The 141,385-nt window shown below is 34.2% G+C and overlaps 4 protein-coding genes across 8 annotated transcripts; 2 read left to right on the forward strand and 2 right to left on the reverse strand.

The window, feature by feature from the left end:
• The first annotated feature begins 4,669 nt into the window (after nucleotides 1–4,669).
• On the forward strand, nucleotides 4,670–60,006 carry LOC138320173 (uncharacterized). 4 transcript variants are annotated; one of them, XM_069263235.1, is made up of 14 exons: nucleotides 4,670–4,802; nucleotides 5,051–5,162; nucleotides 9,077–9,188; nucleotides 28,605–28,716; nucleotides 50,110–50,259; nucleotides 51,183–51,314; nucleotides 52,167–52,242; nucleotides 52,787–52,965; nucleotides 53,906–53,984; nucleotides 54,112–54,209; nucleotides 55,232–55,279; nucleotides 56,079–56,132; nucleotides 56,574–56,618; nucleotides 57,060–60,006. In XM_069263235.1, exons 3-14 carry the CDS (start codon nucleotides 9,162–9,164, stop codon nucleotides 57,152–57,154), a joined length of 1,095 nt encoding a protein of 364 aa, XP_069119336.1. In that variant the 5' UTR covers nucleotides 4,670–4,802; nucleotides 5,051–5,162; nucleotides 9,077–9,161; the 3' UTR covers nucleotides 57,155–60,006. The 4 variants fall into 4 exon arrangements, with proteins under 4 accessions (XP_069119336.1, XP_069119333.1, XP_069119320.1 ...); XM_069263232.1 differs by lacking the exons at nucleotides 4,670–4,802; nucleotides 5,051–5,162 and adding an exon at nucleotides 8,644–8,784; XM_069263219.1 differs by lacking the exons at nucleotides 4,670–4,802; nucleotides 5,051–5,162; nucleotides 9,077–9,188 and adding an exon at nucleotides 28,174–28,312.
• LOC138310012 (uncharacterized) lies at nucleotides 21,289–25,244 on the reverse strand. 2 transcript variants are annotated; one of them, XM_069251170.1, is made up of 7 exons: nucleotides 25,224–25,244; nucleotides 23,445–23,495; nucleotides 22,972–23,069; nucleotides 22,657–22,796; nucleotides 22,431–22,543; nucleotides 21,884–22,035; nucleotides 21,289–21,763 (listed from the first exon to the last, which is right to left on the reverse strand). In XM_069251170.1, the coding sequence occupies exons 1-7, from the start codon at nucleotides 25,229–25,231 to the stop codon at nucleotides 21,555–21,557; spliced, it is 771 nt and encodes a 256-aa protein (XP_069107271.1). In that variant the 5' UTR covers nucleotides 25,232–25,244; the 3' UTR covers nucleotides 21,289–21,554. The 2 variants fall into 2 exon arrangements, with proteins under 2 accessions (XP_069107271.1, XP_069107264.1); XM_069251163.1 differs by lacking the exon at nucleotides 25,224–25,244 and having other exon boundaries at nucleotides 23,445–23,666.
• Nucleotides 60,007–61,932: 1,926 nt separating the features above from the next.
• Nucleotides 61,933–69,515, reverse strand: LOC138320199 (uncharacterized). Its single transcript, XM_069263238.1, has 3 exons — nucleotides 69,373–69,515; nucleotides 66,358–66,954; nucleotides 61,933–65,412 (listed from the first exon to the last, which is right to left on the reverse strand). The coding sequence occupies exons 1-3, from the start codon at nucleotides 69,389–69,391 to the stop codon at nucleotides 65,150–65,152; spliced, it is 879 nt and encodes a 292-aa protein (XP_069119339.1). The 5' UTR covers nucleotides 69,392–69,515; the 3' UTR covers nucleotides 61,933–65,149.
• Nucleotides 69,516–73,393: 3,878 nt separating this feature from the next.
• LOC138320415 (prostamide/prostaglandin F synthase-like) lies at nucleotides 73,394–105,857 on the forward strand. The gene is made up of 7 exons (XM_069263377.1): nucleotides 73,394–73,638; nucleotides 74,857–75,061; nucleotides 84,289–84,340; nucleotides 84,551–84,614; nucleotides 96,170–96,245; nucleotides 101,376–101,566; nucleotides 104,108–105,857. The coding sequence occupies exons 2-6, from the start codon at nucleotides 74,953–74,955 to the stop codon at nucleotides 101,564–101,566; spliced, it is 492 nt and encodes a 163-aa protein (XP_069119478.1). The 5' UTR covers nucleotides 73,394–73,638; nucleotides 74,857–74,952; the 3' UTR covers nucleotides 104,108–105,857.
• Nucleotides 105,858–141,385: the final 35,528 nt, after the last annotated feature.

Here is a 141,385-nt window from a genome sequence, read left to right on the forward strand (position 1 = left end):
CACATAGCTTTTATGCATAGAAATATAAGCAAAAACTTTTCATTCTGTCTGCATTTAAAACGGTAGTAACCCGGCTTGAATGAGTCTTTTCCGTCTACCGAGATACTCGTACGACGTCATAGATTGGTTATGACGACATAACTACCTGTGACATCACGATAGTGCGATTACACTCGTACGTGTGTCTAACGATATTTATGACATGGCTGAACGAGTCAGTTATGTAATAATCATGCTTTTAATTTAAAATATGCTTTGATATGGACAATTAACAGCAATGAATACGATACATGTAGTACTTTTAGTCAAACATTGGTCTTATAAGCTACAATAAGGTAAACAGCTTTATTGTCGCGAATTAAAATGTTTGGCGAATAATTGTATAAAATGTATATATGAGCGGGCATTTATTTGCATTCAGGTATCTTTGTTTCAGTTTACATTGTTGCTAATATACATTAGGATGTGGACATTCCGAACATCAATGTGTTTAACATTTCAATGATTCACATCACATTGGATAGCTGGTGTGGTCGTTCTTCTAATCTATTTTAAATTATCATTTTTCGGCATCGACTTAACTTCGCGTCTACGACTTTTTCACGGGTATTTGATTTTGCGATATAGACAAATATTTCTCTTATACGAGTGTACTACTGGTTTATCCCATACAATACTCCCATGTCACCCGAGGCTGTATTACATGGCTACGCTTTACAGTATTTTATGATTTAGAATATTAGTTTTATTGACCTACATGTGTTAGTATGGACATGTCGTCTGCTTCACAGCAGGGCACATTCAAAATGAGGAAGTATCAAAAGTAACATAGGAAAAATAATTAGTTATTGTTCCGAGACAAAGTATTCTATATCTTGAATGTGAAAAACTTTCCCTGCAGGTAGCTAGATAGGGCGTTACAGTTGTACCTGCGGCCCCTTTTGTGACTAAATTTAGGATATTATCTTTTCTCTTTTTTACTTATTAGCTTTCCTCTTCCTGATGTCTCCCTTGGCACTGCTTCACTTTTGGCGCTTTATAGAAAGCTGTCAGGGTTAGGATATAGCATTGTATTATCATCTGATGTTTGTATGGTGCATATATGTATATAAATTTATGCATGCTCTACATAAAACTCGACACAAATGTGTGAATTGAAAATGGCCATCTTATAAAGATGATAACATCTTATATAAGATGACGGTTTATTAAGACTATACCATGTTATATGTGTAAAAATCACATGAAAGTTATCAAGTAATACATACACAATAATGGAATGGTCATGACAACATAATAATTAGTACTCCCTATTTAATTAACACATACATTGTAACTGGGGACTGTAAAAATGACCATTCCAATAAACATAGCTGTTCTCTTTCAAATAGATAACAATAAAGATAAAAAAAATAATAATAAATCTATTACAAAATATTTGCCCTGTTGTGGGGATTCGTCAGAATTACGCCACAAAGTGAAAATGCTGACAATTAATCATGCACTAGCGAAAGAGTCAGTAAATCATGTAGATAGTGGAAAAGTAATGGGAATGACTAATGTATATAATTAATCCATGTTATGAATATCATTTTTGTTTTCGCGGTACGTATGGTCAGTTTGACCCTAGATGACCTGTATCCATTCCCTCGAGACAATGTGACGACGGCAGATGACCAGCTGCTCAATAATGACATTTGGTGGACATTCGACAACAATTTATTTTTCCTTTCCATATCTCAATTCAACACGAACCTACGCATATGTAAGTACGGGAATTTCCAGTTTAATGACTCACCATTTTAAACCATTGTTAGGTTATCCGATAATTCTTATCAAGAGCTATGCAGCAAACAAAAGACTCACGAACTAATCTATTCTAAAGCAATATTTTATCTAAACTGCCATTGTCAAGTTGCTTTATGGTGTGCTTATCAACACATTGAGCTACATGTATAATAAAGAATTGGGTCTCCAGTTACTCTCGATGTGCACAGTTTACTATTTATACATTATTGGATGATAAGTCACAAAAAGGATTATTACACATTATTATTATTATTACAGGTCTTCAGAGTTTCCAGCTTTAATTATTAATACAATGATTATTCCTTGATATTTTAAATCAAATTTGTTTAGTTATACTAAACATATTAAGCACAATTATTTTCAAGCCATCAAATTTAAGTGCAGAATTGGATTTTGAAACGTTAAGCGGAATCATTGAAAATACGTGAAATCACAATAGTTATTTATTTGTTAATGTCAAGTAGAAAACATAATTTGTCCTATAATCTTTTAGAGCATACTTTAAAGCGCGAAAAGCAAAAACGATGAAAGTTTACGTTTGACTTGTATAGTATTTAGAGTTACTGCTTGTTTCTAAACTTTATAAATTAAATGTCCTTTCTTAGCAGAATCTTTATTGCTACTTTCATTCAATAGTGTTGTTTATTGATTGGTAAAGAAACTTGCAATTGTAATGTGTTATCATATATTATAAGGATTTGTAAACACCATTTATTTTTGTGTTTCCAACAGTGATAGTATCGTTATCAGCAGATACGGTGAGATTTGGTTTATCTTTAATCATTTTTAATCCGTTAATAAACGGTAAGTAAATCTCCACTTTCAAGGTAAATATAAACCATATGGAAAGTCCGACGGCAGTGAGGAGGTTACATCGGAAAATACTAAATAATAACAAATTGAAATGCCCTTCATTCTTAAATTTTGTGTACGTTTCAAAAGATTTGGAAATTTTCTGATGAAAACTATCAATTTTCAATCTGTTTAATGTAGTGTTAATCTACATGTATTTTCATTTCAACAAATTTTATTGCAAATAATATGCAAATGGATTTGGCAACAGGTAAAGCCTATATTAGCCATCTCCACACAAATCCGGTATAGTACAATTATCAACAAAAATATTAAAACATTTAACATTAACATTTCTACATGTATGTACTTATATCTTAGCGTGTATTGTAAACTTAATCATGTCAATAAAGTAATTATTGTCGTTAACCTCGGTCTATACCTGAATCTTATCGAGAAAATTAGATATTGACCGAAGATGTAGTCCAAGAAAATAATATTTACCGCAAACGAAGTCCGAAAATAAATTTTGGTTTTTCGTATGTCGACAAATTCATGTATTAACCTCAATTGCATTTTTGTCAAATCTCATATAGATAACTTACGACCCAGTTTAGGGTTTGTGAAGCCTTTTCAAATGATAGTTGGTTGTTATTGATTATAATTTAATATTTCATATATTACATGTTTTAGGACAACAGAAAATATAAGGAATTTTTTGTAATGTCTAACGTTACATAATTTTGGCTATAACTGCTCCTTTCTTACAACGTTAGTACACTTAATGATGTAAGCTATCATCCAATGGAATATTTGTGTTTAATCCAAATATATTGATATTATATTTTATTTTACATGTATTTATTGTTTCTCATATTTACATTGGGTGTTTTATTTCAACACAGAAATACAAATTTATAATATCTTCTTATTCCCAATAAATCAATTACACTTAATCCGTTGCATTGAATGTGCTAAGAACCCATATGCATGTCTGATGGTTAATCATGTTCCCACAAATAATAAATAAATTGAGGCTATTTAAATAGGGAAGGGATGTTAAAATGATGTAGGTGTCTAACAAGTACACAGAAGGAAGTATACCTGTGGTGCTTGAATGAGACATGTGTACAGTCCAGTGTGATGATAAGGATTGAAGTCAAAAGTATTCTCTCCTGTAATACCGCTGTATCCCATGCAATATACTCGTGTCCTCTGAGGTTGTGTTATATGGCTATCCGTGCAATGCACCATTCAAGCGTCAACAAAATTACTAGATTACCTGTAATTTTATGTTCCTTTCAAACAAAAGACTACAGGTAGTTTTATTATAAATAACCCAAATAATGGGATTTGAGTGTAAAATATATTCAATGAATATTAAATTGACTTACAGTTTAGGTTTTCTTTGAACTTATTCAAAATGATATCTTAGATGAAAAATTCTAATGAACGTCTAGGTATGAGAAGAAAATATTCTTTCTATACGTGGTATACAAGCCTCGGGTTTTACTATTTTTTATCATCGGGAAGAAAATCCCAATCTTTCATATCCACATATGAAATAGTCTCATGATATCTTATCTGTAACTGTGCAGAATGTTAACGTTCAAAATGCAGTCGGGCCAATATTAAACCAAAGAGGGACTATGGATTAAGACGATGTAAGTCCGATACGTTGATAAAAAGAACCCTTTTTCCTGTTTCCGTTTTACCCATAATTAAATCAAAACATTATAAAAGTAAATTGCAAATACTTGTTAAATTATTGTATTTGAATATGTACACTCTATAACGATTATTGGGTATGTTTACACTCTATACTAATATAAATATTATCTACCACCCAGATTGTATTTATATCTCCAATAAATGCAATCTAACAATCCTTTAATTGTTACAATTACATTACTCTATCAGGAATAAGCAACCACTATATTAATATATTTATATGATTTGATTTACTGTTATACAATCAGCAATATTTCAGCATAAATAGAAACTTACCTAATATATCCACAACAAACAGAGATGGCGTGACATCGATTGAAAATCCTCAAAGGTCTATAAATAGATGGTATGGTAAACCAGGAAAATGTGCTTAGACTAAACTAGCCATGAATTTATCTTATGGGATTTAAAACATAACAGACTAGATGGATTGTTCGAGGACTATATTTGCTATTTTACAATTGTCATATGTAAGATTGTCTAGTTCCAATTCTGCTTGATTTGGATCTACATGTAGTTAATTCACTGTTTGACATCATCAGTTCAGTTATAAATAGTTATATAACCCATGTGACTTTATTATGAACCTATTTGTGAACTAAATCCTTTTTTCTACGGATCAAAAACAGTTTTTTTTGTTGATACCACAAAATATTACAACAAGATATTTCGGTTTACATTTACACTTGTTTATCTATTTCTTGTTTATTATTTGCAGATCTGCCTGGCTGAAATAAATCGGCAAGAGATAGATGTTACCGGATATGTTAGACATGTGACTGACGGTGCAAATATTTACTGTAATGCAGTTGATTGTCCCAATGGGTTCCGTGAGTATTTCTACAACATTATCATGTATGCACTGGTACTAAGGCTATATAGAAGAGGGTATTATCAAATCAGTTATTGGTCGTTACGCTCTAGAAAACACAGGGATTTCCACGTTTGAGCTATATCTTTACTTTTATCTTAGAGTAGGTTCCCTTTAAGCGTGATTTAAAAAAAAAAATAATCATTTTCTCGGAACTGTGACGCATTTCTATTAATAGTGATTTTTTCGTTGTTATTACTATTTTCATCCAATTATAACTCTTAGAGATTGATTTGTGAATTTTTATTTGAAAAATTAAGAAAATGGGGCGCTATTTTTACACGGAAGACAAATTGTTTTATTTGTTGTCACGCGTGAATTTTCATTTCCATTTGTTTCCACAATGTGTCAAGACTGAAAATAAATAGGAAATTTTGCCAATCTAATTAAAGTTAGAACTTCTATGTCGCTCTCCGTACCGTACGGAGAGCGACATACAATGCAGAAGTTCTAATTTTAATTAGATTGGAAATTTTGCTTGCTAATATTTGAATGACATGCACTAAGAAGTAAAACAAATATTCTAAATCTTAAATATATGTTTTTATTTTTTTGCAATACAGCCATTACTTATTGAGACAACAAATAAAGATTGTTTGCTTTTGACAAGGAAATTTATTTTACAGATAAGTTACATTATACATTTTAAAACCAACCTGAGTATAGCATTAGTCAAAAATACGACGAAATAATAAATATATAAGTGAATATTCTTATATTAATTATTTGAAGAACCATTTTATGTTTCCAAAACATTATGGCGGTTTTAATCGAATAAATGAATACTTATATTAAATCGGAAGGCACATTGTTGAATTCTGTATCACCGGCTATTTTCGCGATTTCGCAGGACATTTGCGATCGCGAACATTTGATCTAAAGAATTTTGAAAAATAATTGAATCATATACATGTATATACCCTTTAAGCCATATCGCGCGAAAATGTAAAACCGCTTTTTTCAGGTATATTTAATTTCCATTTGCTTTTTACATCTTCATTTCAAAAATGGAGGTGACAATAAAAAACCTAGAGCATAGATGTATACGGGGTTTCCATAATTCAAATCACAATCAAATTAACGGATGGTCCTAACCTGATTGACAGTAATACAATAGTAAATACCCGATATAGTCCACCGAATAGCAAATTGTCCGCGGCCAGGTAATTTCAGGTGAGTTCAATGAATGGCGGCGTGTACAGGAAAACAACATCCTGGTCAAGGTATTACATAACCATCAAAAACCAAAGGCATTGCTAATTATATATCACTATAATATACGCAGTGCGTATACACTCCGTAAAATCATCGATTAAAAAATGAAAGTCTGACACTGCTCGGTCTTGAAAACAAAAACTAATTATTGATGCAGTTTTTGCTAACTTCTTAAATTACTCCTCAATTTATATGATGCCCTCTTTACTATATATTCCTAAAAAGTAAATTATAATATTTTATTGTACTACACATGTTGAAACGATTATTAAACCGGTATTGCCAAGTAAATTAATGTACTCTCGTTTACATTCGGTTAGGCAACACACAACACAAGTGTATTCGCAATGGATCAAAACAACGTATTGGTCAAGTACTTATGGTCAACCATCATATCCATTTATCGCTTCTAATTCAAGATTGTCTCTAATTGAAACGGATTAAAAATATCCATTTTATTTACAGTCACAAAACTTCTTTTGCAATTTACAATGTATCAAAGATACAGACTTCTTGCAATTTTCACGGGTCGCTGCGCATGTTATATGTCCCTGCGCGGTAGCAAGTCGGATACAATGGAGTTTGTTTTGACAGTGATTTTAGCATGAACTTGAATATATATTTCACTTTTCATAACGTATACAAAACGTACAATACAGTGTATTTAATTAAATAAATGCATGTCAGTTTGCATCATGCGTATTGTTACTGTATTCAAGGGACGTGCATTTGATATTTATTTGTGTCTTCCCTGTACGATACGACATATCATATAGAATTACCGTCGGTATAGTAGATTTTGTAATGTTCATTTTGAATATATAGCACTTGTTCCAAAATCCAAAATATGCCTCATATAATGTTGTGATATATATAAATCAGCCATTCAAGAAATGTACACAATTTCGTTAATCAAAACAGATTCCACAATATGCATAACTTCGACAAATAATTTTGTTAATCAGCCATTCAAGAAATGTACACAATTTCGTTAATCAAAACAGATTACGTACGTTATCAGAAACATATCTATATATCACATTTATAACGTAATAAACAATAAACTTGAAATACACAATATGTTAAAAAACATCAAATCTTTGCACAGTGTAGTCAAACTATGACCGATTCCAAGGATTTAAACGTCCTTGCCGATTCCATCACAACCCTTATATGTAAGGAATTTTCAATTAATTTATTCAGTGAATGCAAACTTTGGAGAAAAAGAACTGTAAATATAGTAACTGAAAACTATATATATTCCATGCTCAGTTGCACAGCACATTCGATACGGTAGCGATACAGTGACAGCGATACCGCCAGTCGACTATATCGTGCCGTGCTCTCGTTATGGGTGAGTGGTCAACACACTGGCGAAGCTCGCCCGCCGGCTCACTGCGCTGTCGCCGTAGGGGGTCAATGAGAACAATACGCAGTGATATTTCCACGAAAAAATAACGCTTTTAAAAAAAATAATATTTCCAACGATACTCGTAACGTGGTCACGTAAATAATCACATGTTCTGTTGATGCTAACAAAGTTTCACATAAAAATCACGTAACATTCTAGCAATAACATGGGAAACAAAATCATTAACAATCATTGCTGACACTAACACGTGAAATGAAATGAATAACAATGCAAAATAAATAATAACATCAGCCACTAAATCTAACATCATTTAAAAAAGACAAACGCATGCAAAAATATAACGTGTGCTAGAAAACAATAAAATAATGCTTTTAGTTTAAGATAACTAAAATTTTGATAATAACAGTAAAACAGATATAACCAACATAAATATTTAAAAAATCACGAATATGGTTAAAATAACAGTTTAAGAACGAAAATTAACAGAACAGGGCTACCAGTGGTTAAGATTGAACTGCACTGATAGCCGGTCGGGAGGACACATTGGGATTCCTTTAATATATATTAATTTCTTCGCATACAGAGCGATTTTGATGGGAGATTATATTTTTCTATTTCATAACAAATTATACTGGATAAATTTAACCATTTTTACCGATTTAGCCTTTGTTTGCCCGACTATTCGCTTCAATCCTTTTTCGTTATTCGAAATAAAATTTGCTGAAATGAAAATTTGATTTACTGTTATACAATCATCAATATTTCAACATAAATAGAAACTTGCCTAATATATCGACAACAAGTAGAGTTGACGTGGTACGCTCTATACATCCGGTGAAAATCCTCAAAGGTTTATAAATACATGGTTTGGTAAACCGGAAAAAATGTGCCTGCATTAACTAGACTAGCCTTGCATTTATCTTCTGGGATTTAAAACATAACAGACTAGATGGATTGTTGGTGGACAATATTTGCTATTTTACAATTGTCATATGTAAGATTGTCTAGTTCCAATTCTGCTTGATTTGGATCTACGTGTAGTTAGGATCACTGTTTGACGTCATCAGTTCACGGTTATAAATAGTTATATAACCCATGTGACTTTATTATGAACCTATTTGTGACCTAAATCCTTTTTTCTACGGATCAAAAACAGTTTTTTGTTGATACCACAAAATATTACAATATATTTCGGTTTACATGACCATAGCTGTTAATAGGACGTTAATAAATCAAACAAACAAACATTTACACTTGTTTATCTATTTCTTGTTTATTATTTGCAGATCTGCCTGGCTGAAATAAATCGCCAAGAGATAGATGTTACCGGATATGTTAGACATGTGACTGACGGTGCAAATATTTACTGTAATGCAGTTGATTGTCCCAATGGGTTCCGTGAGTATTTCTACAACATTATCATGTATGCACTGGTACTAAGGCTATATAGAAGAGGGTATTATCAAATCAGTTATTGGTCGTTACGCTCTAGAAAACACAGGGATTTCCACGTTTGAGCTATATCTTTACTTTTATCTTAGAGTAGGTTCCCTTTAAGCGTGATTTAAAAAAAAATTTAATCATTTTCTCGGAACTGTGACGCATTTCTATTAATAGTGATTTTTTCGTTGTTATTACTATTTTCATCCAAATTATGCACTAACTCTTAGAGATTGATTTGTGAATTTTTATTTGAAAAATTAAGAAAATGGGGCGCTATTTTTACACGGAAGACAAATTGTTTTATTTGTTGTCACGCGTGAATTTTCATTTCCATTTGTTTCCACAATGTGTCAAGACTGAAAATAAATAGGAAATTTTGCCAATCTAATTAAAATTAGAACTTCTATGTCGCTCTCCGTACCGTACGGAGAGCGACATAGAAGTTCTAATTTTAATTAGATTGGAAATTTTGCTTGCTAATATTTGAATGACATGCACTAAGAAGTAAAACAAATATTCTAAATCTTAAATATATGTTTTTATTTTTTTGCAATACAGCCATTACTTGTTGAGACAACAAATAAAGATTGTTTGCTTTTGACAAGGAAGTTTATTTTACAGATAAGTTACATTATACATTTTAAAACCAACCTGAGTATAGCATTAGTCAAAAATACGACGAAATAATAAATATATAAGTGAATATTCTTATATTAATTATTTGAAGAACCATTTTATGTTTCCAAAACATTATGGCGGTTTTAATCGAATAAATGAATACTTATATTAAATCGGAAGGCACATTGTTGAATTCTGTATCACCGGCTATTTTCGCGATTTCGCAGGACATTTGCGATCGCGAACATTTGATCTAAAGAATTTTGAAAAATAATTGAATCATATACATGTATATACCCTTTAAGCCATATCGCGCGAAAATGTAAAACCGCTTTTTTTGATCTCAAATCGCAAAAGATTTGACCTGCGAAATTTATCATCAATACAGTATATGCATTTTATTTTGATACACTTCAAGGACTATTGGAATTATATTCAATATCTATCTACAACTGAGAAGCTTATAGTTTATATATCTTAAATAGATAATTACTTTACTGTATAATGGAAACAGTATATCGAAATGTTTTTGTTTGGTTTTAATGAGTTTGAATGTGTACTAGTAAGTTCCCTTTAACTGTTGTATTATTAAAATTCTCATTATAGCATAGCTATACATGTACATGGAAATATAATTACGTAACTAAAGCTATATATAGGCCCTGCCTGGCTGTATTCTATCGAATTGACTAATAAGAATTTTAATTTAGCAAGCGTCAATAATATGTTGAAAGAACCTTGGTCATTGCTTCTGGACCACGTATATAAAACGTATCAAACTTATCGAAACTTACGTATAATGACATTTTAGAATGGAAAACGGATGATAATTATATTATAATTGAAGCCGACTTAGACAACAAAGCAGTGTACATGATTCCCATAATATTCTCGTGTAATGGGGTTTAAAATCTCTAAGGTAGGTAAAGAAATACGTTTTTCATTTCATTTCAAAATATTTTATGAAATCATTCGATTTAAGGGATTGAGCAGCAGGCTTTGCCTATATAAGCCCTCTCCCTGATTTAAAGAAATACGTTTTGAGATAAATATATTATTACTATTTTTTAAGTACATTATCAAGGATGAGTATCATATATTGGATTAATTGTACACTTTAATATTGATTTGTACCTTTTATATTATGAGACTTTGACTTGATGATCTCTTCATACAGTACGTGACCTTCAAAGTTGATATAAAAATATTTTAATTGCCAAATACTTGTATTAGACTCGACTGAGCCTCGTGTTATATCAAATATGTGTCCGTGTATAGTCACTAACAGTGTAGTTATCGTACAACACAACATTTTTGTATGATACAAGTTTTAGCGTATTTTTGCGAGAAAACGCAAACGCGAATTTTAATATTTCGCGAAAAATTCTATCGTGGATTTTTGTGTTCGCAAATATGTTGGATTGCGGAATATAACATACAGATAAAGTGATTTGCTATAATAATTACGCTCGTCGTCTTGAGGACCTTTAAACATTAACAAAAAATAACGTTTGCACCCCGAATGAACAGATACATAAATACGTTTCCAAATTTCAATTTACTAAGTGTGTCTCTATACTTTCAAATTTTCTATTTTTTATTGAGAAAATATACTTTTGATTGGAACATTTACATAGGTTGTTATTTTTCTTTAGAACTGTCGTTCTGTAAGGCAAACTTCACCGATGACTCCTGTCTCCAGTGTCCTACAGGATGCATACAGCCAAAGAGTGTCCACTCCAGGGATGTAGTGTACACCACGGATATCCCACGATGTCGAAAAGTGGAAATAGAGTGCATGCCGGGTACGTCAAAGCTTAACACAAATCTAGGGCGGAAACACCAATATGTTGTCCAATAATCAACATGCAAATTATTTTGAATTACAGAGTCTTGGTAAAGGCTAAAAATGTTATAAAATGTGTGTGGTAAGTATCCTCTAACATGTATCTTACATTTACAAAATATATGTCATGTCTTTGCTTGGACTTTAAAGGGCTACTTGTTTGAGGTATGCTATGTCATTTATCTCAGAACATTTACAATTTTCTCTTCTTCTGCTCTATGAAGCTCTATGCGTCTACATTAGCGTCAACGCATTCTATTTAGCCTAACAACCTAGGCGACCATAAATGTAATTACCAGCTTTATTCTGTTTAAAACCAAACCAGACATATAAATAGAAGGATTGATCTTCATTTTGATTGCGTTAATGGTAGTATGAACTCCGTTGACAACAAATATTTCCATTTATGGGGCGAGTTCATACTACTCATACTACAGTCCTTAATTAAATACAAACGTCAAATGTATGTATTTCAAAGAATTTTACATACATGTCAGAAGTAAATGTATATGATTTAAAGATATATGTACAAGGGGTTTGCTATGCTATAGCAATGCAATGTGTTTGTTGAAAAATAGATTTGTTGTATAATATTCTGTTTAAAATGTCACCATTTATTTAAATATGGTTGTCATGTGCATTCAAATCCTTTTAAATTTTTTTTGTGTGTGACAGGACTGGAGATGCATAAATCATATGTAAATATTGGCCTTTTGTGGTCGCATTTGTTCGCAGATTTAATATATCTAAATTAAAAAATACCAGGTAACACATCGCAGTATAGAATAGACATGTTCTTCTTATGTCTATTTATTAAATATTTGTTGTGATATATATAAATCAGCCATTCAAGAAATGTACACAATTTCGTTAATCAAAACAGATTCCACAATATGCATAACTTCGACAAATAATTTTGTTAATCAGCCATTCAAGAAATGTACACAATTTCGTTAATCAAAACAGATTACGTACGTTATCAGAAACATATCTATATATCACATTTATAACGTAATAAACAATAAACTTGAAATACACAATATGTTAAAAAACATCAAATCTTTGCACAGTGTAGTCAAACTATGACCGATTCCAAGGATTTAAACGTCCTTGCTGATTCCATCACAACCCTTATATGTAAGGAATTTTCAATTAATTTATACAGTGAATGCAAACTTTGGAGAAAAAGAACTGTAAATATAGTAACTGAAAACTATATATATTCCATACTCAGTTGCACAGCACATTCGATACGGTAGCGATACAGTGACAGCGATACCGCCAGTCGACTATATCGTGCCGTGCTCTCGTTATGGGTGATCATGATCAGTGGTCAACACACTGGCGAAGCTCGCCCGCCGGCTCACTGCGCTGTCGCCGTAGGGGGTCAATGAGAACAATAGGCAGTGGTATTCCACGAAAAAATAACGATTTTTAAAAAAAATAACATTTCCAACGATACTCGTAACGTGGTCACGTAAATAATCACATGTTCTGTTGATGCTAACAAAGTTTCACATAAAAATCACGTAACATTCTAGCAATAACATAGGAAACAAAATCATTAACAATCATTGCTGACACTAACACGTGAAATGAAATGAATAACAATGCAAAATAAATAATAACATCAGCCACTAAATCTAACATCATTTAAAAAAGACAAACGCATGCAAAAATATAACGTGTGCTAGAAAACAATAAAATAATGCTTTTAGTTTAAGATAACTAAATTTTGATAATAACAGTAAAACAGATATAACCAACATAAATATTTAAAAAATCACGAATATGGTTAAAATAACAGTTTAAGAACGAAAATTAACAGAACAGGGCTACCAGTGGTTAAGATTGAACTGCACTGATAGCCGGTCGGGAGGACACATTGGGATTCCTTTAATATATATTAATTTCATCGCATACAGAGCGATTTTGATGGGAGATTATATTTTTCTATTTCATAACAAATTATACTGGATAAATTTACACCATTTTTACCGATTTAGCCTTTGTTTGCCCGACTATTCGCTTTAATCCTTTTTCGTTATTCGAAATAAAATTTGTTGAAATGAAAATTTGATTTACTGTTATACAATCATCAATATTTCAACATAAATAGAAACTTGCCTAATATATCGATAACAAATAGAGTTGACGTGGTACGCTCTATGCTACGATGGCCGAGGTGAGCCACGTACTCACAACCATAAGTTGGATATAGTTGTACATACAAACTTGACATAGTTAAGAATTTACTTGTCGACACACACATATAAGTAGTGTAGTTGTAGACAGCTGATTTTTTACAAAGTTACTTGTCGACACACACATATAAGTAGTGTAGTTGTAGACAGCTGATTTTTTACAAAGTTACTTGTCGACACACACATATAAGTAGTGTAGTTGTAGACAACTGAATTTTTATAAAGTTTCTTGTCGTCACACGTATATAAATAATGCTGTTGTTTCCCAAAATAATTGATTAATATGTGGTAACCTATAGACCTTTTTGTAATGGGTTACATTTATCACCTAGTTTCTCGTAGCATCAACTCGTTTCGTCTCCGTACCTGTAAACGCGTATCCACGTTATCTTTAAGATTTATGTTGGGTGTATGGTATATGTTGGCTGTAGGAATCTCACACCGTGTTATTTTCTCTGAAGTTTTGTAAAGGAAAGGATTTGGCTGAAAATGTGAGTATTTTTGAAATTTTCGATATCAGATTTGTCTTTGTTAAATCTCTCGGATTGTATTTGCTGAAAGGTTAGTGATTATACTATTTATAGGTCTGCCATCCGAATAAAGTGCTCTGATGAAAAGGACGACACTGTCATTCTATTTCCGATCGGAGAAGATGGGCTATTGACAATTGAAGACTTACGTGAGTACATTTTTTGTCTTTTCTATAGATTCTTATCTTTGCTTTATGACCTTGCGTTCATAATTAGAAGCACCTGTTTATAGTTTGTATCTGGTCACCTGGTCCGACTAACTAATTGGGGTGAGCTTATTGCAAAACCGTAGCGGTCGTCGTCCGTTCGTCCGTCTGTCTATCAACAATCGACTTCTCGTTCATAACCCCTCGTTGATATTAAACCAAATATGACAGGTAGAATCCTAGACTGGCTATCAGTCTCTAGAATATTGAAAATAAAATCACTAAAGTGGCTTGGTTACTTGTATCTTTACTAAAACTTATCTGATTCCAGTTTTCAAGCTAGGGGGTAATCTAGACGAACTCTGCTGAGAAAGTGTTTTCAACAACTTAGGGTCTGGTGTCCAGTCTAGTCAGACTCCAACTGTACACTGTTGAGCGGGGCCAAAAGAGGTCAATGCATAGCGAGTAGAATACTTAAAAGGCAGAGATTCTAATTTTACTAATTGTTGCTTTTTGCTCTCTTTGGGCATAAGGGGCGGTGCCAAAATTAGCCAGTTTGACCGAGCTTGTATTTGAAACTGAGTAACCGATATTACTAATATTTGAATAGCTAGTATCATTCATAATTACATGTGCAGTAACCCAGTGAGCGACAAGGGCCTCTAGGCCTCTTGTTCCTTTTAAATAAGATAATAAAATAAATTGTATACGGACTATGTATTCGTTAACGGATTGTATTGTTCGGGAAGTAACCATTCTTAATGACATATTGTAGATGAACGATATTAACATGTAAAACAGTGAATAAATAAGTTTTTAAATGTTTGCGTTCTTTATTATGATCTGTAAAAATGATTTTGACCGAGGTAAATCTACCTTTTCCAGTTCATATCGCATCATATTCACCAGCACAAAAGTTCATAATTTTTAATATTTTAATATACGATCAGAGGAATTAATAAACAAGGCCAAACATTCTTAATTCTTTAAACTCTTAAGAACTGCACAAAATACATAAGAAAACAAACTTTACGCAATCTTACTGTGTTTACATCTGCATTGTAATAATAAAAGAGATAAGACGACAATGCATATATTTCCTGTGCCTGAATGAGCCCACGTCCATAGACAATGTATTTCAAAATCAATTACATTTATGCTAAAACCTTCCAAAATTGAATCCTTGTTTTGATAATGATCTTCTGTTCTTCATTTGATTAATTCAAAGCTTCATAAACTTTTTAGTTTAGATCTGTGTATGAATATGTAACCCTGGTCAATACTAGCCGCAATATATCGCTCGGCTAGAGAGAACTTCTCTTTAGCTCGATCGGTTGAGCGTCAGACTAGTAATCCAGAGGTCCCGAGTTCGATCCCTGGCAGAGGCAGGTAATAAATTTATTGTAAATCCTGTACCCTGTTACATTGGCGCCCATGTAGGGACTCGGGAATGGTGCTTCACGATACCTGCAAAGAAATTGTTGTGACCCCTGGAAACTCGCGGACGAGTTGTTTCCTGGAGGGGGAGTATGTAACCCTGGTCAATACTAGCCGTAATATATCGCTCGGCTAGAGAGAGCTTCTCTTTAGCTCGATCGGTTGAGCGTCAGACTAGTAATCCAGAGGTCCCGAGTTCGATCTCTGGCAGAGGCAGGTAATAAATTTATTGTAAATCCTGTACCCTGTTACAAATAGATGATCCTTAGGCCTTTCATGCTCGTCTAAATCGTCTAAATGTTCCTCCCCGCTTACTTTAATTCACAGTTTAACTAGGCCAATGACCTCCTACCTCTCTGCTCGTGAAAACAATGTGTTTTGATAATGTCCCGGCAGGGCGACTGGCAGTGCTTCGTAGTAATATGATAGAATTTGCAGCGCATTGGCAATTTCTATAGCACAACCTCAAATTAGTGTGTCAGTGTGCTATAAGAAGAATGTATGTAGTCAATGTCAATTAAAACTGCTTTTTAGGCCAAATACTCCATCCGCGTGAACACGCGTTTTCAATAAATTTTCATAATGTAATAGGATTGAACACTTCCTGTTTATCAATCTCGAGTTAGTTAATTTTCAAATTTTGAAAAGACACGAACTTTAGCGAGTGTCTTTTAAAAAATTGAAAATTCACTAACGAGAGTTTAGATAAACATGATAAACAACAGTCACGCGTTGGGGAACTTATTTATCCCATAACTTTAGCTCTATATTTATCCTGTGGTGACCATTTTCTCGTCTTCGTTCAGGGAAACTTACCACCATACATTGTGAAGTGATATCTTTCCGCCATAAAATATAGTGCCTAAACAGACAGCCAATATTCTATTGTTTGATACTTTGAATAAGCAACTACCTGTTAAACAGTAAATACAATGCTATTTAAAAGAAAATGCGCTATGAAAAGTAGCCCGAAGTTGAGAGCCAATCGGAATCAAGAGATCTTGGAATTGACCAATCAGAGGCGCTGTAGGTGTTAACACACTGGAGTGTGTAAAACATAAATGATAACCAACTGCTATGGAATTTATCAAATGGTTTTTTCCATTTTGAAACATGCATAGTTATGGCATAAACATTTTTTATGAATTGAAAATTGAATATCGAAAACACTGTAAAATTGTTAATATTGTCGGTACATGCTTAGTGCTCAGCTTCAAAAGGGAGGGGGTTGGGCGTTCTGTGTCTCTAGCGGCATGTTTCAGTAAAATAGTACTATAAAGAGGAGCACAACACGAACGTACTGTATATGTTTTGTCTAAAAAGAGGCAAAAGGTCACGCGGCTCTCGGCTGAAACAAGATGCTTAAACTAGGCCTATATATGGTGAAAATACTAGAGTACATACAATGATTACCCATGTTACATATAGTTTATATGAGTTTTGTTTAAACAATAAAATGAGATAGATAGATGTTTTTAACACGACCAACACATTTGATTACCTAATTTGAAATACACTTGTGCACTTCATTTTTCCTGCCACTTTTAATTAGTGATATATGACCCTGCTTTATTATTATCATTAAAGTTGACATACAAATGGGTCGCGTTATATGCCGAAAACTTAAATGATACGACCTGTAACAAGATAGCCGGCCGGGCCAGCTGTCTATTAGCTCCCTTCGCCTCCCATCCCCGTATCATGTTTTAAACTCAAATGCAGATTTACTTAGTGTTTAGAGTTTATACACATCTTCAATCACATAAATATAACTAATATAACATACCAAACTTTTGCAGAAAACGTCTACACAAAACTAGAAAATGTTTTTAGTACGGCTATCACGGTGAGCCAAAAACCGCGGGGAACGGATTAATGGAGACCGGATTAATGAGGTTCCACTGTACAATGTTAAACCTACATTAGGATCTTACCATATCTGTATCATACATGTAGGATTATGAATTGTGTGATTTGCTGAAATGTTCATTGTGTTTTTAAAAATGGCGAATTTATTATATCAATGAACAAAATCAATTTGTTTATAGGATCTGGTAGATTTTTAAAATTGGTTCTGAATAGGGAACAATTCCCTTCCATATCATTGCTAAGGGTTATGCTATCAATTACATGTGGTCTGATAAAATGTAAATAAAGTAAATGGTACCTGTAACTGTTAGTACACACATACAACGTAGGTCCTATATAAAACAAATTCTGTGACAGTTGCCCGTATTTTGTTAGGTAAAGGTATGCGACACACATCAGCAGTAACAAGATAGCCGCCGGGCCAGCGGTCGGCTAGCTCCCCCTCCTCCCACCCCTGTATCATGTTTACACTCGGCTGCAGATTTCTGTAGTAATATTAAATTATAGTGGTTTTCCAAAGTGTTCCTTTATAGTTTAATACTTCAAAAGCATTGTTCAAAAGTTGATGTGTACTAAGACGCACGCATTACTATCACTTGTCAAATGCACAAAATTCTACACGTTATACTTTTATTGGAAAATCTGCCACAAAACACGACTTTCGATGCCCAGTACGGCTATAGGCTTCGGCTATCGCCAAAAGCCAAAAACATGCACCCCGCATTTCCTTTTATTGCATTGCTACCATCCATCCCATGATAGCTATTATAATCGGTCGCTATGTCTGCCATGTTGTTAGGATTTCACATGGTTAACCATAATCTGTTCACTTTGATTGGTTGGCCACATCTACGTGTGTTGATTGGTTACTTGTTGTTGAAGATGTCATGTGTGTAAGGAGTACCGTTGGGGGAATTATTGCAAACAAATTTCATTAGAAGTCAGAATGTCATTTTCTGGTTGTCGGGCATTATGATGACTACAAAACCATTCTAATGTTGTTTTTTTTTTTTCATTTCAGCTGGAAGACGTGGAAACGTCACCATGGAGAAAATTCTTCGTTTCTGTACCGGAAGCGAGGAAGAACCAACGCTGGGATTTTCCATGCAGCCAACAATCGAATTCTCGGCGATTGCACTGCCTATGGCCAATACATGTACAAATAAACTTTCATTGCCATTGACAAACCTAAACACTGAACTTTTTGATATGGCATTTCTTAGTGAGCTAATTTTGGCTATCAATGAAGGTGTTTCATACCCGTCAAACCCCTGGCCTGAAGTGACCAATAAGTGACTTGGATCATACGTGATTTAGTGCCAATTAGCAGATCGGTGCGTCACTTGGTTTTATGTATAGCATTTTCCAGTTTACGGATTATTCAGAGAGAGGTGCATTACAATAAAACGGGAAAATTGGGGTTTTCCCCAAGTGTGATAAATCTGGTTTGTGTAGAGGAGCACACTATCTCTACAGGGAATGCTGTGATCCCTGTTTATTGGAGCTAAAACGTTAGATGTATAATTTTATAGAAAGACAACATATTGAGATTCTACAGATTGCCTGTTACAAAATAATTAGTCAATCATTCAAAATTAATATATTTCAAAATCATGGTATTTAAAGGTATTCCAATTGATAAAAGTACGCATATTACGATGATTTCTCAATTGAATATGTATCGATCAAAATCAGAATAAATATCGTGCACCACATAATTAACTTATATTTCTTCTTTTTTGTGTTTTGAGTAACAAGTTATTTATTTTTTACAGTCCTTGAACAGATTAAAATGGGTTATCCCCCAAATTTTGTGCCGAACATTAACTTCCCCCTTTTATTCAATAATTATTGTAGTTAGGAGTTAAACATTTGTTTTAAACATTTTTGCAGAAAGACATTTTTTACATACTCAATGTAATTTTTCAATAAAGATTTGCCTATTGATTTTGTCAATGTGTCATTGTTTAGCTTAGCGAACGCACCGTTGCTATAGTCCGTGACACGAATTGTTAATTAGTAAAAAGTGCCAGAGGGTAGAGATTATCTGTCCTACTGTCTTGGTAGGGAATTATTTTTTTTCGTGTCCCTGTAATTTCCCAAAATATTGTAGAATTCATAGTTAATAATCATGAGTGTGTGGTAATTAGCGATATAAATTGTAGAACTATAATCTTATATCATTAGTGTCCAATAAGAGAGGGAATGGGTGTTAGGGGACAGATTACAATTAGGTACGCGGCAGATAAAGGATTGCTGTGCTAGCAGTGATCTCTGGGGCTGGGAGTGATTAATGAGTTTTAGTACCCCGAGCCTCTCTGTATCTAAATGTCCTCCTCACCTTGGCCAAGTAGAGATTTATGGGAATTTAGGTCCACTCTCTCTGAGAACCGGTACATTCGGGCATTCGGTATCTAAAATGCCCCCCTCCCTACTTAAAAAGTTTAAGTCTATTGTTAGGTCTAGTTTAGAATAAGTTCTAGGTATAGGGGTATATAAGGAGCAAGTAAGATAGTTCGGGGTTCAGAAGTTTTTAGCGGGATTGTTAGTTTTGAGTTGGGAGTTTTTGGTAGGTAGTTTATAGTTTGAAGTTTTTAGCGAGCCGGATAGTTTAGAGTTGGAGAGTATAGAGTTTGAAGAGGAGTTACTGTTTTAGGACTTAAGGATACAGCTATATTTAATGTGAATTGTGACTAATGTTTATATTGTTAATAAACATAAAACTCCTGCGAATTGTTGTATTGCCTGCTCCCTGCGGAACGCTACAATATGTTTAAAACTGCAAATACAAAAAAATCAATAAATCAACTTGGATATCTTCATTTTACTTTGTGAAAACCGTTGTTAAATTTAATGCCCTGTGACAAGCAAGAATCCAAATTATTTTGAAATATTCACCGTCATAGAAATACTTAATAAAATTTATGAAACTCAGATAAATCAGTCTATTTACCTGGTACACATCAACGAAATATGTGAAGGTAGGTGGAATTCCGATTGCAATGATCATTATGTGCAAAGTTTAGAACGCGCGTGAGCTCGAGTTTCGAATGTGATTATCTATTGTCCAATTGGACTGCACCGGTTCAATATATACTTTCATATGATCGTTTTTTACAACTTTCGGTTTATCACGTGAACAATGTTCTACTCTGTGCAGGCTGTTTTGGGCCCTGGGTAAAGAACAGAGAAATCTTTACCCTCACCGGAAGTGCATATTATCTCTATCCGATGGGGTAGAAATAGACCGTCTGGTAGTAGCCCTGTATCTTACAGTCTTTGAAATAAAAAGAAAAATATGTCTAACATCACGAAATACCTATATTAAAATATACATCAAGAGAATTTACAAGAAGCGATAATTAATTTGGTAATATCGTTTTATTTCCATCATCAATTAAGAGATTTGCGATTTTCATAGAAATCTGCTTTCAAATTATTTTTATATACAAATAAATGACAATTAAATGACATCAAAAGATAAGTAGAATACATATCTAGATGTAACTTAGACATTCCAATTGCAATGATTCATCCGGTAACCTGTTAGTTAGAAAAACACATAAATGTGTAGAGGCACAGTGTCAGCATTTTTTCTTAGATATGAATGATACACTTAAAACAGAATGATGAAGGTAAGGTTATGGTCATCGTTATACAACATTACAGCTTCAATGCATATTTTCAAATTGCTTCAATGTTGTATATTGGAGCAAGGCGTCATCCGGGTTAGAAGCGTCGCCCCACTGATGCCTCTCAAATATGCTTGAGGCGAACGAGTCAAACATATCCGAACCCGACCTGCACGTTACTGGGAACGCCATAGCATCAACAAAGTCAGCATCTTCTTGTGTGAGGTATTGAAGACAATTTGTAGCACCTGCAAATAGAAAGTATGATGTAAAGATGGATAATGAATACCACACATCTAATAAAAAATCAGAACAACTGAAAACTGTCCTGAATTATAAACAAAATCCTTTATTTACACACCAATTACCTTGCAAATTTGGAAGTTGAAATAGAATATCTGGTCGACCTCCTGGACATGTTGCTTGTCGACTTTGCGCAATGTAATGACTGTTCCATTGTACCACAAGGTCATCAAGTTCTCTCTGCAGAAGTGGCATGAAGCAAAAACGGATGGAATACCTAACACGAATAAATAATAGCATGATAAAATAACTTTCAAAACTTGTTTCATCATCACATAAAAAACTTAATTTGCACAACGTATGACGTTTCAGACATATCCAATACTGTATAATTCTTATAAAAAGGAGATACATTTCATGGTTCATTCGCAGAAGCAGAGTGAATATCATGTTTTCTGTTTAAATTCTACTCTCCTTCTTAATGTCAATAGTATAAAGGCACTGGTTGATGGATAGTACTGGAGCCTTTTCTGTGAACAACATCTTCACCATAGTAGTATGTAAGCATAAATACACAAAAACATTCCTCCATAAAGTGTTAATATTTTTAAAAATATTAACACTTTATTCTTTTTTACTTGTTTAATATATAATCTTAGTTGTCATACTTACAGGTCAAAATCGTTGTTTTTACGAAACAAGTCCATTGCAGCAAGATCTTTGCAGAACTGAATCCACCAGTCACTTCTTTGTCGCCGGAACGTACTCCACCAAGCTTCAATTCGCTGAAATATAGGGAAGTGATCTTTTAACGCTAAAATATTATATATAAATTTTCTTTTGAATTTTAAATATTATCCACTCTGCTTCTTCTTTCATATGTTTCAAATTATATTACCTGATTAAGAGTCGATTTCACTACACGAAAGCTAGATATCCCTTGGAAACAGTCTAAAGCTTCATGGCGTAATGTACACTGAATTGCACCAATGTGCGTGTTCTCTGTGCCTGGATCGGCTTGTACAACCAATGGACACCCTATTTGATGGAAAATTTAGTGTTTTTATCTTTACAACAAAACAAATCCCCATAAGTGTAAAGGGAGAAATGTCAAATCATATAGGATACGGGTACTTAATGTTAGTTTAAAATGAATTTCCTTATAATACCAATGCTTGATGTTCTGGAATAAACGCTAACTTTATTGACGAACCTTTCAATTTCTTAACACACGTCAGGAAGTTCTGGGCGACCACTCGCGGATCATTATTGGTATAAGCAACAGCAAGCCATAAAATTCTTCTAGAAAACCTAAAATAAGAAGAATGAAATCATTATATAGAATGAAACAATTTCTACTAATCTTGACAAAACACACACGACTATAACATTTTGTTTGTTATCGACGTTACATAGTCATAATATATATTTTTGCATTTATATGAATAGTCATCATAGTTTTTCACTCTCGGCTTCCGTGTTTATACTGTTGTAAAAATGAATTTTACAAAAACCCTCTTAGAATGCAAATGTGGTGGAACGACTATAAATTTAAAACGGTAATGAAGCAAGAACCAACAAATCAATTACCGATAATTACCCGTAATGAATTTCCATTCCGACTTGGCGTAATATAGTGTTATATAGTAAATTAGATATTGCATATTTTCTCTTGCATTCACTTACCCATCTATGCATCCGTGAATTGGAAATCCATATGGTTTTAGTTTGTCATACCTAAAGAAATGGGGGAAATATTGCATGAAAACACGACTTATGAACACAAATAATATTATAAACAATAAAAAGTAAATAAAACGGTTCTCGTTTTCATGCGAAAGTGATAAATAAAAAGTAAAAAAGATTGAGGATTGAAGAAAGTACCATGTTTGAGGATTCCATGGCGACTAACTTTTGACAAGTACCATATAATTACATGTATGGATGTTTTCGATCAAAAAGTATGATCGGATCAAATGAAGCCGGCCGCCATCAATGACCATTATCTATTTTATCTTTCCATATTTCGCCTCTTTGTGATACGTATGTGTTTTCTAAATATAGCAAGCAAGTTTTATGCTTGACTTGCATTGGAACTTCTATAAGACAACATATATTTAGAGATTATTACATAGCATACCTGAACCCCTTTTTTCAGCCTGGGTGTCGCAGATGATTGGCATGAGCGCTAAATGACCAAGTGGGCTGATCAGCAGGTGTGATATCTAAATGTTCATGTATAAAAATTTTAAATCTTAAGTTTGTTTTTTTCTTATTATCTGAAATAATTCAGAAATACTACTAGTTAAGAATCATAACAAGTTCTTACAATTGTGAAACTGAATATTGTTAGAATTCGTAGTTAAAATAGTCCATTAGTATGTAGTAAATTAGCATATAATCTGTATAACTATATTCCTATATCATTAGTGTCCAATAAGGGAGGGGATGGGTGTTAGGGGACAGTTACAAATAAATTAGGTACGCAGCAGATAAAAGTTGCTGGGCTATCAGTGCTCTCTGGGGCTTGGAGTTGATTAATGAAATTTAGCTCTGAAACCTAGACTGTATCCCAGAACACCACGAGCACTCTGTATCTAAATGTCCCCCTCCCCCTTCCCCGGTCAAGTAGAGATTTATGAGATTTAGGTCCACTCTCTCAGATACGGGGCCATTCCGTTTATAAAATGCCCCCTCCTTATTTTAGTTTTAGGTCTAGCTTAGATAGAGTTCTGGGTATAAGGGACTATAAGGTTAGTATAAGGAACATAGTAGGATAGTTTGGCGATTTATTAGCATTAAGAACATTGAGAGTTTGAAAGGAGTTTGGGGCTGTCTCACCGTACTGTTTAGGGCTAGCTTGATTATGTGGATTGAGACTTATGTAATATAATGTAAATAAATTTGTAAATAGAACTTATGTGAATTGTTGTATTCCCTCCTCGTCACGTTACTATTTAAATAAAATGTTGAGTTTGGTTCTAAGAAAAAACAACAAATAAACCAGTAAATTTCTCTCTAGACTTACAGTGCGAATGCAGAAATTCCAAAACTCCTACCACGTTTAATATGGCAACAATAGTCTGATAACACGAAAGAAATTTGAATGTTGGAATTATCTCTGAGATTCTCGATTGTGTCGTAATTGACGTCACCATAAGGCTTTTGCATTTTTACCGTCCAACAGTCAATACCCAAACTTTTTAGGGGAGGTGATATCATCTTAGCTGATATCAACATGTGGAATTATGGTATATAATCGCATTAACGAGCGAGGATTTTAACCAATAGAATAAAGGTGATATTATTTGGTAACATACTATAGTACTATTTCCTATTTTTGTAAGTTATATTTTGATATTAATCTAGGAACAACGTTTTCAGAAAAAGAGTGAAAACTTAAATAATTTGGCTAAAATATTTCAAACCAATCAATATTCACGATGAAAGCTGTAACCAACTTACCCATCCATATGCCAAACATGATTTGGACCTATGCTCAATGTACACTTTACGTTTAAATTCTTCGACGGCGGCGAGCATCGACGCCTTCTATATCCGTGTTTCTCTCATAATCTTCATTAACGGTATCCCTAATATGAAATTAGCATAAACAGAAATCTATATATTTATACATCTTTATCGAATAGACAAGAAGTCCTCAGCTCACAGGATTTATTTAGTTATTTTTCATAACAATCTCTTAATTTCAATTGATCAAACCACATATCATTGGGATGACAGCAGTGAAACAAGCAGTCCGAGAATCGCTGAAGCAATACTGATCTTAATTTATTTTAGTGACAGCGTTATCTGAACATGATCTTATAACCCTAAACTTAATCCGTACATTGGTACAATATGTTAAGTTGTTTGCATTTTCTTTGCCATAAATCTTGTTTAAAGATATTGACATTTTTCTGTAACAAAAAGGGAAAGTAAGGGAGTTAACTCAAATGAATATATAAATAAAAACCTCTTAAATAAAACCATAGTGTACCATAACTGATTACCACTAAACCACTCTCGAAAGTTAGCCATTTTCAAGTACCGTCTTATTCGAAAATAAAACGGTACTTGAAAATAAGCTTGTAATCTCTTACTATTAAAGAAAATAGCCGCGTCTTATTTTTCTAGTTTTAACGGTATTCAAGGATTTATAAGTGAATACGTCCTTGGGGTATTTGATCAATTTCGAATTCCCACCCGATAAGGATGCAACCAATGGAATATGAGTGCCATTCAAAGTTTCAGAGAAGTGGTTGTTTACACGGAAAACGGCCAGCCACCCCTCATTACAAGGAAAAACATGAAACTTTTTTTACCTTCGAACAGCATCCCTTCCCTCGAAGATAGTCAGTCATGAATCTGTAACCAATGGTCGTCGGACATACTTGTGGTAATGCAATCCTGCAGATAAAACTCAATATTCCTTATCTTATATTTACTGTGTCTTGATCTGTATTCCTGCAAATCAATTTCTGAGTATATACCCAATTACAAAAATGAAACCTATATCAACACATCCGCATAAATATTACCTGTATTTTAGACTTTTTTCAATTTCAGAATGCATTTTTGGTCCTCTCCTGCTTGCATTTCCACATCTTTTAGACGTTTGCAAATGGCATTTCTGCTGTAAAATAAAGAGAAAACTTGTATGATAGAGTTTCTTTAAAACAAACATCAGTTAATGTTTTCTTCATCTTTAAGTATCACATTCTTTTTAGTATATTATCATCTAAATTAAATTCAATCAATTTCGATATTTTTTGTTTAAATGCGAAAAACACTAGATTACAATGAACATTCAGTATTTTAAATGTAATTCTAATGTATTTTTTCATAAAAAGAAATGTAGATGGTCAGTTTTTACCTCAGTGTGATGTTGAAATCTTTTTTGAAGCATAGATGACATTTCAAAGTAAGAGTAATTGTTCCTTGCATACTCACAGAGTGTCCTATTAACTGAAAAAATGGAAACTATTCACAATTTACTGTATTATACGTCTGATTTTAACTGAAGGTTTTATTGCGACAACACGTCAAGTACTTATCATTCAATTAAACGTATGCACATGCATACCACTGCTGCCAACGATAATCTAAAATATACAATTCATCGATATGAAACTGACGAGTGAAAAACTGTTCATGAAGACTTCAACTAAACAAGAAAGATGTATGGCATGTAAAATTTAAACTATTTCGCACTGGTAGACTTACCCATATCATTAAAACCAACTCTCTTTGAAAAGGAGGATTACAAAACCGATCACATGTCTGCAATAAAAATGATGATACAAATAGCAGTAAAGAAATTTGGCCCTTTCGTTTAGACATTTACTAAGTATTCATACGTTTTATTGAGATTAATTAATCGATACTGAGCTAAACAGTTACACATACAGGGAATAATATTGTTTTAATAAATCAAGTAATTATTAATCACTATTTGAACATACATTCAATATAGTATCTAATAGAACATCTGGTTATATACCACAGCACCTTTGTAGTTATTTTGTAAATGTGAGATTAATGTTGCTTAGATTAACTATAACTAACACTTTCTAGATGGCAGATTATATCGTTATCCATTTTCAAAGCATGCATGAAACCGTGTCAAGAAGAACACAAAATATAGTAATTAACAAGGGAGGTGTTGTGTGACTGCGAGATAGATATGACTGAATACCAAGGACAAAAATAAGATGAATGCTTACCTCAAATATAGTTTCAAACGCTAGCTGCAACCTTAGATAACCAATGACTAATCTAACAAGGATACGACGGACTCCTAACCCGTTCCTTTTTAAAAATGAATAGGCTACATTCTTGAATTTAGTCCACTAGGAAAAGGTCAGTAGGTTATCAAGTAAAACAAATGAATTACAAGTATCGTGGGAAACACAATATCACTTATATGTGTGTGTCGACAAGTAACTATGACAAGTTTTAAATGTCTACAACTACACTACTTTATATGTGTGTGCCAACAAGTAACGTTTTCAAGTTTTAAATGTCCACAACTACACTACTTATATGTGTGTGTGTCGACAAGTAACTTTGTAAAAAATCAGCTGTCTACAACTACACTACTTATATGTGTGTGTCGACAAGTAACTTTGTAAAAAATCAGCTGTCTACAACTACACTACTTATATGTGTGTGTCGACAAGTAACTTTGTAAACAATCAGCTGTCTACAACTACACTACTTATATGTGTGTGTCGACAAGTAACGTTGTAAAAAATCAGCTGTCTACAACTACACTACTTAAATGTGTGTGTCGACAAGTAAATTCTTAACTATGTCAAGTTTGTATGTACAACTATATCCAACTTATGGTTGTGAGTACGTGGCTCACCTCGGCCATCGTACTATACATCCGGTGAAAATCCTCAAAGGTGTATAAATAAATGGTTTGGTAAACCGGAAAAAATGTGCCTGCATTAACTAGACTGGCCTTGCATTTATCTTCTGGGATTTAAAACATAACAGACTAGATGGATTGTTGGTGGACAATATTTGCTATTTTACAATTGTCATATGTAAGATTGTCTAGTTCCAATTCTGCTTGATTTGGATCTACGTGTAGTTAGGATCACTGTTTGACGTCATCAGTTCACGGTTATAAATAGTTATATAACCCATGTGACTTTATTATGAACCTATTTGTGACCTAAATCCTTTTTTCTACGGATCAAAAACAGTTTTTTGTTGATACCACAAAATATTACAATATATTTCGGTTTACATGACCATAGCTGTTAATAGGACGTTAATAAATCAAACAAACAAACATTTACACTTGCTTATCTATTTCTTGTTTATTATTTGCAGATCTGCCTGGCTGAAATAAATCGCCAAGAGATAGATGTTACCGGATATGTTAGACATGTGACTGACGGTGCAAATATTTACTGTAATGCAGTTGATTGTCCCAATGGGTTCCGTGAGTATTTCTACAACATTATCATGTATGCACTGGTACTAAGGCTATATAGAAGAGGGTTTTATCAAATCAGTTATTGGTCGTTACGCTCTAGAAAACACAGGGATTTCCACGTTTGAGCTATATCTTTACTTTTATCTTAGAGTAGGTTCCCTTTAAGCGTGATTTAAAAAAAAATTTAATCATTTTCTCGGAACTGTGACGCATTTCTATTAATAGTGATTTTTTCGTTGTTATTACTATTTTCATCCAAATTATGCACTAACTCTTAGAGATTGATTTGTGAATTTTTATTTGAAAAATTAAGAAAATGGGGCGCTATTTTTACACGGAAGACAAATTGTTTTATTTGTTGTCACGCGTGAATTTTCATTTCCATTTGTTTCCACAATGTGTCAAGACTGAAAATAAATAGGAAATTTTGCCAATCTAATTAAAATTAGAACTTGTTGGGTGGGGTGGCGTGGGACGGATATGGAGGGTGTGTATGGGAGAGCGTCGCGGGGCGGCGTGGAGCTGGGGCTGACATGGGGTGTATTTAGCTGATTTTCAGGGCGCACCCACCGGGGTATAATAGTTTCTCTTAAACATTAATAGTTTTTTGCATGTGTGATTAATTTCTATTGAAAGATGTATTTTTGTATACCGTTCACAAGATGGTATTCATCACTATTTGGTTATTTTTAATTGAGATTTCACATTAACAATCCTAATTATTTTCATATTCAATAGGACTGTAAATTCATACAACTTTGATCTTAAAATTGAATACTCTAATATGGTCCTCGCCATTTTCCTCTGAACAAAAGGGGTGTAGGGAAGACAGTAGCACTCAATTATATAGCCAATAAGGCCACTGCTTCCCAAGGAGAGGGTTTTAATCATTACAAAATGGAAGGCCTTATATAGCTATAATATACTGACCATTTTTTATTAACTAAAAAAATCTTCATAACGAGCTAAGTATATACCCATTATAAATTAAGGAGTTTGATTAGACAACACATTTGTACCCGCAGTCTCCATTATTCTAGGCTGGCGATACAGATTTCATTTCTTGTATATTTCTTCAAAAAACAATAAAACATACATTTAGAAAGCTCTTCATTTCCTTTGGGAATAAAACCCTTTAGGAATATTATGATCATTGACTAGAAGATTACCTGGTACCAAAATAAATATTTAGATTCTAAATACAAGGCAAATTGAATTTTGAAATGTAAATCTCTGAAGTTAAAATTGAACAGAATAATTTTCAGACAAAAATATATTAAATGTCACTTCATAAAAAGTTAGTTTTTATTAAACAAAATTTAAATAACATTTTTTTTGTCATCATATACATATATCATGACTTTTTGTAATTTTCACATGGATCAATTGAGAATCACTACAATCATACCTGTTTGAATGACTTCATAATAGAGGACATGTAGCTCTGTAATAATTCATGATTGATCAGCCAAATTTAGAATAAATGTATTCTGCATGATGACATAATTATGTAGTTTAATAATTAGGATATATACTACATAATCAAATTGGATATATCTCACTCAGATTGCATGGTAAATTAATCTAAGTAATACATGTTATACAAATATTTCAAAATAAAAAATTAACAAGAGATCCCACAGGGATCTTGGCGCGCCACCAAAAGAATGATCTATAAACTGACAATGGAAAGAGGGATCTTTTCCCTGCTTTTCAAACTTTTTCCAAACGACACTACATATAAAATTTGAAACAGATCTGCTATAAGTAACTTTCTAAGACATAGTGGTAGGCAAACTTCAACAATGAAAATCTAAGATGGCGGCCGGTTTGCCATCTTGTTTTACCGCGCTCAGTTCCGAAAGGCATTAAGGGATCAGTCCCTTTAATGTACTATGCACAACTAGGGTACAATGGGGAAACTATGACATGGAATTTGAGGAAAGATCCCCCTCAGTACTTTTTTGACAAATATTGGATAACAAACTTTAACTATCAAAAATCCAAGATGGCCGTCAGATCGGTCATCTTGTTTCCGAATTGTCACAAAATGCAATATTGCACAATTAGTTCCTAGGGGAACCTATATAAAAAAAATAATTGAAAAAAATTTGAGAAAGATCCCTTTAGCACTTTTTTGAGAAATAGTGGTAACAAACTTTAACCATTAAAATCCAAGATGGCCGCCTGTCGACCATCTTGTCGACCAGTCGGTCCCCAAAATTGCAATATGCACAACTAAGGTCCTAGGGAACCGACATATGAAATTTGAGAAAGATCCCTTCAGTACTTTTTGAAAAAAATAGCAGTAACAAACTTTAACTATCAAAATCCAAGATGACCGCCTGTCGGCCATCTTTGTTCACGCGATCGATCGGTACCAAAATGCAATATGCATCAATTAGGGTCCTAGGGGAACCTGTATATGAAACTTGAGAAAGATCCCTTTAGCACTTTTTGAGAAATAGTGGTAACAAACTTTAACTATCAAAATCCAAGATGACCGCCTATCGGCCATCGCTTGTTCAACGAACGGTCGTACCAAAATGCAACATGCACAACTAGGGCCCTAGGGGAACCTATATATGAAATTTGAAGAAAGATCCCTTTCAGTACTTATATTTTGAGAAATAGCGGTAACAAACTTTATTAACTATCAAAATCCAAGATGGCGTGCCTGGCGGCCATCTTGTTTACCGAATCGGTCCCAAAATGCAACATTCACAACTAGAGCCCTAGGGGAACCTTTAATATGAAATTTGAGAAAGATCCCTTCAGTACTTTTTGAGAAATAGCTGGTAACAAACTTTTAACTATCAAAATCCAAGATGGCCGCCTCTCCGCCATCTTGTTCATCGATCGGTCCAAAAATGTATATATGCACAACTAGGGTCCTAGGGGAACCTGTATATGAAATTTGAGAAAGATCCCTTCAGCACTTTTTGAGAAATAGTGGTAACAAACTTTAACTATCAAAATCCAAGATGACCGCCTATCGGCCATCTTGTTCAACGATCGGTACCAAAATGCAACATGCACAACTAGGGCCCTAGGGGAACCTATATATGAAATTTGAGAAAGATCCCTTCAGTACTTTTTGAGAAATAGCGGTAACAAACTTTAAACTATCAAAATCCAAGATGGCTGCCTGGCGGCCATCTTGTTTACCGATCGGTCCCAAAATGCAACATGCACAACTAGAGCCCTAGGGAACCTTTATATGAAATTTGAGAAAGATCCCTTCAGTACTTTTTGAGAAATAGCGGTAACAAACTTTAACTATCAAAATCCAAGATGGCCGCCTCTCCGCCATCTTGTTCATCGAATCGGTCCAAAAATGTTATATGCACACAACTAGGGTCCTAGGGGAACCTGTATATGAAATTTGAGAAAGATCCCTTCAGCACTTTTTGAGAAATAGCGGTAACAAACTTTAACTATCAAAATCAAAGATGGTCGCCTGTCGGCCATCTTGTTGACCGATCGGTCCCAAAATGCAATATGCACAACGAGGGTCCTAAGGGAACAGACATGTGAAATTTGAGAAAGATCCCTTCAGTACTATTTCTGAGAAATAGCGGTAACAAGAATTGTTAACGGACGGACGGACGGAAGGACAGACGGAAGGACAGACGGGACGACGGGACCACGGACGAAAGGCGATTTGAATAGCCCACACCATCTGATGATGGTGGGCTAAAAATTAATTTGATATAGTCTACTTCAGTAGACGGCCTTATTGTTTTTTTATCTCTACATTTTCCCAGTTTTAATTTTACTTTTGCTTGTTAGAAATTAAAAAATATGCTATAATATCTTAAATACATTTAAATACCAGATACTAAACTGTAAAATTATAGCTTTTTCTTAAAAGTCACAATATATTCTTTTTTGAAACAATCAATAAACACAAATATCTAAGCCAAAAAAAAAAATATTTCAATAAATACAAATTAATCAGCCAGGGCATAATAACTCCATCTCTCAAAATATTACTGTGAAGTATGCCGAATATGTATGTTCAAACCTACAGGTCGTAATCATCGATGTAATTGAAGAACTCAATCTGGCTGTCCGCTCACGAAGTCTATGTTCACCAGTGGTATAAAAAATATTTAGCATGGTCCACATCGTTGTAAGCCAAGCCAGTCTGTGTCCGTATTTGTTTACGATTTCCAGCAATCAGACATTACAGTAAACAAACCACACATGCCTGCCAGTGTTCCCCGCGACTGAATAATGAATAATCACGTGACTAACACATGTGTCACAAAAGAATGCCGTAGACACACTCTCTAAACAAAGAACTGTCGCTTCCGACAAGTTTTGTTGTTAATACTCTATTAAAGCCGCATAATCCGTATCTTTCAGTGTCCGTAAATCAACAAAAGAAAATAAGGGTACATATCTTATAAAAAGTTATCAACTTTCCCCTAATTACACACCCAAAAAGTCCCGAGTTCAAAAGAAATTAATGATTAAAAGTTCGATATCCAGAGTGTTTGAATATTCATTTTCAATCGTAGACGATCACGTGACTTTCCAGACCAAACGAAATGGCTTGCCCAGTCAAAAGTGTGTCGCTCATGTTAGCAGGAACTTCTACGGAAGAACTTGTTACTTATCATGAACAAGTGAATGTTTTGTTATGTGATGAAGTTAAAGAGTCCCCCAGAACAATATATATATATTATCGTCGTGTAAACAATACTTCCATTCGGTCATTTTGAGTGTTTACAATACGGCGATCGGTTGACTATGCTTTGCCTAATTTCCGGGGGCCACCGGAGGGATTTTTGTGGGAATGGTATTTAAACTTCGTATAAAATACGTGTTGCGATACCATACATCGTACTAGACAAGATAATAAATTGTACAAAAATGTACCAGATATATAAATAATGGTATTGATAAATAATGAAATAGACAAGACACATCGTACTAGATAGAGACAAAAATGGTTTATCTACATGGAAATCTCTGGTGATATTTTTTAAAATAAATATCTCAGACGATATTTGACTTGCCTTGGATAACCATATAACTTGTTTTATAAAGGTCCAAATGAAATATAATAATAAATCAAGTAAAATATGCACGGAGAGCAAACTTGACATAATATGCATTTTTGTTCAATATCATATGTGTATACATGTATACATATCTATTAGTTAAAAAATCACCATGTACCGCCATAAACGAGTATAAAACTTAATACATGTTATTGTATGTATATTTCTGATATTTATGTTGGAAAAGCTCCATGTTCGTTAAAAACATGATGATAAATTTCTGGTGAAACTATAAACATTTGGTTATATGATTTCAAGGATTACAGAAATTTAAAAAAAATAAAAGAAAGAATGGGGGTTGAGGTTGCAATAAGGCGGTTTAATGTGTGTTAAAAGTTCTGAATGTCTAACATGCAATTATGTATATATTTTCTGTGTAGATAATGAAGACAGCTCCTTAGTTAAATTTTTGATGAAACATGTACATGTACATGAGAAGCTTGGTTAAATGAACCAATAATAATGATGTCCAAGGGGTCCAGGGCCCGTTGAGATTGCCTCCTGAATCAAATAGAATCAGAAACATGGTATAATGAAAGACCTATGTGTTTTTCTTATACAATCATTTTCATGCACAAATAGCCACATTCATATACATTGTATAGTGGTAACAAGTACACATATTGTACATTGATTGAATTGGTAAGTCAATAAAAAAATGACTGGATGTTCAAAATAGCATCCAGTAAGTAAATAAGCTGACCACTAGCATGTGATTCCTCATGTCATCAATAGAGTAATTGCAGTAAAAATTCATATTTTTAGTATGTATATAGTCTAACCTATTGGAAAATCTAACTTTATTAGTTGTATTTTGTTTAGTTTATTGTTAATTTTAATATTCAAGCAACCTCTTCTTTCCTTTAGTAGTGATCTGTGCTCCAAACACTAAGTGAAGTTGCTAACAGCTTGTACATGTAGACCTTGATTGACCTGGACTAATTAGAAGTTATTGTCAGTCTATTCCTTTCTAATTCAATCAAAACTTTGCAACTTAAAATAGTCAATAATGAATAATGCAATTTAACAACATGCATCACAGGCTATTGTCTCTACAGATATATGGATATCCTTATATATATGTGCAATCTGTGTATTACACAACAAGATTTTTTTTTATTACACATAGGGATATATGTATATCTATAGAGCCAAAATCTTGAGATTTGACACTGACTTTTGACCCAAATAACCTTTGATCTAGCTCCAGTCTTGTTTGCTATTTATTTTCTGTATTTGAACATTTCTAAAATGAACACAACATAATTAAACAACTCAGATAAATGACATATATTATTTTAATTGGTTTAATTTTTCATAAATTGGAATTACATCTTTGTTCCATATAAATTATTCAAAAGCTATACATACTAGGTATGTAAACATGCAATAATCATTATTATTCCTTTTTTCATTTGTGTGAAGAAATAAATAATTTGAAAATATCCTTGGTGATAATAGTAAAGAATTATGCTAGGTTTGTTCTGTCCTTCCTTCTTGACAATAATTTCTTTCTGGTTCATAATGGGTACATTACAAACAGGCTTTATTTTTTTACTGTCAGTTTTGATCTCAGAGAAACATGTAGTTGTTTTTCCCTTTTATTTTTGGGCGAGCTGCCATCACATCTTGCACTTCTGTCATCTGGTTGAAGGTCCCATACATTCTATAAAGAAAATATGGAGTAAATGTCAGTTATGTACATAGATAAATAATGTATACATGCATGTACATAATCTTTCAGTGTAAGCCTACATGTAAAACAAACTAGTTCCAATTGCTTTCTGTCAAACACAAATTTATAACAATTACACATTTTTTGAACACGTTTATCAAAATCAAACCTCACTAGATACTAGGTTAGTCATTTCTTGAATTACAGGGTCTAGGCATTTTTCATGTGAAGAATAATGGTACTAATTAGTGCCAGTAATTTATGTAGCCTAAATGTATTGGACATAATATATAATACATATTTAAAAAAGTCAATTACTATTCTTTACTTAACCCACTTATGATGTATTGGTGTGAATTTTATATAATTTAAGACCAGCAGAAAGGATAACGAGTACGTGACTAAGTGACTGTAAGTCTAAAAAAATACAATTTTACACACACGAGCACTAATGAAGTAAGTTTGAAAGTGGCTTCTTTAATAAAGTAATATCCAATAGCATACAGTAAAAGGATATATATCACTGATATACATAAATACACAAATAGATATCGGAAAAGATATCACACTCCTGGCGCTGTAAGCCTGTAACAGTAGCTACATGTATATGTGATCATCTTTTAAGGAAACGCGTATAATACGACTCTATTAATGCTTCTGTTGTAATCCAAGATTAAATCTGTTATATGTTTCCCAATTTATCAACACTTTTTCTGATTTCTAATCTCTATTTTACTACGGTACCAATTCCAAAAAGCGACCAAACACTTATAGAATATAACTGTTACCCCTTTGGGGCCCCACTCACCTTATAGAGACGAAGAGAAGTCAGTTTATGTGGTTTTGGTAGATCATTCACAAATCATAGTTGTTGTCATAGCTCGAATTCGTTTCCATATAATATTCTCAGCAATTCACAACATTTCTTAGTTTAAATAACTTCCTTATTCACTTCGAATCAACAGTTGATGCTAAGCCAGCGAGCTTTCACTGCAAAGCTCGCTCCATTGCGGTAAACAACTTTTATTTCCGGACATGCGCAAAGTAGCATTTCTAAGCTTTGGAGGCGTTAACTTTTGACTTTCTGTCGGACCGCGCATAAGTCTAAAATGAAATTTTGTATATTTATATCTTTGGACCTCTTAACTTTCTAGACTTGTAATTTTGGGAAAGTTCATAACTTTTTTAGTGCTATTATACCATATCTTGTCATTGTTTGTTTTACGGACCCTGAAAGATACGGATCATGCGGCTTTAAGTAAACAGTTAACAGGCATTACGTTGTTTTATTTGGATAATGCTTCACGTAATATAAATAATATTAGAACGACATCACATGTACGACAACTTTGTCTATTTGTATCAAGAACATTTTCCGTGAAAACCGTAAAGGTCGAGATTCTAAAAGAATACAGAGAACTTCCTCTTCATTTGGCATATGTCTGATGAGGATTGTCATTATATCATTGCTTAAATAATATCGGTACAACATAGGCCTACTGTACGTATTTACTATGTGTGATAGGCCCTACGAGTATGTAACTGAGTATGGAATAGTGCGTCAGATCCAAGCTATCAACCGATTTCACTTCATAACTTTCCTAGTTTTAAACACACGTGTTACAAAAGACCTCGCTCATGGCCGTTCATGATTGTTTTTATTAATATCAATTGCTTTAATATATAATTGCTGAACAATTCTTTCATATTTACAACGTAATAATATCGGCAAAATCCTGTCTTTAGTCCAACCGGAGCTAACCGAGGGGAGATTAAATCAATTATGTGTAATGCCCTATGTCGTTTAGGTTGGTCTTTAGTGTGACCTTCTTACAACCGAAGTTGCGCAGAAACTGTATACATATGCAAAATGACGTGCGGAAAGAAGACCATATCGTCCACATTTTTTATGCAAATAGACTTGACCATTTTACGTAATTAGCGACATTATCCTACTTTTTAAATGAGGTCCCTTCTATGGTATCGTAATTTCCCAAAATTAAATCATCATTATAGGATTATTTGTTTATTCAGAGATGATGTTTAAATGGAATGTAGCAAATGAATAAGAGGAAAAAAAATGAAAAACTCGCCGTTTAAATGAGGAGTCAACCGGCAATTAAATGAGTACATAATGTAGGTCAGGCTTCCAGACCATAACGTGCTATGTAAAAATCAACAAGAGGCATATCAATACAAGCTTTGTGATAAAAAATTATTTAAATCAACACCAGTTTTCTGAAGAAAAATAGTAATTTTGTTTACGCAGTGACGTTCCGAATTGGTATTGCATGGATAGCCATGCATGTTATACAGCCTCGGGTGACACGAGTATCGCTAAAGTACACAGAAGGACATATGAGCCGTATGTGTATGAGATTAGTTGTGAAAATTTCTAGTCTAAAAATAGAAATGGATAAACCATAAGTTTGTGTAGTCAACAACATAACAGACAAGATGGTTTGCTGGATTTTATTTGTGATTGTACAGCTTTCATATGTAAGATTGTCCAGTTCAGATTCTGCTTAATAATGGATTTTAGGAGAATTTGGATCGCGTTATAATCATTGTTTGACGTTATCAGCTCAGTTTTAGATAGCTTATAAATATACATTTGTATATCCATGTGACTATATAATGATCTAGCTTTGTTTTATCCCCGGATCAAAAGTAAGCAGGTTTTGTTGATACCATAAAATATTACTGAAAGATATCTTCGTTCCGACAACATTTGCACTTGTTTATCTGGCTGTTTCTTGTTTATTATTTACAGACCTGTCTGGCTGAACGAAATCGGCTGGGGGGAGATGTTGCAGGATATGTTAGACATGTGACTGACGGTGAAAGTATTTACTGTAATCCAGTTGATTGTCCCAGTGGGTCACGTGAGTATTTCTTCACCAACATTATCATGTAAATATACTAAGGCTAAATAGGAAGTACACAATATCAGATCAGCAATCGGTGAACACTTTGAATTCCACTGCACTAACATATCTTTAGTTTTGTGTTAGAGTAGTTTCATTTTAAACGTACTTGAATTGTGTCCTTTTTTTAGATTTCTCGGAATTGTGACGCATTTTCTAAAAACAACCCCATTCAAACAAACAATATATATATTGATTAAAATCACGCCATGACAACTATGAATTGTGACATGCCATTATTTACATATTATTTACATATTACTTACACCTCCTTACCGTAGTTTTAAAATCTAAATAATGCATGTTTCTGCATATATTTAATGTACATATTTCTACCATTTATTACAATTATAGTGATTTTTTGCTGTTATAACTATCTAATCCAAAATGACGCAATCTCAAAGACTAATTTGTGAATTCAATTAACTATTGTTGAGCTTTGGCAATGCCCAACCAAAATAAGTTACAAAAAGGTATACCTTTTTTGTGCCTGTATTGTGCTTTATTTATGCCTTACAGAAAAGGCACAGAAAAGTTATACATTTTTAGTGCTTAATGAAAAACTTATAAATTATCAGTGTTACTTTTTTGTGCTTTTCTGGACTTTGAAAATTTAACGTATAACTTGTTTGTGCCTTTCTGGACTTTGATTATTTGAAGTATAATTTTTTTGTGCTTTTTCTGGACTTGGATATTTCTGACAGCTTAGGGTATACCTTTTTTGTGCCTTTTCTGGACTTAGATATTTCTGACAACTCCTTTAAGAAACGGCAGAGTATTAGTATAACTTTTTTGTGCCTTTTCTGGACTTAGATATTTCCTACAACTCATTTAAGAAACTACAAAATATTAGTATAACTTTTTTGTGCCTTACTGGACTTAGGATTTTTTAGGTACAATGTATAACATTCTGTGTCTTTTCTATGAAATTTCTATCTTTCAAAGAAAAGGGGGCACAAGTTTTGGAAGCGATATCTCAAAATTACTATTTCTACACTTTATAAATATTTAATAGCTACAAAGAAAGAGAAAACAACAATCAAGGTTAAATTCCTTACTATCATTTATTGAAATTCAATTCAATTTCTTTATTGACTTTGGATCAATGACCCATCAGTACTAAAGAAGATATAGATATTGTACAACATGGATGCATTATAACAAAATTACAAAAAAGTAGCTAATTTATTAGAGTCATCATCCGATGTACTAAACTGGCACAAATGTTGATCTACTTTCACGACTACTTACAAAAACAAAATGCATTAATACGAGATGATCCACCGCCGACAAAGCATAAATGATACTCATCATTCGAACAATAATCGGTGTTTAATCGTGTATATATATATTTATATATATATATATGTCTAATAAACACAAATTTAATATTTTTTTAACATTTTTATCATGATGTAAAATGAGAAGTTAAAAAATTTTCAGTGTTGGTAATGGTGTAAAAAAAGTAACTTTTGTAACTGAAGAAAAATACTAACTTGTCTGTTCTTGTGTTTGATAGTGACAAAATACCATTTGCCAGTGTGGTGGAGCATCTTTTTATAATGTCAGCTTAAACTTACAGATGATGCGAATGATACAAATACACTACATGTCGACATACTGATATTAGGGGAAATCTGATAATAATCAGTTAGAGATCAAGACACAGATAAAATATAATATCATTTTGACTGACACTGGTTATTATCGATGTAAACCATAGCATTATTTACAAACTACACATAGATTTTTTAGCACTCAGTTTAAATTACAAAATTCTAACTGTACCCTATTTCACTCGCACAGCAAAGAATACTTCCAGTGTACATAAAATGTCAATCAGATGTAACATAAATTTTACATTCAAATTCAATTTGTTACATTTGAAACGAAGGGCAAAAATAGCTTAACGACTCTTGTTCTGCTAAGTGCTTAGACTATAGACTTTAAATTGTTATCAGAATGAAGACAAATTTCTAAATACTACTTGGATGTTTATATTCCATCATATACCCATGTTTCGAATTATCTTTGACTATATATGACGGCACCCTTCCGAAATTTTTGTTTTATCTTTATTCACGGTCATTTTCCGTTACCTTTGTAAGAGACCTTAATTATCTAAAAGGCACTGTGCAACAAATGAGAACAATATAAATCATCTGCATACAATAGGAGCAAAAAAACACTCAGAAGTCGTAACTTTGGGCTCCATTTTCAATAAAATATACATATAGTTTTCAAAATTAAAACTATACATGTACGTATACATTGTTATATATATCATTTTACTGAAATACACAGTTTGAATACATATGCATAAAAGCAGTATACAATATAAAGAAAATGCCTTAAGTTCATAAATAAGACAGCCTTTAACTGTGTCAAATTTGTACACCAAAACAAGGTTTGTTGACTGAACATACAATACGTATATACAAAATATAATAAAACAAAATTCCCCTGATCATCATAACTGAGTCTGGATTGTGACTTGCTTTAAATATTTTGATACTGTCAATTGCATAACTACTATATAGGTATAGTACAAGTATATACATGGTCAGCAAAGAAGACTATGGAAGAGGCAGAATCACAACTTCAACATGGGGACATCGTTGGAACAGTAGCTTTGGGTAGGCAAGGGCTTTGAGTAACAACAGGGAAAAAGTGGAGGACATCAAACCAGGAGGAGAGGAGACATCTTGTTCAGAAAGAAGTTCGTGCAAAGGAAGAACAGTCACGAATGGTTAGAGCCACGGGTATGAAGAAGCAAGGAAATTGGCTTAACTGGGAAGGCGCCCGCCAAAAGAAATTGTCATGGAATGACATTTGGTGCATGGAGCCTCAGAGGCTGCAATTTCAACTAAAGTCTGTATACGACGTATTGCCGACTCCATCTAACTTGGCAACGTGGGGAATGACGGACGACCCAGCTTGCAAACTCTGTGGAAGACCAGCCAATTTAGAACATATCCTTTCTTCTTGCTCAGTGGCCCTAGCGGATGGACGGTACACTTGGCGTCACGACAAGGTTCTGTCTGTACTTGCAGACACTCTGGAGAACAGTAGGAAGAGATCTAAGAGGGACAAAGGCAGCTTGAAATTTATCAATTTCGTCAAGGCCGGAGAACAGAGTGTTAAAGGCAGTGTGGAAGGCAGTGGAGTGCTAGGTACAGCAGAAGATTGGCAGTTGAGGGCAGATTTGAATGGCCGGATGACATTTCCACCAGAAATAGCAGTAACCAACCAAAGGCCAGACATAGTAATTTGGTCATCATCGTCCAAACAGGCTGTGCTGGTGGAGCTGACAGTGCCGTGGGAGGATCGTATCAACGACGCCTATGAGCGAAAACAGGCCAAGTACCAAGATTTGGGTATCAGACTGCCAGCAACGAGGATGGAGAATGTGGTGTCTTCCTGTGGAGGTTGGTTGTCGTGGTTTCGTTGGGCAGTCTATGTGGAGGGCCCTGCGGATCATCGGCATTACTGGCATAGAGAGAAGAAGATTGATAGGGCGGCTCTGCAGAGAGGCTGAGGTGGCATCAATGTGACTGTGAAAGAAGAGAGAGGAGCAGTGGAGAGGGCAACACCAGTAACATCAAGTTGTGTATAAACATTAAATATCAGAACAACAGTGTTGCAATATACTAGCGGACAGCTGAGTGGTTCCGGGCTGGGACCTGATCACCCCAGTCGGCGCACCTCCGGAGGTTGTAGTGAACAGCGCCGAAACAACCAAGGAAGGAGGATTCACCTGACGACGGGACCATGACGCATCATACCATCCAAGATGTATATAAGTAATGATCAAACACTAATCTTTGTTCAACTGATGAATATCATTTATGCTTTGTCGGCGGTGGAGCATCTTTAAACATGTATTTCAATCATAATACCTTTATATTTTTATATATCTTTTATTGAAATATATATATAAAAAAAATTCTGGGCTTAATTGAATAGAAATATTTACTTAATTTTCATCACAACAGAAGTACTAAATTAAAAAAAATGTGTCAAACCTGTTACAGTAGTTGAAATAATAAAATATAGATGAAAGAGAGAAAAAGTGAAAATATCTTTGAAATTTAATTGATAAAAATGTATTTATATTTACTATTAATATTTTTTTCATAATGTATTTTTTTTCAAAAATATACACAAAAATTCTGGAAAAAAAAATCCCTTCCTATTTTTTTTAACATGATTTTTAATGAAATCCTGAAGTTATACCGATCCGGGCCGACTGTTACAATTATCCAAAATGCCGGCCATTACGATTGCAAACTCTAATTTTGTGACTTGGGGGACAGTTAGGCCTATTAAACATTAAAAATGTGAGTTAATCATTTACAGTTTTAAGCTGTGTTTGTTTTTGATGTAATGCTCACTAGCTGTTATCACAAAATATATTGAAAGGCCAGGTAATTGTTTTCTTATGGTGGCCAATCGGCCGATCAACTTCAGCTGTTCAGCTGTAATACACACGTGTGACACTACCAAGCCCAGCTGGAAACAGCCCCAGGCAGCTAATTAGGATCTGGGATCTGGGTGGTGGTCAGGGAGTGTTCACACCTCTTTTGTTTACCTAATTATCAAGCCAGTGCCCGATTGTCTGGTGTATAGCTAGAATTGGCGAATTTCACCGTATGGAAACGTCTGTTAGGAGTGGGAGAGAAAATTTTGGGGTCATGGAAATTTCTTCTTTCGCCAATGCTGTTTTCAAATCGCCAAATGCATTTCAATTTCGCCATTGGCGCCTATGGCGACTGACAGCGCGAGCCCTGATATTAACAGGGCTAGCTCTGGGTCAAAAATTGGATTCGCCAATTGAAATTTGCGGGTCGCGTGTCGATCTACCTGGGTATTCTTCACGTGGACAATTTTTTATATCTTTTATATTGATTAAAAGAAGGGGAAACAATGCCAATTAAACAGGTATTTAAATCCTAATACCTTTATATTTTATATATCTTTTATTGAAATATATATATATATATATAAAATACTGGACTTAATTGAATGGAAATATTTACTTAATTTTCACAACAGAAGTAATAAATTAAAAAAAACTGTGTCAAACCTGTTACAGTATCAGTTGAAATAATAGAAAAAATAGATCTAATTTGAGAGAGAGAAAAGGTGAAAATTTCTTTGAAATTTAATTGATTAAAATGTATTTATATTTACCATTAATGTTTTTTCATAATGTATTTTTATTTTAAAAAATGTACACAAAAATTACGGAAAAAAAATCCCTTCCTATTTTTTTAAAACATGATTTAAATGAATTCCTGAAGTTGTACCGATCCGGGCCGACTATTACAATTATCCAAAAATGGCGGCCATTACGATTGCAAACTTTGTGACTTGGGGGACAGTTAGGCCTATTAAACATTAAAAACGTGAGTAAATCATTTACAGTTGTAAGCAGTGTTTGTTTTTGATGTAATGCTCACTAGCTGTAATCAGCAAAAATGTATTGAAAGGCCAAGGTAATTGTTTTCTTATGGTGGCCAATCGGCCGATCAACTTCAGCTGTTCAGCTGTAATACACACGTGTGTGACACTACAAAGCCCATGTGGAAACAAAGCCCCCAGGCAGCTCAAATTAGGAACTAGGTGGTGGTCAGGGAGTGTTCACACCTGTTTTGTTTACCTAATTATCAAGCCAGTGCCCTATTGTCTGGTCGTACAGCTAGAATTGGGCGAATTTCAACCGTATGTGGAAACGTCTGAAGTGGGGAGGAAAAACTTTGGGTTCATGAAAAATTCTTCTTTCGCCAATGCTGTTTTTTAAATAGCCAAATGCATTTCAAATTCGCCATTGGCCGACTGACAAGCGCGAGCCCTGGTAACGCTACGTATACCTTGTCGTTGCTTTTATCATTAACACCATTCCTGTTACCAGCTGGATTCAATTTTGAACATTTTTTAAACTCATAAAGTTGTATCTATATAGGTATTTTTGTTACTCATCATTTGGCTCAGAGTCTGACTATTACTTATATTATAAGTTATTATCATATCGAAACAAGTCGATGATGTCAAACTAGACAATGAGGATTAATTTCATAGAATAATCTATTTCCAAATTTTTGTCATTCTTGTTACCATATATATGGATTGATGAAAACTTGACATAAACAACTTCTTACAAATATTTCAAATTTTCAATAAAAACTTGTAACAGTATATATAATATTATATATAATGATCAATCATTATTCCTGTCATTATTGTTACCTTTTTCCATGGAAAACAGGAATGATTAAATCTGATGTTTTCCCTCATTGACACATAATGATAAATTATTAATAATATTCACGTGTGATACCAAATGAAATTATATTTCTTCAAAATAATAATCAACTCTCAAAATAATAATGGTAAATCACATAGTTCAGGTACATATTTAAATGTACGTATGAGATGATCATGAAAATAGTACTCGGACATGCATGTCATTTTTTATCTCACCATCATCAGTTGGTGGGCTATTCAAATCACTTTTTGTCTGTGGTCCGTCCTTCCCTCCGTCCGTCCATTAACAATTCTTGTTATTGCTATTTCGTAGAAATTAACGAATGGATCTTTCTCAAATTTCATATGTAGGTTCCCCTAGGGCCCTAGTTGTGCATATTGCATTTTGGACTATTTGGTCAATAAGATGGCCGCCAGACAGCCATCTTTAATTTTGATAGTTAAGGTTTGATATCCCTATTTCTCAAAAAGTGCTGAAAGGATCTTTCCCTTGTCAGGGGTCCATGGTAAGGAAGGGATGGACCCTACCATTGCTGGAGCAATTGTTGGTAAGTGAAAAAAAAACCTTTTAAAATATGGAAATGCTGTCATATTATATATGCAACAAAACAAGATATGATAACATCACATTTTTCTAATCATTATTATAGTCTACAATCTGATATGACTGAGTATATCTTTACATGTACTTCATATAGATACTGCACTGATAAAAGGGGAAAAATTGATAATGCATTAATCATTATTGATGGTTATATACAGCTTGTATTTCATTTCAATTTTTAATTCATTTCACAGATTATGCAGTAGCCATTCATGGCAAAGCCTCAGTGCCAGAAGTGAAATATTCGATGAGAACTAAGATCAGTGCTCTGGTGAGCTTAGAGAAAAAGAAGACAGCAGAGATATTTTTGTAGTCAATATGTATATGGATATGAAGCATATGTGATTTGTCAAGACTACATTTACCGTGTTTTTATTTTTGGTTATATACAAAGTTTTCAACTTTAGCTTTAAGTTAAATATTCTTATGATTTACATGTAAAGCTATATAAAATTAGGGATGCGTATCTGTCATATTTGTCATATAAATTATAGATAAAAATTTTGTATATTTATTATAGTTAATTTCTCTCAGATGTATTTGTTTCAATATAATTTACTATCAAAAATGATTTTGACAAAAATGATGTTGCACATACATCCAGGCAGATGGAAAAAAAAAACAAAAAAAAAGAGATCAAAAAGTAAACATATATGTTTTCTTTCATACAAGAAAAGCATTTACTGGTAAAATGTGCATAAATACTATTTTTTGTTGAGAGCTGAATATGTAGTAAGTGTTGCTTACCACAAGGACCATATATTAATCTTATTTTAAAAGCATATATATATATATATATATTTACAGTCAGTGGTGTATTGATAGTATATAAACCCTGTTGATTTCAACCAAAGGCTATTTAACTTTATTTCTCGATAGATTGAGTATGTCACGCGCAATTTGGAGCCGCGCGGATGAATTTATGATGGTCCAAATCAGAAACTTTTGGTGTTTTCAGTAACCGAACGTACGTTCGATGAACATGTACATGTATCAAAATAGGTTTTAACACATATACATGTACGTGTGTAAATACAAATGTAGAAAAGTTACATTGTTTATGTTACTACGTACCTCTTTGACCAATGCTTCCGTGCGTATGATAAATAAACAATGTTGTACAATGTACAGTTTTGCACATTCCGATGACGTCGCAATGTTTACATGTTGTGTGTCGGTGAGTCTGTGTTGTTCTCTACCACATGTAGCCTAGATCTTCATTCTATTCGTATTTTTAACATCTTTGGTTTGTACGCGAATGGATAAGATATGTCAGTGTACGTTATCTAGAATCTACTGTGAATCGGCGAGAGTAGGTACGTTTGGGTGTTTCGAAATATCAATGAAACGGAATCCTACAATTGTAGCTTCGCGGTCCATTCCAAATATCGATACCCTACTCAACTTTATCCTTCGATAGAACCACCAGAAAGAGACTTTAATCCTTAAGTAATAGTAACTATCCAAGGTTATAAAGTCATAAATTAATATGTGTATACAGTGTACAAATGTTTCTGTGAGAATTTATTTATGTAAGAATGAAATAGAAGAGTGTATTTATACAAGAATGGAATAGAAGAGTGTATTTATGTAAGAATGAACTTTAAAGATGATTTTACTGCTTCTGTAAGATGATCTGGTAATAATAGTAACTATTTTAAAGTAAGTCAATTTTAAGACGGTATTATTTTCAACTGTTTTACATAAATTTTTGAAATTATTTAATCTTACTTTTATTTTTATAAATATTTAATAGTAACTGTTCACAATTATTTATAAAATCATATATAAATGATGTGGAATGATTTAGTAAGAATGACAATAAAAGATTATTTTATGGTATTGAATAAGATCTCTTAATAGTAACTATTTCATTTGAACACATTTGTCAAACAAATTTTATGAGGGTATGAATGGGTTATGTATTTTAAAACATTTTTTGTCCCATTTAAGTTTATTTAATTAATGTTAATGGAATTCAGAAATGTGCATTCTAGTTATTCATACATTCTCTATTTTTCTAACTCTTTTGATTTTTTCTTAAATAGATGTGTATGTCTTTTATGACTTGCATATTGTATATCAGAATTAAAGTAAATTGTTTTTTTCTGAAATAGATGTTTATGTCTCTTATGACTTGCATATATATCAGAACTAAAGTAAATTGTTAAGTGGACAAAAAGTTGTACATTTACTGTTCATTTTAGAAATATTGTTTACTGTCATAATAAAAAGAAGGTACTATGGTATACATTTTTTTGCCTTTTCCAATGATTTTTAACTAAATTAGTATTCTAATAATAGGCATAACTTTTTTATACCTTTTTGGTGCCTAAAGAAAGGTATAACTTTTTGGTGCCTTTTCCAATGATTTTTAACTTAATTAGTATTCTAATAATAGGCATAACTTTTTTATACCTTTTTGGTGCCTTTTTCAATGATTTTTAACTAAATTAGTATTCTAATAATAGGCATAACTTTTTATACCTTTTTGGTGCTTAAAGAAAGGTATAATTTTTTGGTGACTTTTCCAATGACTTTTAACTAAATTAGTATTCTAATAATAGGCATAACTTTTTTGTGACTATTTTGTGCCTAAAGAATGTTATAACTTTTTTGTACCTTTTCCAATGATTTTTAACTAAATTAGTAGAATTATAACTTTTTTTTATACCTTTTTGGTGCTTAAAGAAAGGTATAACTTTTTGGTGCCTTTTCCAATGATTTTTAACTAAATTAGTATTCTAATAATAGGTATAACTTTTTTGTGACTTTTTGGTGCCTAAAGAAAGGTATAACTTTTTTGTGCCTTTCCCAATGATTTTTAACTAAATTAGTAGAATTATAACTGTTTTGTGACTTTTAGGTGCCTAAAGAAAGGTATAACTTTTTGGTGCCTTTTCCAATGATTTTTAACTAAATTAGTATTCTAATAATAGGCATAACTTTTTTGTGACTTTTTCGTGCCTAAAGAATGGTATAACTTTTTTTTGTACCTTTTCCAATGATTTTTTAACTAAATAAGTAGAATTATAACTGTTTTGTGACTTTTAGGTGCCTAAAGAAAGGTATAACATTTTTGTGTTTTTTTCAATGATTCAGAACTTGGATTAAGACTGGGCGAGTTTGTGCCTATTTTCTGCCTTTGTAAAATTGTACCTAAATTGTGCTTTTTTGACTGTAATAAAATATCTTATTGGACCCTGACATGTGTTGAGTGTAACTTCTTTGTAGAAGTAAAACAAATATTCTAAATCTTAAATATATGTTTTTATTTTTTTGCAATACAGCCATTACTTGTTGAGACAACAAATAAAGATTGTTTTGCTTTTGACAAGGAAGTTTATTTTACAGATAAGTTACATTATACATTTTAAAACCAACCTGAGTATAGCATTAGTCAAAAATACGACGAAATAATAAATATATAAGTGAATATTCTTATATTAATTATTTGAAGAACCATTTTATGTTTCCAAAACATTATGGCGGTATTTTTAATCGAATAAATGAATACTTATATTAAATCGGAAGGCACATTGTTGAATTCTGTATCACCGGCTATTTTCGCGATTTCGCAGGACATTTGCGATCGCGAACATTTGATCTAAAGAATTTTGAAAAATAATTGAATCATATACATGTATATACCCTTTAAGCCATATCGCGCGAATATTTAATGACATGCACTGGGAATTTATACGAATATTCTGAATTTGAAATAGTTTTTTTTTCTCGATTCAATCATAACTCGTTAAGACAACAAATAAAAATATGATTGTTTGTGCGTGACAAGGAAGTTAATGCAACTTAAAAAGGGTGTAACACAGGCCGAAAAATACCATTAAGTAGATTATACGGAAACTAGTTAAAAATTTCATGTTAAATGTACTGAAGAATAATTTCTTGTATCCCAAATATGAAAAAAACTAAATCGAATAAATGAAACCTTATATCAGAAGGCAAATTATAAAATACCGTATTACAGGTTATGTTTGCGATTTCGCGACGTATATAAAACGTATCAAACTTATCGAAACTTACGTATAATGACATTTTAGAATGGAAAACGGATGATAATTATATTATAATTGAAGCCGACTTAGACAACAAAGCAGTGTACATGATTCCCATAATATTCTCGTGAAATGGGGTTTAAAATCTCTAAGGTAGGTAAAGAAATACGTTTTTCATTTCATTTCAAAATATTTTATGAAATCATTCGATTTAAGGGATTGAGCAGCAGGCTTTACCTATATAAGCCCTCTCCCTGATTTAAAGAAATACGTTTTGAGATAAATATATTATTACTATTTTTTAAGTACATTATCAAGGATGAGTATCATATATTGGATTAATTGTACACTTTAATATTGATTTGTACCTTTTATATTATGAGACTTTGACTTGATGATCTCTTCATACAGTACGTGACCTTCAAAGTTGATATAAAAATATTTTTATTGCCAAATACAATTATATTAGGCTCGACTTAGCTTTGTAAATTATAAAATACATGTCCGTATATAGTCATTAACACTTTAGTTATCGTACACTGCATCATTTTTTTCTGTAATACTAGTTTTAGCGTATTTTTGCGAGAAAACTCAAACGCGAATACTTTTTTTCTAAAAAAATAGTATACTTAAAATGGAGCTTATAATAATAACACATGGCGTCTTAAGGACCTTAAAACATTAAATAACGTTTGCACCCCGAATGAATACAGATACATAATACGTTTCCAGATTTCCATTTACTAAGTGTGTCTCTACACTTTCAAATTTTCTATTTTTTTATTGAAAGAATGTATGTTAGATTGGAACATTAACATTAGTTGTACTTTTTCTTTAGAACTGTCGTTCTGTAAGGCAAACTTCACCGATGACTCCTGTCTCCAGTGTCCTACAGGATGCATACAGCCAAAGAGTGTCCACTCCAGGGATGTAGTGTACACCACGGATATCCCACGATGTCGAAAAGTGGAAATAGAGTGCATGCCGGGTACGTCAAAGCTTAACACAAATCTAGGGCGGAAACACCAATATGTTGTCCAATAATCAACATGCAAATTATTTTGAATTACAGAGTCTTGGTAAAGGCTAAAAATGTTATAAAATGTGTGTGGTAAGTATCCTCTAACATGTATCTTACATTTACAAAAATATATCATATCTTTGCTTGGACTTTAAAGGGCTAATTCCAATTTTCCAATTTTATTGACAAAAAGATGTTTATGTCAATTGGATTAGACATCAGGCGTAGCCTATCTTAGTCATCTCCAGATATTGGTGGTGCAAACAAATAATTATATAAAACATATATACATGGTGAGGTTTATGAAAATAAGGGGAGGGTAACTCCTAGATGAGGAATGACATATTTTTTGATCATATTTAATTTTCATTTTGTTATATAATTCCATTTATGGGGCGAGTTCATACTACTCATACTACAGTCCTTAATTAAATACAAACGTCAAATGTATGTATTTCAAAGAATTTACATACATGTCAGAAGTAAATGTATATGATTTAAAGATATATGTACAAGGGGTTTGTTATGCTATAGCAATGCAATGTGTTTGTTGAAAAATAGATTTGTTGTATAATATTCTGTTTAAAATGTCACCATTTATTTAAATATGGTTGTCATGTGCATTCAAATCCTTTTAAATTTTTTTTGTGTGTGACAGGACTGGAGATGCATAAATCATATGTAAATATTGGCCTTTTGTGGTCGCATTTGTTCGCAGATTTAATATATCTAAATTAAAAAATATCAGGTAACACATCGCAGTATAGAATAGACATGTTCTTCTTATGTCTATTTATTAAAGATTTGTTGCATTGTTTAAAACGAAAGTCCGTTATATGATTATCCATACGTTTGAAACTTTTAATGATTTTACACTGTCTTTTTAACAGAAGCGGTGCTTAGTGGCAACGAAGGCGGGACACCGGTATGTAAATGTGATGTTACGCGTGGATATTGGGGGTCTGACAGTGAAATGTGCTTGAAAGCAAGACCATGTATGCGTGGAGAGGAACTGGACATGGGTAATACGGCTTTCTAATTTTTGTGAAGATATTAATGGCGTAACATTACGCATGCTAAATTACGCCCTATTTCAGATATTTAAATGTGAGTATGTTATATCATTCAGAATTACTAATACAGAACATTTGATTCAATTCAATTCAACTTTATTGCTTCCTTACACCCATACATGAGGATCGATAGCAAAGCATACATGCACATTACATACAGTAGATCTAAACAACAACTTAAACATTTATTAAGCCAGCTTTCCTCAGTATAAACGACTTTTGAACAAAGAGGCCTCAATCCTGCAGAAGTTTTACATCATTAGAAGACAAGATTCGTATCAAATTTTCAAAATCTGTTAGATGGTGGTTAATTACATCTTTATGACTATTAAAGAAAATTGTTCTCACTGTAGAGTTAACGAAACACTTAAAAATGAAGTGGGTTTCATCCTCAATTTCTTTACAAAATTTGCATAACCGCAGAGGACGAGGAATCTTTTTTACCCTACCCGCCTCGATATATTCAATGTTACATCAAATCATATCATGTTAAAATGAAAGAAATTAGAATCCATGATTTAAGATGAATAGGAAAACTAGATTTACGTAAGATTAGTAAGAACCGCGGACTAGTTATTCTCGTATCGGTTATGTTAGCCTTAACTACGCTTAATTAGAAGTCTTTAAAACGTTATGAGTCAATCTAATAATCTTGATAATGATATTATCATAGTGCTACCTTTAGTTTATATTTTACAGAGTTTATTTGAGCTAAAGCATTGTACACTATGACTTTAAATAGGTAATTGACATAGTTATTTACATGAATCTACCTAATAAGTCTCTGTTTATTCTGTACAGAAGGGCAATGTACCCCGTGCCCGCCTGGCACATTCAAACCACAGCCTGGATATGGGCCATGCCGACCTCGTACAGTGTAAATACCATCATTATACACTGTCCTCCAAAAGTTCTGTTACACATGTTAAAATTAGCTGCTAATTTATTGCTAAGAAAAATTGCAATTAATGAATTAGAGAAGATAAATAAGATGTTAAATAATATGCAATGATGCCTGTTATGACAAGGGTTACAAATTTCCATTATTCATGTATATTTATAAAAATGCACGTGTAACAGAACTTTTGGAGGACAGTACTAGTGTTTATATTATTAAAAAGCTTTATCCAATAGAACGTTTTTCTCTTTTATTGATTAGACTATTTTTCTGCATGGATTAATACTTATAGGATTAGACAACATTTAAATGTAATGTTTTGGCAAAGATTATTATCAAGGGTGAATTTAAGATATTATTATTTGTGATTTGCCAAGTTCAAATTCACTGTTCGCTAATTTAACAAAACTTAACAAGGCTGTAATGAAACACCTTTTACTGATAGTAATTTTCATGTAGATATCCAAAAGAAGTTACTTATATCAACTTATCGGAAAATGAAAGTGGTGATACTTTTTTATAGTTGTGAAGACGAGAAACGTGCGACACTATTTCCTGGAAATAGGACATCTGATGCTCTATGTGGCCAATATCTGAGCACCACTACTCTCTCTCATGTGTATTTACGTACATCAGTGTCAGAAATCACTGGTCAGAGAAAAGCTGTTCTGAAATCAATGTATCATGAAGCATCTGAAAAACGTAAGACAACACTTTTTTATCACAATAACATTTTCGAGCCATGAAGTGAAATTATGTATGGAAAAATATAATGAAACTAAAACTAGTTTATCGACACAGAGCACATAGCAACTTAATTCTTCAAAATGTGGATATTCGCGAACAACAAAAACAAAGCCAAAGGACTATGTATGGTTTAGGCCCCTTTAGGCCCCCAAATCCATCGATGTCTTAAACTAAGAATGAAGAAATAAAATTGTTGCATTTGACATAGTTAGTACATCCCCGATATAATTGTAATAATAAAGTTTTCATTTTTTTCATCTTTAAGTTGCCCTGGTAATCATTCGCAATATGCATAAATTAACTGGATTTGAAAATTCTTGAACAAAATTAGCATTTATTCTGAATATGGAGATCTTCAGGAGAAATATAGTTTGTTCAAGGCTGCGCATTATGGTTTCTAGATGAAAAACTTACCAAAACGTGAAAAAATTTACTAAATTTTAACAATTTCATAATTTTTGCATATTTAGGATGGTTACCATAGCAACTACAACTACAATGATACATACTTATCTTACCTATTATGTAAAAAAATGAACTCGATATTTGATATTCAACAATTTTAATCAATTAATAGCAGTATTGAAAATTTGATGGATTCGGGGGCCAAAAAGCGGCAAAACCATGCACAGTCCTTTAGATCGATTTGCTCGTTGTGTAGCTCGAAGACGTCGTACCTTTCTTCTTTTTTATTATTGTTTGAAAACAGGATATTAAGTTCGTGTTATGTTTAGTATGGCAAGAGATAAATGTAAGGAAGTACAGACGTCATTGACAACTTAAGAAATGTCTCAAAAGCAAAATATAGATTACAAATATGTTTAATATAATTAAAAATCATAAATATAAATACCGTTAAAATTAATGAAATGGTAATATACCTGTATTACTGCAGTTGAGCTACAAGAGCAGGGCTCATCCACATCTGAAGAGAAGGATGTAGTAAAATCGAACATAAACGGCGAGCTTCCCGGGTATGTATTCTTCTACACGATAAACAATCGTAAGCATACATGATGTCCATCTTGCATTTGCCATTCAACATTATGTGTTGTGTCATATAGACGTCTTAGACTTATGTTTTGTATATATGTTCGACAGATACGTCTTAGTGATAATGGTATCACAAACATTAGTGCTACTAAGCATCTTTACCTTGGTGATCATCGCCACAATGAGAATAAGGAAACTAACACGAGGTACGTACAAATATATAACATAACAGATGCCACAGATACGGTGAACGTTTATCGGGGTTGGGGGACTCCAAATTGTGTATCGGCATAGATAGTATCAAAGATGCTCCACCACCGACAGAGCATAAATGGTACCCATCATTTGAACAATAATTGATGTTTAATCGTGTATATATATGTATAATTCACTAAAAAAATAATATAAAATAATTGATTTTGCTTTCGGTGCATGCGCAATCAGTACTGCATTACATATAGGACATAGTGCCACGGAATTTTTCCGGGATGCAATTAATTACTTTTAATATTTTTATCTTGAAGTAAAATAAAAAGCTCAGACCTTTCAATGGTGGTAATGGTGTAAAGTAAGTTACTTTTGTAACTGAAGAAAAATACTAAATCGTCTGGTCCTGTTTTTGATAGAGAAAAATTATCATTGTCAGCGGTTGAGCATCTTTAAACTCAGTTTAATCAACAGTTATACATGGCGGTATAATGAGAGGGGACTGTAATGTAAACCCCGTAGCTTTAAGACAATTACCACAGGGTATATATTGTTGAATCCTTAAATTTATAGAAAGAAACTGTATACATCCGCCATAGTTGCAATCTATGTATTTGACATCACTCTCATTAAGTATTAAAGTTTAGGTTAAAATATGTCTAAAATAAGGAAGATTTAGCGTCGCATGTATTGTTACAAATAACACATCTTTGGTACTCTTATTGAAATACAATAGACCAGGACACATTACATGTAATGAGCATATATTTTCTCAGTTGTTTTTACAAATTTAATATTGATTCTTAATGTTTCATATACCTTCATAGCATAAAAAAACATCAGAAGATAATCCTTATATTTCAATTTACTTTCGCGATTTCCCAATTTTTTTTCGAGGAAATCATGCCGCCATTATATAATTCTATCAGAGGGGACGTTACAAATGGCGTTATATTTTGTTCCGTCATGATCTAACGTTTTGGAGTAATCCACTGCACTATTGACTTCTTTTACTTTACAGAGCTGAAAGAAAGAATAGTTGTTCAACAGGGTGAAGAATATATACAAGGTATGGTATCATATTGGGATTTAGGACTTGGAAGTATAATACTGAATCAAAATTATTTTAAGAGATAATCTTAATCATTTTAAATAAAAGAGTACAGTGCTTCCAGATACATGCATGTACATGTAATCTTTAAAAGTTGGCAGTACTAAATGAGTCAAAAATTAATAAAAAGCATAATGTGACATAGTTTTTGAATGTATAAATCATAAGTAATTGTCAGAAATTGCATAGGGTGTTATAACTTTTTGTGATCCAAGTGGTAGACTATCCTATCCTTCATAACAACATACAAAATGTATGAAAGAATAGTTTCTCTTGTACCTCGACGTTTGATACAAACTATGATATCCAGCCATTTTAAAATAAGCTCGAAGTAAACCATGACTGCAAGTCAATTAACCATACATGAAAATTGCGTGATGTTTTCAACACAAATCCAATTGTTTGCTTTTTTATAGTAAAACCATCATAGTTTCTGAAAAAAAGTGAAAATTTTACCGAGGAAATAGAGAATTTTTTGCCGCAATGACTTCATGAGACTGTATCGCACGGGTAGCCAGAGTATTGCATGAAACCAGCCAGTATCACACCCGTATTACGAGAACAATGAAAGTATGATAGAAAGTTATATATTTATATTAACAAAGATTAGTATTATCATTCTGAATAGAAACTGTAATGCTTGGTTTATATATAACTTAATAGTCAGTGTTGTTTACCATCTGACATCTGATAGTGTTTAAGAAAGGTTTCGTTGATAATTTGATGCCATTCCGGTATGACTTCCTTTTCTTTTTAGTTTCAAGCCTATGTTCACATAGCAGCAAAAAGGAGAAAGCATGGACTTTAAACAGTAAGTTTTTCTTGCTTGATTGTGATTTACGAATAGATACTTGTGATTTGCTTAAACCAGATATCACCGGGACTAGCATTTTTTTGTGTCGATATACAGATATAAGTTACTATAAACTAATAAGGAAAATGCACAACAATAACATCTGAATATACCGAGATCAAGATAAAACAAGGACAGAGTTTGACAAGTTATATTAGTACTGTAACAGCTAGCATAGTGCTATATCGTTGTATATATGGAAGGAACTCTTCATTTTGATTACAATACAGTACCTTTTTATCGCTCTGGTTAATAAAAGATCTGACAGCTTCCCATAAAGTGTCACGTTCTGGTGACCTTTAGAAAATTCCAATCAAATTGCTGCTATCAGAATCTTGAAAGTGCATTTCAGGGGATGAAAAGGTTGGTTTGACGCATTATCTATATCTGTGATTTCAGTGGTTGAGCCGCCGGAGTTGAACACGCCTTTCATCGCACAACCAGGTAAATATGATAATATAAATATTTTTCAGTTAAACAACCTCATATTCAACGTATATATATAAATATATACATTAGATATGCTAGGATTTTCCATCATTTTCATTGGCTAATACATGGTCACATGGAGTTTGCTATTAAGCATGTCGACTTGGTGTTTCTTCCTTTGTGAACGTCATTGCCCAAACGTTGAGTTCTTCTGGGTGGCGTCCTATCGCCAACGTTTTTGCTAATAATTAACATGCAGAGATTTGTTTTACTTTGTCAAGAAACTGCATATCAAAAACAAAAATTAATGGACTTTTGTTTCGGTCCATATTTGATATACATATATATACATATTCCATATGCAAAGCATGTAACGAAAAGCAAAAAGATCTGAGTTATTTTTACTTAAATACATCGTTCCATTTTTCATTTAGATATCATTTATCTTTTTTTCAGAAACAATAGGGACAATATATCCGGAGATAAACAGTCGGCCATGTACACCAACAGCGCCAGATCCCTCGTTACCGTTTTATCACAATAAGTGCTAGTGACCAACTGAGAAGTGTCAACCACTAGCGACCCCGCTTTCTAATTGCGGGTTTTAAGCTTGCGTTCGCCAAGCCATGACATTTGACCAGAATATCACAACTCTACGGTAACCGTAGTTGGTCATATACATTTGTATGTGTGACACAATAGCAACATCAGAATACTGCCATCGTTACGAGTGCGTATAACCCGATAGTTTCTTATAAGCGAGGCTGTTTAAGGATGAATGGGCACATTATAAAAATAAAGAAAAATTGCTACACATTTACGTCTTAGCAAGAAGGGCGAGTGGTAAACACGCATCGGTTAGGAGTCAGCCATATGCTAAAGGTAGAAAACTGTACATATGCATGCTTTGCCATTAAAACATAGCATTAATATATCTCAACTATATTAAAAGCAAAATTTTAAGTTATTATGCATATCTACCATGGGGCTCAACAAGGAAACATTCAGTTATACAAGAGTTATTGGAGAACAGCAAAGCAAGTACATGTTTATCCATTTGGCCTCTTGAAATTCTCAAAATCCTGTGTTTTACCCCTAAAGTGCATGTCCATAACCACAACATACGTGATCAGCACAATGTGATATAAGTCCGTATATCAAGGCAGAAATCAATATCAATAAAGTAAGGTATAAATTGGTATCTCTTTCATCCTTGAAATATTTATCCATAAGCCATAAGCAAGAATTAAAATCCTTTATAAATGTAGAAATTAATATCAGTTGTTATGAATTACAGATTTTCATCATTTGCACTCAAACCTTAACCTTGTGATTTCGGCCCATTGGGTCTCTTGAAATCCTCAAACTCCTGCATTTTCCTCCTTCAAATGATGGTTCATAGCTATCACAACACGTTTAATCCTACGATAATATAGAAATCAATGTTAATTGTTATGGATAACAGTTTTCCACACTTGCACCAAAACCTTAACCTGGCATTTTCAACGCCGACGCCAGGGTTATTCCATAAGCCCCCCTCTCTTCGAGAGGCGAGCTAATAAAACGTATCAATGCAATAGTTTTTGTTATCAAATGTGTATAATAAATAATGGCAATGGGAATAGGGCAACAATCTATGTATATTTCTACACAGACGATGATAAAACATTTTTTCTTTGGCAGCTACATGTATCTGGTTTCAAGTGGCAGCTATCGGGGTTTAGGTACATTGACATTTTAATTCTGTATGTATGGTTATTCTTTTAGTATCTGTTCATGTATTTCATTTGTAATTGACACTTTAAATGCTGTACAAGACTTGTAGTTACGGACTGTATTTTTCCAACACTTCAAGTTTACTGTGATAAAAGCTTGACTCGTGTAATAATTCTTTATGATTTTCAGGAGGGGTCCTTACACGAGTGGATATCAATATAAAATGTATTGATTGAGATCAAAAATTTCATGAAAGCTCATGGCATATGCTACGAGTTTTACGAGTGTCATAAACTTCGGGTAGCGAATAGCTACGATAATCGCATAACCAGGATTTGTGTTTAGTATAGAAAAACATTTCAATTTTAATTTCGAAGGTAGGGCGAAATCAAGCCCGCGTATTTCATATCTTGACAATCGTACGAGGTCATATATTGATTATGACGTCAATATTGCCATTGACGTCACAATAGTGTTATAACATATATGTCTTTCAATATTTGTGTCACGACTGTTTTGTTTATTATATTTACGTCCTAATAATAGCCCGGGTCAAGTTACCATGGCTTCCCGTGTGTGTGTCATTAATACCCCAGGGTTTACTATTACTGTCGTTATATCCATCCCTGGACTATCTCATAATAAACTGATGGCAGTTCAAGAGAAAACATCTGGTCAAACGGGCCTGCAAAAACTTCCTTTGAAGACTGCAGAAAGCTTGAGTGACCCAAAACTTTAAAGCCACACAGTCGATCACAGCGTACTGTTATACGATTATTTTGGTGTTTATCTATGGACAGACCAAATTATCTAAATAGTAGATATAACGTCAGTAATACTAAACCCTGAAGTGTGAAGTGCGTGTTTTGGGAGACTGTGGTACGACTGAACTTAGCAATATTTTTACATTCATTACTTTTTGCTAAAAAGCACATATTAACTACTTTATAGCTAATTGATTCATGTTCCTTTAATATGCGTATGTGTATGGCACATTTTTTTTATAAATAAAAAAGAAATTTGTGAAACTACATTATTCATGTATTCGTTTTTAAGAAAGATGTGATGATGGTAAATCAAAACATAATGGTAAGTTATAAGCAATGGACCCTGCAGATAATACTGTAAATGACAATTTTTGATCGAGAAAACCTTTTCATATATTCTATCGTTTAGACCATTTATACACGGAATTTATCAAGTATAAATATACATGTACGTATCAATTGGAAACAGAACATATGTTTCTATTCTTCTCGTGGCGTTCAATTCATTACTTACAACGATAGGATACCTAACAAAACAATGATGATGACGAGAACAAAATACAATGCAAAAGCATTTAGTTTCAGACCTAAATAGTTTATTTGCATTTTTCAACAATTGCGTAACATCATTTTTTACATATTTCTCAACAACAAAAAGATAACATGTGTCTTGTCACTAATAATAGCCGCATGCCTTGAACAAGTATGTCTCTATCACAATACACATACATTGTATGCGTATCATTCCTAGCTTTCGTTGTCATAATTTGCATTTTCTTCTTTACTCCCTTACCAGCACAGTTTACTGTAAACGTACTTATTTCAGTGCTAACAAACACAATTGTGTCGTCGTATTTGCGCTAAAGAAACGCATTAAGGAGTTTCATGGAATAAACTTTTCCCGGGGAAAACATTTTTTTTTAAAACAAAGCAGATATGGCTCAGATATGGATATAACTGACCAGGACCATTGGTCAATGATTGCAGTTCACGACGCATTTCAGCCAATGGGTTTAATAAATTGCAAGCACTAATGCTTTGAAAACATGTGAGATTAGTTCAATTCTACAATTTTATTAACTATTTGAAAAATGTACCAATGGCCAGTAGCACAAAGCTATTTAGCGTTGAACAAATATCCATTGCGCACATAAATTAGCGCACACAAGCCAAAAGCGCTAACATAGGTACGTTTATAGTATAAGATACCATGTACATTATAGATCAGAACATATAATTTGTGTGTAGTAATATTGATATACCAATAACAATACATAACCTACTTTTTCTATAAGAAGAATTTTTTTTAGAAATGTTTCAACATTTTGTCTATGTTTAATTGTTCTCTACCAAAATCAATTCTATCAAAAATTGTCTTATTCTATTTCCTATGTCTTTACTGTGGCCATATAATGAAACAGGCCACTCTAGCAAAATAAAACCTGAATTTGTCCCACCATATCACCTATCACAGATAGAAAGTATTTATAATATGGCACTTCCAGCTGGTATATGTATATCACTAGTCTTCAGAGTGATATGACATAGTGTAATACCACTTTTCAACAGGCACTTGAATAGGGCCAGTACAATATTATAACTCAGAAATCAGTAACTTCAAAAGCGTTCAAACAAGGAAATAACAGTGGTAGTACATTTTCATGTAACTTTTTCATACGTAATAAGGGTTGACAAATAGAATTTAAAAAATCGATTACACGTACCATAGTCGAGGAATATTTCCTACGTTTAATTTTTGCACACATCTTAATTGTAGCTTCTGTTTTATCCGCGAAAAATTGAATTAATATATATATACATGTATACTATAATACACAGTCAAATATCGAAGTTTAAAAACTGCTAACATTTTATTTTCTCGTTTTAGCCCTAATCACGTAGATATTGACCCGGGAAAATAACCGGATACACGAAACGATATTTCATATTTGCATATAAGCAAAAAATAGTAAAATTACATCGTAAGTCTCCATCGTTTGATAAGAGTCAATCGAAAACTGGTAGAAAGTGTATATAAAATTTGTCATCCCAAGATATCTTAATCTTGCGAAGACGATCTAGACCGACTAAAAATAATTGGGAGAAATACTAATCATTCTTTACAAGAGGATCAACACAGTAGGATTAACCTGATTTGTAATAGCTGAAGAAGAGTATTATAATGGATCACAAGATAAGTGGAATTTCTAGAGTTAAAACTTTATGTTAAATCACACAGCAATAGAATTACTTTGAAAGGTCCGTTAAAACTCAACACAACAATAAAACATTGACTAAAATATACCAGTTATTCCTGATCATGACCGGTTATTCCTGATCATGAAAGCTATTACATCTATGCTGCATTTATCACTCAATCAATATGATACAATATGTTGCAATAGCTTTTGGTTCACTACTAAAATTGCAATATAGACTGAACAGCTGGATGTGTTGTACGTGTAAGACAGTATACCCCTGCTGACGTTGAAACCAACGTTAAGTGACATTCCAATCATGTAAAACCAGACATTAAAACAATATTTAATCAAAAATTCTCAAGTAAGTTTAGAAGAATTCAAAAGACACAATAAAAATAAATGACCAATTGAAATAGTTGCCTATCAAAGGATTATAATTGAAACATATATCATCTTTTACTTCACAATTTTAACTTTACATGTAAATGTACAGTTAATATGATTGATTCATGACTCACACTGGGTGTATATATAACAAACCTTTACCAGGAGTAAAATATCTGACATAAACTTAATGAACAATACATACAAAATGTACATGTATAATATGTACATGAAGACAACAAACAATACAATACTAGAAGGTTATTTTCGTTTGAAATGGTATATTTCATCTCAGTATTAACAAATTGAAATACAAAACAAATAAAATTGTGTAGTTTGTTGTCCTAAATATATTTAGTAAAATGTGAAATACAATCCTGAATTTGTATAACCTATCCTATTTGATAAACGTTATTGGATAATTGAATAGAGAAGACCAACATCATGTAGTTCCAATTTCAATTACACGTGAGTTGAATGCAATCTGGTATGATGTGATAGTTCTTGTGCATTGGCTTTGAAATACAGAAATCGACACCATGATCGCGTATACCAGTCAATAACATACCTGTATATATTCTAGACACATGGTCGTATGATTACTGATACTTATAATGTAGTCGCTGCTAAGTAATATATGTAGTTCATGGTATATGTAATATAATTCATACATATAGCATCTTTCTTAAATCAAATAACTGAACGAAATACAAATTTAAAGTGAAATTTATATGGAGTACGATATGGATTCGTATTTAAGAATTGTACCGGATATCTTTACTCATTTATACTGCTAAAAGAACTTAATATTGCTATAAAATCAAATCAAATGTTACAAATTGAAAACCCTTGTGATATTTCAATTATTACTGTATATAAATGGCAACAATTCTATATTTGCACAATTGTTCACACAAAATGTATCTAAACAGGAAAATAGCACATTTACGATAATAAAGTGTATTGAACAACAAATTACATCTATAATAACTGATATGGAAGTCTGTAAAACAATAGACATGTATTAAATCTATTTAACAAAAATGTAAAATCCACAATAACAGAATACAACAAAACACTGCTAAACGATGCCGTCATTGTATAGAACTGAATGGTAGAGGATACATACATATGCTAAAGTTAAAGATAACTAGGCTAAGAGGAGAGGTAAACAGGAGTGTAGAGAGGTGATAAATGAGTGGAAATGAGATAAATCGTGAGTTCAAGGGAAAAAATTGCTAGGGATTAAAGGCAATAGCAGGGTTTCGAGGAGAGAAAATCTTAGGTAAACTATACAGGTGATATGAATTGAGTTGAATAGAAAACAATCCACATATAATATGAGAGAAGATGGATAGTGTGAGGAGGATTAGAGTAACAAAAAACATGGCATACTTTAACTGGAGCTATTACTTGTAAGGTGGAGCACTGAAGACACAAGGGAAATAACGTTAAACTCGGATGTGTCATGAAGCAGTGGATAAATCGAAGAAATAATTATCATGACCAAAAATGTAACAATTGTTCTTGGTAACTTTGTACTATCAACTTTTAGTATCAACGTTTAAAATCAACTCTGTCTCAAGGGTAATAGCCAGTCCATTTGTTTAGAACAAAAATTTGGAGAAACATTACCAATTTTACTAGTCTATGACAAAATATTCTCAATAAGAAATTGTTCCAAATACAGGTATATCCCTGGTTTGTGCAGGAGAAAACAGTATGCAATATTATGCATACAGTATGCTACATGTATATGAATATTTACATAATGCATGGATAAAGTTTGATACCGTCTTGATACTTTCATTAATTATGTAATTATTATTCGTACATTTTCAACTGAAATATGTCCTAAAGTACTTGTTCAACTTTATTTAGATTGTTCAATATTTGATTCCTGAAGAACCAAACAATTTACAACTTATTAGACGTCAATTAATTTACCGGTAATGATAAGGAAATATAGTTTTAAAATATTATAACAAACCATTTATCTTGTTAAATAAAACTTCTGGGATACAGCTTATAAATCCTGATTATTTTACATCTGGAATATATCCGATACGTAGTAAAAAAAACGTTATGAGAAAGATGCCATTTCAAAATACCCAAAGTGATTTTTAAAACAGACATACATTATACAACATGTTATGTAAATTATAATAGAATTGTGCTTTATTCATACAGTAAAACTACCAAAGCACCATAACTGATACAAAGAAAGAGTAAACTCACAACTAGAATAAACACAAAAATATCTTGAGTATCATAGAAAAATGTAAAATAAAAATACTTAACGTTCTGTAATACAGACAGGACTGTTCTTTACAATGCTGTATTGTACATATACTAGTGCTATACATTAAAACAATATACCCATACATTGTATATAAAATACTTTATCCAAAATTGCCATCCAACTTCGCTTTATGTTCTAAGAACTGAAGTAAAAGAGGAGTTTGTAGCACAAATAAATTCATGTCTAATGAGTATGCAGATCTGCATTATGATATGTAGGAAATAATTATCTCACAGAACTGTGTTCAAATAGTTTACCAAACGAAATCTTCAAAACAACTTTGGATATGAACCTTTCAATTGTCGTTTTGAACGCCTCGTATGTAAAATTTATCATACAAGAAATCAGAAATTACTCTTAAACAGTCAGCTGATCTGACTGGACGGAAATTCTATATTAAAATTTAGATTGTAACAGTACACAGAATTTCAGTATAAACGATCCACCAAGAACACACCAACAGGTCATTGCATTAGACTAGTACATGTAGTACATTATGTTGTTCATTGGACTCATACAAGCTTCTGCTTTTGTGTTGCAATTTTAAAAGGCAACAGAAGTCAAAAGGGTACGTTTTCTGATATCAATCTCTGATACATACCGGTTAGGCACTATCCACACATCTTTTGGTCACAGTATTGATATTGCAGTGCAGTAAAATACCTGCTTTATACTCTTCATCCATCCTAAAATCATCAATTCAGCTTTCCTCATCAGGGGTCATTGTCGGAAATCAATCGGAACAAGTTGATTGCACAGCGTTACGTATACACTACACTGAGTGTAGCGTAGTGCAATCGATCAACCACATACATGTATGCATGTCCCGTAGTGTAGAGCAATCAACCCTGAGTTTTCGACCATAATGATCATTGTGCTCAAATGTCTTAACTGGTTATTGGTAAAATACAAAGACAAATAACTCATACCTGAATGATAAGCCTTGGATGCATGTACATGTATGTATGTCGTTATGCTACCCTATGTTCTTAGCACAGTAGAAATAAATAATCAGTATTAAATTAAACCACAGGTAAAAGTAGACATAGAATTAGGAGTCATAAACATAAAGAAAACATGACAACCACTAACTCGGTTGGATATATAAAAGTGTGTCCGTTTATCCTGCAATACATGTAATGTGGACGTTTCATATTTGTTTCAAGATACAATTCTTCACAGACGTGCACCATTCCTTGGGGACGGAACATGTACAAACTTTGCATATGACCAGTCCTGATTTTTTCTCCAGCCTGCTGACATTTTCTTGATTTTCTTTCTTAGTTTTTGGTGACGGACTAATTGTGTCTGAACGTCGGTCACCCTTATCTTCGGTACCTGAAACAAAGCAGCTGTGACCCCCATACATGTGGACCACAGACCAGCGTGGATTACTTCCTCCATACCTTCTCCCTGCCATAGACTCCAGGCAAACCGACCTGTAAAACAGTCATTGGGTTATAAAACAACTGGATATCTTCAAGTTTACCAAGTACCATACTGTAGTGAATTAATTTACGTATCCATGATAACGTAATGTAGCCAACACATTTAACTGAAAATCAATCTTTCTACTTGCCAAATTGAAAATACATTGTAAAAATTAAGGGAGCAATTGAAATTAAAGTTGGTTGTGGAATATAAGGTAAAATAACTCTTTACCCACAGGCTTCAAGAAAGAAGGAAAATGCCCTGTCGTGCACCTAATTTATTTCAGGAAAAAGTTCTGAAGAAGTTGGCTTTATAAAACGGTGGCCATTGGGATAATGATGTCATTTGCTGTATTGGGAGTCAACATACTTGAATGATGTAAGTTTGTAATTATACCTTAAGCCATTATCAAACATGCAACACATGTTCTGTGCACGTATTGATTTTACATTGGATGACAAACCATATCTATATATAGAGCATTATACTTGATATTACGGTCGATATAATCAATTTGCAGTAAAACAGCATAGATAACATGAAAGGATGTACATGTGTATATATACAGCTGATCTCAATGAGTCTAGCTAAGCCTATTCAATCAATTCAATCAAGAAATGTTATTTTGTCTCTCTGATTTAACCAATATAAACTTCTAAAGTCAACTTTTCAGCCTAACTTGGATATCTTTTTTTACATAGGTAGAAAATATATAAAAATAAATAACAAAAAACATCTATAGGTTCAAATTATAAGTCTGCCATTACTCATTACTATTAATATTGATACAACATATGTAACTGTAATGGACCTCCTTGCATAACACGTTGCATGTTTCATAATTGAAAGAAGCACTAAAATGACATTGTATAAGGGAACAACTCTACAAAGTAAATTGTTAATGAAGAGAAGTTTATCCATACACCACTTTTTATTATTTATATCTGACTTACCAACAGATAGTGTTCCTACAGTTATAGACGCAGTGTTAAAGAACCGCACTTCAAATCTACATTTCCTCTCCACGGCTTCTAGAACCATTGCCAACAGGATATGGCATCCCTCTAACATGTCAAGTGCATGCTGGGATTGGTTGGCCAGTCTTTCTGCATCACAAACAGGAACGACATTCGTCTGTGATTTTGCTTCTATCAATTCAACCATTCCATGTTGCATGGAGAGAACAACCTTTTGAATGTCAGCCAGTCGAGTCAGTAGTTCCTTCAAATGAACTTTAAATCTTGTTGATATGACAATGACATTGTCAGCTGCCTGCTTACAAACATAAGACGACAGCACTATGTACAGTGTCTCCGAAACTGTCACGATGAGACTTTGTAGGCAAGGCAACCATCCTGGGACTTGAATCGTGTCTGCACTCTGTGGAGCAAACACAACACGGAGACTGTCTAAAAATACCTGAGTCTCAGTAAGGAAAGTTTGATCTCCATAGAAATGGCTGCTATAACACTTGAGATCCTGGAGTTCTTTACAGAGACATTCTACCGCTAACTGTTCCTCTGAAGAGGGTTTGACCAGGCTGTGCAAACCTTAAAAAGATAAACAAACACCATTTCTAGCTTGACGAAGTTTTATATTGATAGTTTGCATTAAAGAGACATGTTACTTTACTTTTTACATTATAAACACTGTGCATTAATATTGATGATTGTAAAAGGCGACTAAATTTAGGATAATAAATATCGTTTCTTTCGTCTTAACTAAATGTAACTTTGTTCTTCCTCACGTCTCTCTTGACAACACCTCACTTTTGGCCTTCGGTTGAGCGCTTGCCCCTGTGAGGTAGGCTTAGGATTATGTCCACTGGCCGAGACACACAATAGTCTATAAAAGCGATTTTCGGCTTTTGGTTAGCGTTCAGCATTAAGGGGGTAAGATGTCTGGTTCGCCAATTGTCAGTATAATGTGACCAGGTGGGGTGTGTTGCTTGATGTCTTGGGCGCCATGCTTCAGTGATATAACACTATAAAAAGCAAGAGTTCCACTATACAAGAAGACATAACACGAATATACTGCAGTCTCCCAAAACGCGCACCTCGCACTTCACACACGCATGGCACCATATACAGGAAAGTTCGCCCTTACATGACCTTGGTTCTTTATAAGACGTCAATATAATAAACCAAATCCAACCGATGGACAAAAACATAGTACCTTGCCACACTAAGGAATCAACATCACAACAGTTTTGTCACAAATCCAGTACATCTCAAATCACAAAACGTCATCACAACCATACTTTGAGAGCATTAATTACTACAACACCCTAAACTAAAGACATCCTCATCACATCTCAAGGACATCAATACATGTACATCATCATCGACACTGAAAATTATCATCACATCTCGAAGACATCTGCACATCATCATCGACACTGAAAGTTATCATCACAACTCAAAGACATCGGCACATCATCATCGACACTGAAAATTATCATCACATCTCAAGGACTTCAATACATCATCATCGTAACTGAAAATTATCATCACAACTCAAAGACATCGGCATATCATCATCGACACTGAAAATTATCATCACATCTCAAGGACTTCAATACATCATCATCGTAACTGAAAATTATCATCACAACTCAAAGACATCGGCACATCATCATCGACACTGAAAATTATCATCACATCTCAAGGACTTCAATACATCATCATCGACACTGAAAGTAATCATCACAACTCAAAGACATCGGCACATCATCATCGACACTGAAAATTATCATCACATCTCAAGGACTTCAATACATCATCATCGACACTGAAAGTAATCATCACAACTCAAAGACATCGGCACATCATCATCGACACTGAAAATTATCATCTCACCTTAATGTCAGCATCATTTTATTCTTCAAAACTCTAATATTAAAGCACATGTACATCCTGATCACAATTCAAGAGCGTTATCATCACAAACTAAGGACATTTCACAACCCCGACCCCAGGGTGTCATCAAAAGCCCAATGGCATCACCATCACATCGCCCAAAGGCATCAGTAATTCACCGATATCATACAAACCAAATAACGTGAATGTAAACATCATAACCCATGGTCATCATTATATATATATATATATATTATTACACCTTAAGGACGTCACCACCACATTTTAATATCATCATAAAGAACAAAGGATATTACGCCGGATATTACTACTACAAAAAAATATGTATATATGAATATTGTCTAACTTGAGGTTCTGTGTTGAAACAAATAAATTTAATAGATTCTGTTTGTATATGATCTGATTCGGAAGTGCGAGCGTCCCTTTGTGTCAATCTGATTGAAATACAGATCCTTATAACCACTCCGTTCAATAGAGGATCTGAGAAAATCCTATTAAGGGTCATGTTCAGATGACCTTTATACCACGTGTAATTCAGATCAAACGCATTTTCTGCACGTTGCTCTGTCAATTGACAACGCCATTTCGCCCCAACATATAAATACGATTAGCTTTATTGTGCTCTTTGGGCGAGATGACTACGTACACGAAAATAATTCGGACAGATTTTCAAACTATTTCGTCCCCTGAAATTCACTGTCAAAATTTTGCCAGTAGCAATTTGATTGGCCATTTACAAAGGTCACCTGGACATGACCCCTAATGGGATTTTCTCAGATCGCTCTTATCTAACGTAGTGATAATAAGGATTTGTATTTTAATCAGATTGCCCTTTATGTAATTTTAATGGATCTTTAAACTTACGTATGTACACTACTAGTACCATGATAGTAATATGCTCCACATCGCATACGTAAAATATATTAATGGCCCTATAAGTCTCGAGATACACTGCTACATGTACATGTAGATCTACCTGTTGCAGGCTAAATAATGTATACGTAGCAGCCATGTGCAGGCCAAATCCGCCAAAATAACATTACAGTTGTAATCGTAAATGGTTTCTAAATGACATTAATCAATACCTACCAGTATCTGACATGGCCATCTCACACCATGCAGTTACCTGTGTACAGACATATGGCTTGCACCTTGTCAGAATGTGTCAAGTGTGTATTCCATCTGACCTTCTGCTGTCAACACAGTGTCCGGGGAGACTTCCGTGAATAAATAATAAGGATTATCCTAAACTGTCTAAGCACTTATAATAAGTTTATTTTTTTCGTAGCAAAAAAATGATATTCTACGAGTATTGAAAAGAATCGAATGTGTTATCTTAATGTGGATATTTAAGTGATCATTGGATTAATATACAATAGTATACACTGACGATCCCTATTAAGCAACCGGTGCAATGGCAAATTTCTACTCTTAAGATTTTGCCCCGTATGTCATCACGATCGAAGAGAAACAATACTCATAGGTCTATTGTATGGAAAAGCATGTACTGTGTAGAGGTTTGAGATCATTGTATTTCCGGTTATTAATTGATATATATATATTTTTAATTTTATTGTTTGCGAACGTTGTTACAATTTCACTTCGATAACGCAATGAAGAAAGTTCCAACAATATTGTATATGAAAGGGTCAAAGAATTTCGAAAGAGTGGAAAATAGTAACACATGCATGAACGGAGTTTGAAAATTGGCCAACATCTTTTCTAGTAGCATGACATTTGTATTATCAATATTCTATCGGGAGCGTCATTTAAAAATGGCAGCTATTTTGAGTCTCGCGTCATTTTTCGAACGTTTCTCAATCCGTTTCAGTAGGATGTTCTCGTTTCCTTTTCCATCACCATTCCAGCAGCATCAAAATCAAACTTTTCTAAAAAATAATATCAAATGGGCGAACGCAACTGATTGCCTCATACTATATAACATATTTTATCACTACTACATGTTTGATTTTCTTAAACCAATATAATGACTTTATTGAACGTGTGTGCGCTAGAATGCTGAGAACACTGAGAAAGTGGTCATTGTTCGTGAATATGTTTAGTCGAACTTAAATGATTTTTTTATTTCTCTGCATTTTGTATGTTTAATTCAATTTGTCTTTTAAGAAATATGGGGGTTAAATGACTGCTTACCCCAAACTATGGTTTGCTATTCTAGTTATCTAAGACTTGTTGATAACTCATAGATAATTCACTACAGAGATGCGAAAATCGACGGAAGTGATATGATATATGCATTATAATCATTGATAACATCTGACATTTTGATTTACATTGTACCTTAGAGTCAGTATAATTGTTACTTTTTCAGTTAAGTAGTCTTTATGCATTTATTTCAGGTACATGTAGACTGTGGACTCATTATCTTGGAATAATACACTTTTAACTGTCCATAAAATCAGAAACTATAAATAGCAATCTTAATTAATCCAAGTTTTACTATCTACAAAATGTACATGATTTAGGATATGATGATTTATCCGTGCTTGTATTTCTTTTGTCTTGATCTGTGACTTGTGATTTCAGGGGATCGGTCAATCGCTCGCGATCTGGCAAAAATACCATACTGTGTCCCACACAAAGAATCATACACATACCTGTATAGTCAACACTCCCGGGGAGGAGGTTTAGTTCCGGTCACAGATGGTCACAGGAACTAGCCTACCACCTGTGGTTAAGGACATGTGTATTGGCCGAACTTTCAAATCTTTTATTTCTGAGTCACAAGAACTAGCCACCTGTGGTTCCGGTAGTAGCTTTTAAACTTGTATGCAAGTTCATTATATCTTTTTAATATGTATAATAGTATAGTATGATGACGTCAAGGAATTATCTTGTCAAATAAGGATATCCGCAATATATACCTTCATATACAAATATTTAATCACACTTTATAACTGCATGGAGGCGTATACAGGACAGGTGATACTTCCTTAAAAATATATTGTAAAACGTTCCTGAATCGTGTAAATGATATATATATATATATCTTTTAATAACCATTGGTGAATGGTAATAAGGCTATAGCTATTTTTGCTGTAAAGGGTTACTCGGTACATTACATTTTATAATGATACAATCACAATCGGGCCGATAGCATTAGGTTTGTTTCGGGAATCTTCATAATTTGTTCCCGTTAAATCGCGTGCTGTTTATGCAAATAATGGCTTAAAATAAATTTTGGCAAAATCATATGATGTTTAAAATGATAAGAGGTTTAGAACTTAACTGACTCATTCCACATGCTGTGTTTTAGTTGTAAAGTTATTGCTTAGATATAAGGATGTGTTCATCTAAATATGTTGAATATAAAAAATGCGGTTTTCAAACGGATCATGAAAAACATGTTTTTGTAGATATTATTGATACTAATTTGATAAACGTACTATGGGAACCTATCCGAAAGATAATGTTTTATAATCAGATTCCCTTTCTTGCAGATACTCTTCTGTTCAAAATGACACGGAATTTACTGATGATGAAAGTTGTGTTGCTTGCATTGAAATTCGTTTTAAGATTAAACCTATTTATAAAAGAGTATAGCTTCGAAAAGGAAAAACTTTCAACTATTTAATACTAATTAGGGAATATGGTAGGAATACCATTTTTACAAATTGGAATACAGTTGAGTCTACTTGGGTCATAATTTACTTAAGTTTCCCTTGATTTCGCAAATGGACGCATACCAAATAAAGATGTTACTATTGCGCCAAAATATAAAAAAAGATGAGTTCGAATTTGAAGAAAATATGAGAATTCGTGATAAACTGAGAAAAAGTCCAAGGGACATAACATTTAAAAAAACCCAGAATAATAAAGTTAATTAAATAATAAAAAAAGAAGCAAAATCGTCTTTTTACGAGAATATAGATGATCTCATTGATTATAATATTCAGGAGATCCGAAAAAATATTGGAAACCCATAAAGAGACTTATTGGTAATTCAGGGTCAGAATCTATCCCCACTCTTATAGACCAAACATCTCATTTATCTGTTGATGATAATAATAATAATAAAGCTGGTTTTTGTGAAGAGGGTATAAGTCATCATATGCTTAAATACAATGTCGATAGTTTGCAAACCTATCGAGGTTCTTTTTAATTTTTCTTTTATGGAAAATGGCTAAAGTTATGCCTCTCTTTAAAAAAAGGAGATAGAAATTCTATATATATCTATCGTCCCAAATCTCTTCTTTCTACTGTTGGAAAAGTGTTTAAGCACTTGCATAATTATTTTTTGACAATGCTTTATTTACAAGCTTCGAATTGGATGTATGCCTGGTTATTCAACAGTATACCGAGCATTACATTTGTCTAAATCTAGAAGAAAAGAGACATAGAAAAATACTTAGTATATTGACAGTTCTTTTACTGATTTTGTAATGAAAAGGGCGGGATTCCTTCAAGGCTCAGTCTTGGACCCCTCCTTTTCCTTTTTTTATAAATGATATAGCTTATTCGCTGACGACTCCTCTCTTATATGAAGTCATCATTCTCTTGGATTGTTTCCTTTAATCCTAACAAAACTAAAGTAGTTTATATGAAAATTTTAGCTTGTAGTAGTTTGAGCCATTTTTAGTTCAAATGCTAAATGATCTGATCACATCAATGAAATTTACAAATTCGTCATGGAAAATTAAAATCAGAAGGAAAATTAAATTATCAGGAACATATTGGCTTTGAATGTAAATCTAACTCGATCTTATTATAAGCATACATGCAGTCATCATGCAGATGCGCCAAATTCTAAGCAATGCTTTAAACCATTTATTTGCAATACAATACAGTTATTTGAGCAGTTGACCAACGTTTTCAGAATAGGATATGATGTCGTTATAATTTTAAAGTGATACTATTTAAAACCCAACAGAGATATAATTAGAACGAAAAGATAATTAGCGTCCGGTTATTAAAATAGGTCTTATCTTATTATACTGACAATTTAGCACGAAAAATACATCAGGACGTGTCAATCTGACAGATCAACGAAGCGTGTAATAATTGTGAACTAAACTAGGAAGTCGGTTTGACGTCCGGAACTAAATTTAGTGTACATAAATTGGCTACGCACCTAAGAAAAGGTAAATAAACAATCGTGACCTCTAAGACCGCTATGTAAATCACTAGCTATTTAAATGGCACGTGATGGCTACGGCGGTATTTGAGTGGCTCGTAGGATTGTCGTGGGTAGTTTACAAACTTAGCGAGGCAGGGGTACGATTGTCATTCAGGCGATTGCGGCAGGGACTAAAATCTAGCCCTGAGGCGGTCATCATGGATCCAGAGGTGGGGAAAATATCGAAAAATCTCGTGAAGAGCGTATCGACAGGCGAGGTAAGAAGATGAGTTCAGCGTGCATGTCTTACAGATAGCAAGTGTCGGTTTGGGTTATGTAAACATCAGACAGTGGTCATCATTGATAACATGCTGATTGATATGATAATCGGTTATGGGGACACTAACGTGTATGGGAATAAACTGACCACGATCATATTAATAATTGTACATTGGCCTATAGGCCTAGCTAAATGTCACGTGTCAGAAATGCGGACGTACCACGTGCACGTGAGGCCTACTTAACGCAGGCTATATGTACATCTATACCGTATATATATATCGTACAGTTGTATACAAATTAAAATGTATATATATACCTGTACGTATACAATGTACATGTGCAATGTGTTTGTACTATGGAGTAGGGTACATTTCAATGGTAAATAGTACATGTGTACATTTCAATGTTAAATAGTACATGTGTACATTTCAATGTTAAATAGTTTATTTGTATATTTCAATGTTAAATCAAGTTTATTTGTATATTTCAATGTTAAATCAGGGATTTTCCTACAGCAGAATCTGGGGCCGAATAAGAGACCTATTCCCCTCTGAAAATTTAGCTAAAATTCCCAATTTGTAGCTTAAAATTCCCAATCGGAATCTAAAATTGAAAGTCTGAGTAATGTCATTCTTGGTATGAAATTATCATGATATGTTGAATACTAGAAATGAAATAAAAGTCGACTACAATGATTGAATGAACACTACAGTCAACTTGAAATACACTGTATTTCAGATGTACAATAAAAAAAAACAGTTAAATCATAAAATAGTGTTTTTCTTTATTTAGTCATTTTTCTCAATTTTATGTTACGCCGCATAAAATTTCCCAATTCAATGGACCCTGGACCCTGTAAAAAAACTGTAGGAAAATCCCTGTAAATAGTACATGTGTACATTTCAATGTTAAATAGTATATTTGTACATTTCAATGTTAAATAGTATAAATCGCACATGTAAATCATTTTGGTTTATCAAAGTCATTGACAATGTCGTCACAGGCTCGACTGGTTCTGGTTTTGAAAAAAAAAAATATATAAAATAGCCTATATAGCCCTTCACTAACTAGGATTAGGTTCTGTAGATTAGTTGTAATTGATTAATTTTAATTGTCACCAATATGCCAAATGATCTTAATTTAGAAAAAAATCTAGGATTCTTTTTTCTTTTCTTATCTCATATGTTTTAATCTGATTAAAAATTGACTTTCAGAATGTTGCATTGGAAAGTTTTTGGAAGACGCAGTCATGTGTTATAGTGTTTCTGAGGCGGTTTGGATGACCCTTCTGTCGCCTCGCAGCGAGGCAAATGAGTGCCCTAAAACCTCAGCTTGATGCCATCAATGTACGATTGATAGGCGTCGGCTTAGAGGAACTGGGGCTCGACGACTTTCTGAAAGGGGAATTTTTTACTGGAGGTCAGTATACTGTACATGTAGATTTACATTACATGTACATATATACCTATATAACATACAGTAGGCCCTGAGACATCCTAAATGACCCTGATGAATTTGATAGGACGTACAATAAAAACTGAATTGTAAAGTCACTGAATGTCATTATCACTTGAGGTCGGCTGCAAAAGTGTCCAAATAATTTAAAACTCAGATGAGATTCAATCTCTATGTAGCCAGCAGTTATATATAGCCCTTCACTTCTGTGTCAGCTAGGTTTCAGAGAGGTCGACAGCTGACACACATCACCATGTACAGTTTATAGAGCCTGAAAACCTCTACTCTTGATTGACACATGTCATTTATCAGTAAATGTGATGGTGATGGTCATTCTATTCAACAAAGTCTGTATTTTTCTATATTGTACATCACTTAAACAACAATTGAACTGAATTTTATGTTTATTGTGTTTCAATCTTTATGTTTTGTTGTTGTGTCTGAATACAATGTATCTTTAGCAGATAGATAACATACCGTTACATGTATAAATATGGAAGTTTTGTCTGCCTGATTATTCTATAAACCAGCCCAGTCTAGCTTGTGAAATTGTATATATTGTAATAAAAAGCCCAAATGATAATGATTAGAAAACTTTAAACCAAGCATAGATTGCTTTGAATTTCAAACATTAAGCTGTGAACTGTGACTAATGCATTATACATGTATGTACATTCAGAGTTAATCACCCGGATCAATGTCTGCACACCTGAATATTTAGAGTGATAATCAGACTGTAAACATTGAATGAACACCTTAAGTCTGGATTATGTATGTAATAGACATTAAATTCTGGCTGTAGGTAGGGCATAGATTAAAGTCAATCAATGATAATTGGTAAGATTTTCTGAACCTCCCTCTCCAAAAAATTAGAAAATAGAAAAATTTACATATAATTCTACAGATTTTTTCTAGATTTTTTTTTTATTTTTTTAATTTTTTTTTTTGACCTTAAGAACACCAATATATGGCCCAATTTGTCTTGGTACCCCATAAAAAGAACCCATTTCAAACACTTGCCTAAAGCGATAGAGAATAAATTATTTTAGGAGGGCTTCAAAATAGGAACCCTTTCTCTTTTGCCAAAGTGAATTTAGAATTGTGCATTATTTGCTTGTGGTGTGAATGCAATTATCCATTTCTGACTTATTATCATCACATTAAGGGTCAGTTTTTAAAGAAAACTAATTCTATTGTGGCATTTATACTGTCTAAAGTTCAATACATAATATTTGGCTTCACTACCCGAAAATGCCATTTCAGCTATAACATTTAGACAATGTATAATGAAATGCAAATACCAGTAGTTAATATGTTTGTTCAATCACATAAAAAAGTCCCGTATTATTCTGCAAGCTCTACAAACCTTTTTATCCCTTGAAATTTATCTTAATGATTTTGGTTGCAGTAATTTGCTTGGACGATTAGAAAAGTTTTGATTTGGTTTCAGTCTTATGTGAAGACATCAGTGCAAAAAGTTACATCACAAATTAAAGTTTATTTGATTGGCTAAGTCTAAACTTAGTCTGAGATTGTTTCATGATCCTGGAGCCAGAAGTCAGTGCCTTGCAACTGCTCCACTTGGAGATTCAAACCCACAGCCCAGAGTTGAAGTGTTTGTGGCAATATATTTTATATCAAAGAAACACAATTTAACAAAGCATGACAATTTATTGACTCGTGTCCTATCCGGGCCTCGAACTCACGATCTACGGCACCCAATCGCCTAGCCAAACATACCAGCGCCTTCTACCACTGCGCCACATATGCATCCACATCCCCTTTGAGACACATATAACCCCATGCAGCGAAATTAAGCCAGGCTAGTTGCGTATGAAAGGTCGCTAGATGTGACCTCTCATCATGGGATCATATTGTTAAAGAAAAATGTAAAGTGATTCTCCATGAATTTAGTGGTAAAATGTATATATTGCAAGGATCTATATCAGAATGGCATAACAAAATGTATAAAATAATATTTAGAAGATTCTAAAATGTCTAAATTCTAAATTCTCAACCAAGGTTTTTGCCTGCTGTAATATGGCATAAATTTGCCATACAAACAGTAACATTTTACCTGATAAATTGAAAACTTGCATTCCTAACATGTAATGATGTAATATGCATGCAAGATTCAAATCTGATTCTTTATTGATATCAGATCTATCTGCCAGTAAGTGTGTGCAATATCGATGGAAGCATCTCTGAGTCATTTCTAATAAAAGTTTTATGGACAAGAATGTTTCATAATAGTTAAGTGAATATGTATGTACATGTGTATATGTGCCGGGAGTTACTGCAGCTATAAACTATACAATGTACATAGACATTCATGCATCATGAAAGACAAAATATGTAAATTTACACATTATGAACTGTTATCCTATGCAAATATCTGCAATAATGAATGTTTTATTTGACACATGGTCGTTTGCACTAGAACACAATGAACCAATTGATTTTTAATACATATATTATTAAAGGCTCACTACCTTTCCGAAACAGCTTTTAATTTTTAAAATGTGAATGTAAAACTATGACTTGTCATTATGATCACCTTCTGAACAATTTGATTAAAATAATCAAATATGAATTTTCATAACGTGGGTCGTCTTATGTTCCCTGCCATTGCATGATCATCCTAAATATGGTGCTTGGTTTGAATTTCACTGCGTCAGACGGCTACACGACGACATACATATACTGTTGTCATTTATTACACAGGAAATTTTTCATATGTTTGGTGTTGTAATGTCATCTTTTGCCATTGATAAATATTTCCTTATGTTATAAATATTTTTTTTTAAGAAACCTTCAATTCTTGCTCCAGAACGATACTGTGGCCGGAAATTTTAACAGATCTAGAGTACCAATGGTATTTTGTTTAAACGCCCGGCCACTACATATCCGGAGTAAGAAGATTGAGTGATGATATTGAAAGAAATTCATGGGTATTTGAATCAGCTTAATATCCATGGAAACAACATTTTTAGGTCACCATCATCAGATGATAGGCTATTCAAATTGCCTTTCGTCTGTGGTCTGTCCGTACGTTAAAAATTCTTGTTATTGCTATTTCTCAGAAAGAGCTGAAGGGATCTTTTTCAAATTTCATATTAAGGTTCCCCTATAGGGCCCTAGTTATGCATATTGCATTTGGGGACCAATTGGTTAACAAGATGGCCACCAGGCAGCCATCCTGGATTTTGATTGTTAAAGATTGTTATTGCTATTTCTCAGAAAGTACTCAAGGGATCATTCTTAAATTTCATAAGGTCACATTTGTGCATATTGCTTTTTGGACCAATTAGTCAACAAGATGGCCGCTGTCTCAAATTCCATTTGTAGCTTCCCCTTTGGTCCTAGTTGTGCATAGAGCACTTTGGGTCTGATTGGTCAACAAGATGGCTGACAGACCACCATCTTACATTTTGATAGTTGACGTTTGAAAAGTAAGGAAAAGATCCATCTGACAATTGTCAGACAGATCAATCTTTGGTGGGCGCCAAGATCCTTCTGGGATAGGATTATAATCATGTAGGTGGGTTATTTTAATGATGTACATACTTTTAATAATCTAAATTTTGGAGAGTATTTGATTAAGGTGATTTAAACTGATTTTGTGATATTTGATCATGTGTTTGAGGTTACTTTGCAGCATAATTTATCACAAGTGGTGGGTGGGTTACACTATAATTAAGTAATATTAAAATGCTTTTCAAAGCATTCATTTAATACATGTAATGTTAACATTGTGTGGATGCAAGGGGCTGTAATGTTACATTGTGTGGGTGGGGGTGGGGCTAAATAGTCTGTTGAGTGATGTATTTTTACAACCACAACTGAACAAATATGATTCACACACATGTATATTGTAACTGGCTGTAAATTGTAAAGTAATTTAAAGGGCTATTAAATCAGACAGTGTACAATTGTTAGAGGTCTATTTACTACCTAATTGGGTGCTAATTCTGACAGTTTAATGCTGAAAGCTATAATTCCCACATTTACTTACATGGTTTACATTTATAGCCTATATTGAAATTCGGAAACCTTTGACAATTTCGCGGTTCCCATACTGGTTGAGTGGGCATCTTTAATTTGAAGATGTTGCTGTCACATATATGTTGAATCTGATTTAAAGTATTAAAAAATAGTACAGCTATATATAGAACTCTTACTTACCACCAGACTTCATATATATTTTTGTAGCTTTGCCTCAGAATAATTTTAGTTTTGTTTCTAGTTAGGACTTAATGGGACCAGGGTAAGAAATATGATTCAAGATATGGCCTCCAATAGCTCTATAACAATAATTTGATGTCTGCATGAGCCTAGCTGTTTGTGTATTTTAAAAAATGAAGTTATAGATTAATATATTTCTCACCGAACCAATTGATGCTGTATATAGATCTGTTGGATAAAATAAAATGGAGCCAATAATTTTTGTATGGCCTTAGCTTATTCTACTCCTTACATAAATGCCATCATTATGTACATGTACAAATGTACCTGTACAATATTATTATATTATTATATTCTGATACACTGGACAGGTTTGTGTCAGGTTGTTTAGACTGACAAAGCTGGAACACAGGACAGGTTTGTGTCAGGTTGTTTAGACTGACAAAGCTGGAACACAGGACAGGTTTGTGTCAGGTTGTTTAGTCTGACAAAGCTGGAACACAGGACAGGTTTGTGTCAGGTTGTTTAGATTGACAAAGCTGGAACACAGGAGAGGTTTGTGTCAGGTTGTTTAGACTGACAAATCTGGAGCTTAGGAGAGGTTTGTGTCAGGTTGTTTAGACTGACAAAGCTGGAGCTTAGGAGAGGTTTGTGTCAGGTTGTTTAAACTGACAAAGCTGGAGCTTAGGAGAGGTTTGTGTCAGGTTGTTTAGACTGACAAATCTGGAACACAGGACAGGTTTGTGTCAGGTTGTTTAGACTGACAAAAGCTGACACAAGACAGGTTTGTGTCAGGTTGAGACTGAAAAAGTGGAGCACAGGATAGGTTTGTGTCAGGTTGTTTAGACTGACAAAGCTGGAGCACAGGACAGGTTTGTGTCAGGTTGTTTAGACTGACAAAGCTGGAGAACACAGGACAGATTGTGTCAGGTTGTTAGATTGACAAACTGGAACACAGGACAGTTTGTGTCAGGTTGTTTAGACTGAAAAGCTGGACACAGGACAGGTTTGTGTCAGGTTGTTAACTGACAAAGCTGGAACACAGGACAGGTTTTGTGTCAGGTTGTTAAGACTGACAAAGCTGGAACACAGGACAGGTTTGTGTCAGGTTGTTTAGACTGACAAAGCTGGAACACAGGACAGGTTTGTGTCAGGTTGTTTAGACTGACAAAGCTGGAACACAGGACAGGTTTGTGTCGGGTTGTTTAGTCTGACAAAGCTGGAACACAGGACAGGTTTGTGTCAGGTTGTTTAGATTGACAGCTGGAACACAGGACAGATTTGTGTCAGGTTGTAGATTGACAAAGCTGGAACACAGGACAGGTTTGTGTCAGGTTGTATAAACTGACAAAGCTGGAACACAGGACAGGTTTGTGTCAGGTTGTATAAACTGACAAAGCTGGAACACAGGACAGATTTGTGTCAGGTTGTTTAGACTGACAAAGCTGGAACACAGGACAGGTTTGTGTCAGGTTGTATAAACTGACAAAGCTGGAACACAGGACAGATTTGTGTCAGGTTGTATAAACTGACAAAGCTGGAACACAGGACAGGTTTGTGACAGGTTGTATAAACTGACAAAGCTGGAACACAGGACAGGTTTGTGTCTGGTTGTATTAATTGAAAAAAAACCCTGCATATTCAAGCATTCATATCAGCTTTCATATGGCTGCTTATGGGGTCAAATGAATGGATGTATGCATGCATGCAGGGTTGTGATTGGGCCCAATATGAAAATCTTATCATGTACAGTAAACCTTTAAGGTACCATTGTATAGTTATAGTATATGTGGTTGTGACCCCAATCTACAACCTAAATAGGTGCTCTGACCTAGAGACAATATCCTCTCAGCTTTACGTCCCTATGGCGTGATAAAAATGAAGGTAACTTAGTTATATACCTCCCATCGCAATCATGGAATCATGTTTTCTGACCTTCACAGGATTCCTTCTGAGATGACTTTAATGTAAATCAGGTTTCAAATTAAATGAAGCTTTCACTCTCAGTCTATAAGCCATAAGTACATTTCATTGATGTCTACCGATGTGAATAAAGACTAGACTGAAAGTGACAAATATTGTACTTAGGTTACTGGTTGGAAAGGTGATCTATTTGTTTGTAATCTTTGATGTGAATTCATATGGAAAGGCTGCATTGCCGTCATCTTGTTTATTCAGAATCAGTTTTGTTTTGCTATTTCTCTGTTTAAATTAGTTCAGTTTTAGTATTTATAAACATTGAAAACAGTCAAAGATTTGATATTTTATATTCAAGCAGCCAGGGAGTGGTTTCATTTGCCAAAAATTGTCATCATGCGCATATACAATATAAGAAATATAACTTTATAATATATCATACAGTTAAATTTCTTCAAAGTATGGGGAAGATGGGTTTAATTTTCTATTTTTGTAGGAGGGGGAGGTTTTATTGTTTTGGAGGGGGAGGATATGGACTTTCAGAGTAAAATTAAAATAAAACAATTTTGTGTTATTAATTGGCCTTGAATGTGATGAAAAAGCATACCATTAAATAAGATTATATAAGAGTTTAAAGTTTTTTATTTTTTTTTTAGCCCACCATCATCAGATGGTGGGCTATTCAAATCGCCTTTCGTCCGTGGTCCGTCGTCCGTCCGTCCGTCCGTCCGTTCCGTCCTTCCGTCCGTCCGTCCTTCCGTCCGTCCGTCCGTCCGTTAACAATTCTTGTTACCGCTATTTCTCAGAAAGTAGAGAAGGGATCTTTCTCAAATTTCACATGCAGGTTCCCCTAGGGCCCTAGTTGTGCATATTGCATTTTGGGATCAATCGGTCAACAAGATGGCCGACTGGCGGCCATCTTGGATTTTGATAGTTAAAGTTTGTTACCGCTATTTCTCAGAAATAACTAAAGGGATCTTTCTCAAATTTTACATGTAGGTTCCCCTAGGGCCCTAGTTGTGCATATTGCATTTTGGGACCAATCGGTCAACAAGATGGCCGACTGGCGGCCATCTTGGATTTTGATAGTTAAAGTTTGTTACCGCTATTTCTCAGAAAGTACTTAAGGGATCTTTCTCAAATTTCATATGTAGGTTTCCCTAGGGGCCTAGTTGTGCATATTGCATTTTGGGACCAATCGGTCAACAAGATGGCCGACTGGCGGCCATCTTGGATTTTGATAGTTAAAGTTTGTTACCGCTATTTCCCAGAAAGTACTGAAGGGATCTTTCTCAAATTTCATATATAGGTTTCCCTAGGGGCCTAGTTGTGCATATTGCATTTTGGGACCAATCGGTCAACAAGATGGCCGACTGGCGGCCATCTTGGATTTTGATAGTTAAAGTTTGTTACCGCTATTTCTCAGAAAGTACTTAAGGGATCTTTCTCAAATTTCATATGTAGGTTTCCCTAGGGCCCTAGTTGTGCATATTGCATTTTGGGACCAATCGGTCAACAATGATGGCCGACTGGCGGCCATCTTGGATTTTGATAGTTAAAGTTTGTTACCGCTATTTCTCAGAAAGTAGAGAAGGGATCTTTCTCAAATTTCACATGCAGGTTCCCCTAGGGCCCTAGTTGTGCATATTGCATTTTGGGATCAATCGGTCAACAAGATGGCCGACTGGCGGCCATCTTGGATTTTGATAGTTAAAGTTTGTTACCGCTATTTCTCAGAAAGTACTAAAGGGATCTTTCTCAAATTTTACATGTAGGTTCCCTAGGGCCCTAGTTGTGATATGCTTTCATTTTGGGAATTTTCAAAATAGGACCACATGTATTCCCTGGGCCCTAGTTGTGCATATTGCATTTTGGGACAATCGTCAACAGATGGCCGACTGCGGCCATCTTGGATTTTGATAGTTAAAGTTTGTTACCGCTATTTCTCAGAAAGTACTAAAGGGATCTTTCTCAAATTTTACATGTAGGTTCCCCTAGGGCCCTAGTTGTGCATATTGCATTTTGGGACCAATCGTCAACAAGATGGCCGACTGGCGGCCATCTTGGATTTTGATAGTTAAAGTTTGTTACCGCTATTTCTCAGAAAGTACTTAAGGGATCTTTCTCAAATTTCATATGTAGGTTCCCCTAGGGCCCTAGTTGTGCATATTGCATTTTGGGACCAATCAGTCAACAAGATGGCCGACCGACTGACGGCCATCTTGGATTTTGATAGTTAAAGTTTGTTACCGCTATTTCTCAGAAAGTACTAAAGGGATCTTTCTCAAATTTTACATGTAGGTTCCCCTAGGGCCCTAGTTGTGCATATTGCATTTTGGGACCAATCGATCAACAAGATGGCCGACTGGCGGCCATCTTGGATTTTGATAGTTAAAGTTTGTTACCGCTATTTCTCAGAAAGTTTTGAAGGGATCTTTCTCAAATTTCATATGTTGGTTCTCCTTGGGCCCTAGTTGTGCATATTGCATTTTGGGACCAATCGGTCAACAAGATGGCCGACTGGCAGCCATCTTGGATTTTGATAGTTAAAGTTTGTTACCGCTATTTCTCAGAAAGTACTTAAGGGATCTTTCTCAAATTTCATATGTAGGTTTCCCTAGGGCCCTAGTTGTGCATATTGCATTTTGGGACCAATCGGTCAACAATGATGGCCGACCGGCGGCCATCTTGGATTTTGATAGTTAAAGTTTGTTACCGCTATTTCTCAGAAAGTACTGAAGGGATCTTTCTCAAATTTCATATGTAGGTTCCCCTACGACCCTAGTTGTGCATATTGCATTTTGGGACAGATCGGTCAGCAAGATGATCGACAGGTTGCCATCTTGAATTTTGATAATTGAAGTTTGTTACTGCTACATATCTCAGAAAGTACTGAAAGGATCTTTCTCAAGGTTCATATATAGTATGTAGTAAAAGTTTGAAAAGCAGGGAAAAGATCCCTCTTTCTGTTGTCAGACATAGATCATTCTTTGGTGGGCGCCAAGATCCCTCTGGGATCTCTTGTTTTGTTTGAAATACGTAAGATTTAAGACTGGATCCCCAGTAACCATTTTGTTCTTTCATTTCAGACTTATTTCTAGATTTAAAGAAGCAATGCTATAAAGATTTAGGATTTAAAAGGTAAAGTATATTGTTTAAATGTAAAGTACATGTATTGTTTAATTGTAAAGTTTTGTTCAATTGTAAAGATATTCACTAAAATCATTTTATGTTAATGAACCGAGTACTTTGCCTGATTGTCATAATGTGAACAGTTTTTGTTTTTCTCGTGATACCAGAGAACTACACTGCAGATATAAATATTGTGTTTCTAATTCTCTGTATTTTCAGACTCAACTTTTTTAGCCTTTTTCCTGCCATTTTTGCGAAAACTTCACGTGATGCCATGGATAAGGTAAGTAAGAATACATGAGAGACATATCCTGTTAGCTTACAGTGTTTAACTTAACATTTACCAGTAATACCTATAATGAGACGGCAGTGACTGAGTGGTTAAGGTGTTCCAAAATATTACCACTACTTTAGTCATTCACTTCCGGATTTAAAGTTCAGATTTCAAGTAGGACAGTGGTTAGGTTACTCTAAACCAACGGTCAATCTTCTTTGGGTATTCTGGCTTTTATTCCTCAACCTTCTAAACCAGCTGGCACATCCTGCAATTGACCGATCCCCAGGCAGTATGAAGCCATGTCTTGTGGTTGCAGCAGCACATGCACATGTTTCCATCAATGTCAGATCAAACATCTTAGCATATTTGCAAAGGCATATGCACACTGGTGGAGATATATCTATCAATGACCTTGACGGATCATATGGCGTAACCCAAAAACAAAAAAAAGAAACAGATGTCTATAGTAAAAAGAATTAAACTCGAGGAGATAAGGATAAGATATGAGCAGAGTGAACAAAATTTCTGTTATTTCCAATATTTCAATGCCCTAATAATTTTATAAGTTGAATCACCAGTGTGTGACCATTGAACTGATGCAACGATATGGTACTACTTTATATAATTACTGTGTTAATTAGTTTTCTGTTATAGTTATAATCATAAGCCAAGTAGTATGTTTATGTTGCTACCATTAGTATTACAAGCGTTATAATTGTGTTACCATTATTGAGAGACTATGTACATATGACTATTGGCTTGTTGATGATGATCAAATTATACTCGGGGCTTAAAGTCCCTTAAATAAGATTTGTAGTGGTACATATAGGTTGCAGTATCATCTGCCACCATAATTAAATAATTCACCTAAATATGGTCAAACACTGATAAATATTTTTAGGGAAGAGGTGGGAGTTGTTACAGGATGTAAATTAAGAGAATTAGCTGTCTGTAAAGCCATCACGAGCTAGAGGAATTTCCTTTTATCCTACAGTACTTAGTGTTAACTAGGATTTCTAACCCACTAAAAGGTCACTTAAAAAGTCATTAGAGGCTGCAAAGAAAGTAGAGATTTTTTTTACAAGGATAACTCAGTGTTAACTGTTATATGTCATTGTACAGGTATAGAGATTATTTATAAATTTAATTATTGATACATCTAGCATATCTGTTTTGACTTTATGTTGAAAAATGAAAAACAAATTTCTTCTGATGAAATGTTCTAAGATAGCATTGTGAACACATCACTTGAGCTATTGAGCTTTGCAGTTACTGGTAAAACTATAATTATGATTAGAACTTGGCGGGACGCACAAGCTCTTGAACATGTATTGTCGTTAGCTACTTGTATTTACTTTTAATGATCATGACTTAGCTCCATGGAACCCTCTTGAACATGTATTGTCGTTAACTGCTCGTATTTACTAATCATCAGGACTTGGCTGAGACCCTCTTGAAAATGTATTGTTGTGAATGTTTACTCATCTAGACAGCTTAGTGGTCACTAACAGTAGGCCATTACACCAATACACAAACCTCTACCTAACTATACACAGCGACCATATGTTGTAGTGGACTTTGTACAGATGATCATTATCACATGGGGGTACTAATCCTTCTATCCTCTGTAGATTATCTTTCCATGGAGCCAACCATGTAGTTATTATTTCACTTCATATTAATCATTACCTTTAAAAAGTTCAGAGTTATAGGTACATTTAACCTTCCGATAATGAATTCACAATTAGTGGGTTTTTAAGGGCCATCATAGAAAAAATTGTCCATATATAGACATACTGGTTTAGATTTTCACTTTTGGCAATGGATTCACTCTTTCTTATTAAGGTGGTATATTTGATCGTCACAATAACATGTAGGTCATTGTGACCTGTATTTTGACCTATGACCTGTACATGTAATAACTTAAAACAGCATGACTGGGTTCATTCTCTTCACAAACTTGTCCCTTGATACATGTGTGTCCTTTCTTCATGTTTAACCTTCTTTTCGGTATTCATAAAGTTATATACATTGTTGGCCACTTTGACCTACCTTTTGACCTATACATGTAACACACATGAAATTAAAAACTTGATGTGGATTTCATCAGGTGTCCCAGAATCTTCATACTGTACATGAGGTGTATAATGATGCATCAGTATGACTCGATCACAACCAGAATTAGGTTTATGACCTATGACCTATGGGGTACTTCATAAAGATTGAACACACTCTCCTCTGAAACGTTGTTCACAAGATACCTACATGTGGGTAGGTAACATATACAAATGTATATCAGCATCTGTCAAAATCAAAAGGAAGTCAATTTAGCATAAAATTTTATTTCTAAAGTAAAACCTTATCTGTCCTCTATCACTTACGACTTTAGTCGGCTGTTAAGGTAAAAGACATAATGGTCTTTGTTGTCAATGCATATACATACATGTATATAGTTCTAGTCTTTGCATGTAGACATTGCAAAGACAGATTCAACATTTATTGAAATAGCATTGCCATCGGGGACCTCAAATAGTCATTTAATGCAAAAAGTGGACTTGATACAGAGGTGGTTTACTGTAACCTGAGTTGTTAAAAAATATCATACTTTACGTAATTTAGATCTTCGCAATTTCTCTTGAAAGTCGGGCCATTATAACCTGGTGTATGAGTTATGGTCTATTGTAAGGTTATTTTACAATGGCAAACTCACTGAGCCATAAACTATATGTATATCCATTTTTTCTGTATTTGCTATAACTAAACTTGTCAAGTCAATCAAACCAATCTCCGTTACCATCACCATATATATATCACCATACATATGTATATGTAAATATAAGTGTGTACGTGACCGCTGCATGTTGTTTATAACAGATTTTCCCTTATTATCAAAACAATTGATTATAACACCCTGCAGCATATTTAACTATCACATTTTTAGGACATGACTTAGAGTGTGTTGCCGCGGCTATCATAGATTTGATACAGTATTCCAATCCTGTATTGCAATTTACATGCATTTACATAAAAAAGTATGCATCCTGATGTCTACATGTGCATTCTTTTGACCTCATAATACTGTCCATTATAGTCAATAGGAAAGTAGAGTCTAACATCCAGACAATCCATTGTTATATATATATATAATCATTGTATATGTAATGTAAGCACTTTTGCACAGAGACAATGTCTCACCACAGTACTGTTTATATACAACTGTATCTTTTCTACTTAGGTCAAGAAGCTTTGCTTTTCCATGAATCTATTTAGTCCTGTTATGTATTAATTTTACATGAAGATATTATGCGGACATGCAAGACTGGGGAATTCAGACATTTGCACAATCTTATAGCTATAGAGCTTGATCTAACTTCCCTCGATCACCCTGCAGTTTTATGCTCTAAAACACTAAGATGCTCATATATATTTTCTTTGATTCCAAGTGTTACATTGTAATGCCATAGCATGCATTCAACATGTACTATATTGAGGCATTATGAGGTCAGTTGGTTTCCTTGTGGTAGCCTGTGTGTGGCTAATATAACTACCCATTTTGTATACAAGGTACCATTTCTTAAGGTCACCTGATCAATATAGGTCATGGTACAAATTAGGTGACCTTTTGTTAGTCCTCCGCTGTATGTCATCCGTTAATTTTTCCTTGTGAAAACGATAACTTGAGTAATATTAACTGAACTTAATGATACTTTGTATGCAGGCTAACATTGGGTAATTAGATATATGTCAGACTAGTTCAAAAATAGGATTTATTTGAAAGTAACTTTTAGAGTTATTGCCCTTTGTAATGATAATAACCTGTATAAATTACCTTGTAACTAAATTAATTAGCTGTTTATGCAGCCTAGTAATAGTAAGATTGCAGACAAGTTTGAAAATCAGAATTATTGGACAGTAATTTTCAGAGTTATTGCCCTTTGTAATGATAAACCCCATTGGACCTTGTGAATTACTACAACTTGTCAACCAGTAGATATTTACCAGGCTTAATGAAACTAAATGTAAACTTAGCAGTCTAAAATTGTGGAAATTGTCTAACAGCAACCTACAGATTATTACCTTTTATACTGATTTATTTTTTTGACATTGACATTGTCAACTAATGAATATACATTCTGAAATGCTCAAGGAGACTGTAGATAATGCTTGTCTGAAGGGTAAATTTCCTGCAATCAGCATATTAAGATCAATCTGCTTTTCAAATCACTGAGAAACCCAAGCCAATATGTTATATATATATTGTTGAGTAACGACAAGGGAAATAGTATTGTGTAACTTGTATTGTTATCAGTGTGTAACAGAGTTTGATTTGGAAAATGTATGTAAACATTTAAACTATGACACCTTCATTGATTATAGATTACTTCTGTGATTCATATCTCCACTCACTTTATAAGGAATTCCCAGTGAATATGACAGGATAATTGGGTTGCTAATGCTAAATGATGCCGTAATTGCAGTACATTAAACTGATGGCACTTTTAGCTCAGAAAATGTGTAGAAGCTGTTAAAGTATTTAGGAAAAATCGATTTTAGACAGCTTTGTTGTCATGATACAGATGGTCTGAAGTCGTTTAGGAACCATCTGATGTCTGTTATTGATATTCTCTGTCTACTAGTACTGAGCCTTTTACTACAGACTGGATAGGTCTGGGGTTATAAATTCTAAATGTCACATGGTTTTAGCTTTTTTGCAAGTATAGAAGAGTAGAATAATGAACAATAACAAAGGCTGTGTCTGACAATTGTATCATATTATATTATGTTATATGTGGCTGCAGTTTAAACAGAATTTCTGTTATAAACAGTTTTATGTAAACATGCAGTAAAAATTTTGCATCAATTAGCACTAATGATGAAGTGTTAAATTCCATTGCTAATTGATAGTATTAACAAGATGAGGTGATAAAAACATGCCCTTAATGAGTCCACTACCAATAACAATCAATGACATTAGATGGTATGGAATATACGGTATGGGTCATTATTGAGTTGGTATGTATACTTTATAGTAGATAACAACATTCATGATAAGTCATATAAGGAGCCTGCCATTTAGATATTATACTCTGTCTCATTCTACATGTGTTTTGTACAGACTTTGTCATTATTACACAATCTTGAATTTCTGAAAATATAATATCTCATAAGGACCAGGTGAGCTTATGTCATACCGTGACGTCCGTCATCCGTCCGTCCGTCCGTCAACAATAGACTTCTTCTCGATAACCGCTAGTCGGAATTCAACAAAATTCGACTGGTAGCATCCTTATGGGTTACTGACTGAAAATTGTACAAATGATGGGGCTGACCCCCCAGGGGCCTGAGGGGCAGGGCCAAAAGGGGTCAATTTGGCTATTTCCATATAAATACTTTCTTCTCTGAAACTAAGCATGGGATATAGCACTCATAATGCAATGGTAGCACCCTTATAGGGTGGGGATTCAAAATTGGCTTCTCTGAAAATAAGCATGGGATAGCACTTATAATGCAATGGTAGCATCCTTATAGGATGGGGATTCAAAATTGTACTATTGATAAGGCTGACCGCCCAGGGGCTTGAGGTGTGGGGTCAATTTGGCTATTTTCATGTAAATGACTTCTTCTCTGTAACTAAACATGGGAGAGCACTCATAATGCAATAGTAGCATCCTTATAGGGTGGGGATTCAAAAAATTGTAAAAATGATAGGGCTGACACTCTATGGGCCTTAGGCGTGTTGCCAAAAGGTAATTAGGCTACTATTTTCATATGAATTACTTCCTCTCCGAAATTATGCATTTGATAGCATATATTCGTATGGTATCTATATCATCATTATATGGTTGGGATTCAAAATTAAACAAATCGTTGGGTCAATTTGTGTTTGTGATTTTTGAATCACTAGATACTAAATTACAGAATTACTCAAAGAAAAAAACCAACAGGTGAGCGATACAGGCCCTCTGGGTCTCTTGTTTACTTCAGAAGAATATGTCTAATGCATGCTGAACTAAAATTAGTTAATCCTTTTCCAGAAAATGTAATATTCTGCTTCCGTAGCCTCTTACAATTAACCTTATGCAGGTAATACACATATGTAATTAATACGTACAGTAATCTTGAGTTCTAAAAAAGCTACCTGATTATATGTACAGTAATTTTATCTTGTATAGTACATTACTGTATAATATTAAATAAACCTTTATGACCTAGCAATATATATGGCTTTGTAGTACATAGATTACAAATAAATCAGTGGATTTAAGTGGGAGTCGAGTACATGTATGAATGAAATTCTTGGATGAAACACCTATATTTAATGAGAATTTATTTTTTAGATTTAATAGGGAATGTTCCAAGTTATCTAAAAAAAATCTTATAACAAGTTTAAAGTAAAATAGGCCAATATTTCAAGTGATTTGGTGGGGAAATTAACCTGATGTTATCTTGTATTTATTGAATGTATGAACAATTCTGGTATATATAAAGGTGTGTTTGAGACTAAGATTAGAATTTAACTGCCAATATTAGATTCTGCCTAGGAACAGTAAATATGACATTAGATTATATTGAAATGCCTATTATAAGGACATTTGATTTAGTGATGGCTCATGATTTATGTTGTAATATCCGCTGGTTTAAAATCTTTGATGAGTAATTTTACTTGAATGTACAGAATGTGTGATGTGATATTTAATTATATCTAGCATGTTGTTGACATTTTGAAATTGTAACTTGAGGTTTGGAAATTTTATAAACCTGAAAGTGATTAACATGCAATAGATGAAATCAGACACCTGCATACTTTGAAAATCTCAATGATCCCTGAATTTTCACAAGCCATTTGTATTGTTATAATACATAGACTAGTGGATATATGCGTGTCAGTAAAATTGCTAAAGTACAGATTTAAAAAAAGATATGTATTATCATAGTTCAACATTGAGATACCAAGTTTATTTGTAGCTTCTCAGTAATTAGCATAACTGGACTATATTTAAAGATGCTCCACCGCTGACAAATGGTATTTTTTCTCTATCAAAAATAGGTGCAGACAAATTGGTATTTTTCTTTAGTTACAAAAGTTACTGTCTTTACACCATTGAAAAGTTTGAACTTCTTATTTTACTCAAAGATAAAAAAATTAGAAAATTAATTAATTGCATCCCGAAAAATTCCATGACACTTTGTCCTATACCGTCTTTGCTAATAACAGAGTTAGCTCCCTTGTGAGAAGGTATCGATTGTTACGTCATTATTTTGTGTGTGCAATTCACATCGTTTTCTCCGAAACGTATGACGTTACGCTCACAAACACATGATGTCACAATCAATACCTATCCGCAAGAGCAGATGACTCTGTAATATACAAATTAGGAATATGGAATGAAGTACTGAGTGTGCATGCACCAAGGGCAAAATAAATTATGTTATTGGTTATTTTGTATTTATTTGACACATAATCATACAATTAAACATCAGTTATTGTTCAAATGATGGGTGTCGTTTATGCTCTGTTGGCGATGGAGCATCTTTAAGCCATGTTTTAAGACTGTCAACTGCTTCATCATTACTTATAAGGGCTAAATAATTGACCAATCGCCAGGCAGTGTGTCTATAGAGCCAAATAACCTATGGCTGCAAAGGCATGACATGTACCTGTTCAAGAAATGCAAACTCTTGTGCGGTAGCTGGACGGTTTGATTGACAACTGGTGATCCATGCATCTATTAAACATGCTGCACCCATGATTAAAGCCAACTTAATGTTTTGGTATATACTTTATCTTTTTATGTCCCTGCCCAGCCATGAAATGACTCTTGCGTTTGATATAGTATTACCTGTGATGCCAGTCCTGTCCTGCCCGTTTGTGTCATTGAGTCCCGTTCTGTTACGGCCGATTATCTCCCTTATTGATGTATGACTCGGCCCCACCTCACTCTAGGAGTGGACAGTTCCCTCCTTTAGTAGGAGTTATGAAGGGGTTTCTTCTTGCTGAGGGACCAAATGTAGGTAATATATTGTGCTTAATGTGTTATGTATTGAGGAGTAGGATATTAATTGTTTATGTGTCTTTACTTTATTTATCAGCAGTACTATGACATGCATAGATTGAATTCTGCCACACCAGGAGGTTAGAGATTAAATTGAATACAGCTGATCCATTTAATGTTAAAGAAAACATTACATAATTAGTAAACACTAATTATGTAGTTTCTTGGGCGTTCTTCTTAAACAAATCTGATCTTACTTCTATTAACTCCAAAGAATATCTGTTAATTGTTAACGTGGATTATTTAACATATGATTGCCCATTGGTAAAGGTGTTCTTGACCTGAAACATTACCACATACTATATGATCAGCCCACAATCCACCCCAAACTCTTGATTGAGATGTATGTTAATTAGAACCCATCTGAGGCAGAGACCAGGCACTGACCAATATTCAGTTGATGGTTTTTCTTTCGGTACTTCAGATATCTCTGTTGGGTGTAGTATTGTTCTGTACGTATCTAAGGCGGCATGCTTCAATGAGATAGTATAAAGCAGCCTCCCAAAACATCCACACACCACAACACATTACACATATGGGAGGCCGTCCTTAGATGGCCCTGCCTGTTATTAATCTAGGACATTAATCCCTAATAAACAAAACTCTTCTCCACCTTCTGAATCTTGTATATAATCAAATAAATGACATTCAACATGATGTAAAATAAAAATAGATTCATATATAATCAAATAAATGACATTCAACATGATGTAAAATAAAAACAGATTCATAAATCTTGTGTGGCTTTTAATTTCAAGGTAAACTGGCATTGCAAACGGAGTTATCTTTTTCGATTAGGGTACTAAATGTAAGGTTAAAGTGAATAGTCGGGCAAAGAAAACCAGTCTAAATGCGTTCATTAGCCTTCCAAAAGTTCTCACTTATTAATACGACGGTCAAGTTCTGCTTACATTTCCCAGTTCTGACCATTGAAATAAATAAAAGTTGAAGCATTGAAAGCGAGGCTGCGTGGAAATGTAACCACCGACATAGTCAGCCGGGAGGACGTTTTAGGATTCCTTAACTTAAAATTGATTTCTTCGTACGCAGACAGATTTTGACGAGAGATATTCTATTTCTATTTCATAAGAAATTATATTGGATACATTCACACCATTTTTACCGACTTCAGTCATCCTTGCCCGACTGTTCACTTTAAGCCTCAGGTACTAAATATGAGGTCAGGGTATACATACTAAATATGAGGTCAAGTAATAAATATGAAGTCATATGGTACTAAAAATGAGGACTCAGGGTACTAAAAATGAGAACTTAGGGTACTAAAAATGAGGACTCAGGGTACTAAAAATGAGGACTCAGGGTACTAAAAATGAGGACTCAGGGTACTAAAAATGAGGTAATTGTAGTAAATTAACATATGAGGTCGGGGTACTCAATATGATGTCAGAGTGATAAAAATGAAGCCAACTTAATATGAAGTGTACTAATATGAAGTCAAGGTACTAAATATGAGGTCAGGGTACTAAATATGAGGGCAGCTTCAAGTACTAAATACATGTATGAGGGCAACATGACATATCTTTCTACTGTTCGATACTGAAGTTCTTATTTTACTGAAATATTGTAAGTGTTGATCATTGTTGTGATCAACAATCTGTAAGATAATAATGACAGAAGTTTTGAATCTGCTAGAGGTATAGAAATTATTGAACATTCCCCATCTATCTATATACAGACAACTGTCTTTGAAAAGTCAAACATAAAATGGTTAAAAGCACAAACAGACATAATATAGTGATAATTTTGGACTGTTAAAAATCTGTGGAAGAAAATTAATGTAGACCTCAATGAATATTTATCATTGTCTTTTACCACAATCTCTGATCTTAAGACTAGATTTTGTATATTTATTACCCATAAACATTGAAAAAGGTACTTTTTGTGTTTTTTTCCATCTTTAGAATTTTAAAAATATACGGTAGACAAAAAATGAACACATCAAAAAGAAAATATTTCAATGGGACATACCAGTTCTCATCTAGATAAATATACATGTACATTAGTATATAAATACATATATGTGTATAGGAATTTTATCTCCCAAGCATCTTTATTGGGAGATATAGAGTGAAGAATTCAGACACAATAACTGATAACTTAAGATGCGGTCTCCCAGAAAATCTGCAGACCATAAAATTGACATAGAAGGACATGAGACACTCTACGTGCTCATGTTACATATTATGTAACTGATACCATCAAACATCTCCAATAGTATGGGAGTGATGGAAAGGAGATCCAGCTATCATACTGTTTATATTTATCTATTATAGCCTGGTTGAGAGGGCACTATTGCCTCATAGTATTGTCGAGGGATGGAATAGTGCCCGAGCCGAAGGCCATCACCCTGACATGAGACCGTTTTCCATGTCATCGCAAACTTTGAGAAGCACGTCAAGCGATAGGCCTACCTCGCAACGCTATCTTCATTTCCACACCACGTTGTTACATTAAAAGTACAATATATAAATTGTGGCATAGATATGGGATTCTATAAAAGCGGGATTCAGCTTCATGAAAATTAAAAGTAGATCAATATAGAACATTAGTGAACAGTCTTCTGTAGAAAAGCAAGATTTGCTTCCATCCCCGCACAAATCAGCCTGTCCGCCATCTTGACGTCTTGGTCGAAGCGCAACGTTATAATGACGTCATGTAATGGTGACGTCACAATACATTCACATTCAATTTCGCGCCACTTCAATAGTGCCCGCTTGCCCGGGCACTATTGCAAATAGTATCCATGTGTGTAGCCAATCAGAATCCAGTATTCTGTCAAGTGATGTACTAATGTCTCCTAAACTTGTTTATTAAATGTAAATATATTTATGACTAAACCTAGATGTTTACATATATAGCTATATAATATAGCATGAAAGTAGTTGTAAAAGGACCAATTTGTAGATCGAAAAAGCCTTGATTTTATAGCAGTTCAAATTGATGCCAGTTTAGAAAGTACTATATGAAATCTTAAAGTCCTTGGCAATGGGGATGATAAATGTATATTGGGTAATAACATTGATATTATCAAAAATGTTAGCTCAGTATACCAAGATATTACCTCTGGTGGTTTTGAACTCTTGACCTTAGTTGGAGGAATGGTAGCTAGATTTACATAATCACAAACACTTTAACCACAGGTCCTCTGCACCCCTCTTATCCCTATACATTCTTATAAATGTAATAGGTAGTTATATCAATAATTTAAACAGAAACTTTTCGATTAATATATAATCTGTATATGTATAAATTTACATATCACAACCCTTAGTTTTCTGTGGATAGACAACATAGCAATTTGGAGCCTGTTCAAGTAAATAACAAAAATGTTTCGAAGGGAACATACAAGTTATTTGGCATCTGAAATTTAGCATCTTTAATAAAACAAATGCCCTGAGAGTTTCCCTGGCTGCCTGCTGCATGTCTGCTGTAAATGCTTTCAACGTGGAGTGATTATTTTTTTTCATATTTTGTTAATAATTTCAGGCCAAGAAAGAGAAGATTGATGGCAACCTAAAGGGTGACGGCATGCAGAATGGAGGAATTCTTATTGTAGCAGCAGGTACAGTGTTAACAATCTGATTTGGTTAAATCTATAATTTGTATCATGTATGAGTGTATAGCATGGTCAACTTTCTAGAGATGCATATACATGTGACTTTCAACTTGATAGGGCCAACACCATTTTTAGCTCACCTGGTCCGAAGGACCAAGGTGAGCTTATGCCATCCGTGGTGTCCAGCGTCCGTCAACAATCGTTTTCTTCTCCATAACCGCTGGTCAGATTTCAACAAAATTTGACTGGTAGCATCCTTACGAGCTACTGAATGAAAATTGTACAAATGATGAGGCTGACCCCCAAGGGGCCTGAGGGGTGGGGGTCAAAAGGGGTCAATTTAGCTATTTCAATATAAATGACTTCTCTGAAACTAAGCATGGGATAGCACTCGTAATGCAATGCTAGCATCCTTATAGGGGATTCAAAATTGTATAAATGATGGGGCTGACCCCCCTTGGGGCCTGAGGGGCGGGGTCAAAAGGGGTCAATTTGCCTATTATCATATTAACAACTTCTGCTCTGCAACTAAGCATGGGATAGCACTCATAATGCAATGGTAGCATCATTATAGGGAGGGGATTGAAAATTGTACAAATGATGGGGCTGGCCCCCAGGGGCCTGAGGGACGGGGTCAAAAGGGGTCAATTTGGCTATTTTCATATAAACGACTTCTTCTCTGCAACATAGCATGAGAGAGCACTTATAATGTAATGGTACCATCCTTACAGGGTGGGGATTCAAAATTGTACAAATGATGGGGCTGACCCCCCGGGGGCCTGTGGGGCAGGTTCAAAAGGGATCAATTTGGATATTTTCATATATTAAAAACTTCTTCTTCTCTGCAGCTATAAGCATGAGAGAGCACTCATAATGCAATGGTAGCATTCTTAAAGGGTGGGGATTCAAAATGGTACAAATGATATAAGAGTCTTTGAGAAAATTACAAAAAAAAAGCAGGTGAGTGATACAGGCCCTCTGGGCCTCTTGTCATAATTTGTAGAAATGAAGTATATATATGGTTAGCTTAATTCATATGGAGTAGAAATGGTCATAATATATGGGAAAAGTCAGCTGTATGATCTTCATGACAAGGTTGTATAATCTATTTGTTTTTAAATAGCACATGCATATACATAATTACCAGTAGGTGTTATTAAAACAAAAAAGTAAAAAGCAATAATTATGATAATTTGAATGTATGAAGATACAACGGGAAAGAATTGCTTGATGATAATACTGTAATAAATTACATAACACTTTGAATTCATCATCCATATATAATGACATACATTCCAAAAGCATTTGGGAACAGTAATATGTTGTGGCTGCAATATGGCCAAGGGGAGATAATTGTAACTTATAGGTTTGACTAATTCCTTTCTGACTAAAGTCAGCGCTTATAACAGATCAAAGAGTAATCTTTTATAAGTAAATATAATATATGCCTATATATATATATCTACTTTACGAAGTGGAGCATTTGTTACCTTTACTGTACCTACCTGGTTGACCTCAAGTATCTGTCTATACTTCCATATACCATACACACTAGATATGTAGTATTTAACCCAAATAGATGTGTTTGTTTGGTTTGCTCTATTGCAAAACTCTTACCATTCTATTTTTGTCCTTTGCTTGGCCATATGTGAGTAAAAATGTATTATCATAAGACTGTGCAAAGATTTTACTAAATGCATACACGTTTAAATAGAGGTAGTATTTTCTGTGTCTCACACATAACTACTCCATATTCTTTCATCACTTGAGTTGCTTGAAATAAAAAAAAGGATTTTTTATTTGTTTGTTTACAAAATGTAAAACATTGTACAATTGCTAAGTAAACATGTTTATTTTCTTAACAGATGTTTTTTTAAATGAAGCAGATGATGAAATGTCCAAATTCACATTTCCCACGGGTGCATTGTTTACTAGTCCCATAAAATAAGGCCCCTGGTCAGCCTTTTTAGGTCATCTGACCCGAAGGGTCAGGATGACCTATAGTCGTCATGTTTCGTCCGTCGTCATCCGCCGTCCGCTGTGCGCCGTCCGCCGTCCGCCGTGCGCCGTCCGCCGTGCGTTAACTTTTCACATTTTGAACTTCTTCTCAAGTTCTACCAGTGCGATTTGGCTGAAACTGGCATGAAAAGATCCTGACATGAACCTGACAAAGTGTTGTTATTTTTTGGGTCGATCCGAAATCCAAGATGGCCGCCACAGCCGCCATCTTGAAAACACATTTTGAACTTCTTCTCAAGTTCTACAGGTGCGATTTGGCTGAAACTTGCATCAAATGATCCTGACATGGTACCGACAAAGTGTTGTTATTTTTCGGGTCGATCCGAAATCCAAGATGGCCGCCACAGCCGCCATCTTGAAAACACATTTTGAACTTCTCCTCAAGTTCTACAGGTGGGATTTGACTGAAACTTGCATGAAATGATCCTGACATGGTCCTGATAAAGTGTTGATATTTTTCGGATCAATCCGAAATCCAAGATGGCCGCCACAGCCGCCATCTTGAAAACACATTTTGAACTTCTTCTCAAGTTCTACCAGTGCGATTTGGCTGAAACTTGCATCAAATGATCCTGACATGGTCCCGACAAAGTGTTGTTATTTTTCGGGTCGATCCCAAATCCAAGATGGCCGCCACAGCCGCCATCTTGAAAACACATTTTGAACTTCTCCTCAAGTTCTACAGGTGGGATTTGACTGAAACTTGCATGAAATGATCCTGATATGGTCCTGATAAAGTGTTGTTATTTTTCGAGTCGATCCGAAATCCAAGATGGCCGCCACAGCTGCCATCTTGAAAACACATTTTGAACTTCTCCTCAAGTTCTACAGGTGGGATGTGACTGAAACTTGCATGAAATGATCCTGACATGGTCCTGATAAAGTGTTGTTATTTTTCGGATCAATCCAAAATCCAAGATGGCCGCCACAGCCGCCATCTTGAAAACACATTTTGAACTTCTTCTCAAGTTCTACCGGTGCGATTTGACTGAAACTTGCATCAAATGATCCTGACATGGTCCCGACAAAGTGTTGTTATTTTTCGGGTCAATCCGAAATCCAAGATGGCCGCCACAGCCGCCATCTTGAAAACACATTTTGAACTTCTTCTCAAGTTCTACCGGTGCGATTTGGCTGAAACTTGCATGAAATGATCCTGACATGGTCCCGACAAAGTATTGTTACATCTCTGGTTGATCACAAATCTAAGATGGCTACCATGACACTATATTTATCATCAGACGTTATTTTTTAGCCCACCATCATCAGATGGTGGGCTATTCAAATTGCCCTGCGTCCGTGGTCCGTCGTCCGTCATCCGCCGTCCGTCCGTAAACAATGTTTGTTATCACTATTTCTTAAAACCTGCTGCAGGGATTTTGTTCAAACTTCACATGAAGGGTCCCCTTGGTCCATATTTGTGCCATAGAGATTTTGAGGCTGATCGGAAAAACAAGATGGCCGCCAGGCAGCCATCTTTGATTTTGGCAGTTGAAGTTTGTTATCGATATTTCTTGAGAACTACTGAAGGGATTTTGTTCAAACCACTTCACATGGAGGTTACCCTTGGTCCCTAGTTGTGCCATACAGATTTTGAGGCTGATCGGAAAAACAAGATGGCCGCCAGGCAGCCATCTTTGATTTTGGCAGTTGAAGTTTGTTATCGATATTTCTTGAGAACTACTGAAGGGATTTTGTTCAAACTTCACATGGAGGTTACCCTTGGTGCCTAGTTGTGCCATAAAGATTTTGAGGCTGATCGGAAAAACAAGATGGCCGCCAGGCAGCCATCTTTGATTTTGGCAGTTGAAGTTTGTTATCGATATTTCTTGAGAACTGCTGAAGGGATTTTGTTCAAACTTCACATGGAGGTTACCCTTGGTCCCTAGTTGTGCCATACAGATTTTGCGGCTGATCGGAAAAACAAGATGGCCGCCAGGCAGCCATCTTTGATTTTGGCAGTTGAAGTTTGTTATCGATATTTCTTGAGAACTACTGAAGGGATTTTGTTCAAACTTCACATGGAGGTTACCCTTGGTCCCTAGTTGTGCCATACAGATTTTGCGGCTGATCGGAAAAACAAGATGGCCGCCAGGCAGCCATCTTTGATTTTGGCAGTTGAAGTTTGTTATCGATATTTCTTGAGAACTACTGAAGGGATTTTGTTAAAACTTCACATGGAGGTTACCGTTGGTCCCTATTTGTGCCATACGGCCATCTTGGATTTTGATGGTTAAGAATTGATGTCCCCATTTCTCAAAAAGTGCTGAAGGGATCTTTCTCAAATTTAATATGTAGGTTTCCCTAGGGCCCTTGTTGTGCATATTGCATTTTTGGACCAATCGGTGAACAAGATGGCCGCCAGGCCGCCATCTTGGATTTCGATAGTTAAAGTTTGTTATGGCTATTTCTCAGATAGTACTGAAGGGATCTGCCTCAAATTTCATATGTAGGTTCCCCTAGGGACCTAGTTGTGCATATTGCATTTTGGGACCGATCGGTTAACAAGATGGCCGCCAGGCAGCCATCTTGGATTTTGTTATTCAAAGTTTGTTATCGCTATTTCTCAAAAAGTATTGAAGGGATCTGTCTCAAAATTCATATGTAGGTTCCCCTAGGGCCCTAGTTGTGCATATTGTGATTCAGGACCGATCGGGCAACAAAATTGCTGCCAGGCAGCCATCTTGGATTTTTATATTCAAAGTTTGTTATCGCTATTTCTCAGAAATTGTTGAATGGATCTTTCTCAAATTTCACATGTAGGTTCCCCTAGGGCCCTAGTTGTGCATATTGCGATTTGGGACCGATTGATCAACAAGATGGCCGCCAAGGAGTCATCTTGGATTTTGATAGTTGAAGTTTGTTACCGCTATTTCTCAAAAGGTACTGAAGCGATCTGTCTCAAATTTTATATGTAGTATGTTTGAAAAAGTTTAAAAAGAAGAGAAAAGATCCATCTCTCCTTTGTCAGATATAGATCATTCTTTGTTGGGTGCCAAGATCCCTCTGGGATCTCTTGTTATGGACTGTTATAGATCAAATGTATTTGTTTCAAATGTATGTAAATATATTTTGTTTAATTTTAGAAAGTATGCTTTATTCTTTTGTTGTTTACAGGTGGTAAACTGTTGTTGAGCTTTAAACAAGAAAATCCAGCGGATCATTTGGAATCAAGTGAGATACTTAAAGCTGTGGGAGTGAAAACTGAGGATGTAGCCTCACCTACTCCTGTGTCCAATGGAGCTGAACAGCCAGCCAGTCCCTCAGAAGGAGGAGCTAAAGGATCCAGTGTCGACCAACCCACATAGGTCAGTCAGCCGTCTGCCTAGTGTAAACAAAGTCATTTTTGCAGGAATTTAATTTTGCGTTTTCGTGCTGAATTTTTTTTAATGGCAATGTAAAATAGTTAACAGTAGGTTCCATAACTGTTTCTTCTGTTAAATCAATTTTTGTTCGTCTGTGATTTACTTTCGTGAATTTTGAGATCCAGGTTTCATGAAAGTTTATCTTTTTTAATAAACATCTTTATCATTGATACTGATAGGAATTTCTAGTCATTGTTAAGGTTTCAATCTGTGAATGTTAATCTTTACGAACTTATTTTGAAATGGAAATGGCAAAATTTAGTTACAATTGTACTGCCAAAGAAATATGGTTTACAGCTCCCTATATATTGTTTGATGTGATGACATATTGACTGTGAAAGACGAGAAATTATGATAATAACACACAAAAGTTAATAATAACATATAAAAATTAATAACAACACACAAAAATTAATAATAACCCACAATACTTAATAATAACCCACAAAATATAATAATATTGATAACACAAAAGTTAATATAACACACAAAACTTAATAATAACACACAAAAGATAATGATAACACACAAAACTTAATAATAACACACTTAACTTAATTATAACACACAAAACCTAATTATAACACACAAAAGTTAATAATAACACATAAAAGTTAATATAACACACCAAAGCATATAAAAATTAATATCAACACACAAAAATTAATAATAACCCACAATACTTAATAATAACACACAAAATATAATAATAACACAAAAAAGTTAATATAACACACAAAACTTAATAATGACACACAAAACTTAATAATAACACAAAAAAGTTAATATAACACACAAAACTTAATAATGACACACAAAACTTAATAATAACACACAAGTTAATACAACACATAAAACTTTATAAAAACACATAAAACCTAATTATAACACACAAAAGTGAATAAAAAGTTAATACACTGTAATAACACACAGAAATTAGTTAAGTTATTGGAACCTATAACTAAATCACTATAATAATTCCTGCTGTATATTATCGTGACCAGTTACCGTGATGTACCAATTACCGTGATTTCTGCGCACGCTCTATCTCCCGCACAATTTTTTGGATTCTTATAACAGCTAAATCACGGTGGCCATGCAAGTGTTTATTCAACAAAAAACTGTTCATTTGCAGTCGATATTGCTCACAAATCTACATTTTCTTTTGAAATCAAAGTTTGCAACACTCAATCATAGCGGGGAATAGCTTGAAATCATGACTTACTTGCATATTTATCCTGAAATTTCATGAAATCATCGTTTATTTTGTTGGTCAGTCGTTTTCAAAAATCGTCTGCATCAAAGTAGGTCAAAGTATGCAAAATAATGGGTATATACGGCAAGTTACCGATCGGGCATGTATGGACAGGATCGTAAAACAGAAGGTAGTTTTTACCTGGTGCATACGTCTTGTGTTTTCCTTTTTTTTCAAAAAAAAAAGATTAATATGTATTTAGTGAATTTCTGTAAGTTTTAGGTCGTCTACACCTTTGTTTGTCTAAATTTACTCCTGCCCGGAGCTGAATCCTGTTTTTAGTGATTCCCTGGTCACCTATCGAACGCACCTTTAGACAGTCCTTTTTTCGTGCTGCTTTCGCCGATCAGTCACTGGATCCCAAAATAACCATGCATTACGATTACATTATTTCACCAAAAGATATTGGTCGCTTTAATGAAACACAAGCTAAGTTTTGGTGCTATAAGCATGTTTTTAAAAGCGCATTTCCTTTCTATTTTGAAATCACGGTAACTGGTCCTGTAGGTATCGTCAACTGTACCAATTAGCGGTGAAAATAAATGGCGTCTCGTCAAAAAACATATTATTAAAATTAAGTAGCGACTATTGTTACTGAAGTATCTTGGACTAAAGATAATTCATGTCGATTTTCAACGCCTTCTGTGCGTTAGTTTTGACAAAATCCTTAAAAAACCTCGAAAAAATCACGGTAACTGGTCGCGACCCAGTAACTAAATCACTATAATAATTCCTGCTGTATATTATCAATGGTACCTAGCTGGTACAACCCCAATTACTCATAATATTTAATGCTAATTATATATTATTTTAAATCAGAATTACATACCAGTAGAGTCAAAACTATTCTTCACTATTGATTTTCAATAACTAAGACTCCCCTTAACTCTCCCATCCTCTAAACAAAAAAAAAAAAAAAAAAAAAAAAAATGCAATATTAAACCAAAGACACTAAACCGATCTTGCAGATTTATTTTCCATGATGTATTTTGTGAAACTTGATACATTAAAAAGATTAATGATTTTTAATAATCATTGAATAATGAATTAATCAAAAGAAAACAGAGAGCTGATTCTAACAATATTTCTGGTATTTATGCATCAAAGAACTATCAACTTAGTGTCATAAAATTGCTGTAAAATGATAAGATATACATTGTATGCTGAAACACTCAATTTATCTATTGTATCAAAGTTTATTATTGACATTGTAATTGGGGTTTTTTCAGGACCTTTGTGAAGAATGTGAAGAAAATATGCTGACAATCTACATCAGAAATCCATTTGACCATTTGATGTTATTCTAGAGATTGCATTGCTGAGGAGATAATTTATTTAACAGTGCTTAATGTTAGTGTCTTTGATGTCTTGGTTAACTGTCTAAAATGTACTCGATATTGTTATAGGCCGCAAAGTATAAACATGGTTTTCAAGAATTTTGAACAGATAATATTAATTACGATTTTATTCATATGTGAGAAAAGTCTTACTCTTTTCAATAATCAATATTGTTCTTGTTTAGTTTGAGAGATTTCATTAGCTTTTGTTTGTATATGTACATGTTGAGGAAAATAGGATATGAATATTTACAAAGTGAAACAAGGGGAAGTAACTCTTGTACCTACTGGTTTAAAACTTGGAGTACAGGAAATAACACAGGTGTAAGGCTTGCCATATCTTATATTTTATATACTGCATATATAAATGTATTAATTGCCATTTAATGTTGAATTTGATGTTGAAAGTTGTGTTATAAAAAGTTGTGGTTGATACACAGACATTTTACCTACACTTCATAGATGTATGATGCCTCATCTTTTAAACCTATAGCAGGCTGAGATTTGGCTGAGTTGTTCCCCTTTAGGAACTTTCTATTGTGTGGTGTAAAGTTTCTGTGTGTCATTCTCACATTTTATTCTTGTGTTGTACAATCAGTGTTTTTTTTTTTTTGTGCACATATGTGGCTGTATAAGATGTATTTGAAGGATGAACGAGAAAATATTCACTTTAACAAATAATTCAATAAAGATTGTCATTGCCAGTATTTTTCAGTTTGATTAAAGATGCTCCTCCGCTCTCGATACAATACTCATCATTTGAACAGTAAATGGTGTTTGTACTTGTATATATATATATATGTCTAACACAAAAGATAATTCATTTTGCTTTTGGTGGATGTGCAATCAGTATTTCATTCCATGTATAGTACAATGTACATAGTGCCACAGGTTTTTTTCCAGGACACACTTATTTTTAATATTTTTATCTTGAAGTGAAATTAAAAGCTCAAACTTTTCAATGGCGGTAATGGGGTTTAGTAAGCAATTATACTTAATCGTCTGCTCCTGTTTAACTTTTTCAGTGGTGGAGCATCTTTAAAGATGAATGTAGATAATTAAAATAATGATCAAATCAAGCTACATTTTGTTCGTTGCATAACATTGTCGAACCTAATCCATCAAAAAAGAAAAACTCTCAATACAAAGTAACTTAAAATCTCCTTAAGGTTAATCAAAATCACAGACAATGTTTTGGCTTATTGAAGTATTGAAATAATCTATTGTGAATCTGTTTAAATGTGATAAGTGAAATTTTGTGTATGTTTGCTTTTAAATTAAAAAGGAAATTCCTGATGCCATTATCATGATTGTCTATGAAGTGCATACATTGTTCCCTCATTCCAAATTTTGAAAAAGCTATCAGCATTTCTTTCTGATTTAAGTGTTGTGATCTTGTCCTAAAGGATTAAATTATCATGATTTCATAACCACATAACACATTTTGATGTGTAGTTTGTGAAATGATGTCAGACAATTGAGTCATCCAGACTTTCCCCACGAAATTCAAAGTGATATTCCGTGTAAATTAATGTGGTTATAACATTAAAAAAATATTTAAATTTCATAAGCTTCCTTCATTTTTATGTTGTATTGTTATTAACCTTTATTCAAATAAATTGTTTTATTTACAACGGAAAAATGTTTAGTTGGCTTGTGTTTAACATTTGTAGAGATTATCACCTGTGTACCCCTACCATAACATGGTCTGTACACTAACCATACACATCCTCGATAATCTAGGGGTTACTATCACTAACATTATATCCACCCCTGAAATATGTAATAGCAACAAGCGCTGTTGGAGAACAGCAAAGCTCGCCTATTTAGAAGAAGTTGATGTTCAAGTATTTACTATTTAAACATGGAAATATGACAAATTAACAGACTCAAAAACCCCCTAAAAGGCCCCAAATTGGTTGTATTATCACGTTCAGCATCCATACACATTAGGAAAATAAAATCATAAACATTTATGATGACTTATGCTTAAACAATCGACAAATTAGAAACTTGCTCAAAAGCTTTAACATGGAAATATGACAAATTAACAGACTCAAAAACCCCCTAAAGGGCCCCAAATTGGTTGTATTATCACGTTCAGCATCAACACACATTAGGAAAATAAAATCATAAACATTTATGATGACTTAAGCTTAAACAATTTACGAAACAGAAACCTGCTCAGAAACTTTAACGTGAAATGGGATGCCAACGCTGACGCCGACGCCGACGCCGGGGTGACAACATTAGCTCCTCCTATTCTTCGAATAGGCGAGCTAAAAATGAAGGTTGACTTTGGCATAGTCCAGGGGTGGATATAATGACATTGATACTAACCCCTTGAGTATCGAGGATGATCGATACATTATATATGACAAATGCTGACCGTTGTATGTAATCTGCTAAAATGAAGTACCATTTTGTACATTTGTCATGTGATCAAAGCAGTATTAGGCAAAATACATGTACCAGCCAGGAGCAGCTTATGTCCGAGGAGGGGCATTACCAAAACGTATATCTGTCAAAAATGTGAAAAAAACCAATACAGCTTTATGTGCAAACAAGAATCCGCCAAAATGAACGTAGCTTCATAGCGTAAGCGTATTGAAGAGCTGGTTTTAATCAGATTGACTTTCTACATGTTGAACTTCTCCAGTTCTACTAGTGCGATTTGGCTGAAATTTGCCTGAAATGATCCTGACAAGGTCCAACAAAGTGCTGTTATTTTTTGGTTTTATCCAAAATCCAAGATGGCCACCACAGCCGCCATCTTAAAAACACATTTTGAACTTCTCAAGTTCTACCGGTGCGATTTGGCTGAATCTTGCATGAAATGATCCTGACAAGGTCTCAACAAAGAGTTGTTACAACTCTGATTTTATCCAAAATCGAGGATGGCTAATAAATTTCCTATTGGATTATTGCCAAAGGTAGTCAGATGACCGTTAAGGCCATTGGGTCTCTTGGTTTTTTGTTGTTGTTTTTTTAAATATATATATCTTATGGGGTCAGACTAAAACAGTTTGTCATAACGACCGCTTGGCCAAATAAAAAGTTTGTCATAACCAAGGTAATACCAAAAACATTGTTATGACCGAAGACGAGGCCTGGCCAAAACAGGGGCTTAACCAAAACACCTTTTATAATTATCATGGCCAGTCCAAAACAGAATTAATGCTACAACGTTAACGCGACCAGTCTAAAACAAATTAATTCTAAAACGTTTACGCGGCAAGTTTAAAACAGAGTAATACCACAACGTTAACACGGCCCAAGTCTAAAACAGAGTAATACCACAACGTTAACATGGCCAGTCTAAAACAGAGTAATACCACAACGTTAACATGGCCAGTCTAAAACAGAGTAATACTACAACGTTAACACGGCCAGTCTAAAACAGAGTAATACTACAACGTTCACACGGCCAGTCTAAAATAGAGTAATACTACAACGTTAACATGGCCAGTCTAAAACAAAGTAATACTACAACGTTCACACGGCCAGTCTAAAACAGAGTTATACTACAACGTTAACATGGCCAGTCTGAAACAGAGTAATACTACAACGTTAACGTGGCCAGTCTAAAACAGAGTAATACTACAACGTTAACACGGCCAGTCTAAAACAGAGTAATACTACAACGTTAACATGGCCAGTCTGAAACAGAGTAATAACACAACGTTAACATGGCCAGTCTAAAACAGAGTAATACTACAACGTTAACATGGCCAGTTTTAAACAGAGTAATACAACAACGTTAACATGGCCAGTCCAAAACAGAGTAATACTACAACGTTAACGCGGCCAGTCTAAAACAGAGTAATACTGCAACATTAACGTGGCCAGTATAAAACAGCGTAATACCACAACGTTAACACGGCCAGTCTAAAACAGCGTAATACCACAACGTTAACACGGCCAGTATAAAACAGAGTAATACTACAACGTTAACGCGGTCAGTCTAAAACAGAGTAATACTACAACGTTAACACGGCCAGTCTAAAACAGTGTAATACTACAACGTTAACACGGCCAGTCTAAAACAGAGTAATACCACAACGTTAACGGTCAGTCGAAAACAGAGTAATACTACAACGTTAACACGGCCAGTCTAAAACAGAGTAATACGACAACGTTAACACGGCCAGTCTAAAACAGAGTAATACTACAACGTTAACGCAGTCTGTCTAAAACAGAGTAATACTACAACGTTAACACGGCCAGTCTAAAACAGAGTAATACCACAACGTTTACACGGCAAGTCTAAAACAGAGTAATACCACAACGTTAACATGGCCAGTCTAAAACAGAGTAATACTACAACGTTAACACGGCCAGTCTAAAACAGAGTAATACTACAACGTTAACACGGCCAGTCTAAAACAGAGTAATACTACAGAGTAATACTACAACGTTAACACGGCCAGTCTAAAACAGAGTAATACCACAACGTTCACACGGCCAGTCTAAAACAGAGTAATACTACAACGTTAACACGGCCAGTCTAAAACAGAGTAATACTACAACGTTAACATGGCCAGTCTAAAACAGAGTAATACTACAACGTTAACACGGCCAGTCTAAAACAGAGTAATACTACAACGTTAACATGGCCAGTCTAAAACAGAGTAATACTACAACGTTAACACGGCCAGTCTAAAACAGAGTAATACTACAACGTTAACACGGCCAGTCTAAAACAGAGTAATACTACAACGTTAACACGGTCAGTCTAAAACAGAGTAATACTACAACGTTAACACGGCCACTCTAAAACAGAGTAATACCACAACGTTAACGCGGTCTGTCTAAATCAAAGTAATACTACAACGTTAACACGGCCACTCTAAAACAGAGTAATACCACAACGTTAACGCGGTCAGTCTAAAACAGAGTAATACTACAACGTTAAGACGGCCAGTCTAAAACAGAGTAATACTACAACGTTAACACTGCCAGTCTAAAACAGAGTAATACTACAACGTTAACATGGCCAGTCTAAAACAGAGTAATACTACAACGTTAACACGGCCAGTCTAAAACAGAGTAATACTACAACGTTAACACGGCCAGTCTAAAACAGAGTAATACTACAACGTTAACACGGCCAGTCTAAAACAGAGTAATACTACAACGTTAACACGGCCAGTCTAAAACAGAGTAATACTACAACGTTAACACGGCCAGTCTAAAACAGAGAGTAATACTACAACGTTAACATGGCCAGTCTAAAACAGAGTAATACTACAACGTTAACACGGCCAGTCTAAAACAGAGTAATACTACAACGTTAACACGGCCAGTCTAAAACAGAGTAATACTACAACGTTAACACGGTCAGTCTAAAACAGAGTAATACTACAACGTTAACACGGCCAGTCTAAAACAGAGTAATACCACAACGTTAACACGGCCAGTCTAAAACAGAAATAATACAACAACGTTAACACGGCCAGTCTAAAACAGAGTAATACTACAACGTTAACACGGCCAGTCTAAAAAAGAGTAATACCACAACGTTAACACGGCAAGTCCAAAACAGCGTAATACTACAACGTTAACGCGGCCAGTCTAAAACAGAGTAATACTGCAACATTAACGTGGCCAGTCTAAAACAGCGTAATACCACAACGTTAACACGGCCAGTCTAAAACAGAGTAATACTACAACGTTAATACGGCCAGTCTAAAACAGAGTAATACTGCAACGTTAACACGGCCACTCAAAAACAGAGTAATACTACAACGTTAACACGGTCAGTCTAAAACAGAGTAATACTACAACGTTAACACGGTCAGTCTAAAACAGAGTAATACTGCAACGTTAACACGGCCACTCAAAAACAGAGTAATACTACAACGTTAACACGGTCAGTCTAAAACAGAGAGTAATACTACAACGTTAACACGGTCAGTCTAAAACAGAGTAATACTACAACGTTAACGCGGCCAGTCTAAAACAGAGTAATACTACAACGTTAACGCGGCCAGTCTAAAACAGAGTAATACTACAACGTTAACGCGGCCAGTCTAAAATAGAGTAATACTACAACGTTAACACGGCCAGTCTAAAACAGAGTAATACTACAACGTTAACACGGCCAGTCTAAAACAGAGTAATACTACAACGTTAACACGGCCAGTCCAAAACAGAGTAATACTACAACGTTAACACGGCCAGTCTAAAACAGATTAATACCAAGGTTAACGCGGCCAGTCTAAAACAGTGTAATACTACAACGTTAACGCGCCTAGTCCAAAACAGTTTGAGGCTTCAACGTTAACGCAGCCAGTCCAAAACTGAGCAATACTGTTAACGTTAACGCGCGCGCGGCCAGTCCAAAACAGCTTTGCGAGATAACAGGGCTCGACCAGAACACCTCCATATCAGAACGGAAGTCACTTAACACATATATAGGTATGGTATGGTAGTTTGACCAAAACTTCGAAAAGCTTTATTTATAAGGTAATGTCATATTATATACAGCATTAGGTGTTCTTTTGGTACTGCTATTCTTCATTGTATAGAGATTCTAAATATTTTGGCGATTGATAATTAATGTATATTCGTGACAATGATTACCGTTCAAAATTTTCCTATACGTCACAGCCCTGCAGGTAGGTCGTTAGAATTGTACCTGCTGCCCCTATTGCATGATCGTAAAAGGCGACTAAATTTAGGATCTTATCTTTTCTTTTCTTCCTAACTGACTTCATCTTTCCTAATGCCTCCCTTGGCACCGCCTCACTTTTGGCCTTGAGGTGAGCGTTCGCCCCTGTGAGGAAGGCTGTGGGTTCTGTCCCCTGGCCGAGACACACCAAAGTCTATAAAAGTGGTAGTTTCTGCTCCTGCTTAGCGCTCAGCATAACGGGAGTGGGACGACTGGTTCGCCCGTTGTCAGTATAATGTGACCGGGTGGGGCGTGTTGCTTGGTGTCTTCGGCGGCATGCTTGTGATATAGCACTATAAAAAGGGCAACAGTTCCACTATACAAGAAGACACAACAGGAACATACCGCAGTCTCCCAAAACACGCACCTCGCACAACATACACGCAACACACCGGATACATGGGAGGCCGTCCTTACATGACCATAGCTGTTAATAGGACGTTAATTAATCAAACAAACAAACAATCCTATACGTCAGGGAACCCGACAAGGGAGTATTCTCTCTCCTTCGCTTTATTCTGTGTACGTTAATGATTTGTGAAATGAATCGTATTCTTCTAACTCTTCATTTTTCATTCAAGACGTTAACGTCACTTGTCCTACTCGATCAGACGATATTGTTCTTCTTTCACTATCTAAACGTGATCTTGACAATACTTGTTATATATATAGTGTAATTGGAGATATGGATATAATGCTTCAAATTCTATTGTTATTTTTTTAATGAGAAAAGAAGTGTTTTTTTTTCAATACGAAACATAAGTGGTTTCTTGGGCAAAAAGAGGTACTAGAGTCCTCTAATACTACACATGTTGGTATTTACGTGGACAAGTTTCGACCTGTTCGTCCAGAAATGGACAAAATTGTAGATAAGTTGCGTGGACACACCTTTGCGCTTATGCAATGCAACTAACTTGGCACATAAATTAATCCTCTAACAAATTTAAAACTTTATAAGTTTATTGTTCTTTCTAGAGCTTTATTTGGTTGTGAGCTTTGGTTTACGCTTTCATTAACTAATTTGCGGCGATTTGAGATTACACATCATCTATGTACAAAACTTATAAAGAATTTACCAATATGTACTAGATCAGATATTGCATTGGGAATGTTAGGTATAGTATCTCTCTGTATATATTGAAAAATGTAAGTTAAGATTTTTTGCTGCTCTATGTAATGTTAAGTCGTTATGTACTGATTCGCAGTTGTTTTTGTTACGTCTATGCCACAAGTATTTAGGTATATATAAGTCGAAAACAGTTTTTATTTTCGACGTATGGATTTCGTATATATTTATTCGTTCAAGATTATTTGTGCTTCGCAGATAAAGTATCCGCCTTAACCTTTCAGTAATTAAATATTCTATATACCATTCGCTGTATAATGAGGCTATTTGATGTCTTTACTTATAACTGTATTTGTAAGTTTATACTTACTTATTAATTAGTGGCTATATATATACAGTCGATTCAATTCAACATATTTGTTGGTAGTCAACAGTTAAACTGATGCTTTCCTTTACATTCATAAAGATTTCAATTAATTAAATTATTTCTATTTATTTTCTATTTACTTTTTCTGTTTTATGTTATTCCTTTCCTTAAAATGTTATCTCACATTTTTTGTTTTGTTAGTACCTTGCCCCTATCTTTGTTTGTATTCTTATATGCTCATGTAACTCTTCGCTTACGGAGGAATAAAGATATGAATGAATAAAGGATGAATGAATGAATGCCATTTTGTTGTGTTCTCCATTTGCCCACTTTTAGAGAACAAAGAAAAGTGTCGGTATAGGAGGACAATGGAAAACCAATTATAGTCAGTTCCATATTTATTTTTACCTGTGCTTACCTGTGTTCATTTACCTGAGCTACCTATAGTTTGTCAAAAGTGGGGAAAAAGAGAAATATCAATATATACAGTAAATTACTATATATATTTTTTTCTTCTACATTATGACAGACAAATATGCATACATTGTAATATTCCATATTTTACATCTTTACAAATTTCACCATTGGAATAAGAATAAAGAACAGAATTACATCCAAGTTATTGGAGAATAAGTGGTCAGAATAAGAGAATTGTTTTAGAAACTGTTGCAAATTTTAAGAATTAGTTAAAAATGAATATGTGGTATTTAGTAATACACACATTCTACTATCATTGTTACACAAAAAATGTCAAGACAATAATGCTTGTAATGATGGCATGTGCACTTATACAGCTACAGGTCGATATAGAGAATATATCACAAGATGATGTTCAACTCTATGGGTTGATACATGTAACAATATACATGTATCCAAATGTATATACAATTGTACATGTATCTAATTAATTATATCATATACAGTTGTATACATGTACCATATATACCAAACTGTACCGATATCCCGAAATTCCAATTCTACACTGACAAGAAAGTCAAACATATTGTTTATATATATTGGTATGTTAGACATTAAGAAAATCAAGATATTTTTCATCATGATCAAGGACGATATTTTTGCAATCTTTTGGAAAAATCCAGATAGTCGCTAAAATAAGGAATCATGGAGATATAATGGAAATGATATCGATTTTGAAATGGTAAACGATTTTTGCTATCTCGGTATAAAGCTGAAGTATGATAATAAATTTAATCCAATTCTTTTATTCGTGAAACATAAACCTGACTAAGGTCGTAAAGCCATGTTTGCATTTTTTCCAAGTGTTCTAATTTATATTAATTTTTTTATGTAATCCTGGGGGTACGTTTATTTGAAACGTATGTTTCTAGCATCTTGCGTTATGCTTACGAGGTGTAGGGATCATCGAAAGGGTTTGATAAAGAAAAAGTGTACATATCATTTTGTAAGATCCTAAAAATTAAGAAATCAACTTGTAACGTCATGGTATATTTTGAATTAGGCCGGTAATCACTAGAATGTTTAAGGAAGTACAGAATGATAAAGCATTGGCTTAAATTAATGGTTTCAAATAAGTGTATTTTGAACTCCGCTCTTTTATATTTAAGTAATAGCAACACCGGTAATTGGATAAACCATGTGGAACATTGTCTTTTTCTATCGGTTTTGGTGATGTATGGAATCATCACTATCTATATAACCATAAGCATATATTATGTTTGATAAAGCAACGACTTCTTAATCAGAGTCAGCAACATTTGAGAGTCTTATTGGATTTCTCATCAAAATGTATATTATATAAATATAAGCATATTTTGAACAATTTTACAATACAATACTATTTGACCAAATATATACCTCCTAAATACCGAATTGTTTTATCTGAATTTCGTCTATTTGCTCATAATTTGGCAATCGAAACAGGCAGATATACTAATATTGCGAGAGTACAAACATTTTACCCTGGTTGCAATTTAGATGTGGAAGATGAATATCACTTTATTTTAAATCTGTATCAGTTTTAATGATTTAAGAAAGAAATATGTAAAACTTTTTTATTGGCGTAAACCATCTATGTAAAAGTTGTTACAATTGTTATGTTGCGTATTAGTGAACTACGTAAATTAGCAAAATTTATATTTGAGTCCATAAAAATACGATCCCGCCTCCTATAATTCCAGTATAGTTTATTTTTGTACTGTACACTTAACCTGTAAATTGTGCAGCCTTTATATACTAAACCTGGCACGTCCTTACATGACCCTGGCTGTTAATAGGACGTTAAAAAAATAAATAAACCAAATTCAATGTATATTACAATTGTAACTTGTCTTTGATACTGTACTATTTTCTATGTGATTGTGTATATATATATATATGCGTGTGTGTATTTTGTTATGTCTTACTATTCAAATAAGTTGTAAACTAAAGGAAACAAAAAGAATTGAATTGTACACTTATGGAATAAGTACAGTATCATAGGTGAAATTCACAGGTAAAACACATGTAAATCCAGGTTAACTTCTATGAAATAGACTATAGTCCTTGTCACAACATTCTGCTAATTATCAGATTATAAAAATTAGGCAAATGGAGATACAACCCATTTTGTAACCATATGACATTTCAACCCCGTATGCTTATTGTGGACCAGGATAGCTATAGCAGTTTTGGAAAATCGGCAGGATCTGACAATATTTTCTAGGATTTCTCCAGTTGTGTATAAGTGCTGGCATTGAATGATAAGTCAAATGAAAGATAAATATTTCTGAAATACGGTGGTGTATAATTTGTAACATGTTAGTTGGAATAAATGTGCTTTTAATCGCTTAAAGTGAAGTGGGGTGCCGTGGGTCAGGTAACCGAGTTGCCAGACTTGATTTTATAGAATATATAATGAAATCCTTAATAAAACAAAAATGCGTTCGCCTGTGGCTGGGCTTATCACGAACATGTTTTTTAACAAATGAATAATTGTTGATACAACTTCTGGTGACCTTTTCGATGACAGTAAAAAGATATTCAGTTTCAGTTTTATGCGTTTTCTATATCTATACAAGTGTCGTAAGTCGTAAAAAAGAGACAAACAAGCTATTAAAATCATTCGTTTACGACACGTCTAAAATGCATTAATATATTTCTCGCACGATTCGGTCATGATTCTGCTACTGAAAGGCATGACGACTACCTTACTAGTATCAATTAGATGTAAGACTGTCTGGTGACTGATTAGGTTAAACGCCTTTTTACAAATATGACAGCCATGGTCAATCAAGGGCGCCCCCAAAAGCAATGTGTTGCGTGCGTGAATGTCTGGAGAATATTTCAGGGGCTGCGGTATACTATGTCGTGTTTCATTATAAGGGGTTTAACAATCTCCTTATGTAATGAGTTTTTTTTGTATTTACAGACGATACATTTTAGTTGCAAAATTACGAATAAAGATGACAATTAAAATAACAGCTTGTCACACAGTTTGTACATTGTTCTTTGATTCGGTGTGTTGTTATATATGTCAGTTTTTAGAAAGTTTATAAAGTTTAAAGATGCTCCACCGCTGAAAGAGCATAAATAATATTCATCATTTGAACAATAATTGGTGTTAAATCGTGTATATATATGCCTAATAAACACAAAAAATAACATAAATTACTCGATGTCGCCTTTGGTGCATGCGCAATCATTACTTCATTTCATATAAGATATAGTGCTACGGAATTTTTTCGGGATGCAATTAATTATTTTTCATATTTTTAACTTGAAGTAAAATAAGATACACAAACTTTTCAATGGTGGTAATGGAGTAAAGTGAGTATCTTTTGTAACTGAAGAAAAATACTAAATCGTCTCCTCCTGTTTTTGATAGTGAAAAAATACCATTTATCAGCGATGGAGCATCTTTAATTGTTTTATTCAATTAACACCCTATCAATAACCAAGGTCATTGAATGACGGCCTCCCATGTATGTGATGTATTTAGTGTGGTAAGTGCATGAGTGGTACGTGTTTTGTGACATTCGTGTTGTGTCTTCTTGCAAAAGAAAAAAAATATGCCCTTTGTATAGTGGAGCTCGTTTAATCACCTGTATGCATTTGAAGTTCTAATTCTCTAACATCCAAGCAGATATTGGTTGGTTAACTTTTCTCCGTTCTCATACACGACTTACAATTAGTAATTTGATTGATTTACAGCAGAGTCCAATTGTCTCAGTCAATAAAAATTGATTTAAACATTGATAAAACATTTTGGCCTTAATGAATGTGTTCAATTAGATCTCCAAAACCAATCCAGCAGACAAGGTACGCTAGTTATATCCTTTGGCATATACAACTGCTTGTAACTGTGATGGTCCTCATTCTCCAATCTGTCGATAGGGACCCTGGTAGCGATTGGTCGAAACACTCGCTGTTCTGTCTCTGAAGAACACTCAGGGAATACAGTACCGGTCGGCACTCGTAATGCCGGTACCAACAGGTTCGGTTATTGCACGTGCCATCCCGGATAAAACGCGGGAAATAATCATCACCAAGATCCCGCCAAGCCGGAGTCAAACTGCATGACCACGGAAGGGGTATATTTTCAGAAAAAGGACCCGAAAATCTCCTAAACATCATTTTCTCATACAAATTTGATTTGGGAGCTCTTTTTATAGCTGATAAACCATTGACTATGCTAAATATATCATCCAATTCCTCATGTTCGTCGCAAACCGGAAGCAGCTCGTCAGGGACCGTGTTTTGTGTGTTGGTCTGTATTGGCATACACATCACCTGACAAAAGAGTATTAACATTCATGACACATCAACCATTTCCATTTTACATGATGCCATGACTTAGGTAAACCCATGGCTTGCAGTGTTTATACAAAAGGCACAGAGATAACGGATCAAATTCAATTCAAATACATTTATTACTTTTGGTTTTACAGCCACGTATTAAATTCAAATACTTTTATTTCTTTTGGCTTTACATCCAGTCAGTTTTGTACAAATGCATGATAATGTATTATTCAAATGAAATATATATGGCATGAATTATGTCGTGTTCCACACATACAAAGTACACCTTAATATACTATTTATACTTTAATTTTCACAATACCAAATGCAGTGTTCCGAAACAACAAAAACAACCAAATAATAAAGGTACAAAGTGTATTAAGATTACCATGATATGCCTTATTGTTTGATTGAATATTTTAACGTCCTATTAACAGCCAGGGTCATGTAAGCACGGCCTCCCATGTATACAGTGTGTAGCGTGTGTGAAGTGCGAGGGGCGTGTTTTAGGAGACTGTGGGACGTTCGTGTTGTGTCTTCTTGTATAGTGGAACTGTTGCCCTATTTCTAGTGCTATATCACAGAAACATGCCGCCGAAGACACCAAGCAACAAACCCCACCCGGTCACATTATACTGACAACGGGCGAACCAGTCGTCCCACTCCCTGTTTGCTGAGCGCTAAGTAGGAGCAGAAACTACCACTATTATAGACTTTGGTCTTTCGACCAGGGCTTAAAACCCCGAGCCTTCCTCACAGGGGCGAACGCTTAACTCAAGGCCTAATGTGAGGCGGTGCCAAGGGAGGCATTAGGAAAGATAAGGTCAGTTAAAGTGAATAGTCGGGCAAAGAAAACCAGTCTAAATGCGTTCATTGGCCTTCCAAAAGTTCTCACATATTAATACGACGGCCAAGTTCTGCTTACGTTTCCCAGTTCTGACCATTAAAGTAAAGGAAAATTGAAAGTATTGAAAGCGAGGCTGCGTGTAAATGTAACCACGGACATAGTCAGCCGGGAGGACGTATTAGGATTCCTATACTTTAAATTAATTTCTTCGTACGCAGACAGATTTTGGCGAGAGATTTTATTTTTCCATTTCATAAGAAATTATACTGGATACATTCACACCATTTTTACCGACTTTAGCCATCCTTGCCCGACTGTTCACTTTAAGAAGAAGAGAAAAGATAATATCCTAAATTTAGTCGCCTTTTACGATGCAATAGGGGCAGCAGGTACAATTCTAACGCCCTGCTGGCTAACTTCATCGGGGTAAAAATGTTTACACCTGTTACACAGTGACCTATGACCTGTTATACTCTAATTTGACTAGCTTCGTATACGTATATTGATATTTGTTTAATTTCAACAAAATTATTAAAACTAAGTAATTGGATAAACTTAAACATTTGATGGTTTTCGCCAATAATATGGTTTAATATACTGAATTATTAAATGTATTACAAATTAATATAAAGTGATGTTCATATTCTAAATCTAAATTACATTTTACAGTCTTTATTTCCTAGCTTGGTAAACCAACATCTCTACCAGCCACTATTGCTAATTAGTTATGAGTATACAGACGTAATTTTGCGAGACAAATATGATATATGGCTCGAATATACTTTGTCAAATAAAACTGCATGATTTGCATGATGTATAGGGCGTTAGAACCAAGCTAATGTTGATAAGAAATTCTTTGTTCTGCCAAATGTAGAATATCCCTATGATTAAATGAAGACTGGTGCTCGACAACCTTATCGAAGCCTAACGAAAAAGACAACGTTTAACATGAGACATCCATTTATATATATACATATGTAAAATAATTGCTTGAATTATTGTTACATAAAAATAATAATATTATTCAATATACAATTGTTTGTAGGAATCATATTAAGTCAGTATTTTATCATTCTGTACGTTCTGATGCATTCCAAGTGGTATCGTCCAAGTTCAAAATAAACCATGGCATTGCAGGGAGACGTTTTAACTTAAAGATATGTTTTGCAAAACATTAATTTTTAGTTTCAATACCCAAGTACCTACTATAATTATATCATACCGTTTTTTGTCCTTGGATTTCTTTGTGATATTAAGAACCACATCATTTTAGTTTTTGGGAAAAAATATATTAAAATTTACGTTCTTTTGTTAATCATGTGCTTTGTTGCTTTTATTTAATAATTGACAGGAATACATGTACCATATCAAAATTAATCCAAATAATTTTAATTCAATGAAGGGAGATATTTTTATGTGTTATCAACATCTAATGTGCCGTAAGAATATATCAAGTTAAGAAGATGTATGAAAGCCGTAGAACCAGGATACAAACCATCGATGTACGATCTGTACTTGGTAACCTCCCTGTGTGGAATTCGGATTTAAAACTCGGACATGGAGGTCCCGTGGTAATATACCGTAACACTACAACAACTCGACCAACATTGCACCCAGAACCTTTAGGCAACACTACATTGAGCAGCAAGTCAGAAAACGTTTGAATGAATAAATACACATTACCCATTTTATGTCTTTCATCAGAAAATATCTCATTTTAGGTATTGATGGGAAGTTGTTAGGGTAAAGCAAACAGCTTATATATATGTATAATGTATTAGAAGTTTAAAAGGTGCACGTGTATAATTAATTAATTATATGTACTTGATATAGAGTGATTTGTCCTTGTTCTCGTTTTACAGGAACAGAATTGGCGATTGCAACGTATTAGTTTTAAAAACATAATTCTATAGAAATAATAACAACTCTTGGTCATGGAAAATTAAAATGCACCAACCACAAAGTTCTATGATATTTGTATTATTTCATGACAATGACAAAATCGTGTGTGAAATAAACACATGATTTGGTCATAAGAAAGGGGTGTGTATCTATTATTATAATCATGTGGATAATTAGTAGTGTATAAATAACTTATCGTGATATATTATTTATATAAAACCCCCATATCAAATAACCACTCAAGGTTTATCAGATATACAACTGATGGTATCTGTATTAAATAGTCACGGAATTTAACCATCAAAGAAATTATAGTTGGGTGTTGTGCACTAGTCCGACCTTCATGAGTGCAATCATACATTGTGTCGTTCACATGGCTATTTGTGCAATGCATTGGTACCACATATTGTAATCTGGGTTTCATTATAGTCCTTGTTTATACGATTAAAATTTAAATTCAGTAAAGATTTGGTCAACCATATTACTGTGTTTAAAGATGAGTTTCATGTAAACGTGGAAATTTTCGCGAGGAGGGAATTTTCGCTAATTGCGCGAAGGTTGCTTTTGATGCTTGATCGCGAAAATCCCCCCTTCCCCATGCTTAATATTTTTATATGCGTAAACTTTGTTGTTAAAAGTCTGAAAGTGTATCCATCGCGAACATAAGATCACCGTAAATGTTTTATACATTTAAATCGCGAAATTAAGCACTCGTGAAAATACAAAATTGTACCCACGTCCACAGTATTTGCGCCCAATGTTCTTTGTATTTTATATTCACTACCATAAGTTATTTTTGTATTTCTAAGATACAACAGTTTTATCCTGTGTGTATACCCAATATGTTAAATAACATCCAGTACAATTAATTCGTGATTACGAAAGTATTTTGTTTTCGGGAGCTCCATTTTTTAATAAAATACATACATAATGCACGACAAATCTTTTTAAAAAGACCACATAGCACGTTCTTTAATCACGATATAAGTGAAATGTAAGGCGCAGTGAAGAACGAAACGCCGACTTTATAAAAAAGAACCTTGTAACTGCGCAATTACATTTAATTAATCCCAAAATAATAATAAAACTCATGCCAATTTTATATGGCGTGGGCTACATACAATAGCACGGTATATGTAATTTTTTGCAAAAAATCAGGATTGAAACGACATATTATCTTCGAATTACAACCCTTGAGCCTTGTATGTAGTAATGCTCTGAATCTGTAAAGTCAAAACCATGAAAATCTTAGTACAATTCATGGAAATCGAATTAAATAACGAAGCAGGCCATATATTATATGTGTATACATTATGTAAAATTATTATAAATTCTTTTAGAGTATAGAAATCACAAACAGTAATTTTAATTTTCATTATAAAACATTGAAAGTTATATTTTGTGTTTAAAATTATACCCAGAACTTATAATCATGTGATTTTTCTTATTTAATTATACATATTCTTGATTTATCAATACCGCGATTTTTCGCAATTGTGAAAGATTATCATTCTGTGTAAATTGTGTTTCTTTTTTTTTTGTATTTTATTCTGATTGTATAAGTTAATTCTAAAGAAATTTCATTTCTTGAAAATAATATTTCGATTCACTTGATAAATATGGTATTCAAGGATAACTTATTTAGCTCAAGAAAAGAACGCACAAATATTGAGAACACATACACAGGAACTTATCTTTGATAAATATTTGATGATTCACCGATATTTCATAGTAATGGATAATTAGGTTTCGGGGAAACTATAAGAGTATGAGTTTGAACTTATATGATCATTATATTTTAAGATGGGTCCGAAACAATATTATTACACTAAATACCAAAATATGTTAATTTCATTAGCTTAAAATACAATGTACATTAAATCTAACTTGGAATAAATTTTATATCACTTACCATTAGTGCAATACAAGACAGGAACAATTCGGATGGTGTCATCCTTCCGCTGCCTCTACAGTAGGGTACAGCACAGACGTATACACGGAGCCTATTATATATAATCTAGATCTGGTATACGTATGATCCGGGGATGTAGTCCAACTTCACAAACAATGGTTTCCATTCATAACGCCGATCATTATTTTGAAAACTATTGATAACACAGGATCGTGTGAATCGCAGTTCCATTCATCATCTAATCAAATGTGGATATAGAAGGGAGCATGACGCTGAAACGTTGTTAGATATCTGACCTGCCTTTGTTCTTACTGTCAACAGGCCGCACATTTGTCAGAGTTATGTATACATGGAATAAATGTCATATTCATTATAATCGGATACGTTTTTCACAAACAAAGATGATATCAACTCACATCCACTACACGGAATGAGGAGACCAATAACATCAGGACCCGCAGTTAATCCTCAATCCTTATGACTTTGTATATTTAGAACCAGCCCCACCACACGTTCACGATTATATATATATATATACATATATATTTCTCTTGTTTATTTCTGTTTCAAATTAAACAGTATGAATTTTAAGCTATAGAGCTATTGTTTTTTTTTGTAGTTTCTCTTATTCTTATATATTAATGAGCAAAAAGTTTTCGATTGAAGCCATGCTTGAACAAATCTTTAGCAACTCAGAATACCAAACAAAATTGTGGCTGTGACTTAATAATAAAAATATGCTACAAGGTATAGATAAAGTATTTCCTAAAAAGACATTATACTTCTCATAGTCTTCATAAATAGCACACAGATAGCCTATTTAATACGCGTTCTTGAAACAGTGTACACGTGTACTCCATAAAATGAAATATTAGTGGGTACTTTCGTTCGTGGTTTGAAACTTTCAAATGATTTTATGGATACTGTAACGAATGTGCATTCTGTGATATTTTGTCATGTAATACAGCGACAGTGTGAATCCTTGTATGTGTGCAATGATCAGCTGTTCTTTGTTTACATGTTGTCATATTGATACCCCTGGTGTGTTCAACAGGTCATAAAAGCATTATAACACGTATTTTGTATACAGTGGGGAACACGTACAGTTAGATTATACATTTTACTTATAGTTCATGCCAATGGCTGTTCATTTAAGAATATTTCTGATTTGATACGATTTTTCTTGTAAGTAGAAGTTCATCACGGGTCGAAGCCGCCGCCATCTTTGATCGGGACTCGACCCAGCGTTCAGCATCCAAAACTGATATTTTAGCAGTGTAAGTTTAATAATGGTTGTTGTAACTTAGATTATGGTTTATAAGATCAAGGAACCTTTTAATTTACGGAACAATCATATTTCATACATACTTGTAGCGTATAACTGCTATTTTAAGTCATTTTTCGCTCCAGTCAGTCGTACTGTTCCCCCTGAAAATTTGTTGACAATGACGTTTCGGCCGGTTCTTGTAAACTTTTTAAATACGGCCTTAAAATGTAATCGAATGCTTGATATGTGTTTAACAATGTTTAGTGAACATTTTTACATTGTTAAATAATAGTTGTACGCTAAATTCTTAAGTTTTCTTGTACTGTCAATTTTTGCACTATGTTTTGACGTCGGCGGAACACGTTTGTTATGTGCGTAAACAGTCTGAACGGCCTCCACTTTGCCTCCACTTTTTCCTTATATGGAAAGTGGACGCCCTCGAGGTATATAAGGCGGAGCGATCACAGTGAATTTTAACTCTTTCATCCCGGCATCGGGTATATATTCATACGCCGTTTTGGTCATTTATCTAAAAGATACATCTGTTCTAATGAGTTATCTCCCTTACATTGTAAGCAATTCCAGGATTGTCTTATAATTACAATGGAGTAACTTAGTAAATTATTTAGGAATATTAACCATTGGTGATTATTACAAGCTATTTGGATTTTAATCTTGTAATAGAGAAATTGGTAATTTTATCAATTTCCATCAATAATTTGCACTTAGGATAATACAAAAGTCTAGTGTACTCTTGTATCTCTATTATAAGATATATTTAATCTTGTAATAGTGAAATTGATTATTACTTGATCAATTTCTATAAATTATTCTTAAATTCTATAATATTTGTATAGGATAATACAAGAGTCTAGTGTACTCTTGTATCTCTATTACAAGATATAGTTAATCTTGTAATAGTGAAATTGATTTCCTGATCAATTTCTATAAATTATTGTTAAACTGTTATAATATTTACATAGGATAATACAAGAGTCTAGCATTCTCTTGTATGTCTATTACAAGATATAGTTAATCTTGTAATAGTGAAATTGATTTCCTGATCAATTTCTATAAACTATTGTTAAACTGTTATAATATTTACATAGGATAATACAAGAGTCTAGTGTACTCTTGTATCTCTATTACAAGATATAGTTAATCTTGTAATAGTGAAATTGATTTCCTGATCAATTTCTATAAATTATTGTTAAACTGTTATAATATTTACATAGGATAATACAAGAGTCTAGTGTACTCTTGTATCTCTATTACAAGATATAGTTAATCTTGTAATAGTGAAATTAAACTGTTATAATATTTACATAGGATAATACAAAAGTCTAGCATTCTCTTCTATGTCTATTACAAGATATAGTTAATCTTGTAATAGTGAAATTGATTTCCTGATCAATTTCTATAAATTATTGTTAAACTGTTATAATATTTACATAGGATAATACAAAAGTCTAGCATTCTCTTCTATGTCTATTACAAGATATAGTTAATCTTGTAATAGTGAAATTGATTTCCTGATCAATTTCTATAAATTATTGTTAAACTGTTATAATATTTACATAGGATAATACAAGAGTCTAGTGTACTCTTGTATCTCTATTACAAGATATAGTTAATCTTGTAATAGTGAAATTAAACTGTTATAATATTTACATAGGATAATACAAAAGTCTAGCATTCTCTTCTATGTCTATTACAAGATATAGTTAATCTTGTAATAGTGAAATTGATTTCCTGATCAATTTCTATAAATTATTGTTAAACTGTTATAATATTTACATAGGATAATACAAGAGTCTAGTGTACTTTTGTATCTCTATTACAAGATATAGTTAATCTTGTAATAGTGAAATTGATTTCCTGATCAATTTCTATAAATTATTGTTAAACTGTTATAATATTTACATAGGATAATACAAGAGTCTAGCATTCTCTTGTGTGTCTATTACAAGATATAGTTAATCTTGCAATAGTGAAATTGATTTCCTGATCAATTTCTATAAACCATGAAGTTATTTGTTATTAAGTTATTAGTAAATACCAAGTGTTATTGTTTAATATTTAATACTTCAAACATAGTTTGAAGTTTAGAAGACTATCCATTGTTGTAGAATAGTACAAATTGAAGACAACAACTGAGATTGTGAACTTGAGTGTAAAATAACTATATTGATAAATATAACCATAAATTATGAATTGTTAACTTTTATGCTGTTGTAATTTGATAACAGTACATATTCTATCAAAAATACAAGTTATATAAGATATCATATAACAATAAGAGTTCTAACTAACTCTGATATAGCCTCTCATTATCAATAATTAGAGAGAGAGCGAGAGAGAACAATACATTGTGACTCTGTATCGGCAGTACCAGAATTATATGTATTAACTTGTACCAAGGCGTTGAGTTGTTCTTTACAATAATTGGCTAATTGGATGATCTGTTGATCAAAACCCAGTATTTTAGACTTGAGTGAGAAACCCTCAAGTAGAGACGAGGAAGCAGTTCGTTTCAATAAGATATCAGTGGTCAAGACGATGACACAATGATAACGATAATATATCAAACGTGGTGCCTTGTTTTGATATTCGTAGTTCCATAACAAGACTTATCAAGACAATTTTCTTACTGATAGGGGACCCTACCAGTAGTCGTGCTTTTGTGCATATTCTACTGTGCGTCCAGATTTTTGAAAGCATAGAGCTGTTGAAGAATACTTCATGATGGTGGTTTTAAGTGAGATGAAAACAATTATTTTTTCCTAAATTACGACTACTGTTCTGTCACGACTACTGGTTGAGTCCCAGTATAGCGTTTTAAATTAGCAGCCTCACTCACAGAACATGTTTTGTAGGGGTTTTAGTTTTGCGATCTAGCGATGCTTCTATCTGTAATATTAGAACTTTTACATAACGGCAGAAATATTCAAAATATTCCGCTTTTGATTCGAATTCGCAGAGTTCAGGAAAACCGTGAATATAACGACCACCATCCCCTCCGACAATCGTTCGTTATACAGTAAAGCACAATATTTGACATGTCCATAGACCACCTGGCTATAGATACCACACTTTCCTTGGACGGTCTATACAGACAAGTTTGGCTGCATTAAGTTAGGTTGAAAAAATAATAATCATGGGAATATATGTAAAAGTCATTAATGAAAGGAATCTAAAAACATATTACGTTTTTTCATTACAGAAGAAATTGTTGATTTACAAGAATGGGGTATGTGCATTTCTACTGGCAGATTATTAAATTATTTAATTTTTAAATGCCTAATTGACATTGCATCATCATACAAAAACTTTTTTATCTGACGATACCTTCAAAACAATAATGACCACTCAAAGAAAACAAGAAAAGTCAAGTCGTTCAGAACATACGAATTTTAATTCAAAGATTACATAAAGAATGGCATTTAACATGAAAACATTTAACAAACAGCAAATACTATGTACAATGCAAAGACAATACAATATACATGTACAAGAGCGCAAATGAATAAGGTAGTACTGCCAAAGCCAAAAAAATCATATGATATATACATCTACAGTGCAGTGAAATGCCTACACACGGTCAAAAAGTAAAAAAAACCCATTTCATTTCACATTTTTACGGTAATATTACAAATTATCAAGCGACTTCTTAAGATATGTTTTTTATCGGAACATACATCAAGCATAAAAACAAGTGGCCCATGGGCATTAAGGGTCAAATGAATTCGGATACATAATAAAACAAGAAGCCATATATTTGCCTATCGTGCTCTAAATGTAAGTCAGTGATTTCACTATATGCACATTTTACCCTCTGGCCTCTTGCATTGGGGTCAGTCAGGACAAGTATGATTATGATGTTAAAATGCTATCTCAGGCTAACAATTCTAATCAAGTTTGACTCATATCCTATAAATTTGAGCAAATAAATATGCAATGCCCATAATATATTTTTCTTACATAAACTAGAGTAAAGTTGACCCCCTTCCCAGGTCCATGAAATTCGCAATTATTGTAAGGAACACTGAGACCTTTAAATCTATGAAGAGTATTCATAGATCACACATCTGTGGGTGAAGACGAAGAGTTTCTTTGTTTGTAAATTTTACGCTCTTTGGCCCCTAACACACACCCCTGGGAGTAGAGGCCATATAATTCACAATTGTGATTGGCCGTATGATGTAAATTCTTTAGGATACACGGACACTGAAAAAGGCAATTACATAACCTGAACTAGTACAGTTCGGTGTTATTGCAAATGCTTATAAAACATCATACATGTTTGTCCGCGCAATACACTTTCAAATTGTCAGAACTACTGAGATTGGCAGTACTTGATTAAGTAGGAGATAACTCTACTATGATTTATAACCTGGTGATAGATATTATAATGTCTAAACATGTATGCATGGGGCATCTACCTGACACGCCTGAAGGCAAGCGAGGTTTTTTTCGGCGAAACACTCTCATCCATGTAGGCCAAAATCAGATAGTGTAATAGTGATACTCTTGTTCATAGTGCCATCTCACTGACGCATGCCGCCGAAAGCACCGAACAAGTACACCCCATTCGGTCACATTATACTGACAATGACCAGTCATCTCACTCTCGTTTTGGCCTTCGGTCGGCGCTCGCCCTTGTAAGGTAGGCTCCGCATGGATTCTTTAGCCGAGACACGATTTAGTACATCACATGGAAATTACTAGGAATGCGATTGGAAAACAGCCATGATCTATTTTGCGACAGTTCTCTGTCCTTCTTGACAACGGGAGACGAAACCTGACTACGGGAACTGTACTAAAGTGTAGTCCCCCGGGAATGAGCACGCGACCAAATATATGACGTCATAATGAATGTCATGTGACGTACTAAATCTATTATGGCCCTTTCCCTCGGGAACAGTTCTCTATGGTGTTGTCTGGCGAGGTGTAGTCCCATCGTCTTCGACTCGGGGACTGTATATACCTCGCTAGACAACACATTAGGAGAACAGTTCCCTCTGGAAAGGGCCATAATAGAATAATAGTCTATGAATGTTGTAGTTTCTTCTCCTGCTTAGCGTTTGGTATAAAGGGACATTGTTTGCCTGTCGTCGGTATGTGATCGGGTGACGCGTGCTAATCTGTGTCTCTGCCGGTATGTTTCATTGAAATAACACTATAAAATAGACAAGAGTTTACACTATTGTAAAGAAGTACTACACGAACTATCGCAGTCCTGCTAAACATACAAAATTTCATACAAACACATTAAATGCAAGGGGAGTAGAATTTATATGCGTATTTCACCGCAAATAATACCCAAAGTCTAAATAGAAATAAAGGTCAAAAGTGGTGGGGGTCTTAAATGGCCTTGACTGTTATAGTATATAAATAAACCAACCACCTCAGCCTTTGTGTCTTCAACGCAGGTATGATTGATAGTGAAGTTAAATGTGGATGCTCCACATAAAACTCAACACAAATTTGTAAAGATGATAAAATCTTTTAAAAGATGGCGGTTTATCAATACTAAACCATGTTATATATGAAAATAACACGAAAACTCATGCAAGGATGACGTACACAAATAACGGAATAGTCAAATCATAATAGTTATCCATTCAACACATAACTTGAGATTCTAAATATGACCATTCCAATAAGCATTGTTATAATACCTTTTCTCTAATCCAATGGAGAACAATTAATAAAAAATAAACCATAACAAACTATTATCCTTTTTTTCTTTTCAAAAACAGAACAATAAATAAAAATCAAAACATAACCAAACAGTATCCCTGTGGTGGGGAATCGTCAAAATCACGCCGATATTCTCTATAAGAAAACAACGTGATAAGTCAAAGCTGACTTGAATTTAAGGGTGGGGTTTTAACCTTTCGAAATCAGAAACAAATGGTAAACTTAGGTTGACTATAATGGTGCGGCCCTGTACAGGGTAAATATATTATAGGCCCATAAAGGGTGCACATATAGATGATTTATAACTGAGCAATACTAACGATAAATACCTATCTACCAAAGTTAAATTTTGAAATTAAGCTGTTAAGAAGGAGTTGTCACGGAAAATATTGAAACTTGTGTGTATTATGACCTGGTTACCATGGCGACCAAACTTTTGTCAGAACTAAACCCTGCATGAACATCTACACATGGCCCCAAAATTAAGCTCTATGGGATTCATATATCTCGCCACGAAGCAATTAAGTCCAGCCAGATTCGAAATATCCTAAAGTACCATGCTGAGAGGCTATTATGCTATCCTGAATCGACATTCGGCAATTGTATCAACTGTATAGTCCATTTAATTAGTAGTCCCCTAATAGCGAACCTATGGAACAAAGTTTTTCGCTATTCTCCCAACCGCGAATATTTCTTTTACATATTGCAATGTACAAATGTAGACCTAAGTTATCCGACACCTACACCTCCTGAAAAGTGTATTGACTGATAGGCCTACAAAACTTATGAGGTATACATAACTTATTTTGCATACTTATTCAGTTATTCGTACGTACCAAGTCCTCTATGTAGAATGCTGTTTTCTAATGACTTTTATATATCTGCCATGCAGGAAGGGCGTAAGAATTGTATATGCTACCCCTATTACATGATCGTAAGAATCAACTTATTAGAAGACTATAATCACATAAGCAGCTTACTTGCAAAGATGTATCAACAAAGAAATACATATCCACAATGAGTACATTAATACGATTATTGAATAAAAGTGGCCTTCAAAACGTTTTCCAATAGAAAATCTTTATGCGATAAAATCGTGCGAGCAAAATCAATTTCGTCGTTCAGAGCTCGGAAAACGAATATGGAACTTCACAAACGGAATATATGAGTTCAACATCGACATCTACAATAATATCACCTGAACAAGGGACGTCAATCCATCTAGGGGTCGCCTCATCTAGGTGAAACATAACACAATTTTCGTTATCAAGGCCATTTGGTTCGCCATCGTTCCATCTTGGATTTAATACTGCATCTCCAGGACCCCAAACCCAGTCATCTTCTATGGCTCTGTCGTTGGCGCCCAGCCACACATTTATCCAGCCTACAGATAATAACAACATCATAACCATAATATCCAATAATGCTAGTACGAATTGATATTTTCAATACAAAATTACTGCAATGTCTTTGCGCAACAGGTAATCACCATCACACGTTCTGGTAGCCTCTATTAATATATCGGACATACACACCCACACATACAACACATTGCATATAGGGGACGTTGTCCTTAAATTACATTAGTTGGTTATAGAACGTTAACCCTTGGCCAAAAATAATTTCATTTACAAACGTTCCAACGAAACGAACAATGTACGAATTAATGGCTGGAATCTGTCTACAGCGGTCGACAATTCAATCAAAGAAAAATATATTTTTGCGTGTAAAATCTACCACAACTTTAAATTACCCACACAATAGTAAGTATTATCAATACCGGGCATTATTTAATAACTTACATTATTAAATATACAAATATTCGTATCAAGCACATTCATTTGAAGAAAGTTGTACTCACTGATAATGATGTCCTAGGGATGAAGCAGGATTTATATTGTAATCATGGGTGGCATTCCCGTGCAGTCTCAATTTGAAGATATAATTATGTACAATAAATACATGCTAGCTACATTTCAGCCAATTATAACCAGTTGTACAATATTTCTAAACCTACCTCGTTCGACAAGTTCCAGTATGATAAATGCATCAACATCGACGTCGTCAACTCTCAGAGGCTTGGCGCCCATAGATGCACAATAATCCTTGGGACAAATATCATTGGAATAAATTTAATTCTTTTCAAACAGAATTTATTTCTTATTCAATTTCTACATAAAAAAACACTGTTTAATAAATAATACATGTACTATGATATCCGTGTATAATCTACCCCAAATTATAACGTTTTCATACCAGATGCCCAAGAGGCCTTGACGTTCACCTGAATGTTGATAGAGAAAGAGCATTGAAAAGTCGGTTCAAATATGTAAACAAGAGGCCTTGGCGGTCACCTGAGTGCTAATATAGAAAGAGCATTGCAAAGTTGGTTCAAATCTGTAAAAAGTGTTTACAAATTAGAATAAACTTTGAAGTTTAACCTTCGTATTAAAATTTTATTTTTTTGTTTTTCATTTTGATAGTTAGTGTATTATGTTACCAAACCTCATGCTTAAAATTCCAATTTGCATTGCCAACGTTAAACAACAAAACCAAACTTGAAGTCAGTGAGTGTCAGTGAATTTATAACTTTCACTTTTTAATCTATGAAGATTATTTGGTTCCATAAAACCTGTGACTTCAGAGGAAGATTTTTGAAATTTTAACCACTTTGACCAATTTTGGCCCCCCTGGTCCCTGGAGGTCAGCCAGGACTAATATGGACGTGAGACCCTAGGGTCATATAATTCACAATTTTTGTAAAGGACCTCAAGACCTTTCAACCTATGAAGAGTTTTTTATTCTACCATTTCTGGAATTTCTGAAGAAGATTTTTGAAGTTTTACCCTATTTGACCCCTTTTGGCTCCACCCCTTAGGCCCCTGGGGGGCTGGGACCATATAATTCACAATTTTGGTTGACCTTTGGCTATGAAAGGTTTCTGCAAAATTTCAACTAATTTGGTTCAGTACTTTTGCAGAAAAGTCGAAAAAGTGAATTGTTTATCGCAATACGACGCACGATGGACGATGACGGACAAAAGGCGATTAGAATAGGTCACTTGAGACTTCGTCTCAGGTGACCTAAAAAGCATTAGGAATGAAAATAAATATTGGATTAAAACCTTCATATCAGAATATTTATTTTGTGCTTTTTATTTGATAGTTACGGTATTTTATAATTGTAAATTGTAAAAAATGTTACCTTACCTAATGCTTAAAATTCCAATTTGCTTTGGCAACGTTGAAAACAAAACCAAAATTAGCTTGCTTTCCCCTATATAAGGATTACACATTTGACCTAAAATAAGTTTGTGCCAACATAAACTCTGATTATATGATCGATCCCTTCCCAAGGGGCAACAATAAACCTTGGGGTCATATAATTGACATTTTTAGCAAAGGACCATAAGACCCTGTTATCTGTGAATCTTAGAAGATTTAAGAAGTTTAAACATTTACTGAATTTGCACCCTTTTGCTATCCCATCCTGATAATTCTGACAACATCGAATAATTCTCAAAAATGTGTTTCCCTATATTAACTTTAGTAAATTTGACCCCCTCCCCAGGGGAAACGTGATTTACCAGGGTCACATAATTCACAATTTTTGTAAAGGACTATAAGATATTCCCATCTAATTTGATTCTACCATTTCCGAAAATTCAGAAGAAGATTTTTGAAGTTTTGGCCTATTTGGCCCCCTTTGGCCCCACCCCTCAGGTCCCTGGGGCCAGTTCACAAAATTTGTAATGGACATTGAGACTTTTCCATTTATGAAAAGTACTTGATTCTGCCATCTCCGGAAATTCAGAAGAATATCTTTGAAATTTATGCCTATTTGACCACTCTTGGCCCAACCCTTGAAGCCCCTGGGGGTGTGATGGAAAAAATTGTTAAAACTTGATCACCTCCCCAGGGTCATATAATTCACAATTTTTTAAATGATCTGAAGACTTTTTTCATCTATTTTTATTCTACCATTTCCGAAATTTCAGAAGACTTCGTCTAAGGTGACCTAATAAAAGCAGAACTAATGTTATAAAGCAAGTCGAAGGTTCGAATTGCATAAATAGGTAACTGGCACTACCAAACTTACAACGTTATCATCCGCTGTTATGTGCACGCTCTTGAAATGGTAACACTTGTTGTTATAAGGCAGCCAATCAGTGGACGGGCATATATCTGAGGTGGAAAAACGCTTTCATTGATTATATGTTGAAGTATAGCAACTATGATTTTGCTTAAGAGCAAACCATGTGTCAAAACCAACGCCATTGGATACCGCCAACATTTCAAATTTATTCAGAATTCTAATTCCAAAACTCCAGCTGACAATGACGTCACCTCATTTCAAGAACAACATAGAGGTTTGCCAGTGATCTGCGACTAAATCCCCCATTCACAACATTTATGGAGCTCCGGAAGCATCGTGTATTTGACTGCATTGCATACAAATGTACCTTAGACACAGGGGTTGATTTTCACACCAGGTTTAGTAAATATATATTTAAATGTCAGCTGTAAATAATTACCAGATGGAAATACAACATTTAAATACAATGACATTGAGTTTTAAAAAGTCTGATTATATATATATAAATATATATCAACTATTTGGCATTTTAACCAATCGTCAATTTCTCCCACACACAAGTTATCAGGTATCAAGTGGTACGTGAATTAGCCCAATTGAAAACTTTGAAATAAGACATTATAATTATTTATTAAAATATTTTATTAATGTATTTCATTCTAATATTCATGACGTTTCATTTTGTAGCCATGGCAACCCAAATATATCTGATTATTATATTTATCCTTCAAAACCCCTTTACAACATTTTCAGCTGATATAAATTTTGACCAATCAGACGCCATCGTTACGTGTTCTTGGTGACTTGATTAAACCACGGTCTGGTATATCGTTACGTGTTCTTGGTGACTTTTTGTCATGAATATTGATGTTACCTTGGACAATACATCTGTGACTACCATCCTTCATGTCGACGCAAACTTCGTCATCTGTGCAATTGTGGTAGGAACATTCTAAATTGCCAATCTGAAACATGCAGGTACTGTGATGGCTAAATTCAATCACTGTTTTGTTTGTTGCATTTATTACTACTACAAATCACTTCATATGAAATACACTGCCGCCTCCCAAAACATACAGACATAATCTGATATTTCAATATCCACTGAAGTTGGACTGGTTTCATCTGCTCATGAACTTGGTTATTTTAATATCGGTCTTCGCGCAAGAAAACATTTTTCTTGATCTACTTTTGCCCAAAAAGATGAGTAGATCTAAACAGCGGCGGTTACAAAAGTGCAAATATTAGAGACAGATTTCTACCTTTTAAATGCATTTTTATGACCTTTCACAGCATTAGGTTTGTTTACGTCGTCAGTAAAAGGAGGAGTGGGAGGTGTAGGTCTACTTTTTTCTTTTTTATTTTTTTAGGGGGGATCTTGTAGGCCAAAGTCATTAAGCTTATCATACACATAATGTCTACTATATGCTTTGATCCATTTCTGCCCTGTTATCGTTTTACTGACTCTTGTTTATCGTTCGAGTCGAGCAACTTTGCCTACAGAAGAAATGTGTCAAGTCCCTGCGTCAATTGAATTGAAAAATAAATATTGAATCTTGCTGTGGTCGATTTCATGGGGTGATGGATTGAGTTCTTGTTGAAACAATTCAAATGGGGTGATGAATTGTGTTGCTCTTGAAGCAAATTCAGTTCATTAAATTTGTTTCAAGAGCAGCTCTATTCATCACCCCATGAAATCGACCAAACAAAGATTCAATCTTTAAATAAATCCGAAACAGTACGGTAAAGTGCCTTTCACTGGCTGATTACATTAACGTCCTACTTATAACAGACATGGTCATGTAAAGACACATGTATTCAGTGCATTAGCGTGACCATGGTATCGACAATCCCTAACACATTCGGACCTGTCTTACAAAACCAAAGTAATCTCGTAAAATAATGATTTCGGACACGCTTTCCGGTAAATTTCAAGCATAAATATTACACAATGTATTTGAGTCTATTTGACCTAGATTTCAGCGGACAGGCAAAGCTACAGTGAGAAAATCTGACTGCATTTTTCACGTTCACAGTGTAATAAAGGTATGTGAATAGATTATTTCGTATTTGAAGTTGTGCTTTCCATGAAGAAGATTTATTTACGAATATATTGGTATTGAATATGTACATATTTAACCATATTTGACGGAATACGGGTGATATTTGTAGAGGCAGATGAACCTCTTCCAAGCAAAGCGTTCGTTCCCTTGTCCTTTTACATAGTAGTATACACAGCAGAATTATAATGTGCCATAATAATTTAAGATACCATGAAGATTTTTTAATTAATTTCTATTTTCCAATCAGTAAATGTGTAGATCTGTTGATAGTGACTTGATACACATATGTATTAAAATGCTATTATGAAATTATTTTGATTGCTTTCTTTTCAGGTAATACTCAATCCTTTAGTTAGCGTTTCACAGAGAGGTGTTGGTATGACCATGGAATGAGTTGAGGCTACTGTTGATCTGTTAGAGCCTTACAAATCCCGATGTGTATATTTTATTATATTATATGGCTATGTGTTTTGCTTTCTCCTGATTGGCTGAAACTTTCCCGTATTGATACCTCACGATATCCATCAGAAAATTCCACACTATGTATTGTGACTTCATCCCAGGTTGATATGAGATTCCAAAACCCCCAGGCCGTGCGCAGATATAGAAATCTTGCGTCATGAAAAATGACGTCACAATCACTTCGCAGGTTGATATAAGATTCCAACAGGTCCAGGTGGTACCCAAATATAGCTCAAAGGAATTTCCAATACGTCAAAAATATATCGTGACATCATCATTCAGCGAGATGTGACGGATCATCATTCATTTTCTCTTCAAAATTACTTAACAACACTACTCAATATCGAGGAGAGGGGCTACTAAATATCACGAAGTGGAGATACATGTACAATGAGTCAATGGGTTCACATCATGTTAATATCATATAATAAAACAGATATCGACCTTTTTTCAGGTGAATACTGTGATTTATCAACCCGAGGAAGTGATATCATAGCGATATTTGTACATGTATATTATAACAAAGAGAAATAAAATTATACATTTCGTCGCCTTTTACGATCATGTAATAGGGGCAGCAGGTTTGTTTGTTTGTTTGATTAATGAAAGTCCTGTTAACAGCAGAATCAAATGTATGAACAGCACACTTCAAACACAATACACATCGCATACATGGGAGGCCGTCCTTACATGACCCGGGAGGTTAACAGAACGTTAAAATAATCAAACAATCCAACCAACCAACAAACAAACCGAAAACACGCACCACGCACTTCATAGACGCTACACATCGGATACAACGGAGGCAGTCATTACATGACCCTGCTGTTAATAGGACGAAAATTTAATTTACCAAACAAACAATATTATCAGGATGTCCTCCTTCCATCATGTGCTATATGCATTGTGACAGAGAGGGAGGGGGTGTGTACATACATTTACCTCATATTTGCTTGCATCCAAAAGTGATAACGGGTATCCTTTATCGGCATAGGTCATCATGAGGTCACATGTGAGCTGCTTCTGGTCGTGGTGAATTTTCCTGCAAAGTTGATATCGCTTGCACAACTTGATACATTGTGCCACTCCAATTGATTCCAAGTGTAAAAAGGCTTTGTAATACCTGTTCGATTCCTGAACGATGTGCTTATTGTTTAAATAAAAACCATCTCCAAGAACTAGAGAACAAATGAAGATTATTGTTGCAATCAAAGGAATAATTGTTAAATGACTTGGCATAATTCACGTTAAACAGCACTATCATATACCAGTATATATTCTCAGCAACTAATCGTTCATTTGACGTTGTTTAAAACAATATTAGTATTTCTAGGAACGGACTTCATTCCAATGGATTTGACGTTAGTCTAATGTTTAGAATTCTAATGTAGATGGAGTATCATTAGCAATCTATTAGCTTAAAGCCTATTTCTAATGAATGTGAACAACCACTCATGTCAAACAGTCTGCGGTTGTCAAACGTATTAATTTCAGTGGTTTTTAAGATGTTACATTTATAAATTATGAGGCAGTAGAGTTTCATTTGAATGAAAAGGCTTCGAGGCTTTTATAGTGTTCTCTGATGAACAGATCCATAATTTTGTGTTTACCAAAGTCTGTAGGTCACTCTAACAAAATGAATGTTTTGTGATTTCAAGCAATGTAACTCGTCTTTGCCCTATATCTGAGGTAAGTCATACCATAACATATAGCTAGATATCCTGTAAACAGTCGCATGGGAGAATAATTATACTAAGTTTGATTTAATTATCATGGCGCTTAAAACTGAAGGTGACCTAAAAAATCTTTAATAAAATAGATAAGGTGGCTGTGTATCCTTGAAGCTGCAGTAACTAAAGTACCATCTTAAACATGCATCAATTATGAAATCTAGATTTTTTATTAAGAAGACATAACGCACAACCTTTAAAGAACTTAATGTTTCTCCTACAAGATGTACTTGAAGTGCCTATAATTCTAACTAAATAATACTTCGGCCAAGATTGCGCTCTATTGTACCTTACTAAGTTGACAAAAAAAGATGGATTCTGGGGTAAAAAAAGGGCCCAAACTATTGTACATAGCTCTTTATATATTGCTTTCACTAATTATACTCATTAAACGTACGTGTTTAGCGATGCTAGTTATTCATCGAAGAGACGTGTTAATATCTAATGAGAAATTGGAGACACAGTGCCTTAGATATAGACAGATAAGTTATATTCGTTATAACCTCAAATTGACAAAAGGCAAGCAGAATAATATTACATTTTTATTTATTACTTTGGAATATCTAATACTAATTGGAAAGGAACTTTGATTGAAACATCTGGGTCCATTAAATATTCATGTTTTTTTATGATAATTGTCTCGTGTGGATTGTCTTATTAGGTACATTTAAATGAATACCCGCTACTGGCAAGGTCATCAAGTGAAAGTAGCTAGACAACTGGATAAACATTGTCAGTGATAATAACATTAAATAATCTGACATATCGACAAAATATAAAGAATTATCCAATAGTGTTTGATGGATATGGTATGATATGGTATTTATTACACTCACACACACACACCCACACCCACATACACACACACACAAAACAAACATTTTAAGCTTGACAAAACATTTAGAGTTTTCAAACTAGTCAATGCATCATGTGTAGTCACATGTATAAACCACACTCTTTCTCAAAACGACGCATGTAAATATATAATTCAAGACAAACATATCCTTTGTCAATGACACAACTCACAAGTTGGCATACTCCTTGCTAAGCGTGCTAACAATGTTTGGAACAGGACACCAGTTTTGTGACAGAAGCGAAAATGGATCTGCATATGGGTCTCTGATCGCATTCCGTTACTGTATTAAAATGTTTCTAAATACTGATTAGAATAACGGCACTTCCTAAAAGTTTTTGATTCTAGATTGATTGGAATCGTTAACTTTTCATCGTTAAACTATATGCGATCTTAGTTAGTTAATTGGTTTGATTGAGCTTAACGTTCCTACATGTATAAACAACAAAGGTTACAAAAAATATAATCATTTGTTTGCATCCAGTTATCGTTATTGTTTAAGCATCATCTACATTATCTGGAATAACACCAATGCACGGTGCGATTTGATACGTTTAATGCTATAGATGCATTATTGTATTATCTCACTCTTTTCATCCTATATATGACAATATTGCAGTTAGTGAAACAACTAGTTTGCCCGTTTTCAGTTGTCAAATAATATATTCACTGCCTCACTGTCTGTCCTGGATTGATTTCAAAATGGATATGCAGAACTCAGGATCAAAAGGACCCTAGTAGCAAGCAAGACGTTTTCAGTCATGTTGTGTTTTGTTAGTACAGAACTAACAAATTGCAATTGGCAATCTATACAAACATAGAGAAATCTACATGTGCGATTTCAGAGAAATCCTTTTGTTCTATTTAGTCTCAAGTGACCTATTCTAACCACACTTTGTCCTTCGTCGTGCGTCGTCAGTCGAGTGTCCCTAAAAAACTTCTATAAAACTGTAGTGAAATTTTGCACAAACATTGTAAGATATGAGAACAATAGAATTACGAATTATGGGAAGGGCGAAAATGGTGGATTTGACTAAAACATTAAAAAACTTCACCACTTGCAAATGTTATAGAATCAATCAATCGTCATAGATTGAAAAGTATTTAAGGTGGTCTACAAAAATTTAAATTTCATGGCTATGATGTTTCAAATAATTCCCTTATTTGAGGGGGTCAATTACTATAGTTTATTTAGAATTTTTTTATATATAAATTTTCATAAAAAACAGGTTAAAACTTGGTTATATTTATTAGGACGAGATTTTAACATCATATCCATATTGGCCTTGACCGACATCCCGACGTAACAGAGGCGGGGCCAAAAATGGATCTAATGGTTAAAATTTCAAAAGTCACAGATTTGATGGAACCATACTCTTCGTATATTGAAAGGTCAAAGTGATACAATCACTGACTGACCTCAAGAACCTGATGGGCCAGTATATATTGTTTACGCGTCTTTTTTCCTACTATATCTGAGGTGACCGTTAAGGTCCATTTGCATCTTTTAATTCCTACAATCAAAATTGGTTACCTTTCAGCCATCATGTTGATGGATTGGCCCCAAAATGCAATATGCACAACCAGGGTCCAAGGGGATACAATATGTCAAAGGTGGGATTGCAAAATCCGTTCACGCTATGATTTGTATTTTTCTTCTCAAAGCATTGTTAAAGGTTTATGTACATTACTTCTAAATTGTATGTGCTTTTTATCTAATTTGCCTTTTGGCTTAAGGGTCTAAATGTTGTTTTCTAATAATAACCTGGGTGTGTGTCGAGGGAACCCCTTTTTGACCATTGAAAAAAAAATTGTTATTTTTGTTCATGAACGATACGTCATTCTTTATTCCATACCCATTTATGATGATATTTACTAATCATTTATTATTAATGTTATTTAAAACAACTGATGTTTCAAGCCGGACGTTTCAACGTTTTGGCAGGATAAAAATTAAGGGTATTGGGTTGGCTCCAAATATTTGGCATGTTTTCGATTTATCCAATCTGATTTAAATACAGATCCTTATAACCACTCCTTTCAATTGAGATTCTGACACCTTACCATAAGGGTCAAATGCATTTTATACCTTGCTACATCAATTGAAAACTTCATTATGTCCCAGTATACATATATGTTACGCTTTGATGTGATCTTTGGGCGAGATAACTTCTTACATGAAAATCATTCCGAGAAATTCATTTTTAAGATTCTTTGGGGGAGCAATTTGATTGACAATTTTTAAAGGTCACGTGATCCTTAATGGGATGTTGTCAGATCCTCTTATCAAACGTAGTAATAAGGATATGTATCTTAATCAGCTTGACTTCACATCGGGATACAACACGAATATACCCTCGCTGTAAATATGACTTAAAGTTGTATTTCTTGTAATTTTCACTGAAACGATATGTCGTTTTAACATTTGATATTTGAACATGGACATGTAACTTAATGATTAAGCTCCCAAAAAGCATATGTCAGCCTATAAGAGAGCCGGAATCTAGGGATAATATTATTCCTGGATTCGAATAAAACGCCTTCAATCACCGCCATGTTCATTACCTTCGGGTTATGTCGAAATTCCGAATCGTATCACGTCACTGAAGTCCACACGTCCTGCACGTGGTGATCCAGGTAACTAACGTAAGCGCACATGTGTTTGTTTACGTTTTCCTTCTGACTAATATGAGCAAATCATGCTGGTATATGTCCACAGAGCGAGTATTTGAAACATCTAATTCACAAATGCCGTAATTTAATATTGTGTGTATCAAATATTGTAATGTGCGAGCTTTATTTTCTTTGTAGGTATAGTCAGCTGAGGTCGACCACATGTTTTGTTTATGAAAATTAGTTGACATTTCTCTTGGTTTCACAACTCTCGTGTTACTTCGAGATAGTCGCGACGATGTTCGGAAGAGTTCGGAAGAGTTTGGAATGATTCGGCTTCTTTCGATCCTATTTTTCACGTGTACACGTTAAAAAGATTTTTTTACTTTTATAATTAAAAATACTTCCAGTGCTGCAACTTTATAAAAAGTGGTAAAATTAGAAAGTTTAAAACTCATACAAACGGAGAAAAATATGTATAACACTTAAACAGTTTTTACTATGACAAAAAGAGCGAAAGTGATAGACCATACAACTTTAATGGTAAACCAAACCAACAAGCTTACAGTAAAGCAAGTAGCACACGCCCCCTGCCGTCAATCACATTTTCTAAACTATGGCAATTTATCATTATTACTTAGTTATGCTATCATTGTATGAAGTCTGAACACATTCTGTAGATGTGTTCTCAAGTTACCATTCGACAACTAACCTTTGTGATACAATCTAGTTTTAGTAACTTCAATCCCCAATGAATGAGAAGGATTGAAAATTATAAAAACGTCGTTCATTGATATTCAGCTATGGCTGGTGTTCTCCGAAATGGTCTTTGGCTTGCAGTATTTGTCCTCTTCAAAAT

The sequence above is a fragment of the Argopecten irradians genome, chromosome 1 (assembly GCF_041381155.1).
Source record: "Argopecten irradians isolate NY chromosome 1, Ai_NY, whole genome shotgun sequence".
Taxonomy (NCBI): Eukaryota; Metazoa; Mollusca; class Bivalvia; order Pectinida; family Pectinidae; genus Argopecten; species Argopecten irradians.

Excerpts from the sequence above, each read along its gene's own strand:
- LOC138310012 (XM_069251163.1), bottom strand. The coding sequence starts at position 23,521 with ATGCAATATTTCCCCCATTTCTTTAGGTATGACAAACTAAAACCATAT. Across the intron at positions 22,797-22,971 it reads GTGTGTTAAGAAATTGAAAG|GGTGTCCATTGGTTGTACAA; the intron begins GTTCGTCAATAA and ends TCCATCAAATAG. Across the intron at positions 22,544-22,656 it reads TGAAATCGACTCTTAATCAG|CGAATTGAAGCTTGGTGGAG; the intron begins GTAATATAATTT and ends CCTATATTTCAG.
- LOC138320173 (XM_069263219.1), top strand. The coding sequence starts at position 28,268 with ATGGATTGTTGGTGGACAATATTTGCTATTTTACAATTGTCATAT. Across the intron at positions 53,985-54,111 it reads ATAAACGGCGAGCTTCCCGG|ATACGTCTTAGTGATAATGG; the intron begins GTATGTATTCTT and ends TATGTTCGACAG. Across the intron at positions 56,619-57,059 it reads GCCTTTCATCGCACAACCAG|AAACAATAGGGACAATATAT; the intron begins GTAAATATGATA and ends TCTTTTTTTCAG.
- LOC138320199 (XM_069263238.1), bottom strand. Across the intron at positions 65,413-66,357 it reads TGTAGGAACACTATCTGTTG|GTCGGTTTGCCTGGAGTCTA; the intron begins GTAAGTCAGATA and ends ACTGTTTTACAG.
- LOC138320415 (XM_069263377.1), top strand. The coding sequence starts at position 74,953 with ATGAGTGCCCTAAAACCTCAGCTTGATGCCATCAATGTACGATTGATA. Across the intron at positions 75,062-84,288 it reads AGGGGAATTTTTTACTGGAG|ACTTATTTCTAGATTTAAAG; the intron begins GTCAGTATACTG and ends CTTTCATTTCAG. Across the intron at positions 96,246-101,375 it reads AATTCTTATTGTAGCAGCAG|GTGGTAAACTGTTGTTGAGC; the intron begins GTACAGTGTTAA and ends TGTTGTTTACAG.